General features: G+C 42.0%; 9 protein-coding genes across 12 annotated transcripts; 4 read left to right on the plus strand and 5 right to left on the minus strand.

The window, feature by feature from the left end:
- Positions 1-19,870: 19,870 nt before the first annotated feature.
- alx3 (ALX homeobox 3) lies at positions 19,871-29,321 on the plus strand. Its single transcript, XM_084553977.1, has 6 exons — positions 19,871-19,904; positions 21,715-21,921; positions 23,812-24,133; positions 27,916-28,190; positions 28,267-28,392; positions 28,603-29,321. The coding sequence occupies exons 2-6, from the start codon at positions 21,775-21,777 to the stop codon at positions 28,948-28,950; spliced, it is 1,218 nt and encodes a 405-aa protein (XP_084410103.1). The 5' UTR covers positions 19,871-19,904; positions 21,715-21,774; the 3' UTR covers positions 28,951-29,321.
- Positions 29,322-31,891: 2,570 nt separating this feature from the next.
- On the plus strand, positions 31,892-41,573 carry rbm15 (RNA binding motif protein 15). Its single transcript, XM_084553005.1, has one exon. The coding sequence runs from the start codon at positions 32,141-32,143 to the stop codon at positions 34,706-34,708; it is 2,568 nt and encodes an 855-aa protein (XP_084409131.1). The 5' UTR covers positions 31,892-32,140; the 3' UTR covers positions 34,709-41,573.
- A 558-nt stretch (positions 41,574-42,131) lies between these two features.
- On the minus strand, positions 42,132-56,720 carry slc16a4 (solute carrier family 16 member 4). The gene is made up of 8 exons (XM_084553104.1): positions 55,732-56,720; positions 55,439-55,571; positions 55,145-55,288; positions 54,814-54,975; positions 54,089-54,724; positions 48,001-48,212; positions 45,586-45,679; positions 42,132-43,183 (listed from the first exon to the last, which is right to left on the minus strand). The coding sequence occupies exons 1-8, from the start codon at positions 55,846-55,848 to the stop codon at positions 42,975-42,977; spliced, it is 1,707 nt and encodes a 568-aa protein (XP_084409230.1). The 5' UTR covers positions 55,849-56,720; the 3' UTR covers positions 42,132-42,974.
- Positions 56,721-71,394: 14,674 nt separating this feature from the next.
- Positions 71,395-76,263, minus strand: lamtor5 (late endosomal/lysosomal adaptor, MAPK and MTOR activator 5). The gene is made up of 4 exons (XM_084553978.1): positions 76,034-76,263; positions 75,877-75,938; positions 73,102-73,219; positions 71,395-71,849 (listed from the first exon to the last, which is right to left on the minus strand). Exons 1-4 carry the CDS (start codon positions 76,066-76,068, stop codon positions 71,789-71,791), a joined length of 276 nt encoding a protein of 91 aa, XP_084410104.1. The 5' UTR covers positions 76,069-76,263; the 3' UTR covers positions 71,395-71,788.
- A 2,092-nt stretch (positions 76,264-78,355) lies between these two features.
- On the plus strand, positions 78,356-79,924 carry prok1 (prokineticin 1; the record flags this gene model as incomplete). Its single annotated transcript, XM_084554262.1, has 3 exons — positions 78,356-78,433; positions 79,293-79,418; positions 79,805-79,924. The coding sequence occupies exons 1-3, from the start codon at positions 78,359-78,361 to the stop codon at positions 79,922-79,924; spliced, it is 321 nt and encodes a 106-aa protein (XP_084410388.1). The 5' UTR covers positions 78,356-78,358.
- A 3,378-nt stretch (positions 79,925-83,302) lies between these two features.
- Positions 83,303-86,051, plus strand: LOC311494035 (pepsin A-like; the record flags this gene model as incomplete). The annotated part of the gene is made up of 9 exons (XM_084552877.1): positions 83,303-83,358; positions 83,516-83,657; positions 83,843-83,960; positions 84,259-84,377; positions 84,481-84,677; positions 84,763-84,879; positions 84,989-85,133; positions 85,341-85,439; positions 85,541-86,051. 9 exons carry the CDS (start codon positions 83,303-83,305, stop codon positions 85,676-85,678), a joined length of 1,131 nt encoding a protein of 376 aa, XP_084409003.1. The 3' UTR covers positions 85,679-86,051.
- A 2,215-nt stretch (positions 86,052-88,266) lies between these two features.
- LOC311494899 (zinc finger protein 335-like) lies at positions 88,267-99,981 on the minus strand. 4 transcript variants are annotated; one of them, XM_084554164.1, is made up of 28 exons: positions 99,855-99,981; positions 98,427-98,620; positions 97,827-98,292; positions 96,562-97,683; positions 96,275-96,463; positions 95,952-96,131; positions 95,611-95,869; positions 95,351-95,528; positions 95,141-95,253; positions 95,015-95,033; positions 94,577-94,693; positions 94,353-94,429; positions 94,099-94,259; positions 93,796-94,013; positions 93,597-93,696; positions 93,412-93,500; positions 93,044-93,300; positions 92,826-92,934; positions 92,539-92,736; positions 92,268-92,410; positions 92,037-92,176; positions 91,828-91,925; positions 91,630-91,716; positions 91,232-91,315; positions 91,075-91,134; positions 90,879-90,984; positions 89,712-89,841; positions 88,267-89,602 (listed from the first exon to the last, which is right to left on the minus strand). In XM_084554164.1, the coding sequence occupies exons 2-27, from the start codon at positions 98,616-98,618 to the stop codon at positions 89,720-89,722; spliced, it is 4,884 nt and encodes a 1,627-aa protein (XP_084410290.1). In that variant the 5' UTR covers positions 98,619-98,620; positions 99,855-99,981; the 3' UTR covers positions 88,267-89,602; positions 89,712-89,719. The 4 variants fall into 4 exon arrangements, with proteins under 4 accessions (XP_084410290.1, XP_084410291.1, XP_084410292.1 ...); XM_084554165.1 differs by having other exon boundaries at positions 99,220-99,970; XM_084554166.1 differs by lacking the exon at positions 99,855-99,981 and having other exon boundaries at positions 97,827-97,904; positions 98,016-98,292; positions 98,427-98,660.
- A 395-nt stretch (positions 99,982-100,376) lies between these two features.
- Positions 100,377-104,719, minus strand: mmp9 (matrix metallopeptidase 9). The gene is made up of 13 exons (XM_084552760.1): positions 104,388-104,719; positions 103,894-104,132; positions 103,595-103,743; positions 103,359-103,487; positions 103,070-103,243; positions 102,777-102,950; positions 102,508-102,681; positions 102,250-102,405; positions 101,957-102,146; positions 101,704-101,843; positions 101,462-101,612; positions 101,246-101,349; positions 100,377-101,124 (listed from the first exon to the last, which is right to left on the minus strand). Exons 1-13 carry the CDS (start codon positions 104,517-104,519, stop codon positions 101,000-101,002), a joined length of 2,037 nt encoding a protein of 678 aa, XP_084408886.1. The 5' UTR covers positions 104,520-104,719; the 3' UTR covers positions 100,377-100,999.
- A 10,139-nt stretch (positions 104,720-114,858) lies between these two features.
- On the minus strand, positions 114,859-119,680 carry adora1b (adenosine A1 receptor b). Its single transcript, XM_084552878.1, has 2 exons — positions 119,185-119,680; positions 114,859-117,578 (listed from the first exon to the last, which is right to left on the minus strand). Exons 1-2 carry the CDS (start codon positions 119,523-119,525, stop codon positions 116,792-116,794), a joined length of 1,128 nt encoding a protein of 375 aa, XP_084409004.1. The 5' UTR covers positions 119,526-119,680; the 3' UTR covers positions 114,859-116,791.
- Between the last annotated feature and the right edge of the window lie 23,611 nt (positions 119,681-143,291).

Here is a 143,291-nt window from a genome sequence, read left to right on the forward strand (position 1 = left end):
GAACCCAGATACTCTGATTCTCCTCCGCAAATGAGGATTTTACTGTTATAAACCAGTTTAGCTGTGCATCCTGTGCTATGAGATTGTCAGATAAACAATAGGCAAATAGAAAATTGTTGCACCAGAACCAGAGATATCATCTTTCCTATTAGTCGCTTATTTGTCCATGTCAAAGCCTGGCTCCTACATAATGCAACTCAGCCACTGACAGCTTGGTTAGAGATTCAAGAGGGTGATGCTGATAGTGGGTAAGGTGGCCTTGAGCTTCTAGCCTCAAGCAAATAGTAAGATACATCACATATTCCCTATTATTGAGTTAATTTCCCTATTATTTGGTTAATTTTGCTTTTCTGGTGGTTAGATATGTTGTGCATATACATGTACTATATGCAATGACAGTAATCTAATGTAATTTAATAAATGAAATCACATTTTTCAAACTCATTGTCAAACTTGTAGTCGCAATGCCTCGTGTGACACCACTTGAGACAATAACAGCAGAACCAGACTTTGATATTTAAAATATACAGCATTTAAATATATGGAGTTTGTTGAGTGAAATAGCGCCTCTGCTCTTTTGTCGTGCCAGCAAATTGTTCTTTCTTTTAGTGGTGTGTAAAATACAGTAACATTGAAGAGTAAAATGGAAATTTGTAGCTGCAAGCATGAAGCATCAAGATGACAAGACTGGTCTTTGAAAATGACATGAAAACCCTGAAAGTATTAAGTTATTAACTAAAGAGTGATGCAGACAACCTTGGTTAAATGCCAAAAGAGCAGCAACGGGACTTTGAGGGCAGATTTATTGTCTTGCTGTGTGAGATGGGTGAGATCTGACTTTCCATTTAGGCAGCTCAAGAGCAGAGAATAGAAGCCAGAGGTGTTTGATCTGGAGACAAGGCCTCTAATCAGAGCCGGGCTTGTATTCACGGTGACTCCTTAAGAACGTTTGCCAGCCGGCCGGACTCTAAACCCCATCCAAAGGCCGGACCAGTAGCACGCAAATCGCATTCCTCAACAGCCCTGCAGTCACGACACGCAGCAGCTCCGGAGGCTGAGAGCTCGACACAGATCTCAGGGCTACAGTGACCTTTCTCACAGCAGCACACAACTACACAATACTGAGTCATCGCCAAACACTGAGGTGTGAAGCAACGACCGGCATGTTTGCAAACATAAGTTTTTTTTGGCTAAGCTGCAGTTTCGGGGATAGTAAACTGTAGGTTGGAGCTCTGAATGAATGGTAACTTGATGTTTTTTTGCTGTACCTAGAAGGAAACAGTCTCAGTTTACTGCATGTGGGTTGTGAAGGTGGTGGCCTGTCAGAAACAAATGGCAGACTGGATCCTCACTCCGGCATTCTGATCACGTGCAGTGAAAGTTTTCAATGTTGCTGTAGCGGTACACCAGCAACTTTCATGGGTTCACAGTCTGTGCTGACACAGATGGTGCATTACAGAGACAGCAGGACTTCACATACAGTGCAAGACATGGTCACAGATTATGACTCAGTAGTCAATCACCATCTGAGAGAAACAGTGAGAAGAAGGGATTTTTTCAGGATACACCACAAATGTATAGAAGAGAATCAAATGCATGTAATTAGGACTGTTGGGGAGAAATTAGTGGAAAGGAAAACGTGCTACAGACATGTGTTAACTTTCCAAAAGAAATAGGAGTGGTGGCGATAGACCCCTGTGGCTAAAGTTGAGGGTCACGGGGTGTGCACGGCCGCCTCCCCGGGGGCAGATGTGTGATCCTGCTTTGCCTTCCTGTAACTCTCCACAGACAGTCTGGTGTTGATGATGTAACAGCACAGGTTCTCTACAAAGATACGCTCCACTTTTATCTAGTGTGGTTGCTAAGCAATGGCTCTTCCTGCAAAATTGAAACCACATCCCTGCAGCATCAGTGCTTGCCTATATCTCTCCTCTCGCCATCTCAAATGGACAGACATGATACCCCCCGAAGGACATGCTGCAAATAACGAGGAGCTGCTGTGACACAACTTGGGGGGAAAACAGAGTGTGGTGGCAAAGCTAGAGGTGATGGTCTGTTGTTGGATCTATTCCACTGTCAATCAGGCAGCCATGACAGACTCTCGCATCTGTAGTTTTCAGATTTAAGCCAGTTCTTGATAGAAAATGGTGCCAGTGTAAAATAAATAAATAAAAATCTGCATATGCTCCATACAGTACGCCTCCTGATTTACATCCGGTTTTGATTTGACTTGAACAACAATGTGATTGTGACAGGAACAAAACAGCCACCTGCATGGCCATGTCCAGGCATCCTTCAGACACGTTTCACCCAGGCCCATACACGTACCAGTGCTTGAGGACGAACTCTCACCGTGGATATAACCTCCGATGCCTTGTCAAGGTCAAGCGAATCACCTAATAATAGCAATGCGGAGATGCAAACAGCAGGTTGCCGGTGTAAGGCTGCGGACCATCCGCAGTCTCGCAGAATTTCTAATATTTGAGCCTGATATTGACACACATGGCTCGACGGCGTCAAACGCGGAGGATTAATGAGCGCGTCGCTGCTGCGGAGAAATCACCATTTGTCAGGTGATCAGTCGAAGGCTGTCCCTCCTCTCCATCATGATTTTATATCCATATATCTATATATGGGCACGACAGTACGAAATAATGTATTCGAAAAAACGGAATAAATCTAAACCGATCTGACTGAAAATGCGGACACGAATGTATCGCTTACCTTGTGCGGTGCGCAGAACTGGTGATAACGACTCAGCGTGACAATTTAAATCCAATGCGAGCGTACGGTATCTTCATTCAGCCCCTGTCTCCGTATGCAACATCTCTGAGCGCAAAGAGATGCGAAATCACAGAGCTCCCAGTCACACGGAGCGCATGGTGCGTAAAGTCTGACGCAGGAGCTCCAACGCCTGCCACAAGTTTGGTTACTACAGTTGCATTAACTTGTGCAGGTGACTGTTTATTGGCAGTCGTCGGCTCTTCGCTGATGCTGTATTGCTCTGTGACAAGACCTGCTCACACCTCTGGTACCCACCACGTGGTTATGGATGTGTTGTGGGATAAATCTGCCCCCCCCCCCCCCCCCCCCCCCCTTATGGATTGGAGAAATTACTATGGTAAGTCACGACGAAGTCTGACGCAGGTTTGACTCATCCACTTGTGCGCACGTCAGCAGCTGATCCAAAAAACATCTGCAGTGTTCCCAGGGTATTAATGAGAGCATCACACAGGTAGCCTTCAGTCAGGCACATCAAACCAATTTACTGAATGTGGTGTTTGTGCAACTGTTGATTGGATCACTTCTTCTTCTTCTTCTTCTTCTTAGTCATGGATGTAAATTGTAAAGGATTACACTGAAGGAAAATCTTGACACAATTTTCCTCCATTCCAGAGACCTACTTGTTAACAGGCATGTCAGCTTTCCATTGTGCCCACAGGGATGTAAACTAAAAGTGAAGTGATGGTGTTTCTTAATGGCCCTTTTTTCAAGTGTAGATAATTTGTGGCACATTCATTTTTCTCTCTGACAGCAGCAATTTACTCTGCCCTTGGCGCTGTCCACGCTCCCGTGTTCTTCCCCCTGCCTCACTGGGTGGCATTTTACTTTCACAAAACCCGAGCAGACAGGCGGGGTCTGCCAGACACGTTTAGCTGTTTTTCATTGCAACCTGCTTGACCGGACGATGACAGGGGACGTGGATCACTGTGAAGGCGACGCAGAAGCAGGTGTCAGGTAGTTGCGAGGTGTTTCTGAGAGCAGTCCGTGGTGACATCCTCCCTCTGTTACTAGAACAAGCTCAGAGGGTGTAATGAGGCCGTGGGAAGTCGTGAGTTAGGACAGAGACTGTTTGAGGACTGAGAGAGTTTTAGAGAGGAGCGTGCTACTAATGTGTCAGACGCTGAAGGTCGTCTGCAGGAGTGACAGTTTTCCTTTCCACTTACGATATTCTTGACTATCACAGTGTGCCCATTATGTCAGAGGTGTGTCACAGTGAAGCTGTTGCTCCTATTCCTGCTGCACATCATGCTCCACCCTTAAGATGAGTAACTTTAAACACAGAGGACGCCTTAACCCTGCTGTATGTGCTAACCCCAGGCTAATCTCTGCTTCCATCACAAGACCCCCCCCCCCCCCCCATAAAACATTTTTTAAAAAACCCCACACACCTTCCCCCTCTCACAGGCACACATGCATTACTGCATCAACTAACAACATGTATGCACAGTATGCTTCCTGTCCCCTTCAATTCACTCATGTGACTCACTTTCCAAGGGCTGACTGCTGGGATCAGTTGCCATGGCAACCGCTGATCATATGATGGTTTGCTTTCTTTCTTTCTTTTTTTTTTTTCTTTCCCTCCTCCTCCTCCTCCTCCTCCTCCTCCCCAGCACCTACTGGCATTCTGCATACAGGCTGTGAATGAGCCACTGAAGTACAGTACAACAGCCCTCCACCATACCAACTAATCACAGGGTCCGTTATCCTGCCTGTGTTTCGTGACTGCTGATGTGTGACCCGGCTCGCAAAACACACAGTGTATCACACCTTTAAATTATGCAACAGAAGACACACTGCCCCAACTACCTCCCCCCACCTCCCCGTCTCCTGTCATAGCCAGAATTCTGGTGCAGCATTACTCACCTTAAAGCCACATGAATAACCACAGGTCATAACTCTCCGTGTGACGGCATTGAATCGCTGAGCCGTGCACTCTGGATGGAGAGAGAGAAAAAAAAAAAAAATAAATACAAAAAAATCATATTTCATATATGATAAATGGAGCCGCGGGAGAAATTTCACTCATAGTGCAACAGCAACATGGCTCTCCATCATTACAGCTCTGAAGTAAAACATCTTGACCTTGAGCCGGGTGGTTTTATTTTTATGCCTGTCTACACAGCAGAGAGGGTAGTTGAGGGAGAGGCTGCTGCAAAGCACTTAATATTTTACGCTGGTAAATTGTAGGAATGGAATAGAGAGGTAATGAGCCACCAGACTGGTTTGTGATTTACTGAGCCTTTTAAGACCATTTATAAGGATTTAGTTCTGTGGACTAGGACTGCTAAACACCCAGGAAATAGAGATATACTGAACCCAGGGACTGATTGCACTCTTACCCATTTGCAGTCATTTATTTAGGAGTCAAATACTGATTATTCTGAATGTGATTAAACAGGTGAGGGATAACACGCTTACTTTCCACACTGCTCAGTGGGACGTAATGATATGCTTCAGCTCGAAAGAAATTTATGAATGGATGGGGTGTTTATATAATAGATAATATTGTATGAACTTGAATTCACCATCAGTGCAGCACCAGCCCTTTTCTCCAACCTCAGGAGAGCCAGGTTGCCAGGTCACTAATTAAACATGCTGACGAACACCGACGGGCAAATTCGTCTCCATGTCTCGGGGGGTGTTTCTGTGCAGCTGAGCCTCGCCGGACTGGCAGTGTTGTTTCAACTCTGCCACTCGGCTCCCCCCTTCGCCTGATTTTAATGGTGCAGTCCTTACACCACCAGTGCACTGACACCTTGCCTACTCCCCCCTGGGTGTGAGTGCAGTCACTGGAAAGAGGTGGACAAACGAAGAAGGGAGGGTTACTTCAGCCGGTCCCCTGACTGACTACCTGCTGCTATTCTCTCCATGAATTAGGAGAAAGAGAAGGCCGCAGGGAAACAGCAGCCGCACCGGCACAGGTGTAACTCCACAGAAACCTGACCTTCAGTACCCCTGTTCAGTTTATGTTTGAGGAGAGACAGCTCATTTGTATTCCTCCCCTGGCTTTTTCCTATTTCCCTTTAATCTCCAATCCCTGGCATTCAAGTGACAAGAGGCTCATTAGCACTCTGGCAAGGCTCCACTCCTCTTCCCAAGATAAAGAAACATACACGAAAGTCATGACCACAAGAGGACAAGCAGGAGTATTGACACCTGTGATGAATGTGCAGCTGACAAAATCAATGCCAGAGATTTGGCATCAAGAGCAACTAATAGAAAATGAAGCTGGCTTTGGCATGACATGCCGTGATGATATGACAGCAGACAGCATTTAGGTTTGGTCAAATTTGATGCTTATATATAGTTTGGCACAGACAAGGAGCCAAAAAACATGTAAATATAGAGATTTAGTACTGGAGCAGCTTTTATAGGCTCAGAGAGTTTACTGTTGCTCTATTGTCAAGGAAGCAACACTACCGTAAAAATTCAAACCTCTCGTCAACACAAACTTCAGATGAGAAGAGATCATTTCAGTCTTGGTCCGTCACTTCACAACCCCAGCCTTTACAGCCCCCTCTTTAAATGCTCTTCAAAACGTGGCAACGCTTTAAATTAATTCTTCAGCAATGATTACTCCCATTACCGCACTGCAAACCACTCATACCAAGCTGCTGCATTAGTGCACTGTGGTTGCCTATAGCATGTGTGTGGGTGAGATGGAGCTGCTGTAATATGGATCTGACAACCGGATCATGGCAGCAGGATTTCCAGAACGCTGATTCTTCTATTCTCTGTAGAAAATGCGACGGAAGAAATGTGTTTGGAGCAGTCGCCATTGTGGCCAGATTGCATAATTGTTTTTCAAAGGGCAGAAACTACTCTGAACAAGTTTCAGTTTGGAATTATTACACCACCTTCCACGTTTAAGTAAGTGACAGAATAGTGTGACAAGATGTAAAGATCCCTGAATAAATTGTTGGCTAAGGCAGGGTTAAAGTCTCCCCTGTACATTTCCGGTGATGGTGCCCTCCAGTATGGCAGATGGCCGCTCAGAGCCCCACTGTTTGAGGCTGTACAGTAAAAAAAATAAGACTATTTGCTAGTTCACAGATCAATGTGCGTTCATCCATGCATAGTGAAAACTCAGTTTGATGGTAATAATAGGTATAGGCAAGTTAGCCATGGTAGAAAGACCAAAACAGTTACGTGGGTGTTGTTTTCCCCCTGAATCCTGTATGTTATAGAATTCAAAGTTATGACTGTGCATTTCTTTATTATGCAACGTGCCTAAATATAGAAACCTTTGATACCTCAGCAGCGCTGTGATATGAACGATCGTGAACAGAAGAGCATTTCTCTGTTACAGTGACAAAACCATACAGGCCCAGTCAGTGGCCTGTGAAAAGTCCACCTCAGACCGTGTAACCGACACTTCTCTGCCACCGCACACTGACTAATCCGTAGCGACTGGTGCCAGGAGGGCACTACGGCGCTTAAAGAAGCAGAGCACGCACTGCGTTTTATATAACTGCATAAAGGGCTGTGAACAAAATGTTTGCACCCTGTCTGCAGCGATTCTTGTCAAACATCTGCACTCCCCGATGTAGGTGTGTTGGTGTGCGCCGTGTTGTGGGTGTACAGTACACATGCAGCTCTGCATGGTTGATGGTACTTTGTTCAGCTGCATTAACTAAACTCCCTGCCTTCCCAGTGTCTCTAGGCCTCGGCTAATCAGCCTTGACCACAGCAGATGCTGGAGTACAATTAAGATGTGTTAAGGTCTTTCTCTGTCATTTTTCTGAGCTGTTCATACTACATTGATTTCACATAATGTCAAGGAGGCAACATTTCCTTAATAAATGCTCCTGTATTGACGCCACAATGTGTGTTTTCTGGATTCCAAATATTCTGTGTTATAGCTTCATAACATTTTTGCACAAAGGCAAAGAAAGAAGCAAATTTACAAGTTATAAACCTTGATGTTTTATATTCATAAATCATTGTTATTTTCATCTAAGGAAAATCAGTTTCCACAAATCAAGTGCACTCTTTTTTCAACTGTCTATCATCTAAGCTGAGAAAATTTAAGAAACGAGCTATATGATTATTAAATACATGTTTTAAATGTCGCTTAACAGAATAACAAATCACATGAATTTCACAACACTCTACTGTAGAAGAGGCAGTTGCTGCTGCTCTGCTAAGCTAAACTAGTTAGCATTTAGCACCAGCAGTGTCAGGTGTGATGTTTTTCTGTACAATAAATAGTTTGAGCTGCTCATTGTTTGTGCACGACAAACTCAAATGCTAAAATGTTGGACCTTCAGTATTATTTTCTGATTAACATTTGAATTTTAAGCTCTGTTATTTGCATTTTTTATACTCTTTGTCCGTCTTTATTCATTTAATACAGTTTCTATGATATTACGTCATTTGAGTGATAAAGTAAAACGTTAAGATTCAAGTCTTAACTCAGTTTTTACCAAATAGTTAATACATTTTGGCTTAGCAGGGCAAATCTACTCACCTAGCACTCACGCCTTTAGAAACCTATTGAGGCGTATTTAGTCCTGAATGAACATCTAATGGGCCTGTGCAATTTAAAGGTCACTGCTCACAAACAGACCACAAGGTGATTCATGTTTTCTCTTCCTCAGCCAGCAGTGGCCACTTCACAGGCTGAAGCTTCCATGTGTAACCACGGTCTTTTGGTTGAGGTGAATTTAAAGGTTTTCCGTGCTTCGGCCCTACTGTCTTTGTCGAGCAATAACACCGAAAGCTAATTAAGACGTGCTGCAAATTAGAAGCAACATGACATGATGTTGAATGTTATGATTGTGGAGGATTCACGGTGATATTGTTGTGCCCTCTACTGGTTAGAATTGTAAGGGACCATTCAATGTGAACGTCAAAATCAACCGGACTTTCAATAAATTTGGTGACATGTAGTGTGAAATAAACAGGGAATAATTAGTATACATCCCTGTATTGATTCTATATCATAAAAAAACGAGTTTAATTTAAAGTGGTTGTTTAAATTGTTGTTGTACAAGATCAGAAATCTCCGAATATTGATTAGTGTCTCATGTCTCACGACGATTAGCACTGTAATCCTCCCTCCTCCCTGTCGTCTCCTCTCCGGCTGTCGAGGCAGGCTGCTGAGGCCTCTGCTGTGGAGGGAGGGCTTCGCTGCCATCTGGGCTGCAGCAGGGAGTGGCAACAAAGACAACAGCACCACATACACATCAGAACCTTCATATACCCCCGCTACAACATGGAGGAATCAGACCGTCTTTTTTTCAAGTCTGCAGAGTCTTTTAATAGAGAATAACAAGAGAGGACAGACAGAGAAAGAAGAAAAAAAAAACTAGAGCCATCAAAATAACACAGATTGCATGTGGGTATGGTCGTAATATAAATCAAAGGCATCATCTCTAAAAGCATTCACAGTTACCAGTTGTAAGAGTCTGCCGGGCTTTGTAGAGGACTAGCTTCAAAGACGGTTGTGAGCTATTCTGGGATGACAGCAGACAGGAACTAGAGTCCTGAATGCTATCGTACGATCGTCAAGGGGGGGAAAAAGGCAATTCTTCAGAGTGAATCAGAAAAAGCTTGGGTCTGAGTGTTAGAGAAGTGAATTCAGAGAAGTTCAATGCTTAAGCCAAAGACTAATATACACTCTTTGCAAATAGAGGAGAATATTGTCGCTTGTTCCGTTTAAATCTTTAGATAAAACATCAAACAAGAGGTTAAAAGGATAGAGAATTACAATAAAGATTCAACACGTGTGTTTAAAAGTGTCTCTATGTCTGGTTTGGGGGTTTATGTAGCAAGGAACATGCCTGATATACCTGCCCTGCTCTCCTGGCCCAGATTAATGTCTTCATCGGTAACAAGGCCAGCAGTCACTGTGACAAATTCTGCAGTTGTTCAGACGCCCTCATACAGACCCTGGCCAGCTGCCAGGTCTGTCTGTGTACACCCTCTTATTTCTCTGTCTCCCTCTCTCTTCCTCCCTCCCCTGGAGACAAACGACCTCATCTCTGCCATCACAGTGTGGCCACCATCGATTATTACCGCACTCCGTCTCATTCTCCCCTCGCCATCCTCCTCTTCTACCTCCAGCTCATTTGACGTCTTGTTTTCTTCTCACCCTGTTGCATTATCGTTTCGAATGCGGTCTCACAGCAGCTCCGTGTCTCTTTTGCAGTCGGCGTCTTTATCGTAGCAGCAATAGTAAAAAAGCAAATGTAATAAATCCCGTTCCTTTTCACGAGCTGTGGCTTTGACAGGATGGTTCAAATGATTAAGCAAGAGTGTCACTCATGCTGTAAAGATGCTTGACGTTGGGGGTCAGCAGCATGTTGCCTGAGTTAATATCAGCCATAGAAGCTGGCAACAGTCTGCCATTAAAACCATAAACAACAGAGTAAAGGCTGAAACGGCCTGGTCATAAAATCCGGCTAGTCTCTGGGTTTGATGTACAGTTCTGGGCTCTATAAAGACTGCCTTTGCTCTAAGCTCCATGACCATTAGTGGGAATGATTATCGCCATATATTTCAACCTGTAGTCGCCTACTGAAGTTTTAGGTAATAGCAACTCCAAGGTCTCGCTCGTGACAGTAGGGAAAACAAATGATTATTATAAGAGGGTAAAGGTAATTGGCCATAATTCACAAGGCCTACAAAAGAGTTTCTGGCCGTAATCAAAGCTGGTTTCCATACGGTGAAGGTGCCTGTCTGACAGGCCGTATGTCTGGCTGCACGAAGTTGGTTGTTACACTCTCAGCTATTATTATCTATTACTGCAGCAGTTATTTGAGTATCTAAAAGCACATTCAGGGCACATTTTGCACGTTTACAGAGTAGAAGGGAAATGCAGGGGAGCCTTAAGATACTTTATCAAATAAACGGAAATGTGTTGCAAAAGCACCCAACCAAAATAATACGGTTTTATCAATGAAATTTATCAAAGTGTCAAAAGAGAACAAAAGAGGATTTTTAGTTAAGTTTTTAATTATTCTGTTCATCATATAGTTGGATAGTTGGATACTGTAAATGTCAGCTGTCTAAGTTTATCTGTTCATCATATAGTTGGATAGTTAAATCTATAATTGTGCATCTGCAGATAAAATTTTGTTTTAAATTGACGTACTAAGTGGCATGAATGGAACAATTTAGGAGTAGTACAACTACCTCAAATTATCACTTACAGGAAAAGCATTTGTGTGTAAAAAAGGATTTTTAAAAACTAAATATCCTAAACCAAGGGGACAGTGGTCATTTCCACCAGATGAGCATTCATCAAAATGAGCTTTCGCAAAGATGTAGTGTAGCTAGTGGTTTGATTTCCCCACAACTCCAACAAATCATCCCAAGTGCCAGTGAGGGAAAAAAACAGTATCCATTCATGATTCATCAGTTAAAGATGCTTTAAATCAGCAGCACGGTTGTGACGGTACAAGGACTCAAGTACAGTTGTTGTGAAACCACTTGCAATCAGAGACTGTAAATGTCAGCTGTCTAAATTTATCTGTTCATCATATAGCTGGATAGTTAAATCTATAATTGTGCATTGTCCTACATTATAATTTGCTTATGCCATTTGTTCTGCAGATAAAACTGTGTTTTAATTTGACGCACTAAGTGGCATGAATGGACTAATTTAGGGGAAGTAGAACTACCTCAAATTATCACTTATAGGAAAAGCATTTGTGTGTAAAATATTTAAAAACTAAATACTTGATTAATTAAATAAATAAAAATAAAATCACACCTACTAAAAGAGTTCTGAACTTAGTGTCCAAGATCTAAATACCGTAGCTACAAGGCGTCTTAAATGCTCCAAGACATTAAATGCTCCATTTCAGTTTCATTTTATTTTGTATTTATATCAGAATAAATCCAAATTGTCTCAAGATGCTTTTAAAGAACCCAGAGCCTTAAATCCCCAGAACAAGAGCTAAGGCAACGGTGGCAAGAATAAAACTTTTAACAAGAAGAAACTTCTCATATATGGGGGGACCCATCTGCTTGAGGCTGGACGGATAGAGAAAGAAGAGAATGGAGCAGCAGAAGGATTGAGATTAAATCATAAATGTATACATCTGGATAAAACACACATGCAGCATACAACATGATACACGGTAATGTAAATGAAAACTGGGTAAAGCCAGCATTCAGGTGTAAGTATCAACTGTAGAAAAGCTTAATGGCTTTACGGTGTAATCATGAAGTCACTGTTATAAGAATAAACAGGAACATGGAAGTAGAAAGCTGTGATGATATTTTATATCATATTATATGTGAGTAGACTTGCATGATGTACGAATATATGAAAGCTCATGCGTTGCTTTCGTAACAGGTTATGAACGGGTGAATGTGCAATTCTGGCTGATGTGACTATGGACGGCCACTAGATGGTATCATTAATGTCACTGTGCCTGAGGATGTGATGTAATGAAGATGACCGGCTGGCTTAAACCTTGATGGAACCCCTTTGCATGTTAAAGTGTCAGTCTGCTGACGCTAATTCAGGACAGCGGCATGTTGCACTGTAGGAACGGTCTCGTCTTGCTCTGGACATCTCCTGTCTACATAACGCATGTGTCTAGTGAATCTTCAATGAATGCTGCTGCTGACTTTAAAGACATATGTGTTGTGTTTCACTGCACAACAAAACAGACTGATGCCCACTGTCATATATGATGTTAGCAACATCAGCAACTGGTATTCAAACACAGATTTCTTGGTGTAACTTTATAAGGTATAATATTAATTAAAGCAATCCGAGTCTTATTACTTGAAGGAAGAGTAACAACACACAGCAGGTCTTAAAAGTAAAGCGATCAAAAATTATAGCGTCTGAATAAAAAGCAGCACCTACTTTGTTAAAACACATGAACACACACAGACTTCAATAAGCACAGTTGCCTGTTTGACACACAAAGGCCGCGGCTCTCTAGTCTTTTTCCTTAGGGTCAAAGGTGAAGCCCTGACCTGAGACCAACATGCTCTTGTTAATAAAACAATAAACAGCAGTCTTCTCTCAATAACCCCCCAGTCAGCACCCTCACCAGCGGGGCTAGTTTTCTCAAACTCTTACTTTAATCCCCTTACTCTTAACTCAAATTACGGCTAACGCAGCCATACAGGAGGACATGCATACACTCACGCACGCATCATTTTGCTCATCGTTGACCCAAGAACAACAATACAAGAATCATAGTCAAGATATAAGCTAGATCCTGTTTGCTTGAGTGCTAAAATGGAGTTTAATAAGACTTTATTTACTCTTTGCCCACCATATGTGATGTTCCTGAGTGTTTGAAATCTAAGATCCGTCACAGAGGGGGGCCCTGTGGCTCCCAGGACACCTAATACTCTGCGTGCTCCAGGGCCGGTGAGAAGAAAAAGAGCACAATTGGATTAGATAGCAAAATAGGGTCAGTGTTTGTTTTAATCAGTCTGGTGACACAGGGAGCTCTTGAAAGGACTGAGTAAAGAGAGACAGGGGAGAGAAAAGGAAAGTAGGAGAGAGAGAGAGAGAGAGAGTGAGGGAGACAGATAGTGAAAGAGAGGCAAAAGGGGGAAAAAGCGAGACAGAGAGGGCAGTCGGGGTGATTGGTCCCCAGGCAAAGGCTGGATAACAGAGACCAGAGGGGAAGCTGTCTGGGGGGTGGCTGGCCTTTCAGAGTTCATTGTCGGGTCCCCTAAACCAAGGGGACAGTGGTCATTTCCACCAGGCGAGCATTCATCAAAATGAGCTTTCACAAAGATATAGTGTAGTGGTTTGATTTCCCCACAACTTCAACAAATCATCCAGAGTGCCAGTGAGGGAAAAAATGAGTATCCATTCATGATTTATCAGTTAAAGATGCTTTAGATCAACACGGTTCTGGTGGTACAAGGATTCAAGTACAGTTGTTGTGAAACCACTTGCAATCAGGGACTGTAAATGTCAGCTGTCTAAATTTATCTGGGATATCTGATAAAGACAAACTGGATAGTGCATTTTACAAGAGTGCTGCAGATTATCATTGAGCACACATCAGGCAGAGAAAGATCTGGTGCATGCGCAAGATTACATTCACTTACCCTTCTTTATAGAGACAATAAATTGTGGCTCTTGGGGAGCGAATCGTGGTCTTGCAGCTGACTAGACTTTCCATTGCAGGGTTTAAAGCCCTTACTGGACTACACCACTGAATTTCAGATGTCATGAAGGATTTTCTTGCCTCCTGGGACAAACTCAGTCTGAATCGTTGGGGACTTTCACCATTGTTTCCCATGGACAGCAACAAAAATAAGTCTTCTTGCCTAAAATGTCTGAGCTCCTCGAAGGATGAATGAAAAAAATAAAATAAATCCAGAAATGTCTTGATCTGACAGATGCCTTTTCTGGTACAAAAGAGACCTCAAAGTTAGTCTCCAATTTACGGCCAGTGGAGCAGCTCCAGACTGTGGATCTAAGCGGTATTACAGATTAATGTTGTAGCTGCCTGGCTTTGGGAGTTCCTTGGTTATTTAGATCCAAAATACCCATTGAGCTATGACAGAAATAAATACTTGAAATGAGAGCTATTTCCTTGTCTGTGCCACCCATGCAGTGAGCACCAACCAAGAGTTTAGTTACAGTGGGGAAGGTAAGAACAAGGCCACTTATCAGAATACTGGAAAATGTAAATTATTATGTAAAACTGCACAAAGTGACTGGTAGCGTTATTTCTTTTAGTCTAGTATCCACTGAACTCGTTTTGTGTGCATGAGCATGTTTGTGTGAGTGCCTCTGTCAATATACAGTATGTCTGTGTCTCGGAAAGAGGCGAAAGAACAAAACCAAGGATCTTAACTCCTGCATATCTATCAGACTTCTCCGTGGTGTTTGGTAATAGTATCCCCTGGTCGGAAGTGCAAATCCAGCTGCTGCGAAGTGGCCATAAATTAGATTTTCTGAAACTTGGTGCAGACGTAGTCTCCAGTGTGTCGTTTACTGGAGCGCTCAAGCACCACTCGCCCACTGCAGCTTTCATTATCATTACCTAAATCCCTTTAACTTCGCTGATCCATTGTTACGTCCCTCAAATTATCTCACCTCTGCATCAGCTCCTTTTTTCTGCTGCAGAGCTGTGTCCCTAGAATTTATTACAAAAAGTTTGTTTTAGTTCAACTTGAAACCCCAGCAGCGCAATTTATCTGTTATAAAAATGTGGAGAACATGTTGAAAACATTACAACTCGTGCCTTTGCACTCTAAGCCTAGAGGTTAGTGTGATGTGCCTGCTGAAAGCTTTTCCAAATCACTGAGAAATCAACTGAGTGAGTTCGGATTTTTGCAGCTGCTTTCTATTCCTCAATGTGCAGAGTAATTCCAAACAGTTTATTTTCTATCCAGCCACTTCAGCCCCCAAGGTCATTTGCTTTTTCTCTTTCTAAACAGGCAGAATTCTCAGATGTCCTTTCTTGGTGGAACTCCACTCAGTCTAATTCGCCATGCTGGTCTGTTCTTCCCCAGCAGAGTTGTGACAGTCTCATTCAGAAGTGTGCATGAAGTGCAGGTTGCACAATTAAAAGTGAAGGAATTAGTGCATGTGTGGCCTTTACAAACTGTGCAAACAACGTAGAAGCGTCTTAATGCCGCTGCGTGTGTTGTACAATATGTTTTTTGTTATGACAAATACATGCATGTCCACACTGTATTTGCAGTGTCTCCGACCTGGCACAATATAAAGAAATTTGAAAGCGGAGGATGAGTCAGAGCCGAGACAAAACACCACCACACACTAGCTTCACTGAGCATCGACTGAAGGGGGGCATTATGACCAGTATCTGGGTGGCTGTTTTGGGGGTCGTGCTCTGTGCCCAGGCCCTCGGGGCACCAGTAGCAGGATGGGCCTGAGCATCCGCTGGGAGGTTGACCCCAGCCATCCCTGTGGAGTTTGGCTTGTACAGCTGTATCTGATTGGACAGGAACAAAGAGCTGCACTGCACCAGGGGGTTTGGCATTCGGTAGATATAAGAACTGATTCTCTCAGACAAGAATCACTTCTATATTTTCTCCAATATTCGAGATAGTGATCAGTATTTCATACAACGAGAGTTATTGGGAAAATATTTTCAGGAATGCTGGTTTGCAAATGCAAAAAGTATAATTTAGTGTCTAAACTTCACATTTCACCAGCACGACAGTTAATTGTACTTTTTTTTTTTTTTTTTTTTTTTTTTTTAAGTATTGTTGCCAGTAAATGCAGGAGGTTTCATAAAAGAAACAGGCTCAGAGTAATCGTATTATTGTTCAAATTAATGGATACATCAGCTGAACTGCATATGTGATGTTCTTGTCTCTGTTCCTTGTGATCTATCTATCTATCTGTCTATCTATCTATCTATCTATCTTCACTCAGTTGTAAACAATAAAGTACATCCCAACAAACCCTTCTCACCCCGCTGACAGCCGAAATATGTGAAATATGAGCATGTTGAATGGGTTATAATTTTTTGCAAGCGTCAACTTCCCTCAGATGAACTCGCAAAAACAGACAGATTTATTGTGAGGCGCCACGAACAGAAATATCATGTTGTCATTCCTCTGATTTCCATAAGTATTTATCCAGAATATGGCTGACAGGTTACTTTCTAAAATGTGAGCGAGCTGCTCGGCTACCGGAGACCTCCTGTGCGTCAGGAGTTTTCTCATTTGATGCGCTGGAGACGCAGGCCGCTGCCAAAGCCGCAGGTCCTGTCTGGAGCCTCTGGATTACAGACCCGTGAGTGTGTGTGTGTCTGTATTTGTCTGTCGTATAGCCAGATAAATCATACAGACTGTCACAATGTAAAGGCCGCGGCCTTGTCAAAGAACGAGACGAGTAATTCGCGATATCACAACATAACTTAATTGAGTTTTCAGAGAGGTCCTTGTCGAAGAGCCGTAGTTTAAGAGGTCTACATGTAAAATTAAATTAAGGTAAAGAGATTTTTCTTTAAAAGTTGGGCATAACTTAAATATTTGAAGAAAAAAGAACGAAAGAAATAAAAGTACTTCACTTTATTTTAAAGCAAATACCAAGTCAGTATAGTCGATTACGTGTCTCTACAGCTTTAAGCTTTTTGTGACTATATTTCTCTGAATGTATAAAAATAACACTTGTTTTTTATTTCGTTTAGGGCCACAGGTTCCTAGCTACTTTCACTTTCTCTCTGTCCACCTAAACATATCACGGTGATTAACGTCTTTGTCGTAAGTTTATTAGTAAATTACATTTTTTATTTTCTTTCTTGTGAAAATATCTTTCAATTATTGAATTTCCAAAAAAACAGATCCATACACAAAATCTATTTATTTTCTTTTGTCTTCAGTGCAACGGAAGCCTCAACTAGCCTATTTGTCAAAAATTGTGAGAGGCTCTGGGGATTTTCAATGTTGCAGTGAAAAAGTCAGAAACGCGTTTCTAGCAATCAGGTGGTGAAAGAACAAAAAAAACACACACACAAAAACGAGGCAGGTAGTAACGTCGGTATATCTGGAAATTAATGTCACAATTTACATAATTAATTTGGCGCTGTAGCCTGAAAAATGGCGAATGAAATACGTTTCATGTCAACGTTCTGCTTTTGCGGAGTGTAATACTTCACTTTATTTATATATCACTTTTTAAAACATAGAGTGACAGAAAAACAAACAAACAGAAAATGTATAATTATTGTCGCTTTCTTGCAATAAAAGAGAAACAAAGCGCAAACAAAACATAAAATGGTGATTCGAGGCGATAAAACAGAAATGATGAAAAAAAATAATTATCAGTAATTGTTGTCACATAGTCCCCACAACTGGTTACAAAAATTGTAATATAAAAAAAGAGTTGTAAGCACGGTTTAAACAAACTTTATAAGTTTGTGTTGCTTGTTTAGACAGAGTTTTCATTGAAACCTCACACTACAATTCGGATTTAAAAGAAAAATTTGCGGGATAAACGATTGTTGGACAACATGTCAGTTTTATCAAAATAAATACATTTTTATCAAATAACCGTAATGCAAATGTACTTTAAATACATGACTAATAACTGTTTCTAATATTTAACATATTTTTAAAAGTTGTTCTTGACTGACAGCTTGACATCAGACGATTCAGGACAAGTGCTAGCCTACTATCATCCACTCACCGGAAACCCTCAGCGGCGGCTGCAGGACGAGGGGGCCTGGGGAAGTTCCTGTCCTCTGGTTCTGCATAATGAAAATCCCATGGTCTTCAATCCGTGCTGTTCATCTCTGGTCACCACTCCTAATTCAAACTAATACTCTAGGTCAAGGCCGAAGTTGTTATAAAAGCAACAAAAGTAGCACCAATCACATTTGAGCTATTATTCACCATTAAACTCGTCATATAGCTTAATTTGTGCTGCATTTGACATGTTACAATAGACCTTTCTACCAGTGCTTTGATAAAATAAAAAAACAAAAACACTGCCTCAATTACCTCTAAAAGACTTGGCCAAAAATGGCAAATTAAACAAATATCAGAGGCTATAAATAAGTACTTCCACCTCAAGGAAATAGCCTTCACTGACCATTTCTAATAGTCTAGTTGAGATTGTCAGCTAGTTTACATTTTGACTTCAATAAAGACAACCTAAAATAAACCAGATTTAATAATGGGGCATAACAATTTGGCTTTTAATTTAACCATTAAAATTAAAATTGATGTGTAACTAAATATGTTGACGGGTTGACAACGACCTAAATTTGTTTTACCGGAAATTGAACTCCAGCGCACCCCGTTACGCATGCGTCAGCGCCTATCAAGGCCCGCTCCGTCAAAAAAAGGTTCCCCGGCCGCTTTAAAACACATTTAGGGATTATTTATTTTTAGCTCTGGCGTGTGTCTGCTGTATCGGGGCCTAGCGGATTCATCCAGATGGTTTTGCTAAGGTGCATGTTTACGGATTCCTGGAGATTGGGAGTAAGGAGCGAGGCTGTGCCGGTCTGTCCTTCATTAAGCCAGTAAGAGCAGGGAGGCATTTATCACGAAAGACAGAGCTTTCATAACCCGGTGTTCCCGCACACACACTGCATTTCTGTCTCTGGGCTACTGTACCGGGTAAGCCTTCCCGTTCACCCCTCTGAAACCAATATAAAAGAGGTTAAATACTCGTATTAGACTGCTAAAATGTCAGAGCTTAAACTAGCACCTGTACGGGCCCTTTAGCCTGTTGCTATGACAACAAGCTAACGGTTCGTTTTGGGTTTCAACATAACCAGAAAGTTAAACTTATTATTATTATTATTATTATTGGCATATTCAATTCAAGACCGTTTCGGTGTAATTAAGTTTGTTTTATTCGCCATGGCAAATTGTTAAAAATTGTCAAAAAAAAAAACCAAACTACTAAATGGAAAAAAGTCAAAATAAATTGAGAAAACTGGTTATTTCCAATTCTAATAAACCGCAGATTTATATTGTTATTGTTGTGGGTCTTTATCAGAGCTTGAATTTGAAGTACTCCTAATTTCTAAAACGGTAGAGCACCACACCACATCTTTTGTGATAAATTAACCACATCTTGATAAACAAATGCTGCAGGACTTGTCAGTGCAGTATGTTTTACACTGTCGGACCTTAAGATCTTTGGTCTGCAGATCACCAGGGGTGATTTTCATTATGTAGTTTAGCCTGACACCATCTTTACAGCAGTGAGAACAATGGTAAACTTTTGTGTGTGTGTGTGTTTTAAACTCCTGCAAAGCTCTGTGGAAAAATAATGTTTTCATTCAGGAGAGGTTTAAGCAAAGCAATACCAGAAAGTCTTTGGAGGTTTCGTCTGTGTTCGTCTTTGTCCCTTCATTAGCTCATCTCATGTTGTGTTGTGGCTGTGGATCCCGACTCGCTGCTAACACTCTGCGCTCCAGTGTGCTCCATGACGCCTCATATGAGGTCAGAGAGAGGACAGCAACCCCACTTCCCATTTCCCTTCGAAAACCTCAACCCCCCCATCACTACAGCAGACCAGCTAAAGATTCCCAGAATGCACCTCTGCAGTCGACTGACCCTGGGGTCGGCAGCTGTCAGTCACGGACTCAGCTGGCTCTTCAGCTTCTGGACATGGACTGGAGGATGTGAGGGAGGCCTCTGAGAGGAGCCCTGGCTCTGCATATGGGATCATCTCTGTGCATTCATGGCGGGTAATTAAATTAGCTATCCTTCTCCTATTCTAATGCAAACCTCAGGTTGAATCGCCACCCTGTACGTGAGAGGAAAGGCCCGAGGCAGTGATAGCAGACAAAGACAGCCGGCTTATATGAAGGACAGAGTTGCACTTTGCTTTAGCTGGCTGTCTGTGTTGATATTCATGGTCGATCTTAATAACTTCTCCATCCTTCTCCTTCTCGCAGTTGGATACTGGAAAAGGTTCGATCTTTGTTTACTCTCAACCCACGTGACAAACCTTTATACTAGCCTTTTATAGCATTTTTAAATTATTACACTTTTTAAAGTAGTTCTTGCCACAAAAAGCAGTAATGCCTGATTACTTGCTCACATTGCAAAAATGTACGTATGCCATTAATAGATATGTGTAAGAGAAAGGATGTAAGGTGTCACTGATTGCCCTGCAGACTGACAGCTTTCCAGGCGTAGAGGATGTAGTGCAGGGAGAGGTGGAAGCGACTCTTTAGCCCCGGGCCTGCATGGTGCACGGTGAGAGTGCAGGGTCACCTTTATCCATGCTGTCTGTGCCCAGAGCTGGGAAGCGGCGAGGGGGGACCTGGGACTCCCAACAGGCTGAACTGATTTCCTGTGCAGGGTCATGCCCAGGACAGACTTGGAGGACAAGGGTTTAGGACCGCGGGGAGCAGGGACTGGAGCTGGTCATGGTATAGGCAGCGAGTTGATGCTATTTTCTGCCATTTTCCTGCTTTTAACCACTACGTCTTTCTCTTCAAATGGGCCAAGATACCAAGCACATGTCTCTGGCTGAGGTAGGATTTAGTCATAATTTCACATGATGTGCTTATTTTATATGGCTGAAGTTTCAATCTTCTATTTTATAATGGAACTTGGACTTTCCAGTGCATGAATGAATGGACCCCCTCCTGCTTCTCTCCTTATGTGTAATTAAGCAAACCATAGCATACAGATGTCTACACAGACACATAGGAGACTTTGGTTCCTCAGCAAATAACATACCCCCAATCCTCTACATCTTATGCACTCTTGATGCCATATTCATATAAACACTGTTACCTGGGGCGACTCAGAGATCACAGCGCAGACGTTCTTCCTCTTGCCCACATTTCTGGAATGCATTTACTCAGCTGGGTTTGCGAATTCAAGAGTGCACTGCTGCCTCAGGCTACAGAGGACATGCTTGTCACGAGATTTGAGAACCATATACGTGTCTCTCTTTGAGCGTTTGTGCATCTTGAAACGTATACACCCCTCTAATTTTGAGATTTTTAATGGTGGCAAGCTTGACAGTTTGATAAATGCTAGCCACTACAGTGCGCCAAGGCTGGAGTCTACGGGGAGGTATACACTCAGTGTGTGGGAGGGTAAAAGGTGGCACTGTGGTTGTGATTAACATGACAGCGTGGCCTTTTTTTAGCCTTTACGCTCTACTGACCTACACATGCTAATCTAAGTCATGTTACACATAAATGTCATTATGCCTTATATCTAAGGTCACTAATCATTTTAAACTTAAAGGGGCTCTTCCTTTCTCTGAAAGCAGCTACGTCTTTGCAATTTGGAAAGTTTTGTTTTTAGACATTTGTGTGTCTTGGTAAAGAGAAGAATTAAGTTTTTATTATCTGAACGCTAAAGAACATTGTCATCAGTATTTATTTATTTTTTATTTTCAACAAGTGTTTTCTTGTTGGCTCATTAATTTTTACAAGAACAGTTGTTTCTCAGCTTCTCTTCATTTGTTTTTGAGATGCTAATGTAAGTTGCATGTCAACATGCTGCCTTAACACCATATTTCTTTTTGCACAGCCTTCTCTCCACTTGGATGTGTAGCGGGGTGGAGGACACTTTGATAGTTCAGAGCTCAACATGGAATCAAATGGGGCTTACGAGGCCTCCCAGCGCAAATGGATCTCGTGTTTACACACTTGTCCATCATATGAGCAGTTTGCGGCTTCAGGTATCCAGAGAGATGGTGAGATGTCCCCAAAAGCAATGGCACCATGTCTGAACCTGGTAAGTGCACTTTGTTTAGGTGAAGTTTGTCTAGATCAGAGATAACATGTGCAAAAGTTTTTTTTTTTTGTTAATGCTGCGTTCAACTCTGCCTCTAGGAATATTCCATCAGTTTTAAGATGAATGATAAAAATTAATAATACGAAGCTTTTATTTAAGACATTATTATTTATTTCATTTTTTTTTTTTTTTTTTTTTACTTTTGTCAAAGCAAATGTCAGGTGACATCCAGTTAAAAATACCAGAGTGATGAAAATATTGCAGCAATTAAAACTATACTTCAGCAGACAAATGTTATGACCTTTGTAACTATTGTTTTGCTGTTTCCGTTGCATTTACAATCCATTAAGTATTATTAAACCACAAACACAGTAAATCGTTTAGAGGACAACGACAAGGAGACGGCGAAGTGAACAACAGCTCGGTCGCATCAGACGCATCTGTTACAGGGACTCAATTATAAAGCTGTTTTTCATTTAAGCTGTATTAACTTGTATTTCGGCCTAATTTAAGTTCCTGAGATCATGTGCTCTTATCGAGATCGTATACTGACGATTTATTAACCACATTGTTTAAATTATTAAGGCTAAGGATTCTTATGATTTCAAATGAGCTTTATATGGCCTCCAAAATCTCCGATTTTTTCAAACGACGCTGAATTAAATAGGAAATGTATGCTGTAACTACCACAAATGCCGTCGCATGTTCAATGAAATCCCAATGTATTAGGCTGCATTAGTTCAGAACAGCAGGAAAACACACACACGCGTATTATAGTGAGAAAACGGTTATATTATCTTATATTATATTATATTATATTCTTGTTATATTAAGTAGAATATTTACTGATGCTTTTACGCGTTTGTAGGTGATGGTTTATCATTCAAATTATTCTTTTGACCTCGGCACTGTGTTGAACATGGTATCACACGCTTATATAATTTCGGTGTTTATTTATTTTTTATTATTACTACTAATGGGTCATTTTCATGGATTTCTGTCGCTTAGAAAAAAATATCACACAACAGCGAATTGTTGTCTTATTATCAGACATGTGTCTTTCCTGTTGCGGCTCAGATGCAGAAGGACGCTGTGTTTACCAGCAGCAGAATAATGCATCATTATTGGAATGGGGAAAATAAATAGGCTAGCATGTGAAATATTAAATACTTGAAAAACACTTTATTGTGTTTGCAGACCACTGACTGTATATAGGTGCAGACGTGTTCAGCGAACGAAAAGAAAGGAAGCTGCAACTGGAGAAAAAGAAAATGTAGACGCACACTCGTGTTATGCCCGACGCGTTATGTAAAACAAATTGTAATGAAATAGAATTAATTAAAGTGGAACAACATGAATGACATTAAATTAAATGAAGTTAAATGAAACTAATTAAATAGTAAGTAAGTAAGACGCATTGTTAGTCTTGTTAGTGCTGCTTTTATCCTTTAAGTGTCTGTGCGTAAAGTGCAGTGTGAGTGACCTTCTTGATCTGGTGCTTAGGCTCATAACAATATATGAAATAGGAATTAAATGGTTAATTGGTGGACAGAAACCAGGCGTGATTGAATTTTTGGCGGATTATATCAGACTGTTGGAGACACACACAGCCTCTCTCCCTCTCTCTCTCTTTCTCGCCCTCTCCCACTCACTCTCTCTCTCTCTCTTTCTCTCTCTGCCTCACACACACATACAAACCAATCCCGGTTTCACGGGTCTTTGTTTCTGATCTGTTAAATCCCACCCACTTGACATGAACACAGAAGAGAGAAGAAAAAAAAAATCCTCTCACTCAGGCGCCCACGCTAACAGCGCCCAGTCACTGTTGTCTATACTGCCTGCTGGACCCGTAAGATGGAGACGGAGAGTTGTTTGCCTTTCTCTTCGCAGGCCAGCAGGAGGACGCCTGCAAACTCTCCGGGACTGGAGCACGGCAACGGCTCCGGCTCCTTTCTCCCCTGCGATGAGCTGCAGAAGCCATCGCACCTTCTTCCTCCTCTTCCTCACCGTCTCAGCCTGCGCGGGGATCTGTACGCCGCCGCCATGGGCAGGTTTGGTGGTGATGCTGCGGCGGACTTTACGCACGGCCCTGCCTCGGCGAACCCGCCCGGCTCACCGTCCAAACACAGCAAGTTCTTGGACAGTATAAACCAGGATCAGAAGGGCGCGGCGATAAGCGGCAAGCCGGCGTTTTATGAGAACAACACGGAAGGTAAGTAGAACAGTCTTTATGTGGTATAAGAATAAAAAAAAATGAGAGGAAACGCAGAAACAGCTCAGTAAAAGTTGACTTCACGGTCTCTACAATTATTACTTAGAATGATTATCTGTTTTTATGTGTGTTTTAACTATAACTTTACTGGAAATATGGAAATGACTTACTTAATAAATACTGCGCCTAAATGTATTTAGTCAGAGAAGAGAGTTGTAACATTTATTGTTTTTTAAATTTAAATATGTAAAAATAAAACATAGTTAACACTTATGGGGTGCAAAAAATATTGGTTAGTGGAGAAATCAAAAAAATCATATCACAAATCACAAAATGAATACTTATCCTTTGCAAAGGCTTTTTAAATTAAGTAAGAAATTTAGTCACGCAAATAAATTTGTGAATTTTCCAAATGTTTAACAGTGAGCCGCCTTTTCAGGTTTTATTGGTTGAAAGTCATAACTATGCAAAAGTGTGACTTTATTTTGCTGAAAAGCGTGGCTGTGATAAAAACGTCAACAAGTTTTCTTTGACTTGACAGTCCTTGATGGAAAGCGAGAAAGGTTAAAGGTCAGCGTGGCAGCAAGTTGGGTGTGTTATTAGACTACTGGACATAACTCTCGGCCAAAACTCAGCCGTGTTTTTGTCGTTTAGCTTTTAGAGACTCTTTCGCTTATTTGACATCCTCTTCATGTGCTGTTTTTTTTTTTTTTTTTTATGTAAAACACAACAGAATTGACTGTGAGCTTTGCAAGCAGGCGTGTGCTCTGATGCTGTCTGACATAATAGGCCACAAATGTCCATCCTGGGAAGAAAAGTAATGGCTGTATGTGTTGAACCGGAGCCTGAAGAAATTATGCGGTTTTTCACTTTGTTTATTGGTGCTGATGATTCTGCAAAGCAGCAGAGGATATCAGCTCTGATAAGGTCTTTGTGATATCAGTGTCCAGAACAATATACAACACTTTCATTCAAGTTGGTGCCAAAGTCAGCCAGTAGATTCAACAGATTTGTTTTCCACAATTACTTATTATAATCACATCTGCTGTCCTCTTTCAGATTGGACTTTTATTATTATTTTCTTTTAAGATTTGTTGACATAAAAGAAGACATGTATGGTTTCCCCTTTCCTTTGTCTCTTTGTCACATACAGCCCCCCCCCCCCCACACACACACACACACACGCACAGAGTCACACACATGTACAAAAGTGATTTACTGTATATTATTGGAAGTGTGTAGAGCTTTATATGTGTGTGCAGAACTGGATGATGTGCATGTGTGACTCTTGCTACTCTTCATTTGTTTTTGAGTTTGGGCTCCTACACCTTCAAAGGCGAACACGTCTTCCTGTTTTGTCTACAGTGGAAGGAAAGTGTAGTGACAGGCCAACACAGAAACAAACCTTTTGACCAGGCTGACATCTTCAAGTTTTACTTTTGTCCGCAGATTTATTTATTTTTTTTTGTTTCTACAATCAATTCTTTAAATTGTAAAATGGAATTGACACTTTTAAAAAAAAAAATTGTATTTATTATTTTATTTTATAATATATGAATAGATAATATAAATTGATTTCTAACGCTAACTTATTTTAAACTCCTTAGGATTAATTTTTACAAAATAGGGGATGTGAATGTGAAAAGTCTTTACTTTAGTGAATGCGGATTTATTTGATTGAGTCAGTGTTTGTTGCTTTTATTACATTCAATTTTATTGTCTGTATTTTGATATGCGTTTTAGACTTTAATTGCTATACATATATATATATATATATATGTGATGTTTATAATGAGTGATTTAAAAAAAATAAATAAACTATTTATTTGTGACATAGCCGCCGCATTATATTCCAGACAAATTGACTCCACAGGCACAATATTTGTCTCACTATTCAAAAGAGAAAAATATGCTGCACAGTCAAATACATCACTGTTTGTTTTTAAAAGTAAATTACTTGCACTTATTTATTTTAGTTTGTGAGGAAGCTTAAACTCCAAACTTGATGTCTCCTTGACTGAAAGTGCTTCTCTGTCTAAAAATAAATCCCTGGATGAATTTAAATCCTGTAAATATTCTGCGCCTGTTAAAAAAAAAATAAGATGTGTTTTAATAGCTGAAGTTCTGTTTGGTATAAATGTACGGAGCAGGAGACCTAGCAAAGCAAATGACCACCACAGCAATAACAGAGTATTAGAACAGATCCCCATGTTCACAGCGTGATGTTCCCACCTATACATTTTGAATTCATCCCTATTTGCCTTTTCCTGCATTTCACATAGTTCTCCAGTTACACTGGAGTGAAGGCAGAGCGGATGTGGGTGCTTGACAAGGTAAAAGCTATTCGATGTCCTGTGGTCCCTGTTTGCAGCTGAGAATATTTTCAGCATGTGGTGTAAGGTTGGATCTAATGGACATGAGGAAATTAATGTTGCAATGAAAAGTGTTCTCTGTTGGGCCCCATATCGAATTAGGAGAATAGCAAAGTAGTTTCTCGGCTGACCCCAGAGAGTGACTGCCTGTAGATAGATGGAGAGTGGTTTTGTTTTGGAGTTCAGGGTTAGACGTAATGAACATGGACAACAACATGCAAACACTGCAGGAGGGAGCAGCCCTTTTCCACGGTCTGTTAACGGGAAGGAAAATACTGCTTTCCGATTTTCCCCCCACTGCTAAAAGTGAAGAGCAGAATGTATACAAGTTATTCAAACTATCACGTGCTTTAACAGATACAAAATCACCACACAGTTCAGTGTTACAGTTTTCCCGTTCATTATGCCTTTATTTTGACGTTTGAAAGTTTCCCCGTCGAGTTTTAGGTGACCCTAAAAATGTCTTCTCTGTGTTACGGCCATTAAATCACGTTTTCTACTTGTATTGCCCTGTGGCTTTAATTTAAGCCAACTCTCTGAGTGTTCACCGCCTAAATATGGGTTGTCTGGGCTAATCGAATTAAATCTGAATTAGTTGCTTCATTCAGTGTGTTGTTTTTCTCAGGCGTCTCCCAGCTCAGTCTCGTTTGGCATTTTGAATCTGAGAACTAAAATCAGAAACAAGCGGTTCACGGTTTTCAGTCATACCTCACAAACTGAATGTTTGACTGGATACCCCATTTACGTTTATTTTCATTTTGCAACAGTGTGTAGAATTACAGTGTATTGGTCTTAAAATCACTATGTACCAGAAACATGTCCAGAAATATTGCTAGTTTAAAAAGGACTTTATGTCATTTCTCTGGCAGTAAAAATTGGAGTGGTTTGCATTCAGTTTTTTTGCACCAGTGCCTTTCTGTACAGAAATATGTTTTCTCGTCCTTCTACTCTAAAAGATATGTTGTTGACTATAGGGATTTGTCAGTGTTACCCCGTTTTTGCCATTTCCCGTGTCCCGACCAAATATTTCCGAAAGAAATCATCCAGTATGAACCAGTTATTGTTGTTTTAATTCTGTGTAAACGTTATTTAAGCGCAATAGGATCCCTGCGATCAAAAATAATTTTCTCATTACATAATAATGAGGTGCCGACACATTATGTGTGATCTATTTCACTTTGTTTGTCTGGGACAAAGTCACACATTACAATTGACAGATGTTCAAGTTGTTCACATCTAAATCAGAATTAATTATTGAAACTTTGGCATCATAAAGACAACTTTACAGACATCTTAAACACATCAATATACACACTGATGCTGCTGAACTGCTGCTAAAATATGCTTGTATGTGATTTTATATTTATGTTACAATTTGCCTTTTCCTGTGTGTGTTGCTGCGCGCCTCAGTCAGAGAGAAGGGAGCTCCAAAAACAATGGGCTATCCTGGGATCGGCACCGACTGTTGCGGCAAGCTGAAGGAGCCCGGCAGCGGTTTGCAAGGGGACTCTATCGCTGACTCCATTGACTTATCAGGCAAGAACAAGAAGCGACGCAATCGCACCACGTTCAGCACGTTTCAACTGGAGGAGCTAGAGAAAGTGTTTCAGAAGACGCACTATCCTGACGTGTACGCCCGGGAGCAACTGGCGCTGAGGACGGAGCTCACTGAGGCTCGGGTTCAAGTGAGTGAAAGGCACTTTGTATACCTTTAGTTGGTTGTCTTCTCTTTTAATTTCCAAATATTTTTGTATTTAAAAGGTTTGGTTCCAGAATCGTAGAGCTAAGTGGAGGAAACGGGAACGCTATGGGAAGATCCAGGAGGTCCGTAACCACTTTGCTGCTACATATGACATTTCTCTTCTCCCTCGCCATGATGCATACCAGGTAGGCCACTGCAGATCATACATGACATACTGTACATTATTGAGCCTGCTGAGAGTTTGCGTTTTGTTTTACCCGTATAAAAACTGAAAGCTCTCAATTTTATCTTTCCTGTATCTTGATTTAGTGTTCCTCACAAAGTGTGACAAATTATTTTCAGTCCTATTTTTTTCCCCATTAAATGTGTCCTATCTTAAATCTGTCCCCAACCAGATGCAGGGCAACCTGTGGCCGGGTGCGGCTTCAGGAGCGGGCGGTGCTTCAGGTGCTGGCTGCGTCCTCGGACACGACTCCATCCCCTCATCCTGCATGAGTGCATATCCTCACCCGCACAGCAACCTCCAGGGCTTCATGGGCATGCCCACATCACCCGGCCACCCACACCACCACCACCCGCCTCACCATCCAGGCATCAACGGCCTCTATTCTCTTCACGGTTTTCCAGGGGGCCTTGGGTCCCCTTCCATCGAGGGGCCCGAGACCGAATACAAGCCGACGGGCCTGGTGGCGCTGCGGATGAAAGCCAAAGAGCCAGGCAGCATCCTGTCCTGGCCGACATGACCACAACAGTGCCAGCGCCACATCATGCACTGACTGAGCCAAAGCATATTACATTCCCGACCCATGCGCAGTCCCTGATGTACACATCCATCTCAATATATGACTCAAATATTTCCTCTTAACATTTATGTAAGCCAACTTGGAGTCAGAATATCGTGGAATAAGCGTTTCATAAACATTAAGGACAACTTGAACGTCTTGCACGAAACCCAACGTTTTAATAGAACTTCCTTGTTTCCAGTTTTAGTTTGATATCACAATGCTGAGACCAAAGAGGAACAATTATTTAAGCATGTAAAAAATGTAATTATCATATTAATCACTGTTTTTATGTCTGTTGTGCTTTATAGTGTGACCAGTAATAAAGGCTTCCGTCTAAATCAATTGTCTCATTCAGAAGGAGAGTATTTTTTAGGAAAAACGATCTCAGCAACATTTTAGCCCTGACGTGACTCTTTTCACAAACTATAACCAAGAGAACTAACCCAAAGTCTGCGTCGCATATTCAACTGTCAATGTGGTCGCGAGGCAAAAATGCTTTACATGCTGTGGTTGCCATAAACACAAAGATTTCTGCTGTGTGGGAAATGAACAGGGAGGCCATACACGTGCAGCCAACTTGGCTTGGCTTCAAGAGGCCTTCAGGTGGCACTTCATGTGTCAGTAGAGAGTGGCAGGTTCATTAGCGAAAAGCCAACCGAGTGACCACACTTCACTACTGATGATAATAAAGTAGAGAGCCTCCCACAGACGGCTGGTCGCGCGTTGGGGCAGGCGTATCACGTTCACATCTGGCATCAGTGGTTAACTCGACCATGTGAGTAATGAGTTACAGTTTACTAGAAAGAGGAAAAAAAAGCAATTTACTATGGCCCAGATTTTATTCGCTAATAAAATTCACTGAACCCAGGTCATTTGCTTTCTGCTTTTATTTATAAATACATATTCATGTGTAAACGAATAATGTGATAGAAATATATTTATGTGGCATTAATAGCTTTAACGGTATTCTGAATGCAGTCCTAACAATTGTTTCAGAAAATCTCCTTGTGCTTTACCCCAAACAATTTATTACATTGTCGAGGAAACATTGAATTGCACGGTCGCCCAGCATCTGGTCTAAATTACTAAAATACCAACATATTAATGTCAGATGGACGAACTTTTCAATCTGTGACTAGGTTTCACTTACGGACAAAGCCCTCCTAAGCTCAACTCGCTCCCCAGGAGTGTGCATGGCGTTTAGGGAATATACTGGCACTCTTTTCTCTTTGCCTGCTTCGGGTACGACTGTAACCCTGTGGCAGATCAGCAGCCGTTCCCTTTAGGTCTGTGCCGGAGTTTTGCGAGAGCCACCAACATGTGGTTCCAATAGAAGAATGCACAAACCCATCAGAAACACTTTCCACACCCACAGCTTCAAATTCCAGCCAGGCCTTGGGAGACGGCAGCCCTTACTGCAGTTGTAGAGTCGCCCTGATTAAATCCCAGATTAAGTGGAGGAGATAAGAAGACCTGTCAGTCGGGATGAGGGATTGAGGAGATGGGCATCTTTGGGAAAGCTGAAGGAATAGCAGATGGTGGATCAGTGCTTAATGCTAATATTTATTTTCACTTAGGGGGCAGGTTAATCAAATCTCTCTGCCCATAAACAAAAGAGGAAAGTCAGTGGTTTAGTGAGTTAGGTTTGTTAACTGCTGAACACTATCAGGACTGTAAAGATAGAGTAATTCACAATTTTAGAATAGCAGTACAGTTTATTCAACTTAAAGCGGCTAAAAATAATGATCTCATCGTACAATAGACCAAGGGTTTTGATCTGGCTGTCATTAGAATAACAGTGCTGTGCTTTGATCTGTATTGACTCAGTATGTCAGGCTACAGAGAGCTTATCCTCAGTATGATCTCTATGATTTGTCAGAAATAAATGAGATATGTTGAGTTACTGTAAGACTGGACATTGCTGGAGGCAGTTATTAACTAAGCATCACTTTATGTATGAGGGTCACTGGGTGAAGACTGTCACTAGAGTCTGGAAGTTACTAAACCCTCAGCCTCATTAATGGACCGAACATATGACTTAATGCTCACTAGAATCTATAAAGCTGCCTGCTGGCCACCGCTCCGAGCTTTGATCTCAGGGAGATTTATCTTGGCCTTGAAGTGCAGCTATTGTGACCTAACAGATACTTATTTAACGTGTCCCGCTAAGCTAAACACTGTGCTGCATTGTGACCTGCTCAGTAACACAATTAAACTGCAGAGCAGGGTTCAGCGTTGACTGCCATGATTTGTTTAGCAGTTCATCTTCTACAGGAAAAAATACCTTTTCAGAACATCAAGTGCAACACTGGGATCACTACGCAGTCTGTGCAGAAATGCAAAAAGCAGCAAAGCAACACAGCAATCTCAGCCTAGTTTTATTTACATGATTTAAGTCAAAGTTTTACTTGAAAATAGAAGGAAAATAATTCTGCAAAAGGCCAATACCGCTAGTATGTTCTTTCTTTTCAACTTGTACTTCCAAAAATTAATGTAGTAGCCTAAAATCAGTCCAGTTAAACTGCTTTAAATACATTAAAACATATTGCCAAACTGTCATCATGCCTTTTCCTAACAAATAGGACGCTGTACTTTTTGAGATAGTGTTCAATTGCTGCCACCTTGTGGTATCAGTTAAAGAAAATGAAAAAGTTTCTCTCTCTTTTTTCTGCTAACTGTCATATTATAACACATACAAAAGTCCACAATTAATTAAAATCTAATAAATAAATATTACCTTTTTTGTTTTCGTAAGGTTGAGTATTGTGAGGCCGTGTCAAACAACATATTGCGGTGGTTACTTAAATTAGTTTGTTTTTATATTATTATTCTAAATAATAAAAATTATGTCAGCTCAATTTAGTTAATTACAAAATGTGAATAAAAACACATGTTTGTAATATTTTTATTTATACGCCTCAGTGGGTGATTGACACGCGCTTTAAAGTTTTCCACCCACTTTTCGACCAATCAGGAGGAAGGGGGCGGGCCTTCACGGTAATCTTTACAAAATGGCGACTGTTGTTGTTTTGCCGCAGGGTCAGTGAATAAATCCGTTTTTCGTCTCAATAATTTCCTGCACTAATTTGCAGAAGCGGAGCTAGAAAACGGCCAAGTGTCCCCGAGGCTCGACTGCGAGTGGGCTGAAATGAAAGGTAAAGAGCGGTCGCCGATTAAAAAACGCTCCCGGGCCTTGGACGACATTCGAGACAGGGGAGGATGCCACCCGACCAGCAAGAAAATGGGGGCTCTCTCCGTCTCCAGTGGGAGTAATAATGGAAATAGTTCGACCAAAGGCGACGGCGGCGGCTCGACGAGACGGAGTCTGCTCGGTGAAAAGAGGGACAGGGATTTCGACAGTCACGGCCGGACGGGGAATAATCACAGCTGTCAGTCGGCTGCTGCTGCTGCTGCTGCTAGCTCCGTGGGTAAAAACCACAGCCTGAGCCTGACGCTGGATTTAGCCTCACCGAGGACCGCTTCACGGGGGGAGCAGCGAGTGCAGCCGCCCGCCGCCGAGAGTGAGTACAAAACGCTTAAAATCAGCGACCTCGGCACCCAGCTGAGCGACGAAGACGTAGAAGACGGACTCTTTCACGAATTTAAGAAGTTCGGGGACGTGAGCGTCAAAATAAGCCGCAGCAATGACGAGCGGATCGCCTTCGTCAATTTCAGAAAACCGGAGGACGCCAGAGCCGCCAAGCACGCGAGGGGACGGCTCGTGCTCTACGACCGGCCGCTGAAGATAGAGGCGGTGTACATAAACCGGAGGAGAAGCCGCTCCCCTGTGGAGAGAGACTTGTACGGTGCAGCCCAGAGCCACAGACATTTGCAGAGACCTCTCTCGCCCACCGGGCTCGGATACAGAGACTACCGGCTGCAGCAGCTGGCCCTGGGACGACTGCCTCCTCCCCCGCCGCCCCCTCTGCCCAGAGAGCTGGAGCGGGACAGGGAGTTTGCCCTCTTTGAAGCCAGGGCACGTCCGGCTTTCATTGCAGAGCGGGCAGCTTTTCGTGAAGAGGATTTGATATCTCCAGAGGACGACCAAAGAGCCAATAGGACGTTGTTTTTAGGCAACCTGGACATAACTGTCACAGAGGCAGACTTGAGGAGGGCTTTTGACAGATTTGGGGTCATTACAGAAGTGGACATTAAGAGACCTACACGGGGACAAACCAGCACATATGGATTTCTGAAATTTGAGAACCTTGACATGGCTCATCATGCTAAGCTTAGTATGTCTGGCAAAATAGTGGGCCGCAACCCCATAAAGATCGGCTATGGGAAAGCAACACCTACTACACGTTTGTGGGTGGGAGGACTTGGACCCTGGGTTCCTTTAGCTGCTCTGGCAAGAGAGTTTGATCGCTTTGGCACTATAAGGACCATTGACTACAGAAAGGGGGACACGTGGGCTTACATTCAGTATGAAAGTTTGGATGCTGCACAAGCAGCATGCACACACATGAGGGGCTTTCCACTTGGAGGTCCAGAGAGAAGACTGAGAGTGGACTTTGCAGACACTGAACATCGTTACCAGCAGCAGTTCCTACAGCCTCTCCCAATACCACCCTTTGACATGGTGGCCGAGTCTTTTGTCCACCGTGCCACTCCTGAGCCTCTGAGGGTCAGGGAACGGACTCCACCGCCCCTTCACTTCAGGGAGAGAGAGCTCTTCCCTGGAACTGAGTGGCCCAACCCAGCTATTCGTGAGCGGGTGCGCGCTTCACCCTTTGAGCCTCTGGAACATTTGGAACGAGACCGGCGGACTCGGGAGCCGTGGTCTTTGGAACGAGAGCTGCAGGGGCGAGAAACTGCGCGCAAGCGGCGTGTAGTGGAGGACGGACGCCACCTAGATCACTCCCCCGACAGCACTGAAAGGACATTAAGGCGCAGGCGTGCTTCTCCAGATGGCAGTCCTGGGGGCAGCAGCAGAGACGGTGGGCGCTTCAGTGACTCAGAGCGGCCTATGCGGGGTGAGAGGGTCTCCCCAGCCCGAGAACGTCACAGCAGCCTGGAAAGGGGTGCGGTTGAACGGAGGCTCAAAAACCAAAGTCTCTCTGACAAGGGACCCCCAAGTAGCACTATTTCAGCAGTTGGAGAGCGCAAACGCAAAGCAGGCGATGGCGGTAAAGGGCCAACCAAGAGAGAACGTTCTGAGAGTAATTCCAAGGGAGGCCAGCCGTCCAAGCTGGATGGCACAAAACTCAGTTTGGCTTGGCACGGCATGCTGCTGCTGAAGAACAGCAATTTCCCAGCAAACATGCACCTGCTGGAAGGCGACCACAACGTAGCCAGTGACCTGCTCGTCGACAACACAACAGGGAGGCAGGTGAGCGAGCTCAAGATCACGCAGCGTCTTCGCCTGGACCAGCCCAAGCTCGACGAGGTGTCCCGGCGCATCAAGGTGGCGGGTCCCGGCGGCTACGCCATCCTGCTGGCAGTTCCTGGAGCCACGGAGGATGCATCGTCGTCTGATCCTGCAGCCTCAACCCAGCGGCCACTTCGCAACCTGGTGTCCTACCTCAACCAAAAACAAGCAGCTGGAGTCATCAGCCTGCCTGTCGGAGGGAGCAGGGATAAAGACAACACGGGGGTTCTTCATGCTTTCCCTCCCTGTGATTTCTCCCAGCAGTTCCTGGATTCCTCTGCCAAAGCTCTGGCAAAAAGTGAAGAGGACTACTTGGTCATGATTGTCGTTCGTGGAGCATCTTAAGAAAAAAAATCACAATACACTAAGTTCAAGTGGTGTAAAAAAAAAACAAAAAAACTGCTGTATGTCAGTAACTATTGCATGCTGTGTGTTCTGCATCATGGGGTACACTAGTATGGTTCTTGAGTGTTTGTATGTTGCCATGTAATCCACTAAAAGGACAAACAGTGCCCTCCTGCAAAACTAAAAGGGTGTTTGTTTTTTAAAAATTACCTTTGAAAGGGTGTTTGAATTGCTCACCAAGTCATAAACCTGCAGCCGTTCAGCCAGAATCCTGTGAAATGGTTAAATACGAGGAGCATTTTGAGGGGTACAGTAGTTTAATCGGTTCAGTCTCAGTAAGCGAACAGACAGGTCATGTTTTGTTTCAGGGTTTAAATGTTCCACTACAAGAAACAACAAGTTAGAAACTGAAAAAAGAGCGGACGCAATAACACCTCCATAACAAACGAACCACAAATTACTACCACATCTTTCCGCGCAGTGTTAACAGAAACAGAAAGCATAAGCTTAAAAAGGTCATGTATGTTTCTGGGCTATATTACTTTATTGCCTTACTCTGTACAGGTGGTGTTATTGTGTCCCGACTCCTGCTAAGGTGTATTTCACAAGGGGAAGCAAAAGATATCAAAGGTGTTTTTCAGATCTTTGAATTACAGTGCAATAGACTATTATCACTTTTTGATAGATGGAGACGAAGATGTCATTTTTGAATCAAAGCTATTCAGTAAAGGTTTAGAGGAGGATATCTGTTGGTTGGAAAAAAAACCTTGATAACATTCTGTAGGTCAACTCTCTCTCTCCAGTGCACCACTCTCCGTACGCCGAACATCTCAAATACAGTTTCAATCCTCACTAGCTTCAAAACGGACGGTGTATATAGAGCGTGGTACACTGAGGCAGAGTTGTGCCATATGTTCTCTCATATTGTTGAAGCTCTAATCCCGGTCAGAACGCCACTAGATGCGGCTCCCGCATTATTACGGTCACGTGTTAGGAGTTCAGAAAAATTTCACGGCAAGTTACGTTCAGGAGCCGTGTTTTGGATTTGAATGTGTTATTTTTATTTTTATTTTGATGACTGATTGTGTTCCTCAGAAATGGAACGACAAATTGCAAGATAGACAATGAACTCAGTAGTGTGTGTGTGTGTGTGTGTGTGTCCACTGGTTTAAGAAGAAAAAAACAAAAAAAAAAAAAGAAGAGACTAAATTGTCATGTCAACTCTGTGTGGAATGCTGAATACTAATAGATGTGAATTTTATTTTTGCCCAGGGAACAGCCCATAACACGATACGCATAGCATAGTAAAACAAAAATACTAACACTTTTTTTTTTTCATATTTTTTACTTAATATTTTATTTTTGTGCATCCCTATCTTAGACATGGTTGTGCAATGTGGATTATAAAAACCTACAGTAGTAATGTACGAAAAGCTTAGAGGATTTTGTGTTAATTGCAAGTCTGCTTCGTTTATTTACCTGAAACCAGTAGGTCCTCCAGTAATAATATTAAATCAGTAAAGTGCTGGTACAAAGCAACAAACCTGCTATTTGTTCAGTAAGTAGGCCTGTGCAAGTTTCTAGTTAATTTAAATGATAGAGGTCTAAATTCGACAGTATTATGCTTATGCTTGCCAACACGTTCCCCAGGCCTACTTACCCTCTTTTGTTTTGCCATGGTATGTTTTGTCATATGTATTGAAAACATTCACATGTGGGAAAACTGTTGTACGTGTGAACGTCGCACCCACTGCAACTCCGGACTGCTGAGGAAGACGAGTGCGGAGCTGAATGCCTCTGCAGAGAAGGCAACCTAGTGTTTGTGAGTCCTCGCTGATGAGGCAGCTTTTAAGTTGTGTAGCCCATCTGCACCTGTGATGACTTCTGTTTTAAATGGAAAATTGAGCAATGTACACTTTGATGTCATGGGAAAGGAAAATCCGTAGAGCCCATGCGAAGCTGTTCACGTACCTGCAAGTGCGTTTGGGCGCTCAATGTGACCGATTATCAATAAATTGTTCATTTGAAGGGAAACCTGTTTCTTCGATGGAAGTGAATTGAAGAAACGAGCTGCCTTATTGTGTTTCGAAGGAGTTGTCACTTGAAATTTTGTTGCTGCACACGAGAGGGGAGACGATTTGCAGTTTGTTTAGCACGAGTGAAGAGAGACCCCCCGTTTCGTGTGAGGATCGCTGTTTGCTTGCAGGCCAGTTCTGTGCCTTTAAGTTGCCCGTCATAAATTACTTCCTCCTTCACGATTCCCTTGTTATGTCCTCAACTGTTCCTGTTGGCATGCAAACACCTGATCAGGATCGAAAGGAGCCCCCCCCACTGCTGCTCTTTGTCAGAGTCCAGTTTGCATTGAGAAACAGAGGCAGATGCATACAGCGAGGGCCGGAGCGAGCAGCACCACATGGCGGTGTCCTGCTGTCTGTCTTCAACGGTCTTTACTCTGAAGGTTTCGTGTGCGTTGTTCCTGATTCTGAATAGGAGTCGAAGGAGGCTCTTCGCCGGCCGTCACACACTCCACTCAGGAGATTGTGGCTGACACCGCTGTGAAATTTCCATACAGTTCAAGCTGTCTCACTGCAGAGGCCAAGCTGAACCACTGGGCCGATTTGATTTTACTATGCCTTGCCCAGTTATGATTTAATTTGACTTAATTTTTTTGTATCAGGGAAGAGGATCTGTCCAAACCTCAGCTAGGAGGAATATTATTGGCTCCCGTCTTTGTGCTCTCCTCCGATTGAACCCTCTCCGAGGAGACGAGTGAAGAAGTGTGTTTGCTGCAGTGTTTGCTCTGAGGTCTGCTGCAGCATGGAAATGAGATACGAACGGGCCAAATTGTTTAACCTTTTCTCCATCGCTGGAAGGAATCCACGCTGCGGACGCCACGCCCAAGTTCTTCTAGGAGACCTGTTTATTTTGCCAGTTCATAAGTTTAAGGCCACTTTACACAGGAAAGAGAGTTTTCCATTTCCTCCTGCCATCCATTTTAGCTGCATTAGTGTGAAAACAAATGCTGTGTCCTGCGCTGAGAAGGACCTCTCACTCCACTAGAGAAACATTGCCATCTGGAGGACCACGGAGCACCTGCTTTCCCCTCTCTCTCTGTCTCTCAGCCAACCACCTGACACTCAGGACGGAGCCGCTATCACTGTATGACTGCTGTATAGAAACGGCATGATGGTGAGTAAGGTGAACAAGTGCTGCCTGCCAGCTCTGTATCGGTGGCTCGGGCAGTAGCGGTGAGTATAAAGTGTCAACACAACATGCTCCAAATGTGAAATGGTAAATGGTTTTTAGCCAAAGTCATTATTGAGGTTATTTCCACTGATAATTTAATAATAATTGACACAAATCCCAAAGGCCAGTCTAAGTTAATAAGATCATTTTCTGACCACAATAACACACAGTGATGCTTTGACTATCAACAGTTAAACAATGATGAATTTAACATTTTCAAACCCTAATATACTTTTTTCTTCTGATAATATTACTGCGCAGAGGCTTTTATTTAAACTGATGCAAACTGAGTTTTTAAAATGAGGCTACTGCACACATGAACTAAATTACATGCAAAATATTAAGAGTTGTTTCCACAGCTTTAGTAGAGATGTTTGATCAAATTAGGATTTTTATGACCGATATAAAAACTGTTGTCACTGAAATTCTTTTTAGGCAAAGTTAGTATTATTTGTGAGGTAATTATTGTATTATAGATTCCACTAGTGAAAACTAGTGTCATAGCATTGGTGGATAATACAGTAAGTACATTTACATTTCAAATACAGTAGAGTTTTGAGGTACTTTGTATTACTACAACTATTCTACTACAACTATTGTGCTTTCATTGCTCCACTTTTCCACATTTAATTACTCGATTGTAGATTCTGATTAATAATACGAAATAAATAATTATTTCTAATGTAATATCAGACGTTGAGGCAACACTTGATATGTGATATAATTAATTAAACCTCGCCCCACCTTTCCAAACTGTACGATTAGTCCATGGCTAAATAGAATAAAATAAAATCTAAAATGAGGAATTCTGTAAAATTGGTACTTCCCTTCTAATACTTCTAAGTTTTATATTTAACACTGCCTTTCTGCAGTGCAGTATTAATAGTAAGTACTTCTTTCACCACTGGTTCAAACCACTGTAGTGCCTTTAAGACTCTTCCCATCCAGGTCAGAGATTATGTTATTGATCAGCCAAGAAGAAATTCATTAGATTATAAACGGCACAGGAATGAATGGACAGTATTCACTGATTGACTGAGAAATCCTTCTCCTCAGCCCAATAAGTCCAACACATTTAATTGTGGTAAATTAAATTAAATTTCATTTTAGCTGTGGCCCACACTTTGACTTTCACTCATCAATACGTAGATGAAACTTGACTCATCAATCACTAGTGGTGCGAGTGATCAAAAATTAAATGTTCCTAATTTAAGGGGGAAAAAAACAACATATATAAAAAAAATAAGTTTGAAAATTGGTTAATTTAGTCATTGATTTCTGGTTAGTTTTATCTTCTCGAGACAAAGAATTATAAAATATTACAAATTTGACTCGTTGAAACGGGTTTTCCTAAATCTAAACCAACTAAAACACCACATGAAATTAATTAATAATGAATAACTAGTGTCACGAGTTGCATATATTTGTGCCAATACTGTAAACGACTCGCTGCCTGAATAAAGATGTGGAGTAAACTGATGGCATCATACAATCAACTCAGTTCAAGAAAAGTGATCAGATTTACTGGACCTTACTACAAATCCACAAATGTCGCACTTACTGATTGCAGTGCAGTTCATTGCACTTTAAAGCCCTAAACTGTTTTAGTTTTTATGCTGTAGAGAATTTTAATTTCTGAAAACAAGATTTTATTTTTCTAGCATCAACTAAAACATTCAAACTGCTGTTCTTGTTTAACAGCATCAAGATTTAAATATATTTTTATTTTTCCTTCACAGATTTCCTTTGGACAGCAGTTTGTTTCCAGGACCCTGAACACACCATCATGTGTCATCTACTGTGAGTAACCTGTTTAATTAAGAATATAACAACAAATTAAATGTTATAAAATCTGAACCTCTTTAATGTGTATATTAGAGAACTACTGTAATAAGCCTTTTATGGGTCTGTTGTGCAACAAAAGATGAAAATGAATGTAAAAGCTGAATCACTGTGTTTACTAAATGTCAATAAAACATGATTACATTCGTTGTAACTTGTGTTTCCTTGGTCTGAATCACACAATAACAGACTGAGCCACGCATCAGTTTATTTCAGCTGACCTGCGCACTGTTACAAGGCTTAAAAAAAAAGGATATCTATGATTGGTTAAGCATATTTTCTAAAGACAATCAGTTAACAAATCCAGAAGCCAGAGAAGTGACTAAACAGTGCTTCACCCATTATTGCATTTGCTGCGGCAAAAACAAAAAAAACATAAAATGTCGTCAAGTAGCACACATTTCTTTATCAGTGGTGTTTGAGACGTTTCCAAAAAAATGACGCAAAGATTACTTCAACATACCTCTCAAGCATACAGTTCCTTAAAACATTATCCTACCAAGTAAAATGATCCCAACTCAGGTTTACATTCGTCAAATGCGTTTCACAAAAGATTTATTATGGTACGACATATTCCGTGGCCCTAAATCACAAAGCGTACTGGCGGTGAATGCAACTCGTGAGCCAAAGCAGCTTTTGTGCATGACTGTCGTTATAGAAACAATACAAAGAGCCTTGCTAAGTATTGTGAAAGCGAGTTGAAGGGGAATAATTTGGTGCTAATTGAGACAGCATTCTTTGAGTAGAAGCTTTCCTCCGCCACAAGAGGGCAGCATAACAAAGCGCGTGTCCATCAGTGGACTTTGGGGCTGTCTTCAATTTAAGACTCTGAAATGATTGAATAATGGGTGGTCGTAGTCGTTTACGTTACAAACACTATCCACTCTATTTCCTACTGACTTGCTTCACGTTGTTGGTAGGTTTCTAATGTGATCTTTGGCTGACATTACAGGAAAGTTAGTAAAAGATACATCACCTTGTAAGGCAAACAGTGGTGGAAAAACAAGGAATCCACTGACAACACAAAAACCTCCACAATATAAAAAAAAAAAAAAAGATTCAACAACCAATAGACTCCTATGTATAAACAAAATAAGTTGCATTGCCGTTAATAGGCCGCATGCAGGCACTGTAAAGTCTGGGTTTTAAAACAGTCCAGCTGAGAGGCCGTGCATTCACACGGTCAAAGTCACACCGTCGGCTCTCCCGATCAAAGATTCACAGACGTACAAGGTTGACACAGAAGCACTTAACCATGCACAGTGGCACAGAAAACCCTGCTGTTCATTCATCAGCTCCATTGACCCCGCCGACTGGGATCAAAATATGTAGAAAACACTTCCACTGAAGAGGCTTTTTCTTTCAGGAGCTGGTGTGGTTGCTAGTTATTAGGTGGACGTGTGTGTGTTAATCAAAAGAAAGTCTCTGTGTGTGAGTGTGTGTGTGCACTTGCATAGAACAGCTCACAAGCAATGAGCCAGGTAATGACCATTTGCTTTCATATGCAGGTGCCACCAAATAAAAACGTCACCAAGTCATTCACATGTGACTCATCACTAGTGACCCACAAAAGGAGAAAGGCAGTTCATAGTTTAAAAGGTCACGGCATTTAAAAAACATTGTTCTGAAGAAAATTAAGTTGTGCAGAAGACTGAAGGTGCAACCACTGTAAACAGGTTGAAGGAGGCGAAGTGAATGGTCTGAGAATGGTCTGAGTTGTTTTTTGGGTGTAAGTGACAGAGCTGATAGTTAAACGGTTATCTCATAGGTGAGGATAACAGGCCGAAAGCAACTGAATCGCCGTTTGCTTCGCTGCGCAAGCTGAAACACCGGATACGGCCTCGGCGCGGGTTTGAGTGGCGGCAGCCGAAAATGAGTCAAAACTGTTGAAAAGCTGTTTGAGGAGTAAAGTCGGTTAAAGTGTCAGTTTACCTAGGTGCTGAAAGCGGTTTAAAATGTCAGTTTAAAAATAAGAGGCGGACGTTCAAATGTCAGCAGAAACCCGTCGAACAGTCAGTTGCCACGTAAAAAAAGGTTAGAGGGGTTATTTCGTGTGAGAGAAACCCGAAGAGTCCGACTCCGTGTGACTCCAGAAGAGCTGTTGGAGGTATAAACAAACTGAGCTTGAGCCACCAAGTAGAAATGGTAGCATCTAGAAGAACAGGTACAGAAAGTTATCTAAAGGAGATAACAGCAGATTAAAGTTCTGTGACGAGAAAAAAGCTGAAAGAAAGTCGGGCACTGATAGGACTGAACGGCGTGTATATATATGAAAGTATGCTGAGATAGTAGAGGTACAAAAAATCAGAGTATTAATATATAAATACGAGAATATCAGTGTGCATCAGGTAAATGCTAGCACATGCCTACAATTATCTGGTCGGGATGAGATACATTTCCTCCCCCACGTTAAGATGCACAAGCGATTACATTTATTTGGCTTCATATAACAGACTACACACTGTGTCATAGGAGGAGCAGGCTACTACTGTAATGTGGTCGTTCAGTATCTTGGCTATCTGGCAGTTAAACGTCTGTAGAAATGTCATGCAGCATAATCACAACTTGGCCCAAAGTGCATATCAGTGAGTAGAGTTTTACAGCTAACAGGTAAAGGCTTCCCGTTAGACATTAGATGAGAAGCACATCTTCGTGGGTACAGCATGTGCTTCCATTAAAGTCATCAACGGGACGAACTAGCTGAGGAAAGGGTTTCGAGATCACCTGCGTAGTTCAGATACCAGCAGAATAATGTGCATTTATTGTTACAGAGAAGTCAGTGCAGTCTTGTTATCGTATTGGGAAACAGAATTAGTCTCTTTCAACAGTGTGGTTGCAAATGTGCATATATTAAAATGTGCTTCACACGTAGGGTTTTCTTGAGTTTTGATGCATGTCGCTCTGATAAGAAAAGGAAGACGGGATTTGAGTGTGTTGCAAAACGTTAAAAAATTTTGGCTTTTTTTTAAAAAGTTCAGCATAATAAGTCTATTCACCAGCGTCCTGACTAGTATGTTCTTAGACATCATGTTACCGTGGTCACAGTCTTCGTTTCCCGAGTCTGCTCCAGCTGAAATGAATGGTCAAAGGTCCCGACTTTAAGCTGGAGTCCGAGGCGTACAGGCCTGTGGTCGTGAGCATGTTGGTTCTAGTTGAAGGCCTTCCCTGGGTTTCATTCCTACACAGCGCCGTTCTGCAGGCGGTCAGGGGTGAAGCAGCCATTGGTCTTACAGCTGCTTTCTGCACTCTTGACCTGCGACATTATCCTCCTGGCCTTCCAGCGCTGAGCCAGCGGCTCCATGAAAAGGGACAGGGAGGAGAGGAGATAGCAGAGCCCGGCCAGGTAGAAAGAACAGTCGTACGTCTGGGTGTAGTCGTACAGGAAGCCTGCGAAAGAAAAGAAGGGACGCTGTAAGATCCACGACACTCTGAGCTTGTTCTCTTTGTCGTAACATAATTTTATTCACACTACGTTCTAGGAAGTTAAGGAGCTGATGCTAGCTTTTCAAACAACATCTGTTGATATAAACTTTTAGGACAAACAGGCTACCAAAGTTTAATTTCTCACATTTTTCTGCTGTAGGTTTTTACAGTGAAATGAGTGTAGTAGCAAAGATGGAGCCTGTGCTGTTTATCTTCTATTTTGCTTTTCCGTTTACAAAGATAAAAATTAAGATAAACACGTAGAAAATCATAAGAATTCATCAAATTCACCCTGGGCTCTAGAGGTTCTTATTTGTTTCTCTAATATATCTAAGACCGTTACCGGTCTCAACAGACAGCACAACAATCCTGCCTCCTCTCCGAGGGCTCCCTCTCAGACAGAGACTGATTTTAAGATTTTTTTTATTTTTTATTTTTTTTACTGATCCCTTTTAAAGACCATCTGGGTTTGTGCTTCGAGCTACACGCTGACCTCATTTGAGCCGGCCCCGCAGCTTTAGATCCTCAGCTGGGGCCCTTCTTGCTGTTTCAAAGTCAAAGCTGAAATCTAAAAGGTGACTTTGGCCATCGTGGCCCCCCTCACCTTTGGAACTACTTGCCTGAGGTGGTGACCTCTATTAAATCCCCTCTTAACGCTGGTCTTTACTATTCCTATTGAGTTATATCCCGATCCTATTCTATTTTTTAATTTTTATATTTTTTCCCGATCTCTTTCAGTACATACACTTAAACATCGTTTTCTTTCACCAGTCTTCTGTCTTCTCTTCACTGTTTCTCTGTTATCTAAGTTGTTCTTTTAATGTTTGGTTTGCTGATGTCTGACAAAGCCTTTTTTGTGAAGTCTGATATTTAAGTTTCACATTAGCCGCTGTTCTTTATTACTTATTAAGGCAAAACTCATAAAGCCTTGATAAAATATGTTATTTAATAGCCTAATAATGGTCATTGTATAATTTTCAAAAGGTGATTCCTTTATATTTTCCATCTGACACAAGCTTGAATACACTCCCTCAGCCACCTTGCAGCATGGTGAGGATGTCACATTTTTAGTGACTTCTCTAGAAACTACATTCATGCAGATCACTCGTGACTTTCTGTGTATTTATTTTGTTCTATTTAAATGAGCAACATCGAGACATCTGCCAAACAAGCAACTGAATCAAACCAAAGGCAGGTCCGGCTACGCTACAGCCTCTGCCTCGTAGCACAGTTTACTGCCGTGACTAGAAGAACTGGACGAGAGGAATGTCTTCCCGCCCTGTGGCCTGAAGGAAGACTCACAGTCAGTTTCTTACTTAAACGGCGGGGAGGGTAAACAGAGCCACATGCTATTTCCGTACCACCCTAAGGGGGGGCCATTACTCACATTTCAACCCCCAAAATCTATAAGCTTCTCTGAGGGTATTTCTCAGTATAGTGGGCTGGGACAATGTCAGTAGGTTCAAAGGCCCCTCCACTGTAACTGGGGCCAAATGTTACCAATTAGGCCGAGAGGAGTTAAGTTTCCTAGATGTACCTCGTCTGTTCAAACACACAAAAAAAGAGTTTATCTTGATGAGAAATGTTCTGTGTTTAGTTGACACGCCGGTTAAGGTTTTACAGATAGAGTGCTAGTGTTTTATTGACCTGGAAAAGACACAAAAAATCTCCAACAACTTGATGCAGCCGCAACAAAAAACTAATTCCAGATTAGTAACAGCGCCCTAAGACTAACAAAGACAATCTGCCATCAGTTAAACAAAGTGACTCCAACTTGCCATCAATGCAGCGCTGTTATTCTAAGGAGGATCTCGACCAGCTTGAAGGCAGGGTGAAATCTGATCCCGTTACCTCCGTGTACGTTTTTCTCAAAGCGAACCCAAAATTCCAGTTTGCATTGAGGCCCGCACTAACTATAGGTTGTTTTCCTCCTGCGCGTTTCAGTTTTCACGCTGCACAGTGACTGAATCCACACAGAGGGGCTGACACACGCTTCAAGGAATTCAGAGCCCCGTGAAAATATGTGCCCAAACACCCCCCAAAAATATATATCCATTTGAAAGGCCTGTCAAGCTTTTCACTGACCCCCCCCCCCTGCTCCCCATCACCACCACCACCAATTCACTGGATGTCTGAAAGACTTACGGACCAACACACACTCTGACACACACACAGAGGAATACACGGAAACAAACGTCACCTTGCCCTCTGTGCAACAAATCACTTTAGAAAAGTAGCGTCACATCCCAGGCACATGCCGCACATATGGAGGACCGTACAGGTTTGTTATTGTGTACATTTGGAAAAGTAGGTTATAGCACATGTGTGACCACTGAGGGCTTTCCATGACATCATCATCCACTCACCTGCCAAAGGAGGTCCCGTGAGGCAACCCAAGCCCACAAAGAACATGGAGAAGCCCATAGAGTTATTGAGTTTCTCTGACCCCACGAGATCTACCTGCAGGGCAGAAGAAAGAACACATTCATTTTTGATGCTGTTTTAGGCTGGACTTGTGTTTGACATCTTTTTAACATATTCTAAAGCAAACAACAATCTCGAAAGTGTAGTTGGCATTTGCCATTTTTTAACAGCACATGGTTGAGTGAGCTAAAGAATGAATGAAGAGAGGGAGTGGCATGAGCAAGAAAAAAAAGCAGCAAATCTGGGAAAGAAAATGTTTTTGTGTTCGCACATGTAAATGTCGTAGTACGATTTCAAAAATCTGAAAAACTACGTATCCCAGTTTTGAGATATCCGACTCTGCCAGATGGAGCAACCCTAAAAACAGAGTTTCTGTCCACTCCCAGCTACCTGCAACAGATAAACACTCCCACACTTCCACACAACCATAGGAAGGTGGCCATAGCTGTAATTTGTGTGAGTGCACGTGTAGTTTAACCCCCATCCTTGGTCAAACAGACACACAATAATGAAACCTGATCGGTACGGTCCTGCTCTAACACACTGTGTGCTCATATTAGCCAAGTGCCCAAAGATTATGGCCCAAATACAACAAAATAAGAACATTTAAAAAGTCTATTAGTCTCTAGTCTCTTATTATACTTGCCTGTATATCCTGTTGGCTACTAAAAAAAAATGGACAAAATGGGCACATTTAGTCAATAAACAAAATAAAGTTAACACAAGTTCAGCAACAACCTTCATATAATGAAAAGAAAGAAAATAAGAGAGGAAAAGAGCTAATTGTTTCCATCTAATTTGCATAAAATGGATAAAACAGGGCAAAACAACTCACAAATAAACACTGGTTAAACCCATCCATCTAAATCTGAACTAAATTCACAAAGACAAGCCAGCACTCAGTCATCATACCCACTTTCACAGTAATTATACATATTTTCCAGGGCCTCTCAACCATTGTTGACATAAGACACCTGTACCATACCTTCATACCTGTCAGTCAGTATATAGTGACAGCCGATGATCCAGATCAGCATTTTAAGTTGAGGGATAATCTTTTTGCTTATATTTTAATTACATAACACTCCTTCAAAATGATATTTGTTAAGAGGCAGAAATGAAAAAACTGTTTTCCGTTAAGAAATGAAAAGACCACACTGCATCATGTAGGTCGCCACGCATCATCATTTAGACCCAGAGGCACGTCCTGGCCTTTGAAACCACACCACTAGCAAGTGAAATCATACCACATACGTCCTCGTGTTTTTTGTTTTCAGGAGTGATATGACCTGTAGATACTGGATACCCGCTGACTTAATGTGTTGTTCCACCCACAACAGCAGTTGGGAAACATCTCCCATGGTCTGCTACAAGGATATGTTTCCTATTCCGTGAGTGACACAATCATGTAATGAAGCCATTTCACCTTTACGTGGTACAAAAGTCCCACCCACCACACACGCAAGCACACTAAATGTGAATTCAACCAGATGGGAGAGTCTGATACTGTGGGGTCCTGCAGGGTAAATGAACGACAGATTGATGATACAGTGAGGCTGACTCTGGTTATTGGATGAAGAGTCAAGTGAGCACACAGCGGTAGTATCTAAGGGTACAGTAGATTCTGCAACATTTGACTGCCCTCACGAGTCCTTATTGATTTGCTCAGCAACAGTTATCACCTGACATGTACTCTGTGCCCCGTCCTGTGGTAGCTGTACAGTTTTAGGCCCACACACCTTCAAATTTATCTGTAAGGGTTGTGTAACAGTTCATGGATTCATATTCCTCGGAAAGACAGATTTGCTCCAACTTTACCCAAGTACATATTAATTTATTTTTAGCCGAGCACTTTAGGTTTAAATATCACTCAACTTTTGCAGGATTTAACCAGAAAATTCTCTCAAATCTAAACCATACTGACTCTGCCAAGCCCTTTGCTTTTCCTCAAATGAAATTGGCACTCACTTTATACATAAAAGTCAGTGGGTGAAGCAAAAGCATTTGACTGGTTGAGCAACAAAATTAACTGCATACGTGCTGGGTCACTGGCATGGCGTTAAGTTGTCATGTTTATTCATTCTCACATCTGAGGTTATAAAATAATGACTTATTATATCTCAATCCACCTCCTCTGCTCAGAGAAGGATTTTCCAGTTTGACAGAGATGGCTTTCTTAACTCCTCTTTCACCAACTGAACAGTGTCTCAATTTCCACGTATCAAATTACACAGTGTATTCCACGAGCTCCCATTTGAAGTTATCAGTTTTCTACTGCAAAATGACAGCACCTGTAAATGACAGATGTCACGGTTTCAAGCGGGAACAATGCACGTGCTCAGACGGGGTCTCCTTACCAGAACAGGCAGCAGCAGGGCCATGTAGCCGCCACAGAAGATGGCAAAGAAGATGGCGTAGACCATCAGCAGGATGTAGGAGGTTGCCAGAGGGGACAGCAGGTTGACCAAACCGCAGAGGATCAGGTAGGCTTTGTGGTAATGGTATTTATGGAAGAGGTTCCTGTCTGTCACCCAGCCCGAGGCCAGCTGCGCAATGGTCTCTGTGATACCTGTAATATGTACACAGGTGGTGTCACAAGTGCATTAGAAACTGAGACAAACTGAGTAAAGCTAAATAATGCAAACACAAAGCAATAAAGGAAAACGTGGCATTATAAATAGCTTAATTCAAATTAGAAATATCAAGGGAACTGTGGATAAAGGTCAGACTGAAAGTGAGAATGGAAAAGGGTAAGTTTCATGCCTGTTTAATAATGGATGACTAAAACATATGCAGCAGACCAATCAATAACTATACTATTTATAGAAACAAGATTAAAACAATAGGGTGTTTATTGACCCCTCTTCTTTTCTTTCCATTGTCTTATTGTTGTCTGTTGTTTTAAAAGTATGTACTGTAGAACCCAAAGGAAACTGGTGGAAACAGTATTAATACAGTTATAGGGGATTGTCCTGGTTCAACAAAAAAAAAAAAAAAACTTTCCTAAGAGGTTGTATTTGGATGGATCAAGAGAAGACGGTGAAGAACTGGCTTCTTCCATAATTAAAGAGCCTCTGCAGACTACTACTACAAGAATTTCTAGTGCATTTACTACAGATGATGAAGCAGCAGCTTTTATAATGTTACGTGTGCATGGCAGCACAGTGAAATATGCATTTGTTAGGACACCGGTGTCAGGGTGCTTGACACAATACCCGTGATTGGATTGAATTAATTTCCCAGCGGTGGCAAAAACCCTCAACCTTCCTATCAGTTACCTAGAAGTTTAACTTTTGCCTCGTTTCCAATAGATTAAAGTCAACAACCAAAATGCACGTCAAGCAGCTCTTAGTGTATTAACGGAAACAGCGGGGCTTTTTTGTTTAAAACCGGAGGATTCCCGTTGATGGGCCACAGAAGCATCCCGGCCACCACCAGGTTCAGCTTTTAGATGCTCTGGTTTTCAAACGTGCACCTGTGTGACATTTATTTCCTCCGACACAAAGAGAAACAAGAAGTTTATGTCGACCACAAGAATGAAAAACTAAAGCTATTCAATGGCAGTCTGTCATTATCTCAAAATAGTCTCAGTGGAAAAGCAGTGCTGCAAGCACCAATAACCGAACCCGTTCCCCTCAATTAAATTAGGTCAGAGTGACATCTCAAAATCACAACTATTTGCATGACTAGCTACTACTCAGGGTGAGAGAGTTCGACCTTAATAAGAGCATGGTTTGCAAAAATACAATGTCTCTGTATTTTCAGTTTTAGCTATTCAAACAGTGTTAGATTCCAATTCCCGAAAAGTCGGCATTCCGGTCTGAACACCACCTGCCTGCTACCTGGCCACAACCAGCAGTCTGTAAAACCTTTTCCTTCAAAGAACAAACAACCTGTAACTTGTTTTAACTCTTTCATCTGTTTATTTAATTTAATAGTAGCCCTGTCTGACCCTTTTATCCTAATATAGATTTCTGTATGATTCGAAAAGTATAGGTTAGGTCCCGTTTAAAATGCTGAGTTTTGAGTTGCCTCAGATTATATTTAATTCGACCACCTGTTCCAGACACATACCACTAACCATCCTTCTGCTGCTCACGAATAAACAGATGGCTCTTCGGATCTCGTGTTTAAAGAGATATATATATAACACAGCAACATCTTAAATACAGGTTTTCTCAACCAGAGACTCAGACGGCACGATGAGCTTTAGGCTGCAAACTGCATCTCACGATTTGACCAGCACACAAATATTGTATAAGACAGTTTGAGCATGTGACACTGACGCCTGAAAGGGTGTGTTCATCACCAGCGGCGGTAACACGCTAGTGACATGTAAAGCAGCATAAAGCAGGGAGAGTTCAGCAAACATGTTTTTTTTTAGGGTCAGTTTGACACAGAATACTGGGCAGACGAAGGTTGCTCTCACCTGGCAACACTCAGCATCACCTGGCTTTTCCTTTAACACCACAATAAATGGATTCTTACTCTTGAATCTTTTTCTTTTGCATCACTAGTCTGGCAGAGCAAGACTAAATTCTAGTATGAATACGATTCTTTATGGGTAAATAACCTCTGCATGCAACTGGATCGCACTAAAACAAAGAAACTCAACTCTACAGTAACTGGCCTGGCAGATATTTGCTGCGGTGTAATCAGTTCTAACATAGAAACCAGTTTCCAGGTTACTGTTCAGTAGCATAAGTTGAAGATTTAAATGTCCAGATCTTAGATTTAGTACTTGGTGCAGAGAGAGTCCTGCTGGGACATCAGTAAGAAGTTGCAAATGCTGCTACCAATAGTCCCGACTGTACAGGCTGTCACAGAGAAAAGTGAGAATTCATCAGTTTGTTTCTTCGAAATTATACCTTTTAATTGAATAAAAAAAAAAGGTTAAGAGATGAGAGTGTATATTTGCAGTATGTGTTGTGTGTGTGTGTATGCGAGTGTTGAAAGAAAGAAAGAAAGGACGCTAGCAGAAAGACACGCCTCAGCAAAACTACGCAGGTCTGTATTATTGTCAAATCAGAAGCTCTTGCTGTCCTTGATCTGCACATCAGAGTTGGCATCAACAATGCCAACAGATTCATCTGTTAACATGCAAATTACACAAACAACAACACCCAGCGAACTACTTATGAGGCGTTCCATCTCGCGTGACAGATTGTTGACTCCACTCGGCTATGATGACTGGGCAGATATGGACCGCTCTCTGCTGAGGTCAACTGGAACGCGATAGGCGATGCGGAAACTGCAGTGTTGTATTGACCGTCGCAGGAATAGCTACAAGCAGGCACCGCCGAGCCACTGATCAATGAAGCAAACTGGTTCTATGCAGATCAGAGTTACCCATCCTTTGCACAGCCTCTGCAGCAAGACTCCACAGGCTGCAGCTATCAACCCCGAGCTTGGAACCACGAGGGATGAAAATAATGCTGCATATAAGTTTGAGTACGTATTACTGAATAAACTGAATGCATGCATCTACATAAAATCAACTACATCTTCATTCTTGAATGAAGCCTCAATAAAACAATCAATGGAGCGCCTCGTCAGCGAACACCCCTGCTTTCCTTCTGTCCTTACATAACGGAACCTAAAGCATCTCTCTCCCCTGAGGTTAGAAAGATGACATGAGGCAGCTGTGCAGTGTTTATTTGTCCTCTTCGAGTGACCCAAGACATGTCCTGGGGTGTCTCCTGCTTGCATACAGACAAGTTGTGAGTTTGTTTGTGTGTTTTAGCCTCAGCAGGTTGGTTCAGCATCGCAGCTGTTCCTGTTCAAACTCAGCACAACTCTGTTTAAATTTGGCCTCTCCTAGTAGCACCTTATGCCAATAGCAACTGGGACATCAGTTCTGTCTCTTTCTCTCCATAGCGCTGACAGGTATAACACTTTGTGAAGGCCTTCTGGACATTAATAGGCCATGGAGGTTGCAAGGTATAGAGAGAAGCTATTCATTTAGCTAGAAAGAGGGACATTTTGTCACTAGATTAAAGCAAAGGGGTTTAAAAAGCGTGTTGGTTTTCCCAGCTTCTCTGGAGCTGCTGTTGGCTTGTCTTGCCTCATCCTTTGTACGCACTGCCGCCTCAGTGCTCCTCTGCAAAGTATCAGCCACTTTAAAACTGGGCTCAGACAAAACCGGGAGCCCCTCTTGTCGCCACGCCAACAACTTTACTCAGTTAGCTGTTGCTTAGCGACTCCAGCTAGCTCCAGTTTTGGTGACTGAGGGTCGTCGAACAAACTGACCCGGACGATAGTGGCCTCTCTCTCTCCCTCAGCCAAGTCAGTGGGCCTCTATGACGAGCCCCGGGTTGGGGGAAAAAGAGAGACGGCGGGGCACTGAGATGGTGGCTTTGTGGTATGGGTGGCACCCGCCCCTTCAGCTCTGTCTCTCTTTCTCCCTCATTAGACATTGCACATGACCAGAAAATGTGACAGAGCACATGTGTCCGAGTCAAAAGAATCTATCTGTCCCGCTTGCTTTCACGAGGCTCATCTGCCAAAGACCTTCAAGGAGATTTCAAACATCTACACCCTCTGGTTTCTGTTACAGAAACATTGCAGAGATTTATTCGACTGCTTTTTGTAAATAAATTTTTGTGTATCATGTGTAATTTAATCCTGCGGAATGATCCGACCTCAATCTTTGGATCAGTCCATAAATACTTTCATCCCAGCTGTGTTTCTGGTGCAGACAAAGTGTTCTGAGACCCCTGTCTTCAAATATTTCCCAATTTTGTGCAGCAGTGTGTGTCTAGCTGCTGTTGCACACCAATGTTGACAAAGCAAATGCAGTATTTTTCCAGTCTGTCTACATGCAGTACTTTACACTGCACAGTACTTACTTTTACAAGAACAGTGATCTACAACCACGCATCAAAAACCACGCAAAGGAATGTTTGAATTCAATCAAATGTAACTTCCTACTGACTAAAAAACTAAAATGTATGAAATCATTATTTCACCCCGAGATCAATAATAACAGACAGATGTATGTGGCATTATTATTCATTAAGGTAATACTGCCTCCTGTCTTTCTGTCAGCTGACCACTGATTACCAAGGGGAAAATTATAAAACAGAAGTGTGTAACTCATAAATGCATGACCCCATCTGGAGCATTTCAATTATTCACAAAGCCTGGCCAAACGCTCTTACAGACTTACATGCACATGTGGTTGGTCGTCAAAATGTTAATGCTGTTTTCTGTTCATATGGTGTGGCCTCATCAATGGCGTACGGCTGAACCCGGGCGCCCTGGCCAGTGGACCAAAGTTCAGCTTTTATGTAAGCACATTCATTACATAAGACTGCAGAGTCTGAGCAGCTCACAAATAATTAATGCCTAGAAGTTGACTGAGCACTTTTTGCATCACTTCTTAGTCCCAGTCTTAAAGAAACCAGGGACCTCCCTCTTCATAGTCACTGCAGAATCACTGCAAGAAGCCACGTTCAAAGATATAACTGTCTACTGTATTTAATAAGGAATCGGTCCGAGCAATTAGGTCACCGAACAATTAAGTGCATTTAAATACGAAAAAATACTGAATAACAAAGTTAGCCAGTGCCAGCTGACATTTTGTTATGAATGCGGTATTGCAATTTCTTCACATTAACATAACCATAAAGCAGTTCAGCTGCAAGCTAATGGCAACTTCTCTTCTTAAAAATGGAGATGCACTTGCAACTCTTATATTTTCATACTTCTGTATAAATACTGACTTTAATGGAGGCCTGAAACCATATTAATTTATGTCTGATTTATTGTCTGATAGGCCTGTATATGGCTTATGTGTCTATTTATTTTCACCATCTTTTTATTTAAATCTTCTGCGTAATGTTGCGTAAAAACTGAGACATGAATTTCTTCTCCGCTGCTTTTTTCCTCATTCACCTGTAAAGAAAACTGCACCGACAAGTCGGTGAAATCATTTAGTAGATTTCTACAGATCTGGCCTGGCGGTAGCTAGACTCGGTACTTATTAAATATGAGTGTGGCAACACGCCATTTGGATTTTATAACGGGGAGTGTTTCAACCGATACAGAGAAAGAAAGAAAAACATCCTCATACATTTAGATAATAATAATAATAATAAGATAATAATCAGAGCTGTTGTGTTGTCAACTAATTAAATTCCACGGAGCTCAGGTGATGTGCGTGACAACTATGCTGCTGCTCCTCCAACCATCACCACAAAAACGGCTAACCAATTTGATTAGACCTTTGCCGAGGCATAATCAACTTCCAACAGATTAAGCTTGAAATTAAGCACTGAAGAGCAAGCTGACATAGTCATAAATAAGAGAATAAGAAAAATAAGAAAGATATTCTGTTGCAGCTAACTATCTCTCCAAGTGGTCAATTGACACAAAAATGTTGATGAATCCACATCCATAATTGTATTCTAATAACACAGTAATGTTGACCACTGTAAGCCTCACCTGCCACAGAGATGATAAAAGAAGCATCCATGGCGTCGATGCCCAGGGTTCTGGCCCGGGCCGACAGGTGGAAATAGGGGATGAAGTAGGCCAACTGGCTGAAGACCAAGGACCAAGTGTAGATGCAGAAGAACGGGTCCTTCAGCAAGGAGAAATCCAGTACTTTGGCTTTTTTGACAGACACCTCACTCTGCATGTTGGCATTTGACGCAATGATGGTGGACCCATTCATGCTGCCGTTGAGCTCCTGGGAGCTTTCAGGAGTCGTGGGTTTACATGCACCCACATCATGGTGAGATTCATGGCCATTCACACCATTGAGGACCAATCTAGTCATTTCAGGGTTCACTGACTGGTCCTGCAACCCCTGAGTACATTGGTTCTCAGCATCCCTGTGAGGGGCAGGAGAGGACGGGAAAGAGTCTGATTTGGAGACGCCGTTGGATAGGTGAGAGGAGCCACTCAAGCAGCTTTTAGCGTATTCCTTCTCTGAGGAGCTCTTGAGGGACACGGTGGGGCTTTTTTGGATGGGAGAAGAGGTAGGGTTTGAAACGAGAGGCTTCACGTTGATGGGTCGCAGAAGCATCCCAGAGGCCACCAGATTCAGCATGAGACCACCAAGAATCAACATCGCGCCTACGGGTAAACGACAAGACATCAGGACCCAAAATGTCGCCTTACATGCTCTGTGCACATCTACTCACTAAAAGCTTTGTCCTGCTTACCTTGCCAAGCATATTGGTCGAGGAGCAACTGAGTGAATGGGGCTAGGGCAAAAGTCAAACCCATCCCAGAACGTCCAATTGCATAAGCTGTTGCTAACCTTTTTCGGAAGTACAGTGCTGTGACCACAGAGAAGGATTGGTATAGTAGTGCAAAACCTATTCCTGAAAAGAGTAAACAAGGTTGTCATAATGAAACACTGGAGGAACATCTGGTGTCATAAGTGAAATTAATTAAGTACCTGAAGACAATATCCTTTCTGGTTTGAAACTCATCAGGGGAAACACTATGATCGAGCTATTTTTTCATTTTACCATGCACACACCAACTCACCAACTATCAGTCCCATGCTGATGTAGAGGAATACCACGCTGCTGGCAAAAATACTTAGGAGGAAGCCTCCGCTGACCAGGATAGCTCCAGTGATCGAGGTCACCCTGGTTCCTACCTTGGCACAGGCCACAGAGGCAAGGGGTGCTACAGTAGTGACAGGAGAAGATGCACAAACACACAAGAGCTCAAAGAACTTTCCTTGTCATGAATTTAAGATTTTAGGGTAAGTATATCCAATCTAAGGACAGACAATTAAATATTTGATGCGTGAGACAGAACTGGCAGCTTTCAAACCTCCAGACAGACGCAGACTCGACATGATGGAGCCGATCCAGCTGATGCTCTCGGCTGAGCCCCCAAACTCATCTTGGAACGCCACAAAGAAGATCCCAAAGCTCTTCAGTGTGCCCATCACGAGGACATTTACCTGCGCATGCAAACACAAATAAAAATGGACTTGCACACTTACAATGTTACATACATGCAGAAAATTTTGATTTTCAATTCTAATCCTGTGTTTGGTAAGCAAGGAAATCTACATATAGTACATATCTAAGTTACAGTTTTCTTTTAAGCCATGCACATACCAGGAAGCAATGCAGCACAATCATCCAGCCCCAACCTCCATCTGGAGGGTCCTCATACTGGATATCTTTCTCTTTCTCCTTCTTTGTGGCCATGGCGTCCTTCCTGAAGAGGTTCATGACAGCCTTACTTTCACTTGGAGTCAAAAGTAAACAAAGGCTACCGAATCAGAAGAATTCATCTGTAAACATTCCATAAATATGCTGTAAAATGAATAACATGTCTTCACGTAATGAAATAGAAATGAAACACCTGCTCCACACAGTCGCTGATGTGTTTTTACGTGTTTATACTTTAGATTGGAAACTTCACATGAAAATAAAAATCACTGCATTTAGTTTTGTGGATTCATGTGCATCCTTTCGTTTCAATTCAACAACAGCAAAGGGCAATGCAGCAGTTTGTGAGAACAGACATGAAGCTGGCTCTCTGAATTATTTTCTAACTAAAACTGCGATATGAATTTCTTCTCCGCTGCTTTTTTCCTCATTCACCTGTAAAGAAAACTGCACCGACAAGTCGGTGAAATCATTTAGTAGATTTCTACAGATCTGGCCTGGCGGTAGCTAGACTCAGTACTTATTAAATATGAGTGTGGCAATACGGCATTTGGATTTTATAACGGGGCGTGTTTCAGCCGATACAGAGAAAGAAAGAAAAACCTCCTCATGCAATTAGATCATCCTAGAAACAATCAGAGCTGTTGTGTTGTCAACTAATTGAATTCCACGGAGCTCAGGTGATGTGTGTGAGAACTGTGCTGCTGCTCCTCCAACCACCACCACAAAAACGCCTAAACCACATGTGTCAAACTGATCCGTGAAAGGGCCACTGTGGCACACCTGACTTGGCTTAATCAATCAACTGAACTGCCTTCACGCAGTCATTTCAGGTGTCCTCTTGCTTGATTGGAACAAAAACTTGCCAGCCACACCCACTGCATGGGTGCTGCATGGTTGGAATGAAAACCTGCAGCCACAGTGGCCCTTTCATGGATCAGTTTGACACCCCTGACCTAAACGATTTGATTAGATCTTTGCCGAGGCATAACCAACTTCCGACCGAGCAACTGTAAACCAACATTACACCACAAAAATGTTGTCGGCAGAGGAAATTCAGGCTGGCTTCCAGGCTACCTATCTTTACTAAATTATTGTAGGGTTAGTTGCACACATGTCCCCAGAATGTGTCTATTAAGATTAAGCTCGAAAATTAAGCACTAAAGAGCAAGCTGACATAGTCATGAATAAGAGAATAAGAGCAAAAAATAAGAAAGATATTCTGTTACAGCTAACTTTCTCTCCAAGTGGTCAATTGACACGAAAATGTTGCTGAATCCACATCCATAATTGTTTTACGGTGAAATTACAGCAACTGCTAAATCTTTGACAGTCAAAATAAGAAGGTGTTGTTGCATCAACATGGTGCTGTGAGAGGTTACATAACACTGCTTATGTCAGACAACGCAACCACCTTACTTTAAATGGACCGGGCGCGTTTTCTGTACTCGCACATGTGCAGTAGTAACTTATTGCTGATGTCATGGGGAAGCTGTGGCGTTTAAAAAGTTAATTCAGCTTAACTCTACTTACTTTGCACAGTCTGATTAGATTAACTTTAACCATCTTGTCGCGATTAATTTGCGTATTATTTTTCACATTTAAATGTTTTGTGGGACCTGTTGCCATAACTAGATTAAGTAAATCCAAAATTTAATTTCCTAGAGTACAGGGTAAGTCAGAATAGACAGTAATGCTGAATAACTTGTTAAGTCACTGAGCTGTGAAACTGGTCAGTCAAAGTACAACTAACTGTGGTTAATTTTCCACCTCTTTTGTTCTTATTACAGCTGTTGCACTGGACTGAATGTCTCAGCAGTGTTTACATTAAGTAAACTATGTTGCAGCAAGTGCAAATATTTAATTGTCAGTATCTGAGCTAACTGTCAGTGCTAGAGGAAGCTTGCCCTTTGCATGCTGGTCTGATGATGTTTTAACTCTGTGATCATTTAATTTGTGAGCCAGCGAATGGTTATGTGCCAAAAGGCAGCGATATTGAGTGATCTAGATAACTTTGCAGGGGAACACTTAGATGCCCTCCTAGATTTTGTTTTTTGGATCAGCAGAGAGACCCTGCTGCTGGAAATCAACTTTTCAACATTTTGAAACCACGCAACCCGTTTGCCGCTTTTACTTTTTCCTCTCATCTCACACTGTGCCCTCAACAGCAAATGTATTTTGCAGTCAATAATTAGTTTCCAATAATTTAAAAGGTACCAGAGCTTCTCATCTGAATTTCAGATTTTAATTTTACGTATAATAATACACGTTTCACACTATTCAGCAGCCTGTGACTCTAATGCAGTAAATGTGGATGTAAACAAAACCGGGGAAAATTTGCTCAGTAAGCATAAAGGAATTAAAACATAAATCTCTCCTGCACATGGTACATTAAATACAAAAAAATACAGGTTATTGTAGAAACTGCAAGTAACAGATGGTCTATATAATAATGCAGTTTGATGTCAGTGTAATTGGGAGACGTCAGAAGAGGATAAAGAAGATGATTATGAATTACAGAGAGCATTACTAAATATACGTGTCAAACGTACCTTTCTGGCAAAAGAAATTAAGACTTAACCCCTTAATGCCTAGTGTCGTGAATTCGCGGCGCACCGTTTCCTCTCAGACTGCAGCCGAAATAACGCATGTAATACTCCAATGTCGGTTTGTGCACATTCAAAAACTTCCTAGGAACCTTGTGCAAGCACTAGTTTCTCGTAGGACCGGTTGGAGTGACAAGCAAAAATACAAATAATTAATTTCTTTATATAATTGAAAAATCAATTCAGGCGTTAAGGGGTTAAACTGTGACTGAGGCTTTGTGAAGTGAAGCTGTGCTCCTGTTGTGAGGTGATTCAGAAGCAGACTGTTCGTAGGTGCGTTGTAAACCAGCTGTACTGCAGTTTGACTTGGCATCCCAGCGGGCAGCGTGTGACCTTGAATAACTTTGAGCCCTTCTTGGAACGCGTTTCCAAAGGATCCTCCTCTCTTACCACCTCTTGACCTCTGTCAGCAGATTTATAATGGGCTTTGATAAAATTAAACATTCAAGGCTGAGTTAATTAATTTGGTTTTAAGTCAGGTAAACCCTACCGCTGACAGATTTGCCACACCGTTATAGTTTGTTTGCATTTCCTAAAACTTTGCTCTCGTCAATCAGCCTGTCCAAACAAGAACCAACATCTGTGTGCTGATTCAACAATGTTTTACACATCGTTCGTTCTAAATAAGCTCTCAGTTTAAGTTTACTCATAATAGAGTCTATTTACCACAAAGAAAATGAGATATTAGTAGAATAGAGGGTCAAATAAACTGAATCAACCAAAGCTGCATTTCCTCCATGTAGAAACATACTGACCACTATCATTCAGTCGAATAAAGCAATGCAACATCAGATGAAATATATTAAACATAAGCTCTCTGGAAACAAACAGACCGCATATGTGTGTATGAAAACAATGCATCTCTGCAAATACATGAGCAGCCTCATCAAAGTTTGCGAAACTCCCACATCCATGAATGCAGGATGTACACTGAGCCAGGACTGTGGGGGTCCTGGGAAGCCAAGGCTAATGATAAGACATTTTTACAGATGCGCTGCAGACTTGAAGGTTTTTAGAAGCACCTGGAGGAGTTGCAACTGTCAGAGCAGGCAGTAAACAGGCTGCACCCTGCCAACTCTCTCGTACACAGTGTGTTATATCCAAAGGAGCCCTTGTGAACAGTGCAAATAATTGTCCAGAGAATACACAGTGTTGGAACGTGGTGACATGCCGTCATCTGCCTCCAGCAGATGCGTCACCCCTCGCCTAAACCAAACATTTGCAGAAGTGAGCACCACTATGCAGTTACATTTCCTGTCCATTCGTTTAACCCTGGAGAAGGAGTGATATCATATGTCTAGTGCTCTTTGTGCAGAGGAATTATAATCTCTAAACAACCCAAGACAGAAATACTTTTCGGAGGTGATGACACATCCGCTGGAATTACAAGTCCTCCGCCGCCAAACAATAATGAACGGAAGCGGGGATGTTACGCTTACTTTTGTGAGCTGAAGCAAACAGGAGGGGAAGGGGCACGCAGATAAACAAAGAGAACATGCGAACACACATAAAACAAGCCCAAACCTAAGTTAACTCTTAAAAAATACTAAACACCGAAACTAATTAATTAACACCCTAATTCTAAATTAACACCCCAGCTCATTCACACATGGGTGAAAGGTCAAACACACTTAAACCTTGGTTGAAGACGTATACATCAGAACACGACCTTCTTAAACACACTGCCAACACGTGGAGACCATAAAATATAACCTTGTCTCAGTTGCTGGGAAGCAAAGGCCCCTTGAAGAAAGCAGGGGGAGAGGGGGGTAGTAAACAGTGTGTTTATCAGCAGTCTTTTGTAGCCTGCATCACTAACTCAGTTTGACTTAGACGTGTATAAGAAGCCAGGACCAAATTAGACAGAAAGCACAGAGCGGATTAGAAGCGGAATGAATTGGGCCAGTGTAGTGCGAGGAAAGTATTTCCCCCCCATGTGCTGTTAACAAGTTGTCCTCAGAGTGTGCTTGAGTGCATGTTTGTGAATGTGCTGAGAGTTCGAGGGTTTGAGAAAAGGGGGATTGGAGTTCAGCACCTAGTAGTGTGGTAACACGATGTTACAGCATACTTACACCGGGACACTCTCTCCCCAACTTTCACATTTGACATCTAGTCTAATATTACAGATTTTAGTGAGGTTACTTGGTAAATAATGTTTTCGAAATTCCACCCCTCTGTGACCTAGATTCATTTATAGAGTTTATTGATGTCTGACAGAAAACAATGAGACACTTTCAACGTGCCTTTTCACTTCCACCCCTTTGAAAGTCTGATTTATGAGTACAAGACTGAGCATGTCGTCTACACTGAAACGAAGCCTCAAAGTTGCCCTGCAGAAATTTGCACCTCTTTGCCGATCTCGTGCATGACTGGTGCTCTATTTCCCTCTCTCTTTTCTTTCTTCTTACCCAAAGGACCAAGATGAAAAGGAGAAATAACCTTTGCAGGATTCATAAATTGTGCACAAATTGCCGGCAAATTCTGTTCTAGCCACCTGCACAGGTTGATAAATAGCAGCTGATCTTAAATTGGCTCCAAGCAGCAAAAGGAAACGACCCAATAGACACATTTAATTCAACGGGCAGCAGACTTGAGTGCTGTGTGCAAACCACAAGATACTGCAACTGGACAGGTAACATTACACTTAGACAGAGGAAGGAGACCTAAGGAAAGCAAGAAATTTGCATTCAAGAGTGGCAAAAAAAGGAAATAAGCATTTCTTCTGCAGAGGTAGAAACCTCACTTAATAAAGCATCCTAATTTAAAAAAAAAAAAAATTTTTAAAGCATGCGCTAGGTGGCACAGTGGCGAGGTGGTTAGCACTGATGCCTCACAGCGAGAATGTCACCGGTTTGAATCCACACTGTGTGGAGTTTGCATGTTCTCCCTGTGTCTGCGTGGGTTCTCTCTGGGTACTCCGGCATCCTCCCACTGTCCAAAGACATGCTCATTAGGTTAATTGGTGATTCTAAATTGGCCGTAGGTGTGCATGTGAGTGTGATGGACTGGCGACCTGTCCAGGGTGTACCCATGCCTCGCAGCTGGGACAGGCTCCAGCAGACCCCCGCGACCCTTAACAGGAATAAGCGGGTGTAGAAGATGAATGAATGAATGAATGAATGAATGAATGAATGCGTTACATGTCAACCATCCAGACAAGTGCAAAGCGTGGCAAACCATCAGTGCCACTAGTGCAGAAAAAAAATAGATTCATCTGAAAATGGACGCCAAAGATGTGACTGCCATGTAAACTATTAAAACCACCGGAGGAGACCAGAGAAATGTTTCAACTACAGGCTTGAATGAGTGCATAATTTTGTCCGTGGTGAAGTCTGATATTCCGACCACAAGCACCAGGATCCACTAGCAAGGTCTGAAGACAATGGTAAGCATCAATATACATTTTTAATGTTAATTGAAAAGAACTGAACTAATCTGACAGCGATATTTGTTTCCACATTAGGCAACGCTCCTAGATATGAACATTTCAGTTAGCTACGTGTCCAATTTAAATCATAAGTCTGCATATATGAATTAATGAAATAAAACGCATTAGATGAAACGCAAAAGATGTGCAACTTTTAAATAAATGCCACTAAAGCTCTAAAATTCTGTGCACAGATAATGTATGCACGGTTCATGCGTGCATGCTTTACATCTTGGTGTGTTACCACCACCTATAGACCTGGAACAGGTTAAATCACTGGCAACAACACTGCGCAACAAGTCCTTGAGCGCATGGGTGAACCCACTCAGATAGAAACAGATCAATAGCACCACTACAGCTCAAAGCCTCTGCAGGGGAACACAGGAAAAATTTAATTTAAAAAATGCTGTGTTGTTGTTTTAGGTTTTCTTTTCTTGAAAAGCCACACACACACTGAACAGACTCTGTTGTCTATATACCAGCTACAGTCATTCTGCTGTACCTGCAGAATGAAGCAATGCAGCAACATCAGATCAAATATTTACCATAAGCTCTCTGGAAACAGACAGACCATGTGTGTGTGTGAAGACATCAAGCAGAGAAATGAGCAGCATTGTCCTGGACAATCTAACACAAGGCTACAGATACAGTCACATCTGGCTTCCATTCAGTTAAACTGTCCTGGTCTTGAAAATGGATGTGATAGAATGTTTCTAGTGTGCGCTGTAAATAAATACTGACCCGAGTGATGAATATCTCTGAACGATGCATGCCAGCAACGCCCTGTAATATTTATCTACGACATAAGAGGTGCAGAAGTTCAAGGACGTTAGTGGTGTTTCGGTAGAAAGGGCGACGGCTGTTTAAGGTCGTAGCGCGGCATGTTTCACCCTTGCTCACCCAATCAATAGTTTCGTTAACCCCAATCATTATGCATTCCCACATTAAAAGGAGTTAGACTGCACAGGAAAATAAATGTTTTGAGCAGCAAACCTGTTAAAGAGTCGGGTAAGTTTGTAGTTGCTCAATCTGTTTGGAGACCAACCCTCTGTCATGCTACCATTAAAGTTTCTGAAGAGTGCTTTTGAAGCTCAGTGTGGTGGCCATCTTGGCAGGGATTAATTCATAAATAGCAAAAGAGCTTAATGGAAGTGAGGCGAGCGGATAATGCATAGGTAGACAGAAATCACACTGTTATGATCCACTTGTAACTCAAAGTGCCACACCTTTAACTGTACATACCTTTAAGCACTGGTAGAATTCCAATATCCAATATCTGCTGTGTAACCAATATGAAACTAATGCATGTGGAAAATAATAATCTATGTAATCTAAGTATATGATTAACTGACGCAGTTTGTGGTGGATATGAACACGCTGGTTGCACAAACTACCTTTTTTTCTAATCCCGTTCATGTTCAGTTAATTTATGCACAAGAAAGTTTTATACCAAATAGTGCCATAAAAGCAGAAACTATTGTTTTAGTCTGTGAATAGGACAGCAAAACACTATCAGCCATCATTTAGCACGGCGTTTGCTTTTCATTTTATGACTTGTGTGCATTCGGTTTTAGTTTTAGGTAGTTGGGCAGGTTCAGGCAGTTTCATTGAGATGATTAATGGGACACGACTAAAATGTATTTATTTATTCATTCATTCGTTCAACTGATGTAACCACTTGTCCTGTGAAGGGTTGCGGGGGGGCTGGAGCCTATCCCAGCTGTCTAAAATGTATTTAGATTTTTTTTTAAATCTAAAAGTAGAATTCTAATTAAACTTAACCAGTAACAAATATGGACTTGACTTGTCTGACTCTTTCCGAACCTGGTGATTCCCCCAGCTCCTCTCTGCCCCATTCCAGTGATGGATGAAACATATAAAAAAGTAACTGTTGATTTTGTAGGACCGTTGCCAAAATCCAAGGGTGGAAATCAGTTTCTGCTAACCGTTATGTGTGTCTACACCAGGTTCCCTGAAGCCATCCCACTGTGGAAAATCACTGCTCCAGTCATTACCAAGGCCCTGGTAAAATTCTAGTAGTGCAAACTGATCAAGGCACCAATTTTAAGTCCAAGGTATTTGCTCAAGCACTGAAAACCTTAGTCATCACTCATGTCACCTATAGGTCTTACCTTCCTGAAAGCCAGGGTGCTCTAGAAAGATTCCATCAAACTATGAAGTCTATGTTGCGTAAGCACTGCCATGTGTCACAGAGGGATTGGGATGAAAGTGTTCCACTTGTTTTATTTGCCACCCGTGAAGCTGCACAGGAGTCACTGGGTTTCAGTCTGGCTGACCTAGCGTTCGGACATGTGGTCAGTGTCCCTTTAAAGGTCCTCAAGGAGCAACTGGCCATGCCAAAATCAAAGGTCAAGAGTATCACAGAGTATATCATCAAGCTCAAAGATCGTCTCCAAATAGCCTTTGGCAAGAGATGCCCTGGCCTCTACACAGAAAACGTAGACAGGAAATGCAGTAGCTCCTACGTTTAAGCCAGGAGACAAAGTTCTGCTGCCCACACCTGGTTCTGCCCTCTGCACTACATTTTCTGGTCCTTGTGTCGTACAGCAGAAACTCAGGGACACCAACTATGCCATCAAAACCCTTGACCACAGACGGGAGACGAGTGTGTACCATGTCAACATGATGCAGTTGTACCACTCCCGTGATGAAAAATGTGAAACCTCCTCAGTCCAAGAGGGGAAAGCTGCAGTCTCACCTGTGGCATCCATTTGGAAGGTGAGCTCTCCTGATTAGTGATGTGTAATGCCACGCCACAGGGGGCAAGGTTAAGCAACACCTCCCTCCCTGTGAGTCTCACCTCCCTTACGGCCAGCATGACGATGTGACCCAACTCATCTCTGATTCCCCGTGTCTGTTTAATGATATTCCTTCTCAAACTTCGGTCATTACTCATGACATTGTCTTAACTAACCCAACACCAATAAAGTAGCATGCCGATTGCGTTAGTCCAGCTAAGAGGGAAGTCCTGAAGAAAGAGGTTGACCATCTTGTGGAAAATGGCCTCCTCAATACCAAGTCTGATGGAAGCCCCAGGTTCTGCACTGACTTCCGCAAGTTGAACACAGCCCATCCATTACTCCTTATTGATGATTGTGTAGATGAGATTCGCCCCGCAACATACATCAGCAAACTTGGCATGTTGAAGAGATACTGGCAAGTTCCTTTAACTTCACGTGCATCTGACATTCCAGCTTTCGTGACCCCAGATAGTTTCCTACAGTATACCTTCATGCCCTTCGGTATGTGTAACACTCCTGCTACCTTTCAAAGGTTAGTAAACAAAGCACTGGGAGATGTTAAGGCCTATCTGGATGATAATGTTGTAAATTCTGCTGACTGGGCAACCCACATAGCTACACTGAGGGAAGTTGCATCTCTAACATTCAATCTTGCCAAATGTGAGTTTGGAAAAGGTACTGTCCTCTACCATGGCCAGCAGGTCGAGGGCAAGTGTGTCCTGCAGATGCAAGCATGAAGGCCATTGCTGCATTTCCTGTGCCGACCACCAGGAGAGGGCTAAGACGTTTCCTTGGGATGTCTGAATACTATCGGCGGTTCTGTAAAAACTTCTCCACCGTAGCGGCCCCACTGACAACTTCAACCAGTCCTTTGAAGCCGTTTAATTGGACTGGTGAGTGTACACAATCATTTGAGAGCCTGAAAGGTATGCTGTGTCATGCTCCTGTCCTGTCCTGTCTGCCCCAGATTTCTCCCTGCCATTCAAGCTTGAAGTAGATGCCAGCGCACTCGGAGCTGGAGCTGTCCTTCTACAGGAGGATGACCAGGGCATCGATCAGCCTGTGAGCTACTTTTCACGCAAATTTAATAAACATCAACTCAAGTACTCCACCATAGAAAAGGAAACTCTTGCACTGCAACATTTTGAGGTTTATGTTGGATCTAGTGCTAAGCCCATTAAGGTGTTCACTGACCATAACCTTCTAGTGTTTCTCTCCCGGATGTTCAACAACAACCAACGTCTTATGCGTTGGGCCTTGATTATTCAAAATTTCAATCTTGAAATCTCTCACAAAAAGGGGTTCGAAAATATTCTTGCGGATGCTTTGTCCCGTGCTATGTAATCTAGTCGTTAGAGATTACTTGTAGGATATAGTTCCAAACTTTGTTTAGACTTATATGAGTAGGGGCATTATGTGACAGGCAGGGTCAGGGGGCAGAATTGTTTGTGTACATGTATTTTCCCTCCTGTTCTTCTCTTACCCTCCTCCTCCTGACTGCTCTCAGGTAAAATCAACCTAACTAACCTATACAAGTGGAGAGCAGCTGGCCAATTTTGCCTGCAGTGATCATTTTCTACTCTCTGCCTGTGCTGCTGGTCGCGTGCTCCTGTGCTATGCTTCATTGAGTGAACTTTGTTGTTTAAAACTAGGCTTGTGGAGTGAGTATGTGTGGCTAGGTAAGTTTGGGGGTACCCCATACATTTTTCAATCACGTAGCACTCCTTTGTCCATAAACATGGGCTATTCAATGGGCGGCCCCCGGGCCGTGTCCGGCCCCTGAGGAATTTTGTACCGGCCCTTACAGTGTCGTGTAGTTATTACATATGGATAGTCTAATACAGCGCATGATTATGGCTAATTGTACATTCTCTCGTGCAGTAGGAGACGGTATGCACACGTTTAAGTCGGACCTATATTTTGAGAGACCGCACATGACCAATCAGTCGCCGTTCGCCGTTCGCGCTCGAGTGCAACGCTCTCTGAGCGCTGACTGTATATGTGGCTGGCTCTGACCGCTCTGACTTCTTTCTTTCAAGCACGAAGGTTGGCTAACAAGACAAAATATCTCTCTCTACTTAAAAAAAAAAATGAGTTCAGTAGTTGTCCATATCAAGAGGGCTGCCAACCGTCCCTTGAAAAACAGAATCGTTCCGTATTTAGAAACAAAAGTACGAAATCAAAAAATGTGTGTAAAATGTCAATGGAATGAATGAACAACAGGGCGCTTTATGTGAAAATTTACGGTAAATCCCAGGCCGTCTCCTGCTCTATGACCAATGAGCTGACAGCGGGAATCCCGCTCATCTCATTGGTCGAGGTACTGTTGTTTGCGAAGAAGATACCGGAAGACAACAAAGCAAACAATTTTTACTCGCACTTTCTGTTTGAACTTTTCTTATTGCACTTTTACAAGAGTAATGCTCTGCTTTCTTTTGTTTTATATTAATTTATACAGTTTTAAGTTAAGCAGGACAGGTTTCTGTTAATTTTGTTATTTTGTATTAAAACTAAATTGTTGAATAATAATTTGTTTTGCACGTGTTCATATCACTCAAAAATATGCATCTAATTCAATTCAGGTTTGAGTCAAATAGTTCAAAAATCGTTTCACACACAAAAAAAGGCTAAAAAAAATTCACCACACCGGGAAGGGTGAAGGCAATCGGGTCGACTGGCCCTGCCAGTGAGGTGTCCCTTATTTATTTTTCAGGGAGTTGGCAACCCTTTGTGCATATGTTGTTCTGCATTTACAAAATAGAATACATTGACTCCTTCAGTATGTTGTTGTAATTTCTTTATTTGTTACCGTGATTACTTTCTCTGGCCCCTTAGTTTGCCTCAGTTTCATGAGCTGGCTCCAATCCCAATTAACTGAATAGCCCTGCCATAAACACTAGGTTTTAGGGTTGGTGCCGCTTTTGTTTTTGGTTAAGCTCCATTCGTAGATAAGAGAGTCAGGGTTTTGTTTACATTTTGTTTCAAGTCTAGTCTCAGTTTAGGACCAGTTTTGTTGTATGTTTTTCACCACCGTTCCAATTGTATACCTGTATTAGTAGTTTTACTCAGTCAAAACATTTTTCTTTTTTTCCCCACACGACCTGTGGCTCCATTTATTTGATTGTTGTGTTTGTCTCTTTTCCCTTCAACCATCTAAGGAGTCGTAACAATGCCCATTTATGAATATTAACTGGTTTTGATGCTTTAGAAAGAGACCGTCTAGAGACTTACTTGCTACTATAGGAAAAAATCTAATAATTATCTTTAAAGATATGGTGCATTTGGTAGGAAATTTCCTCTACGTATATCACCTATCATCTAATATTAGCTTCGGCTGACGTTTAAATAACATTTCCCACAAAAACGGTGCATTTCATAGTCCACCTCGTAAAGGCATCCTGTTCTGTCCAGTTTGGACAGGAGGAGTAATTACAGCGTGTGCCCCCTCCTGCACGGCGAGCTCAAAGCCTGCTTTTCTTCAGAATCCGTGTCAGACTATAATCAAGGCCCAACGTGTCTCCTTTGCTCTCTGTGGATGCCATTTCCTGTGACCCCAATATTGCACCGCACACACACACACTTCAGTTGTGGAAACAAATGGCACAAAGCTTTGGAGATCTGGGTCAGCGTGTTACTAGTTTAGAGAGCAAAACTGTGCAGATATCAGTCTTCTGCTGGTCTGAATAATTATTTTATGCAAAATTACATTTGGTTTATTTTATTAAGCCTGAAATCTACCACTTGCTGAGTTTATGTTCTCCTTGAAGGAGACAAACTGGGTGTGAGCATCTCGAAAAATAATATATCACAATGTAGGAAACCAGTCTAGAGAGTTGACCCGAATAGAAAGGGCAACATCTGCATACTGAAAGAGGAATTTTGCTGATGGTGTTACCTGTTATGATGTCTTAGTAGTATGCCTGAAGGCACTGCAGGTGAACAGAACTCGGAGGCGTCCTATTTTCTGAGGCTCATTCTCATCGAAGGGCACTTGGAACTATGGCTGCATCAAGGTGAGCTTTATACCTACAAGAAGAAGAAGAAGGAGGCAACGACAAGTAAAGTAACAGACTATGAAACAAGAAATTGCAGTAACACTTTCTGAAATTTAATAAGCGATGACAGTGACACTCCCATCAGCTTCATTGGCGCAATCAGAGTGTCAGCTATGTTTTAGGAAAACATAATAGCTGGCACTCTGATGGGAGTGTCACTGGCATTATTACTGTTACAAATACTTAAACCAACGCAATGGAATAATTAAAAATTTTTACAACGTAGGAGGAAAAGGTGTACGTTAAATTCCAGTTATGCAAGTCTCTCAGGGAAGAAGAGAAGAATCAACTAAAAAGTCAGGTTATGCAAGTGTCACTCTCTTGCTGACTTCTGAACTTTTGCAACCTGAGAAGTATCCACACTGGTAGCTTTCTTTGTAAGAAACAAAACGACTTAAATGTACAGCATGATCTTAGCAAACAAACATGTAGACAATTCAAATGATCTCAGGGGGAGTTTGCAGACTGATTGATTGACGTGCCTGTCAGTATTACGACGAGAACTGTCACTGAATAACCTGTAGATAACTCTACCAGTTAGGCTGAGGTTTGGCACATTGTTCTTTAAATGGGCCTCAAAGGACTTTAAGTTAAGACAAGAAAATATGCAACGGTGTAGGGAAATTCTGCAAAAAAAAAGTGAATGAAACCAAGATCACACTTCCAAAATAGGAACACGTTTTACTCCAACAACGAGGCTAGTTTGGGAACACACACATATCACATCTGTTGATTTCAATGTAACCGTAGATGGAGTATACAGAGATCATCACAGGTTGGTAAAATGACCTCCCGGTGTTTGTTTTACTGTGTCTGCAGAACGTAAAAACTTAACTCGCACAGTAATGACTGGAGGTGAAAAGACATGTTAAAGATGAGGTGAACAAGAGTATGTTTCAATCCTTTCAATACAGTATATAAGTAAAAAAAATTCAGGAACAGGACTTGTTCCAACTCTGCAGTGACCCACTTTTGAGCAGATTATGCGTTGACAGCCGAACTATTTTCTTCCCTGAGGTGACAGCTTGGGTTTTTCGGCATGAACTGATTCAGTCAATCAGCTCACCTGTTTCCACTTGGTTTTTATCTCCACATCTAAACCATTCAGTTATCAGATCATCAGTGATAAATACTGATTTACATTTAAAGCATTCTTTGCAGAAGATCATGTTTTGGTTAGCACATTTGGCTTGTCTGTGGATTTTGCTTTACTATGTATGAAAAACTACCATTTTGAAAGAACTCAAATTGTTTTTTGTTATTCCTGACAATTTTCTTCATCTTTTTTTGATTTGCACAGTTTTTTCTTCCATCACAATAACCCAAAGTCACCATTTGGAGCCCCCTAACTATGATCGCAGCTTTGCTTCTGCACGAAGTTCTGAGAAAAGCCAGACATCAGTCCTGAGGAATTGTGAGATTATGTAGTAAATGCAGGCTGTTTAGCTGGAAGCCTTTGTCTTAGACCACGGGGGCAAACACACACACAAAACCGGATTATTGTGTGGAGAAAGCAGGGTGGGGTTCTTACCGTGTGTAGCTGTGAGCCAGTTGTTATCTTCACTTTCCAGGCCTGTTGCATTGCGCCCCTAAACTCAACTCAACGCTGCTGGGGAGACAAGGGGGGAAAAAGTCGAAACGCAGATGCGCAATTTAAATCAAACTGACATTTTAAGGTTGAATTTCAAGAGGTCCACATTTGGGTGCCATCTGACAAGAAAAGAGATACAAATCTGCACTGAGGCAAACTGGGTGAAAAGTTGTAAAGCCAAAAATAACTTCCAAGGATCACAGAAGATAACAGATTGGGAGAGTTTTTTTTGTTTTTGTTGTTTTTGAGATGGGGCAACACAGATATTGACAAACGGAGAAAATAAATTAAAAGTGTACACATTTTGTTATTTCATATTTAAAATGTGTTACTCTCTTGTGTATTTTCATAGGAGAAGATGGTGAAGCAGCACATACCTGTAATTCCCTTCTGTCGTCGACTTGCTTCTGCCCGGATTTCAATTAGTTTGATTTGACGCGTAATTTCGGGGTCTCTCGCTCCGGAGTTGTGCTTCCCTGAAAGACATGCGCGTCACCGGTGAGGGACTTTTTGACAGAGAAAATTTGCTGCGGGACCTTTTTCTCCAAGGATGACCGTGCCATAACTTTGCCTCTATGCACGGGACACTCTCAACTGCATCTTATGTCTCAGCCTCAGCATCGCTGGATGTGCCGAGGAGCCGCAGAGTGCAAAGCCTTCACTGAGGAGACCCACGTGACCGAGACGTAGCCATAAACCCCATCCGAAGGCTCGGAGGGTGGGAGGAGAACAAGAAAAACACCTCTGCGGTCAAAACATCAGAGCCACCGCAGACTTTAGCCAGGTCTTGCCCGAAGGCGATGCGCCACCAAGACGCACTGCACGCTCAATCTAATATGCGGATTAGCAGCCGTGAAAGCGAGATACTCGAGTTTGCCATTCAAAGATATTTGCAAGTAACATCTTACACATTGATACAGCGTCTAAAACCTTCTCAGCACACATTTGGCATCCATCTATTACCTTTTTCCTCACGCTCCTTCTCTCGTGTGAAACATCCCACCTCCAAGAATGCGTTTATAGCATCTGAATTAATGATTGCAAACACTGAAACCTGCTCCTCCATCTCCACTATCTCACGGCTGCCAGAGAAAGTGAATTGGTAAACCATGTAGCAACGAGCAAAGGAGAAAATAATGAATACTTAACACAGGAGAGGGCAGCACAAAGTCAAGTTAAACTTTATTATTGACTGTTATTCTGTGCATGACTGCCTTGGGGGAAAAAAAGGATTTTAACAAGAAGGCACACACACGTGCAGCATTAACACGGCTGGATATGACAGGACACCTCTTCTGTGCATAACATCAATGTAACAGCATTACTTACAGATTGTAGGTGTATGTATAGCATTTATTTAGTAAAACAAAAGAATAACACCCCAAAAATAAAAAGCATCCTCTGGTTTAAATAAGAAAAGCTGACATAAAGAAGAAAAAAAAAAGCTCATCAGTGTTGAAACTTGAGATTTCTCAGATTCTTTTGGATTGTGTGACTTCACTCGTGTGTCTACATGTACATTTCTTTACAATAAAACTCCTCGGCGGGCCCTGCCGTCTTCAAGACGCGATCTTGTGGACTGCTACTGTGATGGTCCCGTGACTCCTCACCAGAATGTTTCTGCAAAACAAATAAAAATCAAAAAAACATCCACGGTTAACAACAACTTCTCAAATATGGGGATTAGTCAAAGGAGACAGAGTTTAGGAAACACATTTTTTGTGATATCTTTCAGTCTTTCACCAGCAACATACTTGTACCTATGACTTATCAATATTGCATTATTTCCACAAAGGGTAATCTCAATTTCATAGACTCACCCAACCTGTTTTTTTTTTTCAACCGTTTCTCTTTATACTTATTGTTTACTGTTTTATTTGGATCCCCATTAGCTGCAGCAGAACTGCAGCTATTCTTCCTGGGGTCCGACATAATTCGTCTTATAGAGACAGATGTGGTTTGCAATTACAGGTCACAATTTACTGGAGGCAGCAAAGCAAAGGTGTTTTGTTAAAGGAGTCAGGAAAGTTAAATGCTCTTCAGGTGAAGTTGTGTTTGCGCCAGAAGCAATATCTGAACCTGCTGGCTATTGTCTGGTCGTGATATCTGTTTAATGAGATTCACGTTTTCCCTGTAGTGTCGCCGCAGACACTCATAATAATGAAACATATAAATACTGCAATAGGTCAATCATTGTGTTGCCTCATTTAGTGGTAGATAGTGATATAAAAGACATATATTTAAAAGAACAACTTCCAGATTGCAGCTTCAATGTTTGAACTCTATTAATAATCAGAGCAGAATAAAATGTTGCATGAGCAGAAGACTAATCACATCAACTAGTCAAAGTCAAGTCAAAGTCAAAGTCAGCTTTATTGTCAATTCTGACATGTGCAACACATAACAGGATTGAAATTTCTTTCCTCAAAGTACCTACGGTGCAGCAACTTAAAAGGAGCAGGGATCAGATTATTACCTAAAGTGTCAGTTGTCTTTAGTTTACACCCCAGTGACACAAAATGTCATCCTACTATACTTTAAAGAAAAGTCACAACAAGTCTAACACTTCCTAATTATAATAAGGAGTACTGTTAAGAATTTAAGTTGCAGATGCCGGTGCACCAGGTGGTGTTTTACAGGCTCCAGAAGGTGGCAGCACAGCCACAAAAATGAACTCCTTCAAGCAAAGTCAGATTTTCACATAATCTCTGATTTTGGATCTGTTCCAGCGGTGTCTTCAAGAGTTATTGATCTCCACGTATATTGATCAGAACCAAGATGGACATACCTTAACTTTACTGGGACGGACATGAAGGAGGAGAGAAGCAAGTCAGTCATGCAAAAAAGACAAAAGGTTTGTGTCAGTGCTCACCCTAACTCAGACTCCAGGCACACAGTCGGAGTGTCTGTCGGATCCCCGGTGAGAGCAGCGGCCTGTTTGGCCAGAACGGACACAACGCCGCCATGTTCATCAGATAAGGAGCCACGGCCTGGAAATCAAATAGAGTACGTAATGAAAACTACATTTAACTTTTGACTTCATCACATGCTGAATGACGGGGCGTCTTTTTGATAAGGAGAGATAATATGTAGAATTACTAACTTCCTGGAGTCTCAAGCGGTTCCCGTATAAACTCACAATGACGAAAACATTACGATAGCACAGTTACTGCACCTGTCCGGTCTGTCACATTAAGATAAAAATCTCAGTTTATTGTTTCTATGCTCTAGTTTTTATATGGTTGAAACACTTCTTGAGTATCGTGTTAATTAATGAGGTCAGTGGCTAGTTGTCTTTATGCTAAACAAAGCTACCTGCATGCTGACTCAATATTCGCATTTCCCTCTTCTCTCTTAAATCATCCAGGGCAGATAATTGAATTTGTTTTAATAAATCTAAAATGATTTGGTGGTTTGGTTCAGTCAGTAAAAGCCTAAAAAACTTTTTCCCTGTCAGTTGTCAGTGAGATACCTTATGCCTGTTACTTATTGTTGGTGATGCTCACAAATAACCTCACTTCCATGTTATTTTTTTATCAGCAAGGTTACTGAACATTTCACTTAACCCTGTTATTTAGCACGTATTTCTCCAGCAGTAATTCCAGGTATGAAGCAATTATTAACCCTGTGAATATGATGAAACTTTGCACGGCTCGTGACCCAGTTTGACACAACAAAGTGGGCAGCAAGTTGTTCGCGTTATTCAGAATTAAACACGTCTTTTCCAAGCATTTGCACTTGAGTTTTGGCGACTATAATGGAGCTGATAACTGCTTACTTTTTTTTTTTTTTAATCATTTGCTTAAATTGGCACAAACCCAATAAAAGCTGTGATAGTAGACCGTGAGAAAATGTCAAAAATGACCACAGGCTTGTAAAATGACCCCCCTCTGCAGCATTACTGTACTCAAATGTGTATTTGTGATACTGTGTCTGCAAAAAGTAAAAACTTGCTCGAGCAGTAATGACGTCACACAGTACACGTGCAAGTATCTTTAATTAAGCTTTGTGAATAAATTGGATTACAATCACTGTGTAAATCCTCACATGCATACTGTGAATATGTTTCATTATTCTGATATGGGATTATTAGAATTAATATTACAGAACTGATAACAGATGCACTATACCTTCCCCAGTCATAGCAGCACACTGACTTTAGAGCAGTTTCTCGTATGTGGTCGAATTTACAGGTATTTTCATTATAGTCATAACTTTATTTATGGGGGGGCCATTGAGTTTTACAAGCAATAGTCTCTGAATGTGGAGCAGATATTCATCACAGACAGAAAAGCTTCAGATGTTGTAAAGCAGAGGACACGAGGGACACTGTCACATTAAGATAAGCGTCTCAGTTTATTGTTTCTATGCTCTAGTTTTTTTATGGTTGAAACACTCCTTGAGTATCGTGTTAATTAATGAGGTCAGTAGCTAGTTGTCGTAAAGGCAAATATCAGATATCATTCAGGTATGTTTGAAAGGTCAATGAGGTGCTGGTAGAATTTAATATACATTTCGTACAATAAGTTATTTTTTATTTTGAATGTGCGTGAGTCCATTGTATGTAGACATTATAGTTTAAATTATAGTGCAGGGACAAGGAGAGACTCTGGCTGACTGAAACCTTTATGCAGACACCGTACGGACATTACATCAAGAATGACTACCTTTATGTCTTCTGTCATACTGACACAGCACATTAGACAGCTGTTGAGTTAAATGTTTATGAGCAACTAACTTATTTTCAGTACCCATGTAGCGATTATTTTAATAATTAACACTGCCCACTTGCTATCATAGAGAACCGGGGACATCAGAAATAAACTACATCCAAGAAGCTCCAAGAAGCAGGGACCAGTAACTTCCTGAAATGTGCAGTATGTTTGAATAACTATTAACCGTCTGAAGCATTTGTACAGTGATTTTAGAAGAGGTAACGTCAGTTTAGTATGCACGTACCATTTAGACAGGGGTATATAATGTGTAATTAACTCCTTTTAAGTTCTTTAATTTACTCTAAAGGTCTGTTTTACCATTTATCTTCTGTTAAAAAAAAGACCACAGGACACATGGACCATTTACTAGCTGCTTACTTTTTTACAACTCCTGTGTGATGTTATAGTTTAGCTAACTATTCATATATACACAGAGTTGTGTGGGCAAAGCGCAACACAGCAACTGTAATTGCTATTTTAGTACAATTTTATCTTAGGAAGTTTCCATTTTGTTTGAATTAATCATTTTGTGCGTAAGAATTCCCTGTTTAAACAAAATAAATATCATGGCTGTGTGTTGGTATTCGTTATTAATGCCGTTATAATACTTTTGTTATCAAGATTACTGTTTTAAATTGTACTGAGCAACGACAATTAATTGCGGAACCGTTATTGTTCTGTCTTATTAATTACTTATGATTGGCAACAAACATTGGCAAATTATAAGTAAACCTCTGACAAAACCAATAATTGCAACTTATAAGCTCTGTATATACGTCCAGTCGAGTCATATTTATTTCGGTCAATCTTTTCCGGGCACATACACCCTGACCCTGACCCTGCCCTCGGTAACGTGTCGGTTTAGGAGGCATGAGTTTTTAAAAGGATTGTCCTGTAATGTTAAGCAAGACAAAATAACTCTGTTGTCTTACAGCCCAGGTTGTGTCCTTGTTGATCCGTGCACAGCACTCCGACAACTGCTGGATTCTTCATGCTGCCAAAGACACAGAGCCGATAAGAGCGATAAGCAGTCTTTAGTGTCGCACAGTTTAAAATGCAAGCCGTACTAACATGTAGTTTTTAACTTACGTATCATCAAGATGATGTTCGAGGGTCGCCTCCATTTTAAACAACTAAATAATGGAGAAATTCGAGTTTGCAGTATGAAGATTTGTTGTTGTTTGCCTGCTTCTGCTGTGCTTCCGGGTACGGTCAGCTGACTGTCATGTGAACTACGAATCCCTATGAGGACCAAACTACACGAAGCGCGGTAAAATAATCGAACAGTAAGAACAAAATTAAAACGTGTATGTGAACTGTAAAATATTACTACTACTTCTACTTCTACTACTACTACTACTACTACTAATAATAATAATAATAATAATAATAGTAATAATAAAACCCCACTGCTTCATATTGTTCTACATCACTATCTCTCTTCATCCCAGGCCCTGTGAGAAATAGATTCTGATTTCTTGAGTTGTATGGATATAAAATGACATGAATTATCACATTAGTTATTTTTTCCTTTCTCCTGAATATATCAACTATATTGATAATTCAGTTCACATCATGTTCTCAAGTGTTGCTGAAGCAGATAAAAAATAAGCCAAGGATGCTGAAAACAGCTCTAGTCTAGACAGTGCTCCTCAGTCTTAAAGTAGTTATCTTGAGAAAGGTGTAATTTCTTTCCAGTGATCTTATTCATGAGAACTGAAATCATGTTTAGAAGCACAATAATCTCTGGATATTAATAGAATAACCACAACATAATGGCGCACATGTGACCCAGCATGATAAATACTGCACGTACAAACATAATATAAACTTCACCAACTCCCTTTTATTGAACATAAAATATTGCATTAATACTATGATTTTAAAGTGGGAACCTTGTTCCTTGCAGCTTCTTGTTGATGGATTTTGTTAATGTGTTTTCTTCAAAAGTTAGTTTGAGGCCTCTGGGCTCCCCTTCCTGCATGATTTCTGCAGCCTGTCCAAAAGACGGTGAGGCTTCAGTGCTGTTGCTGACAGGGCAGAAATGGGTGAATGTAATTATGTGGCCGCTGTGTTGGAGGAATCCATCACCTGCGTAGCAGCAGGGTAATGTCCTGCTGACTGACCCATGGGGTACGCTCCCCCTCCTTTCCTCTAATTCTCCCACCTTTGCCTCTCCTCTTCTCTTGCTCATATTTCTCTCTCGCAGCTTAAATCACAGCCCGATCGCTTCCGCTGACAACCAGCTGCTCATCACTGTCCGAGCACGCACGTAGGCAAACACACATACTGTACAAGTGCAGGTTCATGCGTGCAGAATAATTTACAAGAATGCATTCACATAACATCTTCCTTACTTGTCACACATGCTGTATGCATGGTAATGCATCACGATTAATATCAGATTATTAATATCATAACATATGGGCTCTTTACACATTAAATCTGCCAATGAGCTGGACCCCAAAATAGAGATGTGACTCAGAGTCGGTGTATCACCATCCTGCCATACTGTACAATGGCTACTGTAATTCAGCAACATCATGGCTCATTATTCCTATTCTGGTGTCCATTTAGTGACACTATAGCTTAGTAAGCAGACTAAGGAGTGAAAACAAGTCTCACCAGATTCTTCTCAGATTTTTGCTCATATTCTGAACAGAAACAAGTTTTTACAAAATATTTTCATGGTACAACAACTCATGTGACAAATAAGACTAGTTTTAATGTTCTAGGCATTATTCTCTTGTTGTGAAGCTTATCTGAAGACAGATGTCACTTTACCTGGCACTAAGGAATACATCATATAATAACATTTTGAGAAGTCTAACTTTTCTGTCTTTAAATGCTTCACGTGAAGCCTTGTCCATGACCCCACCTGTGGTAATTTAAGTGAACTGGTTAAAAAGCTTTGATTTCGATTAGTTTTGTGTTGTTTTCACAGAAAGCTCATCTGTCAGTGCCTTTTTTCTCGCAAAGATGTTTCAGATTTATTTTTAGTTCATATGAATTGCATCAATAGAGAGGTTTTCCATATGTTTTTCTTAGCTTGAACTACTTGTGCCATGGAAACAGTGAGAGCCTCAGTGTAGAAAGGATGTACAGTAAACCCTGCGCAACAGGAAAAGATCCACAATGATCCTCAATCAGGCGTCATCTGGGTGAGTAAGATGACGAAGCATCTGAGCAGACAGGCAGAGAGGGCGTGGGGAGATTTCAGGCATGAGGAGGGAAACGAGGGGGGAGGGGGTCGCAGGTGGATAAAGAGAGGGAGAGAGTGAGGCTCCCCTCTTTAAAGAGTTCTGAGAGCTTCATGACTGGCTGAAGAGTCGGGGATCCAGTGTGACGCCCCCAAGAGTCCGTTCCCAGTTGCTGTTGAGGGCGCTGAACTCGTCCAGTTCTCCTGTTGCTGTCATGGGCTTCAGGGCGGTGCTGCTGTCCTTCCTCCTGGTGTCCCTGAGCTGCTCCAGAGGAGCCGTCATCACGGGGGTGAGTGAGAACTTTCTGGCTAAGCTGCTCTCTGCTCAGTTTTTAGAGGCTTGTCAAATTAAAAATATAATTTAATCAGTAATATATGCAATCAAACTCATTTTTAAGATCCAAATATCATTAAGTTTTTGATTCAACAATTTATTGTGTTACATCTAAAAATAGAAAAAAAGATGGTCATGAGTGCATGGCAGTAACCACAAATGGTCTTCTTTTATCTGAGCTGCATTTCAAAACCCAAAGAACTTAAATTTACAGCAACATAAAACAGATAAAGGAAGCAAATCTTCACATCTGAAAAAGCAGTAGCCAACAGCAGCTTGGCATATTTGCATGAATAAGTGGATTATCAAAATTATTTACTTTTGATCAACTGATCAATTCATCAACCAACTGTTTTAGCGCTAATTCAGTCTATGCAACGAGAAGAAGTGTGCAGTACTTAACAGTCAGACTCCCATAGTCTTCCAGCATTTGATTTTTTGATATGGATTCCTTTTAGAAACATTTAACATATAAAGTGGTATACATATATATATTGTATGTGCATATATACAAAGAGAACCGTTTACTTCTCCGGATAATATTGTAAAATTTGATTACACATGACTCATGAGAGACCACATCCTCCTCCGCCTCAAGTCCGCAGGAAAAGCCGGCGGAAATTATTTGTGTCCTCTGATTGATATTCATTTGTAAATGGATTACAGAGATGACAGGCAGTGGATAAATAGCTTTCACTGTATGGACACGAATGGATCTCTCTATTAGCATAAATAAAAATTAAACAAATTCGCTTCAAAAGGGCTCTCCCTGCCTCTTTTATTCTTTTCTGTCTGTACCCCTGTCTGTACCGCAGGCCTGTGAGAGAGATATTCAGTGTGGGTTTGATCTTTGCTGTGCCGTCAGTCTGTGGCTGAGGGGTCTGAGGATGTGCGTCCCGAGAGGTGTGGAAGGGGATGAATGTCACCCTTTCAGCCACAAGGTAAGAAGAAATGTGATGTCAATAATCTTCGAGAGTCACAGCCTCTCCTTCGCACACGCAAACACACAGACTCTCGACCCCACACTTGTTTGGAGAAATTCAGATTGTATCATGTGCTGGCAGCTTGGCTGAAGCTTTAGAAAATCTGCTGATAACTGCAGAAGCTATCGATCTTCTCCACAGTGAACCGGGCGATCAGAGCCATACATCTCACTGATCATCTGGACAAGGCAACAATTAGTTCTGCCAGCACCACATCCGTCTCTGAAATTCAGACCTTTAAAGTGAAGCTTTTTAAGACCTGCAGCCCAGCTTGTCAGTTGATGAAGACGGATTTAAAACCTGCCACCATCACTTTCTCCCTTTTTTTATTTTTACACTTTCAGGTGCCCTATCTGGGGAAAAGGCAACATCACACCTGCCCCTGCCTCCCCCACTTGGTGTGCACCAGGTATACTGACAGCAAGTACAGATGCACTGACGACTTCAAAAACATGGACTTTTAACGGACACCCAAACACAGATGAATACGAGCACATCAGAGTGAAGAGAGAGCTGTGGATCGAAATCATCTTCACTGACTGTATTATTCATTTGTGTTCTCTATGCACTAAAATAAAATGTCTGGATTCTACTGATGCACACGACAAGCACATGAAAAGAGATGCGAAGACAGCGTAACTTACAAGCAAGAACCACAGTAGATATGAGTTACTTTATAATTAATAAACACAAAGTCACTTTGGAAATCTTTGTGTGAATCATCTACATTTATTTTCAGTCATTACATGTTAATTTAATCTGACAAATGTACAAATAGTATTGTTAATAAAGGTACAATAATGCTGTTGTGTGATATGTGCTCAGTGGAGGTGTTTTGTTTGACTAAATATAATGTGTAGAAAAAAAGTCAAGTGGTTTTAATCACAGTGTGATTGTAATGAAAGTCATGATCAGCATGCAAACAATGACCTTGTGCAAAATACCTGATCAGCAAAACATTTCCACCAGAAGATTTTTTTATAGGCAAATTTACTGTTTTTTTTATGCAGTTTTAAGTATAAATTTTAATCTTTCACTTTACGTCTTATAGAAGGAAAGTATAATAGATAACGGATATAAATACAAAATAATAGAGACATAAGCTGTGGCATTAGAGTGCTCACAGTAGTCAGCTACGATTGAGTACATTTACTCAAGTATTGCACCACATTAGGAAAACTGATGCAAATATTAAAAAGGCAAAATAGTAGCTATAGCAGAAAAGCATAAAAAAATTGATTTTAAGATGAAGACAAATAAAAAGGGCAGCTGGACATATAATAAAATGAGACAGAATTACTGTATTGCCCAGAGGACACTTATGAGTTTTGGATTTTGATGCAGATTATTCTAGGTTGCAGGTGCATGGAAAGTAAAAGTGAATTTCCAAAGTCGGCGCACATCTCAACACAATAAGGTCATCTGAGTGTGTTTGACAAAGGCTCATGTCAAAATGCAGCAGTGAAGTAATTTAAGGTACCGTCTGTCTGAGAGGGAGAGCGGCTTTAGCATTCAGCTCATAATGATAGGTATTATAGTGATCACCTGCAGCTGAGGCATGCACGGATAATATGTCAACACAACTAAATATTGATAGTCAATGAGCATCCTTCGTCTTCTATATCAGGGGTATTCAACTAAAATTTAAAGAGGAACATTTCTTGAAGCAAAGGTCCAGAAAACCATAATGTCTGACTATTTAGTGTGATATATATTTAAGTAGCCTAGTTGTATCAAGATCTGCATGTAATCAATTCAATATGACTAGAAAACTATTTGACAATATTATTGTCTCGCCACATCATATATGTATGTCTGCAGATATGTATAATGCTGTCTCATTAACTAAATAAAAGTGAGTTGGATTTCAAAATAAGAGAAAATAACTAAAATCTGAAAACTGTGCATGTTCAAATAAAATGCTTAACTTCAGAAAATTTAAAAAATAAATAAAAGCTTTATTTTTCCCTTTTCTGTTCCACATCTTGACTCAACAGTTTCCAGTCCAGTTTTACAGAAAATAAATCTCACACTCGTCTGTTTCTCTCTCTTTGTTTTCTCCACATCTATCGCTATTGTTATTTTTCTTTCTACCGTCTTATCGTGTTCCACTTGCCTCCAACTCTCTCATCTTACCGTCTGCGTCGTAGAGTCCCATTGTTTACCGCCTGGAACGCACAGACGTGATTGGCTGAGTGTTATCACGTGGGACGGCTTAACTCGCTTGCCATTGGTCTGTGAGTTTCCTCGTCCACTACAAAAACCACTACCGAAAGACGCGTCGGTTAAAATAAAAAATAAAATGAACAGTGTCCTGTGGCGACGTTAACATAAAATCGTTGCATTGCTATTTATTAATCATATCTGACAGCATATAAATTAAGAAAACTCAAAAGTAGTATTTAGGGTGATTTAAATAGATTAACTATAAAATAGTTATATTATTGTTACTTTTACTAGGGTGAATACCTGAATATTATTTCCACCATTTAGCATCAGTTTACTACACTCTTCAGTCATGAAGGACAAAACTGTCCACGCCCTAAAAACTGCTATAAAAACTGAACTTATTAATATTTTCTTCTGCTTTTTTCTGCATAAATCTCTAAAACCACTTCAGCACTTTACAAAACTTCAATCAGTTTGAGGATTTTAACCCTTTAAATGCCAGTTTGATTACTTAAAGTTACTGTTGTTTTTTATGAAGAAAAAATACATAAAACAAATGTTGGGAGGCTGGGGTATTTTTATTTTTTCAAATCAGTCTTGGATGTGATCAAGATTATCTAAAATACTGACTTGATTGCATTATTAGTTTTTGTGACAAAGATGTCCCATTGACTCCCATTATAACCCACATTTTGAAACCTTTCAGCCATGACACAATATAAACATTCATTCTGCAATATTATGGTTTAATTTTTGAGAAAATATATTATATATATTTGTCATTTTTAGTGTTCAACACTAAAATCAGCCATTTCCCCATTATAGGGCCTATGCATAAAATGTTTATGTTTTTGCGCTTGTGTTATTGAGCTTAGCAGGCTATTTTAAGGTGTGTCTGCATCATTTAACTTCCTAACTGTGCAAATGTAGGATTACATATTAAAATTAAAAGTGAAATTAAACCTGATGCTTAGTTTTGACAGAGCTTCTGAGAGTTCACTGACATTTTTATTTTATTATTCTTGCTCCCCGTGCCATTCTAGCTTTATCACCCTGCTTTATTTCGCGTATTACCCTTATCAGATAACACTGCGCACGCAACCTCGGGGCACACCTTTGGAAACCTGTGGAAAGTTTCAATATCAGCATCAAACAGTAGCTCTGGACTTTGAATCTCATGATATATATGTCAACACACTAAGGCCTAGCTGTATCTACTAAACGTCTACATATCTTACACTTACAGTATAATCAAATGATGTGTTTGGTTAATAAAAGACAATCTTATAGCATGTTTAGATTCCCAACCTAGAAATGTAGAGAAGAATAATGCCTCTGAGAGAAAACTGTTTTCTTCCCAATGCATTCCAACAATGGTGACATAATCGTCAGCAAAACAGTGAAACACAATAACTTCCAGTGAATTCAGCGTAATTACTCAAACATTATACAAAGACAGTCTCGTTTGGTCTGGTGCGACACATCAATAATGGTATATTTACTCTAGATAGATAAGAAACTATTTATCACTGTGTCACATATTTCTTATCTCCTGCTGATACTTGATATCACGGTATACGTGAGGGCATTTCTGGAAAAACAACCTTGATATGTTGTATATAAGGGCTGCGCTCCACCACTGAAACAATTCTCCTCTGAGTACTGCTGTAAAGATGAAGTGGCTCGTGGTTCTGTCAGCCCTCGTGGCTTTCTCCGAATGCGGCGTTAAGTAAGTTTTACGCTTGTATTAGGAAAGAGAATCTGTTCTTCTAGCGTTGCTTAGAAGACCAATAAGGAAGACATTTTTATTAACTGTTCTGTGTTAGCTATATAATGTAAAACCTGTGTGGATTTTTCTGACTCTGAACTCACTTTGCCGTGTGTAGGATTCCCCTGAGAAAGGGAAAGACGGCCAGAGAGACCCTGAAGGAGAAAGGATTGTGGGAAGAGTACAGGAAGAAGCATCCATACAGCCCAATGGTCAAGTTCTACCAGGATGGTATTGAGCCCATGACCAATGACGCTGATGTAAGTCCAGACAAGAGAGAGGAGCTTCAGCTTTTGCTCCTTTAACTGTTGTCAAGTGAAGGTTGTGGTCGAGTTGGTGGAAATTTACTTATTCTGTACAGTAGTCGCTGGATTGCTGCTTTTTGTTGTTGGTTTGCCAAATTTAAATCAGGTTGATATTAATCTGTCCTCTGGTGTCCCTCCAGTTGTCCTACTTTGGTGTGATCACAATTGGAACCCCTCCTCAGTCCTTCAGCGTCATCTTTGACTCCGGCTCCTCCAACCTGTGGGTCCCCTCAGTCTCCTGCTCCAGCGCGGCCTGCAGTGAGTGCTGCTCAGATACCATTATTCGGTCATGTGCGGGATTAAAAGCCAGCTAGTCTGACAATTTGACAGAGTGTTACATAGTTCAAGTACAAGTATAACTGTATTACGCTGACATGTGCCATTCTACAGTACTTGTAGCTTTGAGCTTTCAGAACAGAATATCGAAATACTTGTTTAATAATTGTTTTATAATGCATGGTATGACACTTTGCAATTACTCCATGGTTAGAGATACTCCAAGCTGTTTGACATTGACCTAAAATGCACATTTGAAAAAGACCCCTTTCCTCTACAGAGAACCACAATAAATTTAACCCAGAGCGGTCCTCCTCCTTCAGAAGGAACGGCCAGTCCCTGTCCATCCAGTATGGCACTGGCAGCATGACTGGATATCTAGGCAGCGACACTGTTATGGTAACCAAAACCTCTGGAACGAAATGCATAATCTATTTAGACTTCAAACCGGCATGCCCGTGTGGTTTGTTGAACTGTGACTGACAACTGTCTGTGTATCCAGGTGGGCGGCATCACTGTGGCCAACCAGGTGTTTGGACTTAGCGAGACAGAGGCTACCTTCATGACTTACATGCAGGCTGATGGCATCCTGGGACTGGCCTTCCAGAGCATTGCCGCTGACTATGTTGTGCCCGTCTTTTACAACATGATAAGTCAGGGACTGGTTTCTCAACCCATGTTCTCTGTCTACCTGAGCGGGTACTGAAACAAGATGTTGTCTGGGAGTCACTGTCCATCACAATATATTTAGTATATGACATTTGTTTCTTTTTTTTTTTATTAGTAACAGTGAAGAGAGCAGTGAGGTGTTTTTTGGTGGCGTTGACAGTTCCCACTACACTGGAGAAATCAAATGGATCCCTCTGTCCTCTGATACCTACTGGCAGATCAGCATGGACAGGTACAAAGACAAAACCAGTGACAACCTCATCATATACAAAAACAAACACAAGTTGCAAACTGTTTGACGCTAATCAACCTTGTGCTCCTCCTCCTCCTCCTCCTCGCAGTGTTACCATCAATGGACAGACCGTGGCCTGCTCTGGAGGCTGCCAGGCCATCATTGACACTGGCACCTCTATGATCGTTGGTCCAACCACTGACATCAACAACATCAACTCCTGGGTTGGAGCCTCAACGGACCAGTACGGAGATGTGAGTCATACCATCACGCCACACCATCTGATGTGAATTTTCCCTTTTTCTGAACCCAGTGTAAACACACGTTCAATGCTCTGACATCAAAACTCTCAAATAAAAATAATTAAGTGGGACCTGCTTGGTTGCTTCAGCTGGAAAACTGTAAAATAGCAATAAACACAAATTCTGCTTTTACGTGTTCTTTCTCCGTTCCCCTCACAGGCTATAGTGAACTGCCAGAACATTCAGAGCATGCCTGAAGTCAGTTTCACTCTCAACGGACATGCCTTCACCGTCCCTGCACCTGCCTACGTCTCTCAGGTCAGTTAGAAAAATGCTGCCACTTACTGCACCAGGGAAAAACTCTTAATACCATAAGAAAGTAACTCAGAAAATAAGCCTTTATGTTATTCTCCCCACAGAACTCCGGCAGCTGCATCACTGGTTTTGGCCAGGGTGGCACCTCCCAGCTCTGGATCCTGGGAGATGTCTTCATCAGGGAGTACTACGCCATCTTTAATCTCAAGGATCAATATATTGGTCTAGCCAAATCTGTGTAATCAAGAAATACTTATAAATACACTGTAAATGTTACAAATAGAGACACTGTTATGTTGTGGCTGCCTTTGCATTAAACTGATGAAAGCAACTGGAAGCGCTCTGTGTATTTATTCGTCTTGTGTTTGGTGACTATCAACTAATATCATACAGAAGTGTGAAAAAAGTTTTGTGTCGTCCTGAAATGTCACAGGAATAAGAACCAGTCCCGTCATTCATTCATTCACTCTCGAGATAAACTTGACCTTTTATAAAGGATATAAAAAAAAAGGCCGTCTGTTTTCTGAGAACACGGATATCGAGCGTCTCTCAGAACAGTAGAGAGCCAGGTCCAGGTTACCATAGACGCTGTAATCTAGCAGAAGCTGATAAGGACAAACATTGATATAACGAAAGATAACCCACTGACACGATCTGACAACTCTACCGCCATATCTCGGTAGATGAACACAAAGTACAGAAAACTCACATTCATTGCCTTAATTTCACCATTAACCTAAATTCATTTCTTTGATGTTGTTATAATTTCAGCATTCGTATCATTCAGGAAGTATTTCAGTGATCAAATATTGCACGTCGATGCACAGAAGGACAAATAAATCACAACAAGGCAGTGGAAGCCAAGACGTCCATGACGTTGCACGGGTCCAGTAATGATGGCTCCCACATTTCCAATCATGCAACTATGTGCATGTTGCAGCAAAATATCTTCAGACTATACACAGTAAACTGACCTTTAAAAACACAGTGGACTGAGACAGAACGTGTGGTTAATGTTTACTAGTTGATGGCCAGTATGGAGTACTCCACCATCCCAGCATGCTCCTCATCAGTGACTCCTGCCCGTTTTGTATACATCTGCAGGTTTGCATAAAGTTCTTCAGGTTTCTGGTGAGCTCTGAAGTCCACTGTTGTGTAAACTATGCCACTGGTTTCCTAGAGGAGACAAACTTTATTAAGCAACAGCATGTGGGAATTTTAAAGCATGAGAGTGTCTGCAAGCTGACAATGAATCACAGAGACGACATGTTCCCTGTTTTGAACCTACCGGGGCGTCTTGTTTCAGTGACTCACACAGAGTTTCTCCATTTTTGTCTGCTAAAAAAAAATACAAAACGAAACATCACATTGGTGATCTGTTCTAAAAACAAAAAGAACAGGATATATTTGGCCAAGAAACTGCTTACCCAGCCGATTTGCTTTAACTCTGAAGCAAACAATACCGATCACTGAAGCGATGGCTATCATTACTGTAACAGACACAATGACAGCTAGTGGCAGACTGAAGGTCCAGGGAGCCCTGGGAAGGAGATTAGACACAGTATTCAGATTAATTTTCATCTGTTAGAGAGACACAGTTTGACCAGTGAGCAACAAAACAAAAAAAAGAGGAATTTACAGCATGAGCACCTGTTATTGCCGTCGTAGTCCTGTGCCACAGCAGGACCCGTAGAGTCTGGGACTGCTGTGGAGGTGCTGGGGGCTTTGATGGTTTCTGTCAGTGGAGGTTGAGAGTGGCTGTGGTGATATGAAGCTTCTGCAAAATGCAAAAGAGCAGATAGAAACAAAATGGCATTCAGTGTCTTCAAATTAGTGAAAAAATACAATGAAATACTGCAAATATTACCATTATTAATAAGAGTATAACGTTCTAACGATGCATTATTATCCACTCATTTACAGCATATCACATTCACGTAAATCATGAGCGCACTTACCAAACACCTCAACATAGTAGTCACTGTATATGCGGGCTCCCGACACTCCACACCTGTAATACCCCGCGTCCGCAAACTGCACATTTGATATTTTGAATTCAATGCTGCCGTCTCTCTCTGTTATTGCAACCCTTCCTCTCAGCAAGTCACAGGTATTTCCTCTGCTGTCCAACAGGGTGTAGCAGCCTGCTGGATACAGTTTACAGCAAGTCTTGGTGTAGCTGTTGTAAAATGAAGGAAAGGGGAGCCTCAGGAAAAAGTGGTTGAACTCCTCAATCCTCTGCTGCCCTCGTAGATGAGGGACACCTGGAAAACAAACATTGCTTACCAATATGTCCTATCTAGCACCTGACAACGGGAAACTGCAAGTTATAGAATTAGTTTTTTCAACATACCTAATAGAAGAATTAAGACAAAAGAAAACTTCATCTTCAGTGGAACATCCATAGTCTTAGTCTGAACTTTTGGACCAATATGGACAGTCGATTTAGAGACTCCTCCTAAGGAGACAGAAGAGGAAGTTGCTGTTTTCCTCTGGAGGGTGTTGACCTTTCAAGAACTGCTGCAACATGCTTCTGATATATTTCCTTTTTAATTTCTTTTGATGTTCGTTTCAATAATGCAGATACAGACGGGAAGAGTAGAGCATGATTAGTCTGATACAGCTTAATATATAACCACGCTGAATCTAATGATGATAACACTGTCTAGATGCTGCTTATGTCCTTCTTTTTAAATTATATTATCCATGTGTTCATTGCATCAACTTCCTGTGACGTTCAGACAGCAAAATAGTAAGACATTTTCCATTACAGTAGATTTAGACACGGCAAAGTCCCTCTGAGTAAACGTTGAAAATCTATGGACACGAGTATACACAAAGTCATTTATTTGGTGTCAGCTTTCAGCTTATTAAACTTCATACGCACCAAATAAAAACGTACCGTCCATAACAGAACAGAAGACAGGTGCAAAACGTATTTACATATTTAGAAAACATAATGTTGTGGCATTCTAACAATTACATGCCCGTTTCCATAAAAAAAAAAAAAGCAAAAAAAAAAAAGCTGTAAACAAATACAGAATGTAATGATTTTCAAATCATGGAAACTAATATTTATTTACATACAAAATGTTGAAACTGAGAATTTATTATTATTATTTTTTTTAAGATATATGCTCACTTTGAAACTGATGCCGGCCACCTAACTAAAGAAAAAAAAGTTGAAAAGTTTCGGTAATAACTTATCAGGTTAGTTGGCAACAGGTCAGTAAGATGACAGGGTATAAATAGAGCACTTCAGAGAGTGTCCCAAAAGCAAAGATTTGGATGCTTCAGCTTTGTGTAGGACTGTGTGGGCAAATTAGTAAGTGTGAAATTGCAAATACTTGGGGGATTTCTTCCTCTGCAGCACGCAGTATCATTGAAAGGCAATTCAGAAAATCAAATAAATATCAAACAAACACTGACACCTTCTCAGGACCCGAGCCACTTTATACAAGACTGAGGAAAACTGTTTTGTGAATGAAAATGTGAAATTCTTTTAGGAAATAATGGACTCTGAGCTAAAGAGGACAAGGACCATCCAACTAGTTATCAGTTGCAGGACATATTTCTCAGGGAGGACTTTACTCATTTCAGTGAGACAATGCCAAACCATAGTCCACAAGTATTTAAACTGAATGGTTCAGTAGTTAGTGTCCAGGTGCTGGAGGCATCAAATTTAAAGTGAACATATAATTCTCAAAAAATAACATTTGTCCAGTTTAAACAACAGATAAGTTGTCTTAGTTCCATTTTCAATTTAACATCGGATTTAAATTATCTGTAAGCCACTGACCTCCGTCCTTATTCACATGATCCAAACTTTTTTTGGAAACGGGCTGTACCGTACACATCAAAAACAAACACTCCCTTTTCTTTTTCATTCCATTCAAAAACTTAAATGTTCTTCTGGACGTGGTCCAAAACATAAAACATAAGCCATTTTATTTTCTTTGATTACATTGTCTTGCTAATTGAAGCAGTTTAGGCACGTAAACACCAACGACTTTCAGTAATTACAGAGCAGACCATTCCTTGCTTAAATTAAGTCTTAAATGCACAGCCCCTATGATTAAGTTAGAAGCGATGGGTGCAATAATCAGGAATCACAAAAAAGCTGTTGATCTTGCAGACTGCAGCCACCCCACCCCGAGTAGACGATGCTGTGGAGGAGAGAAGGCTTTAGTTCACAGCCAGCTGAATGCATAAATAAGTTGAGGTCACTGTTCTACCAGCTCATAGTGGTTTCTACTCGTCCTGCTCTGTACGCACTTGGACACTCATTCGTTGGTGAAAGCGATGACATCGTAGTGGATGCCCTGTTGCTGCAGCTGCTCCAGCTGTTCAGGCGTCGCTTCGGTGTAGACGGTCTGGGTCTGCGCCATGGCTGCATCTGCTACGGCTACGAGAACAAACATTTTCTCATTTCAAACTTTGTGTGTCAGCGACAACGACCATGAACTGGTCGCTCAAAGGACCAAAGAAAAAAACCATCATGGAGCATTTTCAAAATGGGACCTGATCTCAACTGCATTAGTAGGCTGCACATTTTTAAATAAAAGAAGAACTAAATGGGCAGTTTAATGGATTGCCTGATGGTAAATTAGGTGTAACATCTCTACATTGACTGATCTTTATAGTGAAGAGGATGCTAATGAATGAAAGATAGTTTATAGAGTTTATAGATAGTTTATAGGCTGGGTAAACTGATCAAGAGGGCCAGCTCCATCCTGGGGTGTCCTCTGGACTCAGTGGAGCAGGTGGGGGAGAAGAGGATGTTGGTTAAACGGTTAAACATCAGGAACAACCCCTCACACCCCCTGTATGAGACAGTTGGGACTTTAGCTCCATCAGCCAAAGACTGCTGGTCTCTTGGCCCCTCAGAAGTCAGACTCTTTAACATCAGCATTTATTAGCTCTGCTGCTGAGCTGCTTTTCTTATATACTAACTCATCCCTGTCATTACTTCATGTCTTTTTCGTGTAATACTCCTATTGGAGTTTGTTTTATATGATATTAATAAATATCACTATGTATATTCAGCCTCCTTACCACCTCAGCCCTCTATTTACACTAGTAGGTTTTTTTCAACTTTTGGTTCGCTACTTAAAACCTGATGCAATATGTAAATATTTTTTGTACCATAACATATTTACTTTTATACAGTTTCTCTTGTCCACCTTATTCTAATTTTTTTTTTTTGTATCTTACAATGTCGTGCCCTGCCGCTATAACACCCTCTTTTCCCCACAGGGATACATAAAGTCCTATCTTATCTTATCTTATCTCTTATCTTATAAACTGTGTTTTAAAAAAATCCACAAGACAAACCACATGCAGTGTCTATAATAAATAGATGATACACATACAATACATAAACATAATAAAAAACTAAATATAAAGCAAGTTAAGTGCAATTAGATCAATAAAGCGGCCAACCTGTGACAGCAGAGTGTGCAGCAGCCTCCAGATCTTCAGAATTCACAATCTGCTGCTCTGTGCTGACAGGTAGGTACTGGATCTGACCGTCGTGACTTACAGCAATCTGACGAACATAAAGAAACGAGAGTTTGACAACTCCAAACCTTCGCATGGCAGAGAACTGCCTCACAAGTTTAATTAAAATCTGCCTCACCTGTTGCTCCTGTAGAAAGGCCCTGTCATGCTCGTACTGGATGATCTGTCCATCTGGCATCTGATGGAATAAAGCAGTTAGAACCAGACGTCGTCACCTTCAAACTCTGCTCACGTCTGACAGTTAATGTGACTTCTTATGAGGTAAAAACGGTTACCTGTATGTGGTTGCCATCAGCAACTACCACGTACTCCTGAGGAAGTAAGTGCTGCACTCCATCCTGGGAGATGATATACTGGACCTGGACCAGGACACCAGACATATGAGGTGGGATAAAAGCAGCTGATAATGCCTGAGTTATACACACAAGTAACTGTACTGTGTTATGATTTCATCCACTTCAGTTGTTTAGATTCTTATCTGCCACACAATACAATCGGATCAGTCCCTGATTCATACTGCAGCATGTCAACGATCCAAATACAGAGGCAAAGTTGTAAAAGCAACTCTGGCTATGTATGTTTCTGCACTGAGCTGGGTAAGCAATACTCACAGTATTATTTTAATGTGTAAAACCCAAAGTGATACAACCTAGAAATCTAAAAATACTCTTACCTCAGTCACTTGGTTGTCTCCTGTCATCAGGTGCTGAACAGTCTGCCCATCTATGGTGGTTATCTGTTGGATGTACGTGCCTTCCTCCTGATATGTGCACACATTAATGCATTTATTTATAAAACACCCAGCATATTTAAACTACAAAACACATCTCAGAGAATGAATCACATGTGTGTATAGTGTGAAGCCTGTTACCTGGTCTGATAGCGCCTGTTCCTGAGCTACAATGATGTGGTCCTGTCCCAGAGCCTGCAACCTCTCTGGGGTGATCACTGTCTGATGCGCCTGTATGGCTGTTGCACACACACCAAACAAATGCACATTAATTTGATCTTTATGTTAGCTCTGTCATTCATTATCTATTTTTTTACTAACGCAAAAGCAGAGCTGATTCTGTTTCTTACACTGAAGTGTGGCTAACGCCTCCTCATCACTGTTGACTATGATGGTCTGCTGAGATGTGGCGGTACGGCTTTTGCGAGTGGGATGATCCTGATTGTGGAGACGCTCCATGTGAAACTTCAGATGACCATTACGGTTAAACCTGAGAGGATAGACAAAGAAGTACTGATGGTGATGGCTGCTCAGTGACTTAAATGTCTAAAGCATACAAACATGTCGTATTGTGGTCCCACCTTTGTCCACAAAGTTTGCATGAAAACGGTTTCTCATTGGTGTGGGTCATCATGTGTCTGCGCAGGTCTTTCTTGTTCTTGGTGGCAAAGCTGCAGTTTGAACACTTGTGAGGACGCAGGTAGGAATGTGTCTCCATGTGGGACTAAAACAAAACAGGACATCAGTCAAACTCAGAAGGAGCGAAGGTCAGACGGATAAAAATGTCTAAAAAAAATAAAAAGCTGACAACTAGAGGAGGATTAAAGGGCTGCTTAGTTTTGAGAGATTCACCTTAACTTCAGGCCAGGAGTTGGAGGTGAATTCACAGTCAGGACACTTGAAGGTGTTGGCATCCAAGTGCGCCCTCTTGTGGTTCTCCATATCAGAGCGTCCGTTGAAAGACTCCATGCAGATTCGGCAGTAAAATCTCTTTGTGTTGAGATTGGGGGAATTCCCTGTAGTGGTGGAGGCTGGAGCTTCGCTGCTCAGCTGAGAGAGAAATGACACAGTCAGAGAGACGGGATACTGGAGACTACACCTCTATACGCCACAAATTTAAACTTATAGTTGATAGTTACCTCCACTTGCTGCAACACCCCATCAGCCAGCGCCGAAGTAATATAGTACTTGTCACCTTTCTCTGACTCTGAGACTTCTAACGTCTGGGAAGGACTGTTCTCACCATTACTGAAAAGACAGTGGTTTAATAGTTAAAGTCTATTTTTTGTGTTTTTCACCGTTATAACATACTATATGTTCCAAACCAAAAAATAATAATAATAATAATCATGTGTACCTGTATCCAGGGCTGTGTATTTCTTCAGCAGCCTGCTCCACCACACTGAAGTCTCCTCCCCCTTCGTAAGCTTCGATGGCGATCTGGGTGAGCTCTCCTGTTTCAGAGGTGGCTGCCTCGTAGGCTTCTTGGAGCACTGTCTCACCGTTTTCAGACACATGGAAGGTCACAATCTTTTGGGCTTGCCCTGGTTCTGCTGTCACCGTACTCCATGTGCCCTTCTCCAGAGCTTTCCCCTCTGACTTCAGCACCGCTACCTGAGGAGCCCAATCAAGAATGTTTTACGCTATTTGCCACAATTCAAGGACCCCTTGCCTACAAAATACCTCCGATTTATGTAGAGTGGAATTTTTGTTGTTTAAACCAACCTGTAAGGAGTTTCCAACCAGTTCCCGGGCATTGCTCATGTTCAGCAGCAGGTCCAGTGCGTTCTGAGCAGACAAATCGCTGGATTCAGCTGAGGAGAAACATGGACACAACTTGAGCAAGTGTCCATAAGGTAATACAATCCAGCACAAATATTAAAAATATTTTGGGAGGAGTTCTCACTGACCTTGCTCATAAATGATGGTGGTGTTTCCCAGTGCATCCTGGGACACTGACGCATTTTCCATACCCTGCATGGCTTGTAGTGTTGCAGAATCCACTGCGACCTAATTAAGAGATAATTATTATTTCTCCCATTGTTGCATCGTATTAAAATGGTCAAATTAAATCCCATTAAATAACAGAAAAAGCTCGGACAGACTCACAATAGTGTTCTGCAAGCCCTGTGTATCATCCTCTTGTTTGAGATCCTCCATCTGCTGCAGGGTGAAGAAGGGCCGGCGTCGTCTCTTCACCAGCTCTTCGGGGTGAGCCACAGACCAGTCTTCAAACGCCTCGGGGTGTCGACACTGAACGTGAAGACGCAGGTTCTTCCTATGCTTCGTCATGAAGTGACACATTTCGCAGGAGAAAGGCTTCTCGCCTGTAGAGATTTATAACGCAGCATTGTTAGCTCTTATACATTCAGGAAGTGAACAGAAAAACACAAGATGTTCAAAGGCACTGACCTGTGTGTTTGATGGCCAGGTGGGAGACCAGAAACTCTTCTTTAGAGGTGGAGTATTTACAGTAGTCACACTTGAAGGGCCTGTCGTTGGTGTGGGACAGCTGATGGTTGAGGAGTAGCTTCTTGTTGTCACAGGTGTAGTCGCAAAACTCACACTTGAACCTGGTGCATGCAAATGAAAAGGATCAGTCATCGTGAAAATACAGTCTGCCAGATGACAAATTAAAAGGTGAAATTCCACTTTTCCGAACTCACTTGTTGTCTTCAAGACTCTGGATGTGGGTCAGTAGGTGCATTTTGAATGTGTACCGCTTCTTAAAGGATTTACCACACTGCAAAGACACAAAGGCATCGCCAAACGTCAGCGTACAAAGGAGGAGGAACAAACACAGTGCTTACAAACTGTGAGATGTAATCATTGGTTACAACAGAATTCATATGAACTTATACTTGTAAAGAATTGTGATCTTGTTGCTGACCTTATCACACATGTGTGGTTTCTCTGAGCTGTGGGTTTTCATGTGTTGGGTGAGTCTCTTTTGCATGGGGTAAACCCTGTGACAGACAGGGCAGGGGAACTCTGACACTTTTGGTGCCTGAAAGAGTCAAAATAAATATCACAATGCTGACATTAAAACAGTTTTACTGTTCCTTTTCAGTTAAAACCAACTGTTTTTTGTATATTTTGTGTATGTTATTTCTTATTTCTTGCAATGTTTATTTCACCAAACACCTTGTATGTGTGGGCATACGTGGAAATAAATCCTTTTCTGAATGTACAGTAATTAGCCCAAAATACAGCAATAACTAGTCACAAAATAAACTGACTGATAGGATATGTTCAGGTATTGTTGCACATGAGAATGCTAATATGAATAATAGAGGACAAACAAATATGGCCAAAAAGAAAATCTTACCAACTCAGTCTTCTTTTTCCTGCAATATGAAAAAATAAATATTCAGTCACTATATCTGAAACCCTACAAAATAAGTTCAGTTGTGGGAAGAATTGACTGTGCATGTGTGTTGTATGAGTTACTTACTTCTCTTTGTTGTGGACCGCTGTGTGGCGAATTACATCTTTCTTGTAAACACTCGTGTAATCACACTCCTCACACTTGAAAGGCTTGGTGCCCTCATGGTTGAACATATGTTCCTGTAAAACAGCACATGTGAATTTTAAGCCACCGTGGAAACACGCATGTAAACTGATGTAAACCAGGTGATGGGAGACTTGTTTTGTTCTGACTGACCTTGAGCGAGGACCAGCGCTTGCAGCGATAGTTGCACTGCAGGCACTTGAAGAGCTCTGGGTCATTGCCTTCGTGAGAGTCCACATGGAAGCGCAAATCCTCCTGGGTGAGGAAACGTGAGCCACAGATCCAGCAGTTGTGAGGTCTCAGGAGTGGTTTGAGGGATTTGTAGTACCGACTTGAGGAAAAGAAAGAAGAAGCGTGCTGTGAAATTCTTTTTAACAATATTTCTAAGAAAACTTCAATAGTTTGAGACTTACTTTGAATTAATATATTTCTTATATTTCTTGCGAAGGAAGCGCTTGGATGGTCGGCCACGTTTTCTCGGGAAGAACTCCTCCTCTGGCTGCGTGTTGGAAGAAGGGTCTTTGTTCTCAGAGTCTGACTGGCTAATTGCAGCCTCAGCTGTGTCTCCATCGGTCACCACACCCGGACCATTTCCTAACCCAGAGGAGCTTGCTTCTTCTGATGCACCAGCATCCCCACTCATCCTGGACCTCTTAGCAACACTTTCTGCTTCTGTAACACATGTATAAGAAGAATAAAGTCACCACATGTTTACAATACAGACTTTCTCTGGTTCGTCAAACTGAAAACCCACCTTTGCTACTGTGGCCATCATCTAAAACACAGTACTTCCTCGGACGGCCAACCTTACGCCGAGGACGCCCTTGAGAGGAGGAGGAGGAAGAGGAGGAGGAGATGGGAGTAGCAGGCTTCTTCAGGAGGGTAGGTGGTCTTCCTTTGGAATCCTCATCTGCTGGGTTGTAATCACTATCCTCTGAGATAAACAGAAAACAAATAAAGTAGCGATAAGTAAAAATTCTTCTTAAATTACAAGCTAATTTAGGAATGTGTGAATGTCATATATATTTTATTGGCAGAGCCTTATGTGGGTATTCAACAGAGTTTGTTGTCACTGACCATGAGGATCATCAATAGCACCGGCATCCACAATATCATCCTCCTCTTCTTCTGCTGCTGCTTGTTGCGGCTCGGCACTCTTTGCGTTAGCTGCCTTTCTCTCCTCTGCCTCCTCCCTCTCTGCCTTTTGACGGGCTAATGTCTCACTTTTAGGAGGCCGTCCACGTTTACGCTTCTTTGGCATGTCCCCTAAAAACCAGACAATACAGAACAAAAAACTATCAGGCTACCAACTCATCTCGGGTATAATAGTTTGAGCTACTTGTGAGAGTAATCATCTACTTCACCTGCAGGTTTGAAGTGTTTGTCTCTCATGTGGTTGATGAGTGTGTCTTTGGAAGCACTCTTGTATGGACACATCTTACACTTGAACTGCTGTACAATCACTACTTCCATCATCTCCTCTAACTCAGCCAGGTTTGGAGCTCGATCTCCGGAGCCTTCTGCCACAGTCGATGTCTCCATGTCCCTGATGAGCCCAGCTTCATCCTGAGAGCCTTGGGGTTCCTGCTGGCTCTGTGAGCACTGTTGTGCCGGCTCTGGTTCTGGATTAGAGGTATACGTCCCACTGCTGCTGATGTAGGGCCCAGACTGGCTCTCACTGCACTCCAGTGCCTCAGGAAGCCCGCCTGAACCAGCCGTGTCTGCCAGAGGGTGGTCCGATGAGGAGCTGTCATCAGCATAGAGAGAGGCCTCGGGGCCATTGCTGCTCTCCATGTAACAGGAATGCTGGGGCTGCTGTTGAGAGTGCTGCGGCTGATCTGGATCCTGGTTCTGCTCGTCATCTTCATCATCGTCCCTTCCTTGATACTGAGAACAACCTGGCTGCTCAGAGTCCGCAGCCGCAATACATTCTCCACCGTACTCTGCTGCATACTGCCGACTAGGCTGGGTCCGGTGGTCCGCACTACTGTCAATGTAACTGCGTGAATGATGCGGCTGCTCTCCTTCATCCACTGTACATTCAAGATACCCAGCGCTGCACTCCACCACGTAGTGACTTCGGCTAGTGGGATTTGAGTCGGCTCCACTGCACTCCACATATCCAGGCAGGTCCTGGTCACTGTTATTCCCGCTGTAGTCAGGGAAGCCTGATCTGGAGCGTGTCTGGTCAGGTTCCTCACCCGAACACTCCACATAGGAAGACGAAGACTCCTCTGTCTGGTCTGGACCATCTGCGCTGCAGTCCATGTACTGGGAAGGGTGGGAGTGTTGGGGCTGGTCAGGCTGACCGCTGCTGTCCCCTGGGTAACCGGAGTGCCCCGGCTGATCATCAGGCTGGTCAGGTTCAAGATTTCCCTGCAGGTCTCCCTGATCCAGACAGGTGGAGGTAGGACCTTCAGCAAGAGCTTCTATGGCTATACGATTGGACAGGGCAGAAGACGACATATGGGCTACCATTGGAGCTCCTGCAACAGACAAAAACATATTGATGGACTGTACCCAAAGAAATGAGTTCTCTTACTTAGTTGTGAGTCAGACTGCACAGAACTCTAAGCATATTCTGAAATGGGTTCAAGGATTAATAAGTTGGAAGTAACACCACACCTACCGTCATCTGGTCCTTGTAATATCAGATACTGGGTTGTTTCTGCACCTCCATCTTCTGCACTGGTCACAGCTATGCATCCTAACAGAAAAGCAGCAGACAGGATCAGATATCTGACACTTAATGTTAAACTTTTTGATTTGACGGCCCCAGACCCACCCATCACAGGCAATAGAGTATCATTAAAAGTACCATTCATGATGTCAGGGCCAATGGTTGATTCTATGATCTTGTCGATGGCAGAACCCAGATCTGATGAGGTAGAGGCAGTTGAGTCAGAAACCATCATGACTCCCTCAGAAACAGCACTGGAGTGGACCAACACTTGGGCTGACTCAGACACCAGCACTGACTGAGTCACGGTGGAAACGCTGGACACGCTGGTGGATTGGGCCACTGAGGAGGAGTCTGGGAGATGGACAGATGAAACTCTGACATCTGTACTGGAGCTGGTCTCTGGGATGAACACCTTGGCAGGGAGGGAGAGAAAGAACATGATTTCAACATCTAGAAACTTTTGAGGAATAAGCTGCATGCTTTCATGACGCATTAAGTATGTTGCTATTTTCTCCCACACAGTAAAGTATGTACAAAAAGACTTACCACAAGTCCCTCAGAGCTCTGTCCCACATGGCAGTCAGACTCTGGGGCCTGTACATGAGAGGCAGCTGCATCGCTGCTGTCTGCAGACATGGCCTCTGATGACTCCATACCCATGCCGCTTTCAGACGGCTCCTCCATCCCTGAGGGCCCGGCATCACTGCTGCTTTCCACCTCATTCTCCTCCACATCCATGTCTATCGAGGAATGCAACATGAACTCATTATCACATTTAAATTATCATCCTTAAAACATGTCTTGAACAAGTGTACTGCACTTGTTTTAATGATAAATACAACTGTTTTGGAAATGGTATTAAGATATGTTCCGTGTTAAGATAACAGAAAAAAAGATACTTGCCATTGACTGGCTTTTGTATCCTGCCTGTCTGTAATTTAGAAGAACCAGCTTCTAGATTATCTATCTGTCTATCTATCTATCTATCTATCTTGTGGTCAGATTTCTCAGTTTTCAAGGTCACTTTGAATAAAATTTACATTTTATTGTGTGTCCTTAGGAGAAACAACACACAAGACAGTTTGTAATATCTTAATGACCAATATGACTTTTCACATGCGAAACTTAATAAAGTACATTAAGTACAGAATACACACTTTGGACGTACATGTTTACATGTTTTGTTTGTGTGTGTGAGTTCATCATGTTTAATGTATTAATACTGCAGTAACTGGATGCTGGTATTTTCCTCGATCGTATAGTTTAACTTCAGTAAATGATATTTGTTAACGATCGCTCAACTATAATAATATACTGATAAGTACTGAACTGTGTTTACTTGTGGGTATGTACTCAGCGACTTCCTCTGTCAACAATAGCCATTTTCAATGTTTTCCTGTCAAGGACGTACATTCTTTTGTAAATTTAAGAAACATACATATCCCGGGAAGGATGAGCTCATGTTTTAGCCTTGATTATACTTCACAAAAGTCCTAGATACGAAGTTATTTGGAAACTTGTCAACGGTAACTGACGTTAGCTTTGCGCTAACCAGGGCAGCTAGCTTGGTTAGCATCTAGCTGGCTAACCAGCATAGTTGCCAGCACAATATCAGCTAAAACTAAATAATTATCTCCCATTTATAATGTGATAGCTTGTGTGGTTGGGCAGCACGTTGCTTTTGTAGGGGTAGCTGTCAATACCACAGTCTGATCGACATAACTGGCGCAACAGCGTCCGAAACAACGTGAGCTAACCGTTATAAACGGGCCTAGCTGCCCTTTATCCTGCCTGCTCCGCGTCGCCATTTTACACCAGGCAGGCAGCCCCTTTTTACACTCAGGCATTCTGAAAGCTCTACTGGCCTGGGGACCTCGAGGGCCTGAGCTGCGGCAGACCGCCCAAATACTCTCCCTGAAGAAAATAAAAACATTTTCCGTCTCCGACACTAGAATCTCAGCTCTTTTTTCTTACCGTGTATTTTCGAGTAGAAGGACGTCCTTTAGTGTAGAGGCGCTAAATCGAACAGAAATTAGTAACCGATAATTGTTGCTTCTTTCTAGTCGGGCGCCATGAGTATCTCCTTGCTTCCTGTCCGCACAACCGGATCTTATTTATTATTTTCTTCATTTATTATTTTTCCCTAGAGTGGGCTTTTTTTTTCTCAACCATACCTCGGTTCATTTAAAACGTTTTAACAATTTGTTTATACAAATTGTTAACATATTATAGGTTGTTCCAGGTATTCGTAGAGTAATGTGACGTTTTTAATCATTTAGTGGACTATTGTTTTAAGAGGAAGGCGTATTACGCAACTGGCTGCGGAGTAATATGCATCCCCTTCAGAGCTGCTGAGCTCATGGGTTTGACTTAAAATTAATAAAATGCTTATTCATGTATATTTTTGCTATCGCGGAGATTTGGATTCAAATATTCAGATGTAGTAGATGTTTAACTTAAGTGTTCTTGGTGAATTATTGAGACTGCACACATGGGTAGATTGTTCTCATGGACGTTTTATTGCATTGAAAGTTAAAACTTTTATAGAAAAATTATAAGACTCATAAATAATTTCAGTGAAGGAGACATGCATTGTCTTCCAGTGCAAGTAATTGGCTTTGAAGCCCTTTTGAGAAGAAGAAAAAAAAAACACATATAATTAAACAAAACAAATAAGCTCGAGACACAAAAATAATATTAAAGTGAGATATTGCTATAAATACCAAAATATTCCAATACTGTTAATCTGAACCTGTCAGACATTATAGAAATTATTTAATGAAACTGGAATCTGATCCAGAAGGCACTTGGTTATTGGTCTTGAATTTTAGGCCACCGTAACCATCATTTCACAGATTATTAGAGGGAGGGCAGGGACAAAGTATGCAATTTACTTTCCTGTTCTGGGCTTTTGACTTATAATTAGGCCACTGCTCTATGCATTAAAATTAGCCAATAACAGTGAAGGCCAATTATTCACATCCCAGAAAGCACACACATCATACAACTGCTGCTATACACGAACACTGCATCACATTCTCCCTGACACCTACACAGGAGAGAGAAATGGGTGCTACAACATTACAGACAAATTCCAGCTCATCTGTGCATTTATCACCTCAGAAGCCTGAGCTTGAGGGATTTGAGCAACTGAGGAGGTCATATTTCACGTAGCCAACGCGGTCCACCTGCTTGCGGGAATTCATGCGCCAGTAGAAACGATCCCGGCAGAAGTAGATGTGTCCTGAAAGAGAAATGTTAAAATGAATGCGATGGAATGCAAATGCAGATCTCTACTTCTACTTTTCTGATCTAGCTAAGATGTTGCTTAGTAGATACATAGTTAAAATTTCAGGTTTATTTACCTTTGTACTGAAATACATCATGAGCATCGGTAGGGACGCCACCAAAGACGATGTCGGTGTATTTGGGGAAGCCTTGGTCGATTTTCTGGGACTTCACATCAAGCCTGTATAGATCAGACACAAAATCATATCAGAGAACGTCAGTCGCTTAACTCTTACATAAAGACCTGCTGCAGATGTACATTTAAATAAGCTGAAGGCACTTTAGTAACTGACCTCCAGAAGTTCTCCCCACTGAAGAGCAGCACTTTGCTTTTCCCTCTCTGCAGAGCTCCCTCCACCTTCTGAATGGTGTTGGGCAGGCCGAGCTTCTCAATGCTGCGGGGACCCAGAACGTTCTGACCTGTGTACACCCAGAATCTAGTCCCTGTGGAAATAAAACGATAACTATTAGCATCAGTGGCACTTTTCTCTAATGTGTTAGTGGTCTTTGAAACATTGTTATGAGGCTTAATTACCTGAGAAGAAGTACAGTTTCTTGGTGAGAACATCCTCGAAAGCAGAGTTAATGACAGCAGGCAGAGCTGGCCAGTTCCCAGAAATGGACATGGGTCCCTTGAGCTTTCCATCACTCTTGCTGGACTTCCTCCAGTAATATCTGTTGATCAATACATAAAATTGACACATGAACATCTCTGGTGTTTGAAGATTTAGTTTTTAATTTTATTGTCAAAGAAGAACTGGTTAGAGTGGAAAGAACAATGTGCTCACCCATCCTTGAAGAAATGTAGATCTCCCTGAATCACAGTGATGGTGTCAAATTTGTTTATCGTGCAGGCGTCTTTGCTGGGATCCACTGGCAGCGTGGTGGTAATGGTGGGGGAATCGGTGGGTCCGGGTTTGTCGGGAGTGGTAGGTGGGTTGGGTTGAGGTGGGGTGGGATTGGGGCCTTCTTTGGGTCCTGAAAAAAAAGCAGTGTTTGTTGAGTGAAACTGTTGAGAAGCTGGAGATGTTAACATTTAATGTGATTCAAAACAAGGCAAAGCGTTTTGTGATGATCTTACCGTAGAGGTACTGGATGCCTTCAATGTCGTCCTTATGCAGGGAGAAGTCTTCCACATAGCTGTACATGGGGTACATGAGAGCTTCTCTGATACTGGAGTGATCCAGACCCAGGGCATGTCCAAACTCATGGGCTGCCACCAGGAACAGACTATAACCTGAAACACAAGTAAATATCGTTAACGAATGACGAGGATAAATGCAGATCTGTTGGATTTTGATCTGGTCTGCTTTCTCTGGCTTGTTTGCATGTCACTAACCCTGGTCAGGACAGAAACCCCACTTCTGGTCCTCATCGTAGCTGTCAGTGGTAGCGCACCACAACTTGCCATCTCCACGTCCCTCACTTGTGCATGAGCTATACTCCTTACCCAAGAACACAAAGGGGAATTGGCAGGGCTCTCCTTCTGAGTTTCCACCAATTACAGCGGTGTCTGGACAAACAGAGACATAACAGCTGTTAAGCAAAATAACAAGCCATTGTGGCAGCTATCCACTATGTTTATGCATTGTGGCTCCTGTCACTCACCACGACTGGGACAGAACCCATATTTCGTGTCTGTGTCAAAGTTGCTTGTGGTGGCACACCAGCGGTAGCCATCGCTGCGGCCCTCTGTGGTACAGCTGTCATACTCCTCATCGAGAAAGGTGAAGGGGAAGACACATGGAGCTCCGTCGGCATTTCCTCCAAATGTGTACAGAACTGTCAGGATGAAAATGGATGGCAAGGAATAAGTGAGTCAGCACGTCACAAAAGCAGACGCCCAATCTGGGTGACTTCTGACCCATGGCATGCCGTGCGGTATAAACTGTCAAGCTTACGTTCACTGGGGCAGAAGCCGTATTTCTTGTCCCTGTCGTAGTCATGAGTGGTACCGCACCATGGCAGGTTGTCTGTGCGGCCCTCAGTGGTGCAGGTGGTGTAAGATTTGCCCTCGAAGATGAAGGGGAAGTGACACATGGCACCATCCGAATTCCCGTAGAGAGTCTTGACAGCTTAGGTGAGACAGAAGATGGTACATTTTTATGCAGTCTAAAAAGTCAACACTAGGTGGAGACAAATGTACACAATCTGTTGTCGGCAGCAACACATTTTGGAAAGTCTTATTACCTGGTCCCTTTCCCAAGGTCCAGAACTCATCGTCGTCAAAGTGGGCGTCTCCCTGCACACCCTCACCAGGGGGATAGGCGTGGGCTAGAAGGCCATCCTTACCATCAAATGGGTATGGGTCCCCGTGGTCTAAAATCAAATTAAAACACATCAGTGTTTGATTTATAATTAAAATGCAATGTCGTGGCACCGATATGTACAAAATAAATTAAATTCACCACTCTACAAGCACATACCGGCTTTTCCAAATGATATCATGATGTCGGCTGTGCCTTGGAAGAGGCGAGTGAAGGTCAGAGGGGTCACATCACTCCACACCTTAAAGGCTCTGGCAAAGGCGTCATCAATCAGAGAGCTCTCCATGTCCGGTGAATAGTTGAGGATCCTGCGGAGGAGAGCAGAATAAGCAGAGTGATAACATCCGTGACGATAGCTGCTAATATTGCCCCATTAGAAACATCTGAATACTCTTTGAATGGAGCCCTGTTCATTACAAATCAAATACATTACAATGGGATTCACTCTATCTGCTCACCTATAAGTAACGTCGCGATGGTCCCATTTAAGATCTCCTTCAAAGGTTTGGTAGTTGGCCACATCCGGAACACCGCAGCGAGGCTTCTTCATGGCATCCAGGGTTGACTTATCCAGCTCTCCGGTCTCCTCCAGCCCCATCTGCCTCTGCATCCTCTTCAAAGCCTTGGCGGTGGACACCATAGACTGGAAGCCACTGCGGAGCTCGGTCTCAATGTAACCAAACCTCTTCAGATAACTCTGGAGAACAAGACAAAGCACATCAGCAAAACTGGCGAGATGACTTTTTTTTGTGGGTCTAATTAAAGCAAACTTTTATTTGGAAAACAATCTCAAGTCTGTCCTTGAGTTTTGCATGAATTAAAAAAAAAGTTATCTTCATTAAGATTGTAATTGGGATCTCTGTTTTAGGTAATTACATCTCTGCACAGCTTGATTGCTCCCTGTTTTGAGGATTTCAATCTATCAAGATAAAATGAACCATCTGCTACTCACTTCTGCCAGCTCCGTATCAGTCATGTTTTTGAGGATGTCTCCCGGGAAGGTAACAGAGACAGACTTGAGGGGCAGGCTCCATCCATCCTGCAAGCTTATCCCCAAAAATAAGCACACAACTAAAGCTCTCATGATGAGATCTACTGCAGACTGCTGCAAAATGTATCAAGTATATCGAGCTTTTGCAGTTTGCAGTCAAAAACAAACAAAACAAAAAATCTAAAAGAATCTTAACGCTTCTCCTCCGAAGATCAACAACGTTTCTCCTTCAGCTCTGGCTTCCCGTTTTGTTTTGACTGGTGACTCTTGTTGTTGTCTTTCTGCTTTGTGCCCTGGTGGACCTAGTATTTATACAACCTAGCGCCTTAGTCACTTAACCTCCTCCCCGCCCACTACTAACCTCAAGACTCATACTCACATCTCGACAGCTTGTATTGGTTGAATGGACCGGAGGAGGAGGGTAGGGGGGAATTTCCAAAATATCCACATTTAGCTTTACCTAATACCTAATGAGTGGTAAACTAATTGTACATTTTTGGACATATGTCAAACTGTAAGGGTGTGGTGCTGTGTGAATAATGGCAGACGGGGATAAGACCAATTATGGTAAATTATGACGCTTGCTCCATGTCATGTTAATAAAAAAATAATAAAACGACACACGCTGAAAGAAAAAACCCACACAAATGATCAACCAAAATCCATCAAAATTACTTTGAAAGCCCTCAAAGCTGCTGTTACTGCTGGGTTTTAATAAATGTGGCATAAAAACTAAAACTGTTACGGTTTTAATTAATTTAGAATAGAATAGAATAGAATAGAATAGAATAGAATAGAATGTCTTTATTTGTCATTGTGGCACAACGAAATTAAGGCGGCCAGAGGTCCCCTTTTAGGTGCAGTAAAAATAAAAATATAAATAAGGTAAGGAATGAAAAAAGAATATGTGCAAAACTATAAGACTACAGACACTGGCATGACCTAACAGCTGTTATTACAACATGGTTATTGCACTTGTTGATATAACTTGTTGCACATTACACATATGAAGTTACTATAAGTTGCACATATAAGGTTATTGCACACATGTATTGCACATTATTATGGGAATCTTTCACTTTATTTCTTTATTGTTTGAGTTGTTTAGTGCAATTATGGAATTTGTGGAAATATGATCGGCTGTTGATGTATTTTAGCAGTAACAACAGACTTATCATGGGACCCCGCCAGACACTTGTGTAATTTTCCAAACTCAATGTGTTGATATAAAAAAAAAACACTTGGTTCCACTTTTTTTCACAAATAGAAATTAGTTTCCTCTTTATCCAAAGTTGTAAGCATAGGGAAATGACAAACTAGGTCAAGTCAAAATGAGAATCTGAGTGAAAAACAACCAATGCTTTCTATACATGGTAAAAATGACTGTGTCCATAATTTAATATTTACTGTGATAAATGACTAAAGTTAGTGGGAAATCAGGATACACTAATATATATTTCTTGGCAGGATTACAGCACCTTTGCTTGCCAGATTTTTGGGAACTACCTGCTTCATCATCAGTGTTGCTGATGCAATGATTTAACTGGCCTAATCGCCATAATGACACATTTTATTACAACTGACAGTTATTGCAAGAAACGTCTTTGTGTTTTTCCTTCGAACACGTCCTTATTTTTCTGTCCCTCACACATGCTATCCGTTACATTTTGAGCCGCGACTTGTGTGCGTATGCTGGATAAATGCTGATATTTGGGATGAAAGTGTCAAGGTGGGCAAGGATGTGTGTCACCCCGCATGTCATGAGTCACTCTGCACCCACATGAATGATCAGAGCTGCAGATGAGGGGCTTTTTTTTGGTGAACACACTGCTGACATCCTTGCTTCCCGCACAAACATGTTTACTTTGTTGCTACACTGGCTTTTCAAATGCAGGAAAATAAACAACTCCTTCTAACTGATGGGCATCGCTCAGATACCCCACGTAAAGTGCAGAGGCCCTGAACAAGCACCCGTGGAATCGTGGTTTTGCCTGGAACTGAAACGGACTTTCTGAATTCAGAGACATTTTAAATACTGCATATCCCCCGTCTTATAGATCTTCTGCTGACCAGCCTTTTATGGTCAAGGAAATCTTGTACCTACACTATGAGTGAAGAGGAGGTGTGAAGTTTTGCAGCTTGATTGGGAAGACATACTTCCTCAAATATGTTTTATTGGTTTCCTCATGTGGTCAGTGCTTCACACGCCTTGACGCGCACATCCTTCATCACAAGTTTGCTAACTTACTGTTGACGTGTTACAGAAATGTTGTCATATCTTTGTTTCACACATCAAACCGTCTTTGCTTTGTTTTAGTCATTTTCCCACGGACAGCAGCATCTGCAGCAGCAGCAGGTCCTGAGAACACACATACCTCTTCAGATTTGGACCATGATACTAACATGTCAAAACACATTTGGCTTAAAGTGTTAATTTCCTTCATTTTATATGCCTTTGCCTTCCATTTTATGATAAATCAAATAATATTCTTAGTAACAAACCTGCCCAATAAGTGATTATAATTTGGTTCCAGCGTACCTATATGAGTACTTTCATTTATCATACATTTGTACTTTAAAGTATTTTTCATGGATTATTTTCACGCAGAATACAGCAGCGTCATCCACCCTCAAACCCGCTTCCATTTAATGGCCTTTTCGCTCATTCAGACACAATCACAAGGTTATTTCTGTTTATGTGTGTGGCTCCTTCGAGGATCCCCAGACCTCCTTTGAAAACATCTGCCATTGATTTTAGTTGGCGTCAAAGGTTTAATGAACATGGCTCCGTGCATCTTAACAAATGCCACATTTCATTTGGTTTTGCCACATCGCTCCCAAAAGGACGTCTGGCAGAGAAACCTGATTTTGAATTTTTTTTCTTGTGTGGCATTCTTCCCACAATTGCCCTCAATCGCAGCACAGCCTTTTGGCAAATAGCATATACCCATATGAGGTGGCCAAATGCGTCATCACAGAACTGGATAATATCACGGTAGAGCACTGAGACCCTCTCCGTTTACGTGGGAGGGATTTTTATGATCAAGTTAAACATGCAAACATGTAGGACCAAAAAGTTGGCATCTGGTTCCTCTCTATAATAGTTCTGGGGCAGTCAAAACACACAAAGTCGCAAAAAAAAACCTCAGCTATTTTCAAAATGTTGGCATTTTAAGGTCAGCTGTAACTCATGGAGAAAACTCTCCAAAACCCTGAGTATTTCTTGCCCTATTCTCTGTAGCCGGCCTATATTTGTCAGTGTTTACACTTTAGCTCTGTGTAGCCTATTTTGCAACTTTTCCCTTAATTGGACATGTTTCAAACTGCCTTGTTAAAGTAAACTGTTTATGTCTTATGGTATGTTTCTAGCAGGCAGTTATAAAGGCAAAAAATCACTTCCTGTCTGGCAGCGTTGATGTGGTTCCTTGGCCGGCTTCCTTTTTCAGCAGCGTGGTGTTTTATGACGACTGGTTTGTTGATTTTGCGGTGGGACTCGAGGGCTGTGCAACACACAGGGCCGTCGCTTTGTTTGGATCGGAGGAAATGCTGGCCCATCACCACGTCCAGGTACTTTACCAAGCCCCGCTGAGTCTGCTGAGCCTCGCAGATATTCTGGGAACAGTTTTGTTATTATCTCTTGACGAAGCTTCTCAGAAGTTTATTTTGGTTTTTCCAAGAGATCCTTTTTTTCATGTTATTTGCAGCCAATCTATGTTATTGACTTCCCTATTACAATAACAATGACACCAAAATAGCAATGAACCACAAGTCTAATGTATTGTCTCTGAATGTTTGTATCCCTTTTTAGTTTGACAAGACACTATGCATGCTTGCGGTTGAAATTGGCACACAACAAACCTCAGTGGACAACAAATAAAACCGATGGCACAATCAAAACAGGGATTGATCAAAACAAGGATTCGCCAGGGCGGAAACAATGTTGGGGCCTCCGAGCCCTCAAGTGTCATATACCAGCCCGCCTGTATTGAGTCATAAGTTACCATGAAGAGTTTGACAGAAATAATTCCATGCACGAATTTCTGGCGGCTGCCAACCGTTGTTATGTACAGTCATCTTAATGGGAATGTGGGAGAACAAGAGGGCATGAGTTTGACTCATGTCTCCCAGGAACAGCAGACACAAGAATTACTTCTGCTTCATTAATCACTTTATGAAAATTTAGACTATTAGTCACCTTTGGGAATATTTTTTTTTTATTTGCTTACTGGGCCTATACTTCATTCATTCATTCATTTTCTGCAACTGCTTGTGGACTGAAGCCTACCCCAGCTCCCTGTGACGTGTCATCCTTTGACATTTCTGAATGAACAACATAAAAATGCATTAAAGTCCAATGCAACATAGAGATATAGGCAAATGTATAAAACACAGGTAGTAGCTGTGTTAATCTGACACACTTGAAACCTGGAATCAGTCTCAAGACTTCCTCTGGCTCACATTAGGAGGCTATTCCCAGTCCGATACGGGGAAACAAGGAAGCCTATCAGGGATCAAAGGACAGGGCCATGGCGAGTTCAAAGCTGTTAAATCTTGCATATAAACCATTAGTGCTTATCTCTGTTTTCTTTCCTGCTGCACTGGCACAGAGTCTCTTGTGGCAACCCGAAAAACCAAAAATGGACACTTCCTCTCCTTCCACTCAGGTACTCTACGGGATTGGGACACAGTCGCACTGGTGAGTGAAACAGGATGTGACAAACCAAAGGGACGCATGTGTACATAAGTTTAGTAATCATTTTGTGTTGATATATTCCTGATTATATCATTCTTGGCGTTTCCTTTTGGTAATCGTCTCAGTTTTGTGCATGGGTTAGCGGTAGGAAAATATCATAAAGGATATCACTGAGGAGGATATATATATGGCTTCATTAGTTAGTGACAGGAAACACAGGGAGTAAGACAATGAACAGAGTTCCCAGGAGGGAGTGAACTGGGGATGCTGTGGTCCATGGTCGGCGCCTTAACCCACAGGCCACCAGGCGGCCCCAGGGAGATATAATTTAAAGTGATACTGAGGGCAATTTGTATGAGCTCATGTAATTATATAATATCACTAAAAAGCAACAGACAGGTCTGGCTGAGAGTCATGCATGAGGGTAGACTGTGTCTGCTGCCAGCGCAGAACAAGTCGAGGCAGGCGGAGTTGTGTTGACTTTATGGACAGCCATCTTTCACCACCACCATTAAAAGCCAATTACTGCCAGTCATAAGCAGTGGTCATTCCGTCTGGGCGGGTGCCGTCCAAAGTGCAGCCACAAGGACTGACACCGTGGGCCAGGATGGGATGGGAGCTCTGATTGCACAGAATATTACTGCTGCTTGTTTAACTGCGTACGGAGTAACGCCTTCATAAGACTTTTAAAGAGTTGTTTTCAAAATCTACGACAGGGAACAGAGAGGCTGCAAGACAAGAAAAAAATATAAATAAAAAAAGAGTAATCCATGAGCCATCACACCCCAAAAATGAATAGCATACAGTTATGTAAGGTAATGTTCACTCAGCAGATTTTTAAAACCACTGTTTAAACAAAAATGGGAGTAAGAGGGAATTTCCCTCCCGATAAAGGACAAGCAGCTGATAGGAGACAGGAAGTGAGTCAGGTTCAGCTCTACAGCTGCCTCTGCACACTTTGGTTCAGACTTGTTGAGGCAGGCAATTATCGCTCCCTCTGATGTGTGTTTGCTGGGGTTTGAGCTTTTTGCTGGCACATGTGGGGTTACCGAGGTTTGAACTTCCATGGCCTAAGATAAATGCAACATTTCCCTCTGGGGAAAAAAACAAAACAAAACCCAGATTGTTGCGCACGCACTGTGTCATTTTCCCGTAAGGTAGCAAAACAACTCAAACCCTGACATTAACGTTTGTGGTCATACATCTGCTGTTGACACTGCCTGTGTTACTGACAGCAGTACATCCAGAATAACATGATGCCAGGCATAACACTTTTTACCATCAGTAGTCTAATTAAAATTGAGTGAAGCTGTAAAATAAAGCTGTAAAATAAATAAATAATAATAACGTGGAGGTAATGTTGAACAGTGGTTAGCACTGATGCCTCACAGCAAGAAGGTTTTGGGTTCAAATCCAGGCCAACTGGGGCCTTTCTGTGTGGAGTTTGCATGTTCTCCCTGCGTCTAAATGGGTTCTCTCCGGGTACTCCAGCTTCCTCCCACCATCCAAAGACATGTTAGGTTAACTAGTGAGTCTAAATTGGCCGTAGGTGTGCATGTGAGTGTGAATGGTCTGTCTCTCTGTGTTAGCCCTGCCATAGACTGGAGACCTGTCCAGGGCCCCACCTCTCGCCCAATGACAGCTGGGATAGGCTCCAGCCCCCTTCACAGGACAAGTGGTTACAGAAGATAAACGAATGAATGAATGGACCCATTACAAAACCAAACACAACCCACAACCTGTTCATCCCATTTTGCCACATTATGTTAAAGGTCACCCGTGGGTCTCTGGACAATAGGAACAACATTTTGGGAACAGTGACAGCGCGTGGGTGATCTCATGTGCATGAGGGAACGTTTTCTGGATACCTGCAGGATCTCTGTGAGATAGTCCGAAACTTCAAACAACTGTTACATGCTCGCAAATCTAAAAAGATCAACACAGCGTTGTTTGTGATGAAAGCAGACGATACTCTTACCCTGTAAATTCTGCGGCGCATTCTTTTGAAGTGAAAATTCTACATTTCACTCCGGGGAATTTCTATAAAAACGCACAATTTAATCTGCACCGCGCAACAGAGGAAAACAGTTACTGAGATAAGCGTTAGGTGCAACATTTTTGATTCACTTTGAATCACCTGTGATCTAATTCCAGATATGCTTTGATGATATTAAGTGGTTTCTTTCATGGCGCCCAGCAGATCTTTGGAAATGGCATCAAAAGAAGTAAAATGCCGACAGACGCCACTAGAACCTGCTGAGGAGGTTTTATGCAGGGACAAGATGTGAGCCAGATCAGCAGAGGCCTTGGCCAGTTTAAATAAAACATGTGACTAAAATACTCTTCACCAGTAGGTGGCACTATGTCATAGGGACAATCAAAGAGGCCAGAGGAGAGTTAGAAGTGGGGCTCTGGTACAGGGAATTAGTGTCAAGCTGGAAATTGCAGCATCAAGCTGTAACAGCCAAACACTGTCTGTCTCTGGGAAATCTCTCATTTACACAACAGCAGTAAATTACACTGTAAACAAATCAAGGAAGCATCACTGCTCAGTCTTCTCCATTTAAACTTTATTTTAAATGACATCTACTTTTTAGTCTGAGTTCACACAGGAGGCAATCGTATCTGGCTCGGTTTTCAAGATACCTCCCAAGGCAAGGAGACTGGATTTTTTTTCTTTTTTAAAAAAAGGGAGATAAAATATTGATACTGTTCTAATTTTGTAAGCCTGTTTGGTAAATAATTGATTGGCAGTGGAAGTGAGTTTGTTTTATTTGCGGCACCCTAACACTGTTTTATTGAAGGGCTTTCACACATGCTGTGTGTGAGGCTGAGTGAGTGGGATGCAGCCGTTTCTGAAGGACTCAATTGATTTCATGGTTTTTCTGTTTAAGCACCTTTAGGTTCCATTCACAGCTAACGACGATGCCGGCTCTGTGTAGCCGCTTTGCTACATTGCTGCTGTTAAGCAGAAATATGCTGCATATCATTACATCGTAACGGGCTGTGTTCGTTTGTTAGTGGATGCAAATCGTCCATCTGCTGCAAATTTACATCCCTTTTCCTTTTTTCGACCGCTCATTTTTATGCTCATCAGTTTTGATGCTGCCTCTCATTAGCTGCGCCGCCAGCCAGGGGTTGATATTCATCCACTGCTGTATCACAACACATGACACAGATGCTCTTTCAGCCGAGGCAGGATTGGTGGCTTGTTCTTTTATGACTTCCTGTAAAGTCACACGTGCAGAACAATACAAACAATTAACTTCATATGTTTAGATAATGCTCTGAACATCGTCCCGCTTGCGAATGCTGAAAGCTTTTTTTATGTAGGTGTTGACCTTATTTCAGCTTTCACAGCTCTGTGTTAGGGCTGTTTCCTGAGACAGATGCTGTGGCGCTATATAAAGTGTTCTGACAAGGAGCCCTGTTTCCTGTTGTGCAGCCGCTCCGGGGGCACAACTCTCTTGCTTATTCATGACACCTGATCAGAGCGCGGGCAGATCAAACCCCTCCTCTGTATTTAATTTAAAAAAAAAAAAAAAAAAAGAAGCTTTTTCACAGCGACACAAATATCAGGCCTTGCTTTTCTTCTCGGCACGCCCCGTTGGAGCTACATGGAGTCTTCAGAGGATTGGAAAGTGTGTGTTTGTCAGAGTTCAGCTAATGTACAGATAGCTATTATTGACCTGAAACATGGCAGAAGCAAACCATCTGGAAGAAATATTGATAAAAATTCTGCACGTGCATTTTACCAGAAGAGGGAAGGTCAGGCTCAGAAGCGTGGAGGTCGCGTGTACTCTGATACTCAGATATCAATTCAGCGTCATTTTTAGTAACACGGTGCGCTTAGATCCTCCATGCAAATATGCACCAATCCATTTAGTGGATGGGAAAATGTATTACAACATCTGTGGTCTCATAAATCTGAGGCAGCTATAATCGGACTCGTGCTCACAGTTTTACTGCAGGATGGTAACATGAAGTGCGTGAAGAGAGGTTCCCCCTCCTTCCCTCAGAATTTGCGGTCAACACCCACATTAGCCCCAAGGACAATGGGTCGCTGAAGGGAAAGGTCACCTCTGCCGGAGCATTAGAGTCACACACCTGCAGAATTTCCTCTCCTCCTATTTGTCAATCTTATCTGATGTTCCTTTCCACTTGACATTTAATCTTTCCCTGAAATACAACATAGCAAGAATGGCCTCAAAGAATAAACCATCACTCTCATACTGCATGAAAAATATCCCCCACTATTGAGCCACATTATTGATTTATATGAGCTATTTCATCACATTAAAGTGTGGACGTCCAGTGTATGCTCTGCTGCAAATATTCTGCACACGTGTCATATCTGAAATATAGAGTGAATGTTGACAGCATGTGAGGAGGAGACCTCTCAGAGAGCAAGAGTGAGCAGTCCTCACTCAGATTATGCAGTCTTTTCAGGGACTTCATACGTCTCTAAGTATCAAAGGAACACTTCTACTGCAGGGAGGACTGTGCCGACAGAGCTGTGACAGCTCTCCGGTGCTATCTAACAGCCACTCGCTGCATTATTGCGGTGCGTTAATGAGAATTCTGACGGCGCTGCTGCGCTGCAGCAAGGTAATAGGAAAAAAGTTGAGATATCCGGAGCTTAAAATGTTGACTGCTGCAGAATAATTACAACTCGGGGAGTGATGACTCATCTTGAGACGTGAACAGGTAGAAAATAACCTCTATATTGTTCTTCAAAAAGAAAAACAGATGCAGTGAGAAGGTGGCTGCGTTTGAGTGTAACCTCATTTGACATGTACAAAGTGCTGCCATTAATGTGAGGAACCTATAAGAGCTATAAGTGTCTATTTCTAGTGATGCAACAGAAATAAACACAAAACTGACATACACTGATCAGGCATAACATTATGACCACCTTCCTAATATTATGTAGGTCTCCCTTGTGCCTCCAGAACAGTTGTGACTCATCAGAGAATGGACATGGGCCTTCTGAGGGTGTCCTGTGGTGTCTTGCAACAGGATGTTGTTAATGGGGGCCTTTGGGTCCTGTGGGATGAGGGGAGGGGCCTCTGTGAATCAGGCTTGTTCCAGTGCATCCCACAGATACTTGATCAGTTTGGGATATCATGAATTTGGAGGCCAGGTCAACACCTCGTGCTGTTTTTCATGTTTTCTGAGTTGTTTCTAAACCGCTTGTGTGCGTCTGTGTGTCAGGCTGCATCCTGCTGGGGATGGCTGCTGCCATCAAGGAGTGTCATTGCTATGGGGTGGGGGTGACTGGTCTGGTCTAGGTGGGTGGTACATGACTAAGTAACATCCACACAAAGGCCAGGTCCAAAAGTTTCCCAGCCAAACACTGTATTGTCACAATATGCTCAATGTTATTTACTTCTCCTGTCACTGGTCATAATGTTATGCCTGATCGGTGTATTATCACACATCCAGAGTGAACATGCCAAATGCTCTTCTGTGTTTCTTTTTTTAACCCGTCACAGACTTTGTTTCTCATAAATATCGGCCTGTTGACGAAACAGCAAAACTGAAACCAACCTGGTTGTGGACCAGAAACCCAAATAAGCCAGGTTATCTCTGGGTGTGTGACGTCCAGTTCTAACAGCCGCCTGATAAGCAGTTACAAGGTCTATTGATAACATACACATACTGACCAGAACACCTTTACAGAGACTGAATGAGTGCAGTGTGAATTTATGCTTCCAGAAATTACTTTATAGATAACTAAACTGGATACACAGACGATGTTCAGAGGCAGCGCTTTGTTTGAGTAGAAGGAGCATTACATGTAGAGAGCTATATAGAAAACATAGACTTTGACACCAAAGACTAGGGGTTGCACAAGTTATGCAACAAAAGCACTTTGCTTTAGGTGCGTAAATTTGGTTAAATTTGACGCTGATTTGGTTAAAGGCTCATAACCGAGTTACGTCTGCTGCTGAAGATCACCGCTGACGTGTTTTGAACGAGGCCTCGCTCTTGGCCCGATGTGATGATAGTGCACAGCATCAATATTTTGTGATTTGCCAAGACATCATTACCTCTTTATATTGTAAGAAAAAAAAAAAACAGGTCTGGTCCGCAATAAATGTTATTTGCGATTACAAATTCCTTTCGCTTTATAGGTATATTTTCTTGGAGACAGGTTTGCATTGTGTGCTCAGTAGTAATATTTGCACCATTCAGGAAGGACATAAAACAATGACAACAAATATGTAATTTTCACTATTCCATTAGAATCAAAACTGTAAACATAGGCTGTAAATAGCATCACCTATATAAAGCATATTGTTCTACATTTACTCATCCACTGTTCCTTTAAAACAGTATTTCTACAGTCCACCCTAAACTCTGCAGCCCAGTCAAGACACAGGAGTGGGTTGCGTTAAGGTTTCTGTCGACACCAGCCATTCACAATGTTCAAAACGTTCCTGCCCAAGAGACGTTTTATAGACAGTAGTACAAAATGTCTTACATATATAAGAGATTGTCACTAATTCAGGAGATCATCAGTGAAGTGTCATGACCAGAGATTTGAGTCTTTACAAGAGGCAGAACAAAATTACTTTACATTCTCACATTGTGTTGTTTTTTTAAGTTACTGGCATTGAACACAGTCTATAATTACTAATCTACAGATGCCCCAGTTTGGCATTATGCAAAAAAAAATTGAGCTTACAGAGCAGTAAATAGTCACAATCTTCAGGTTGTCGTTTCTGTCAGTTAAAGAGTTCAGTTGATACCAGTTAAAATAGTGAATAAGGCAATGAAAGCCACTGTCCCTAGTGGTAAGCTGTAATAGCGTTACCATCAACCCATATAAGAGAGGCCCCGCTTTTACCACCAGCTGGCATGGAGGCTGGATAAAGATGAGCTTTAAGTGCATCTTGTGTTTCTCTCCTCTCCTAAGTAGCTGTCGCCCCCCCAAGCTACGAGTCTCTTGCACGCAGCTTCTAAAAGGTTCAAACCTCCCATTCCCTCCATTTGCCTGTGTCTTATCCCCGTCCATCTCCTCCGCACCGCTGATGTTAGATCACAGTGGGACTCAGCTCCAGTGATATCAAAACCCTCCTTCCGGCACGTACACGCCGACTTCCTGCAAAAATCTCTCCCATTGTGCCACTTCCACGGCACATTGTTGTGCGATTAAGACCCTGAAGAAGAGATGCTCATCCATAGCTGTGCTGCTACAGTCTCATATTTACATGATTACATTCATATTCTTACAGTAGTGAGAGCAACCTGCTCCGTTGAATGTATAAACGTTCCAAGAAAGTAATAACATTTGATAATCTGATACTGACCAACCACAATAACTTATATTGCACATTTTGTAATGTTCACACCAACTGTTTCACCAGAATGAATAAAAACAGTTGAAGCTGTTTTTAGTTTGTTACTAAGATTAAACACAGAGTCGCTGTCAAAAAGACTTCCATTATTGCAAGTTCACAGCTACCGTTTCTTCCTTTTTTCTGCTTTGACCACACCGTCAGTAAACACACTCCTCCTGAGTTAAGATAAATGACCTTCCCGGGATTCCAGTCGCCACAATCACTAAAGCATTGTAGGGCTGTGTAGCAATTCATGCTCCGCAAATGAGGAACAATCCAGCGCTTGCTCACTGATCATTACTTCTCCATCCATCAGCTCTGTTTGCTTAGACAGCGTTCTGCTCCAGTAGGGGCGGATGTTCTTTAGGTTGCAGCGGTGGTTCGGCCTTCTGGTCCTGCTGCTGCTGCTGTTCTTGTGGATCCGATTTAAGGTTTTCCTTCTGATTGCACTGCAGCGGTGCCTGTTGATTGAGATCTGGATTTAGCGTCTCTTTCCTGTCGCTGGGCTGAGTCTCCAGAGCTGGTGTGTCCTTGCAGCAGAAGTACTGCTGCCAGATTTTCTGGAAGGCCGTACGGAACTTCTTAATGCGGAAAGCGTAGACAATTGGGTTGACAGCAGAGTTGCCGTGGGTGAGCAGGATGGCGATGTAGACGAGGACTATGGGCTTATCGCACTTGGGACAGAAGAGTGTGATGCAGTTGATGATGTGGAGAGGGAGCCAGCTGACGGCAAAGAGAAAAAGGACCAGAGCCAAAGATTTAGCGAGATTTAACTCCTTGTCGTAGTACTTGTTGGGATCCGTGTGGCTGGTGGTAAATTTCTTATTGTTTAGCTGCTTGTGGATCATGTAGAAGATCTCTGCATAGATGACCAGCATGAGAAGCAGCGGAGGCAGCACCCAGCCGAAAAAGTTAAAATAGACCATGTAGTCCATGCTGATGACATTTTCAAATTGGCAGGTGATGTTGAGGTCTGGGCTGATGGAGCCGTTCTGCTGGAGGCGCTTCAGGTTGTTCCAGCCTAACATGGGTGTGAGCCCCACGATGAACGCCACTGTCCAGCATATCACCACTGCCAGCGCCGCTCGCCGCTGGGTCACCACTCGCCTATACCTAGGAGGAGCAAACAGCACAGAACAATGTCAGCACTTTCCCTCAACGCACTGCTAGAGCATGAATGCCTTTTTTTTTTTCATTTTGTCAGTGGCCTTGGGCGGACGAAAGGTACGATTCACGAGAATAATTTAAACCACAACCACCCCCTACACACTTTCCAAACAGCTCTGTGCTGCACATAACTCCACTTGTATGCGAAACACTCAACAGTCAACCTTGCCCTTGGCACCACTGCTGCTTTTTGTAGCTCTTTTGTTGCTTAAATTGGCTCAATATCACCTGCTGATTTAGTGAAGCAGTACAGCAAAACAAAAAGCTGCAGTATATGACATACAGCCTTCACAGAGCAGCTTTTTTATATTTTAGAGCATTTAATGAATACAAACAAGGGGTACAGGAAATGCTGAAAAGGAAAGGGTGCAGAGGCCCTAAAATTAAAATATCAGTGCGGTGTTATCTTGTCACCACAAATGACACAGAGGGACTCTGCCCAGAGGTTATCTGATAAAGCTTGTGTGAAAATACGTAGACCAGCAAGTGGCTATTTTCCGATTACTAATGGTTGATATTTACAACGCCCAATGTTGCAAGGGAAATGTTGGTATTATACAAGGCATGACCTTTGCTGAAGTAAAGCCTGAAGCAAAACAAGATGCAGCAATTTAGCCGCGGCTGTCACAGGTGCCATGTGTTGGATTAGTATTGATTTGGAACAGATGTGTTAAATTAGGTCTAAAAAAGCAGCAAGAAAATCATCATTGACACACCGGGTCTGGGAAATGATCTACCCAGAAGAGATCAGATCCTAATCCAACAACAGAAAGTGAGAGGAAAGCATAAGAAACATCGTCACAGCGGCAGATTTAAATAATCTTAAGCGAGGATTCACACGCGGTGCAAGTTGTCATGGCAGATGCAACTTAAGCCGAGATGGTTTCACATGAAATAAGGCTAAGATGTCAAAAGCTAAAAGTGACGATAAACCGTTATCATAAGCCCGGAAGATTTAGAGGAGTCTTAGAGATGAGATTAAAGTCTGAGGTTATCGCAGACAATGTTCTCAGACAATAAACCCCCCCCTCCACTATTGAGCTTACATTTTCAGCCTATCACCAGCCCTGCTCAGCCTTTTGTCTCAGCCTAAACCACTGGTGGCAAGTGCACGACATATTAAACACAAAAAGGGAGAGTGAACATCACTGACAGCGAACCTGACCACTGTTGTGTCACTGTGCATTTCTTCCACACATGTTACGAGATCCTGAGGACGGAGGGCCTGATTAAAGGTGCTGGCTGACCAACCACGCTCTGTTTAGCCGTCATGCTGCTACTAGTGAGTCGGATCTATATGCAAGTAAAGAAACAGGCAGGGGGTGGAAGCATCCTGTGAAGTGAAACAGGACCCATGTGGAAATCAATGATCAGGAAGGAAACGCTGGAGCTGGGCTGACTTCTGCTGTGTGGAGGTTTTCTGGGAAATTAAAAAAAAAAAAAAAAACAACAACTGCCATATCATCATCACCACAATCACATTTCCACGTGGCACAGATAATACCACACGCCTCTCTTTATTGTGATGCATGGGCAGTGAGGAGCTCATTACCTGGTGGGGATCTTGACCCTCAGGTAGCGGTCAATGGCTATAGCCAGGAGAGCCAGGATTGAACTTTGAGTCAGCACCAGCACCGTGCACGCCACGAGCAGGCAGCTGTAAAAGTGAGTTTGAAGCCCGATGCTGATTGTAATGGCCAAAGGGATGACGAGCGCTCCCACTGCAATATCCGCCAGAGCCAGGGAGACGATGAAGCAAAACGTGGTGTCTCGGAGCGACTTATTAATTTTCACCGCCCAAACCACCATCACATTCCCGATTACGGACGCGAGAGCAATCACCACCTCCATAGCTATGTAGAGTGACTCCGCTGATAAAAGTGCCCCGGGCATTCTTGCTGATGATTATGTCCTCGATAAGAAGATTGATGTCTGTGAAGCAGAGATAAGACAACAGAGCAGTCCTTTGTTTTTGGTGTAGGATTTTCCAAATGTGCCGTGCGCTGTCACTGCGCCCTCATTCTCTGGTTATAATATTTGAGTTGTTAAAAATCTTGCAGTTTTAATGAGAAAAAGCTCGTTAACCAGCAGCATGTCTAAGAGAGGGTTGTTTCCCTTTGGAGCAGGTGATGTGGTCCAGTGGCTGTTGTGCGTCGCTCCTGCTCTCTGCCCTGCGCCTCCACTTGGCTCAATACACCTGCTTCTCGTGAGAGCAGCATCATTTCCATGCGCTCCAATCTATCCAAGAGGGCGCATCGCGTTCGCCAGCCTACGCTTGCTCCGTTAAACAAAGCGGGGTTTTTAACACCTCAAACAAGAAACTGCCTTTCTGAAGAAAGGCGCGCACAGTTGTGGGCTCCTGCGCAGGCGGACTCTCACTCCCTCTCTCTCGGTGTGCTTTCAACAGGAGCAATAATGCAGGGGCTGAAAATAGCTGCGCGATTTTTCTCGCCTTCTTTGTTCCATTGAGATATGCTGTCGTTGCTTCAGTGGAAGATATAATCCCGCTGGCTTCTCTTCACGTCCATGTAGTTATTAACCTCGGTGTGTGCAGCCGCTTCGTTTTCCATGCAGAAAAAAAAAAAAAAAAAAATCTACTACGGCTTTCTGCGGGACGGTCCCATGGAAGCAAAGCAGGCGAAGCGTGAACTCACACTTACTTTGTATGTGTATAACACCATGTATGAATTTCTCCCACGCCTTTCACATGTTAATGGACCTTGCTCAGTTGCCCTTTGTGCTGATAAAGGGCGAGGCGGTGCCACAGGTGACACGGAAAAACATAGATAAAGCTTTTGAAAATGGCATTAATCCCCTGAGAGATAAAAGGTCTGAATAAACAGTGATACAAATATGGAAGCACACAATACTAAGCTCACTAAGCCTGTGTCTTTTGCTTCAAATTTCCTCCAAGCTGAGCTCAAGGTCTGTGTTATCTGAACTATTCATAACAACAAGATGGGAAGCCTTAAAAACTGAGTTGATCATTGATCATTCATAAAAGTCAGACGCAGCTTTCCAAGTGATTTCTGTGAGGGATATTTCTTGCTTCCGAGCCAAGATCCCAGTATCACAATAACCGACCTGGTTGCATCACCTTGCCTGAGGTCAGAAGTCACCGGCAGGCAAAAGCGTGAGCTATAATTAGGATCCGGACTGGAAAGAATGGCTGTTTAGATTGAATAAGCATGCGTCACTCACAGATGTCCCGTGCTCCGTCAGTGCAATTTATGATATATGGAAATTGGTTAGGTGAAAGCAAAAAAAAAAAAATAAAAATAATAATGAATAGGCAAAGCAGGGAAATACAATGGTTAGCATTCACAGTCTGCAGGAGCTTCACTGAGGGCAATTCCAATGTATAACCTGCGTCATGGTGAACGTTGCCAGGATGAGATACAGAGGTCAGCCACTGAGCAAGGAGGCAGCCATATGGTCTTGTTGGAGGAATTGGCAGCTGACCCACTTGGAACATGAGCGTAAGCGTGGCGCTAACGCATGAGAAATCAATCATTGTAGTAGGAGCTAACGCGTTTGGAGTCAGGATGCAAAATGTTTTCACTTTGAAATAAGTTATTTTTTTTCCTCCACTGTGCATTTTCCTTCAATTACACATCAATCTGTATGAATCCTCTTATTCTGGCATGACAAGCCTCGGTCCTGGGCACCAAAGGGATCCACACACACACACACACACACACACAGTCATTTCAGGCTGTTTTTTCCCTTTGAACAGCCTAGCGACTCAGTCATGCTAAACAAGGCCAGCACGGACCTCACATCGCTGTTTGTTCTTGTTCACTGCCGGAGCCTTCACAGAGGACGTAACAGCAACCCGACAATGTGTAAATAGCAACACTTTCCCTGTATCTCATGCAGACACAAAATAGTGTGAGTTTTCGTACGATTACTACTACAGTTCAGTTAGACTAGCTGTCTTGTCCGCAGAGTCTGGAAAAGAGGAAACGCTTCAGTAAATGTTTGTCAGATTTTACCATTTGGGGATGTGTGACCATTGAAGTGAAGCGTGCTTTGGTTTTATGGGACTGAGTCTAGAGGTAGATAAATGCACTCCTTCTGATTTTTTTTAATTGAGTAACGGAAGCTTTTCTCTTATAAGGTTCACTGCTTGTAACTAAAGTTCTCCATTAAGCACAGATCGCCCTGATAGATGACAGAAAGACCACTAATGGTCGCTTTCTAAGGGTCTTCCTCCCCAGTGTATTTTCCGCTGAACCAGCCTCAGAAACAACATTACTTGGTCATTTAAAAATAAAAAAAATCCCCAGTGATGAACTGCAGTGGACCACTGAACCACACAGCGAGAACATTACAAAATGACTTCGTATATTACATTTACCAGAAAAACTGTTTAGCCATTTCAAACAAGACTGGCGCCTTTGAGGAATAAAACTGCAGCGTTTCTATCGGGACCACTTCAGGAGAAACTCCACAAGATGGATTGCCCCGACTCTGGCGGATCAGAAAACTTTAAATGGAAATCTCAGATGGGAGGCTGTACGAGACCGAACACTCACATGTATCCCTGGACAATCGGACAAGAACCTGAACCGCCTCCCGACCGCTGGGAATAGATGGGATATTGAACTTACATGGAAATTCTCCAGAAAGCGGTGCATCTTCAGAAAAATACAAGACGCACTCAAGTGAATTCATCTCTTCCATATAAGCTCCATCATCTTAGCCTGTGGAATAAATGACTACATTTACTGTGCAATGTCTTACATCTGCAATGTGTATTGTGCAATTACCACTTATTATTTGGGCAAGCATCTATAGTAGACTATTTTTTTATTCAGCCTATATAACACTGCAAATTTCCCCATAGTAAACAGTCCCACAGAGGGCATGTTTGACAGCTTTTAACCAGATGACTTTATGGAAACGCTGCGCATTTGATTGCAGGATGAATGCATTATCACAGTTTACATGGTCCATGTGACCCAGTCAAGCTGGTTGGAGTATCGACTGTTGGCTCAGCTGGAGAGAATAATCATATACTGTCGATGTACTGTAAGTAGTTTAATATATTTTGGTTGCCTGTTTACACTCAGGAATAAACAACTCTGTGGACATTATGATTTTGGGATAAGAGTCCCTCTCAGAGTTGCCAGCTGGCTTCTCCACATCATCTGGCCTCGTCCTTACTCACAACGTTCCCAGGAACTTTACCACCACTCCCACATGAGGCCTGAGCTGCCAGTGTGAAAATGAAAAATATCAGCTTGCTATGTCATATAGAAACCATCTCTCCACCTAAACTGGGATATTCCACTGTATGAATTTTTGATTATGGTGGATTTTCCAAATAATGTACTTTAATGAGGGTAATACAGACACGACTGAGGTCACAAGCCTTCTATTTTTACTACACCCAACCAAAGCAGTAAAAGCCTCTGACTGATATGAACTGTAATCGCAATTCGATTATATTTTATACAAATGCTATTACCTCCCACAATAATTTAAATTCTGTTTCTAAACCGTCTCCACCCTGCCAGAATTACTCTGGTTGAAAAATAGTAATTCCCTAAAAATCCAATAAACCTTATATTGTGCATAGCAGTAATTTATCGAAACAACCCAATTACCAGACACAGTCATGAGGACATGACCTCAGTGCTGCTCAACGGTAGTCCCTGTCCTGTTAGAGGACACTAAAATCAGTAATTCAATAACACTCCATTAAACAGCCTGCAATTCTCTGTGTAATTTTGTTGTTTGTGTGAATCAGACATAAATAAAGTACTATTTGTGTCCTGTGTGCAGATCTGTGGGCGCAGGATGTGCAGGATAAAATTTGACCTCTGACCTTTTATACAGTATCTTCCATACTGCATTAAGATAATGCACTAACCAGCCACAACATTAAAACCACCTACAGGAGAAGTAAATAACATTGACCATCTTGTGACAGTTCAGTGTTCTGCTGAGAAACTTTTGGACCTGGCATTCATGTGGATGTTACTTAGACATGTAGCACCCACCTAGACCAGACCAGACACCCCCACCCCATAACAATGACACTCCTCGATGGCAGCAGCCATCCCCAGCAGGATGCAGCCTGACACAGACACACACACAAAAGCGGTTTAGGAACAACTCAAAAAAAACATGAGAAACAGCACAAGGCGTTGACCTGGCCTCCAAATTCACTAGATCTCAAACTGATCAAGTATCTGTAGGATGATCCACAGAGGCCCCTCTCCTCAACCCATAGGACCCAAAGGCCCCCACTAACAACATTATGTTGCCAGACACCACAGGACACCCTCAGAAGGCCCATTTCCATTCTGTGATGAGTCAAAACTGTTTCGAAGGCACAAAGGAGACCTACACAATATTAGAAAGGTGGTCATAATGTTGTGCCAGGTTGGCGTTTTTGTTAACTTCTGCGATGTGTGACATTTTTTTCATTTAAATGACATGGTAAGAACATGGCAAAAATGCTGTTCCCTTAACTAATTTTTCATTTATATAACACACACACTAACAGAAATACCTGAACTGTAAGTAACAGTAAGCTGTGACAATTTATCAGCAAAATAATAAAAACTTTCGCGGCAGACTGTGATTTAATTTGTTATTTATACTATTTAAAGTGGTAAAATTTTAGTGGTACATTCTTGTGGTTTTGTTTAATAGGGACAGTTTTTTCTTTGTTAATTGATGATCTTCATCCAAGTCTAATCTTGGGCTGCTCCTGACCTTTCCCATATAATAGTCACCAGAGTTGGAAAAACAAGCAAATTAATCATTTTAATTACTGCTCTAAAGTTTGCTCAGTCTCAGGATCTCTTGAGATCATGTCACAAGAATTGGTTTAATATCTGAACTCCAAGTGGACCACTACAAAGTCTGTTGTGTTTACGTTCATAGCGGCGAGCTGTCCAGGCCCAAAGGAGCCCCACATTATGCTCCCATCAACACATTTCACTTTTGCTAGTTTTCCTACTGGCATGAAGTGCGCATTTTATATCAGTGCTGTGTGTCCTCCTCAAGTAATTCAACCGTGGTACGCAAAACATCCTAGTAGTGTTGTGGGGCATCAAAGCGCTCTAGAGAGCAGCAGCTTCCCCTGTTCTGCCCTGTAATAAACACCCTGCTCAGTGCATGCCGCATGATTTGCACTGGTTAACCAGCGCGTGCCGCAGGATTTGAGAGGTCCTACTCAAATTTCTTTCAAGCTTTTACTCTGGGGATTGTGTTTTACCACAATAAATATCAACATTGTGCAGGTTCTGTGTCCCCTTTCCAGCTTTTACAGAAATTAAGTCTTCTGAGGTCACTTTGCGGGGCATGTTTCACATTAACAGAGGCCTCTTGTGAAGATTCAGGTAGCCCTAATCCACACCTCTAATCTTGTTTCATTGAGTCTAGGTTTGCTAACTCCTGTCACTTAGCTTCTATGAGCCGCAAGCACAGACTTTTGTGGCATTCATATATAATATGGTATATTTCCTGTTCTGTTCTTTGGTAGGCACTTGTATTTTGTGCAGGAAAATATTGATAATGCTCAAAGAGCACCTTAAACGTTAAATAAACTTTCTGGTATTGATGTTACTGTTATACAATCATTTATCCATTTATTAATTTTGACAGATTACAATTATTAAAGACACATGTACAGTATATTGCTTCTTAGAGGATTTTTATTCACTTTCCTGGTCACAACCGGACTACTGTTTGGAGGGCATTCTGCGTTTGGACAACAACGGGGCGCAGCCATTGTTTACAGCCGGGATCAGCTGCTTGCCCTGAAACCCGCCGGCACGGATCATGTCTACCCTACAGATCTCATCCCCGAGGAGATAAAGAGGAAGCTGCGGGCGAGAAGAGGTTGGGGATGGAGGATGAGGCAGAAGAAGGCAGAGGCGAGGAGGGAAGAGTCATCATGGGAAATGCTCGCTAACAAAATGGATGAGCTGGCAGTGTTAGTCAAGACCCAAAGGGAGTTTCGTGAGTGTAGCATCATGTGTTTTACGGAGACGTGGCTGCACGTGATACCCTGGATCATAACACCACCATCAGTCGCTTCCAGACCGTCAGGGCAGCCAGGGACATCACTACAAGTGGTAAGCAGAAAGGAAGTGGGCTTGCCATCTTTGTTAACAACAGGTGGTGTAACCCTAACCACATCACGACCAAGGAACATGTCTGCTGCCCTGATACTGAACTGCTGGGTGTGGGGCTCAGTCCGTATTTCCTGCCGAGGGAAATTCCCCATATTATCGCCGTCACTGTTTACATCCCAACATCTGCGAACCTGATGGTGGGAGGTGACATCACTCACGGCGTCGTTGTAAAACTACAGACCAAACATCCAAATGCTCTGATAGTAATCTACGGTGACTTCAATCGTGTCTCTATGACAAATACACTGACTAATTTCGCACAGTATGTTGACTGCCCAACCAGAGATGAGTGGACACTGGATTTGCTGTATACTAACATGAGGGATGCACAATCTTACCCCCTTCCCCTCCGAGCATAACCTGGTTCACCTCAAATCCTGCTACGTGCCTCTGGTTAAGAGACAAACAGTCACCACCAAAACAGTGAAAAGGTGGTCAGAGGAGACCTACCACTCACTGCAGGGCTGTTGTGAAATAACGGACTGGAGTGCAATCAGTGAGCCGACAAAGACTGTCTGTTGTTATTTATAACAACAAGCCATGGATAACAAGTGACCTTAAAGACATATTGAATGCCAAGAAGAGGGCTTTTTAGAACTGGCAACAGTGAGGAGCTGAAAGTGATTCAGAGGGACCTGAAGGGAAAGACCAAAGAGGATAAGGAGACATACAGGAGGAAGCTGGAAGGGAAACTCCAGCAGAACAATGTAAGGGAGGTCTGGAGAGGTATGTGAAACATCACTGGTTTCAAAACGGCTGGTAGTGGAGCAGAGGGAGGTGTGGTAAGTGCCAATGAACTAAACCTGTTTTTCAACAGGTTTGATGCAGCGGGCCCGGACCAAGCCCTGACACTAACCCCTTTGTGTGCTGTCCATCAACATCAAACACCAACGACAGCATCACCACACCCTCCAGCTCTCCTGCTCCTATTGATGGCCCTGCTCCCTCCACTGTTTCCTCCCCTACCTACCCTCTCCAAAAGCATAGCAGCAACCCCCCCCACCAAGGACAACGATGACGACCTGTTTCACAGCTGACCGAGTGAGGAGAGTCCATGCTGGAAAGACTGCAGGCCCGGATGGCATCTGTCCCAGAGTGCTTAGGGCCTGTGCCACCCAGCTGTGTGGGGCCTTTCAACTGGTCTTCAACATGAGCCTGAATCCAAAGAGAGTATCTACATCATGCCTCGTGCCAGTGCCGAAAAACACCACGCCCATGCAGCCCCAGTGACTACAGATCGTTGAGTGACTTGTTCTGGTACAGCTGCGAGACATGGTCGACACTCAACTGGACCCTTTCCAGTTCGCCTACCAGCCACGACTTGCCTTAGTTAGGATGTCTAGTGCTGCAGAGTTCATATCAAGTCTACATGTACTCGTCCATGTCTGTTGTTTTGACATTTTGCTGGTTTCCACCGTGCGATGGCGGTATTAATTTGCATGGCAGCAGTCTTCATGAGAATTTCAGGAAAACTACCTTCTGTGACTATTTTTATCTGCACCACTGCTCACACTTAAAAATGTTCTGTTTTTTTTTTTTTTTCTTAAAATGTCATTACCTGTGCAGTAGATAGGTTTATTTTTCATTTTTGCTGCCCTTCATTGGCATTTTTTTTTGCTTCTTCACATCTTCTGCCTGTGTTTAAAGTTATCTGTCAAACTGCAGTGTTTAGCTAGTTTGAGATCTGCTCACACACAATTTATTGGTGCATTGTGTCAGTGGCAGCATAGAGTCTGCAGATCCAATTTAACATCAAACACAATTCAAACGTAAGATTAAAAAAAAACAAAAAAAACATTAAAGCATGCGGCCCAGTGATGATGAGATGAAAAAGATCAGGCTATATTTAAATCGGCAACAGCAAACATTTCCAAAACGGTTGATTTGGTGACGTGGATTTAGTAGTGGAAACAACAAAAGGGATTTAATATGACAGCTCACAGACGTCAAACTGTCTGGCTTCTTTTAGCATTATGCAAATATATATAGTATCTGTTTATACAGATTACATTAGCAGTAACTTCATACGATGTTTTCGTGGGAAGTCACTACTGATAGTAATCAAAAATAGGAAAATGTTGCGCTTTCCCAAATGTGACATATGCTCAGTCACTGTAGTGTTACCTCACTCTGTGATAGATAGTGACTTAACATATTCATTTAAACAAAACAATGCCCTGAGAGAAAGAGAAGTTTTCTCTGCGTAAATACAGACATTTCCAAAAAGTTTATTTACAGTTGTCTTGCCGTTTAAGATGCTTCATGCTGTCAGTTATCTTAGCTTAACACTGGTAACATATATCTGCCTTCAAGCACTTCTAAAGCTCATTTACACATTATATTTCTTTCTCATTCAGACAAAAACTGTGGTATTTTTTTCCAGTGATTGCAAATTTATATTTAACACTTAGTTTTTTGTATGAATTAATTGAACAAGCGTGTAAAGAATTGAGCATTAGTGCCGAGTAGGTTTCACTATTTCATTTTCAGTTTTAAGCTAAACTTCTCTGGTTATGGCTTCATACTTACTAAACATCAAATTTATCTTCTTATATGATTGAATGGGTCTTTTTCATTTTTGGCAATACCCTGTTGGGTAGAGCACAACATGGGGGGTTCCTACTGTGTACGAAAATGTGTGTCAATGCGCGCGCTAAAATGTGAAGGGCTTAACCCAAACCCCGGGTTTTTTAATGCATCTCTGTAGGGAGACTGTCTCCCTGTCATCCAACACCAGCCCCCAAATAAGATTACTGTGCAGAAAATACCGAGCCTCTCAAATGCTCCGCTGTATGTCCCACGGCTCTTCACTCCATCTGTCTACCGCATGAAAAAACACCCTGACGGCAGCGTATCGCACCCAGCTCCTCTCAAAATATCAAGGTTAAGATGCAATTCATGGTGCATGTTGACGTTTTAATTATTCAGACAGGATCGGCCACCCTGCTCGCTGATGAGCAGCTGATTTGGGTGAACACATTTCAGCAGATGGTAAAAAGTGCTCCAGCAGCCTACGCATCAGTCGCACGGAGCCATTTGCATACAATGTGTTAAAACAAAACAAAACAAAAATAAATTTAAAAAATCGTGTGAATAACCCACATCCTGCTTTTGTGAAGGCGTGTGAATTTGCTTTTCCATGTGCTATTTTTGATTCCATTTAAGTTAGCCACCATGAGAATGGCAGCCCATTTCCATTGTTATAAATCAATAAAATCAATTTCTCCTTGCAGCTGTGCGCATTTTGAGTGGGTTCTCAGTCGTTATAAGGAATAGTGAACATCTTTTCCACAGTACTTACTCCTACTTTTGTTGCATGACAGTAATGAAAAGCACTCTGACAGCTGCATGTTACACAGTGACATTACTCGCGTGATTACAGCTTACACAAGAACTATTGAGGCTTTTTTTTTTACTACAACAGCTTTTGACTACAAATTTGTAATTACGCAACAAAAGTAATAATTAGGGGCATACAATGTGTAGTGTCTGTGTGTGCTTGTTACTGCGCAAACAAACCTCGCACCGTGCAATTAAATCACCTCCTATTCAGGGGAAGCGAGAAGAATAAAGTAAGACGTGAACAGTCACAGCTTGCAAAACACAAGTCAGCACTTCGCTTTGAAATCAGGCTCCTGTTCTTGTTGGCGACGCAGAAGAAACCGGTGGAAGATCAGTTAAAAGGAACAGAGAATATAATTAGATGGAGATGCAGGAGAGAGGTATCAGTGTGGGCTCTGTGCAGCGACGAGACAGATGAGAGAGGAGATGAAAGGAAATGGCAGGAGAGGTGTAGGTTAATGACAAATCTCTGAATCCCTTCTGTTTAAAGACGAGTGGTCAATCCCAAATCAAAGGCATTGACGCCGCCACTGGTGCATATGTCGCCTCAGATTGCGTCTTTTAAGTCACAGCCCATTTTGTCGCGATGTTCCTTTGAAAAGATGCTTTAGAAAAACAGGTCCTGATGAGTAAAAAGAAAAGTGGGTCAAACTCGTAGTTTTGGCTCCCTGTAGGAGAGGATGTGCTGCTCCAGCTTCGGCTTCTTTGATGTTGGCTCAGTGATTTTGGAGGCTGTCAGGATTCAGCGCTGTGAAAGGAGGAATTAATAATAAAAGTCTAATTTTATAGCAGCATACATTAGGATGCTCCTGGATGCTGTGTGTGTAGTTTCCGTACCGAAGACAGTCTGAATTCTGTTTACTCATTCTCAGCACACAATAAAATTAGGATGCCAATAATCAGACTGGTGCTCTTTTGTGAAAGATGCACTTACTTGAACCTATTCCTGATGCTGCTAATTAGACAGCAGAGGCTTTTTATCTCCTGATTTATTCAGATACCTGCTTCTCTGTTTGTCTTAGTGAAAATAGTCTATGACCTGCATAATTTATGATGTCTCGATTTTTGTAAACAATGCACACTTCATTGCCGTGTAATTTTCAGGCATCGGTTTGCCAAAGGCAGGCGCAGCACAGTTTGTTTAATGGACTCTGGCGGTGAGATCATGTGCTAGAGCGAGCCATTTGTTTTATTGTGGCGAAAACATTCTGCCTTTCCAAAATATCAAATTGCATAAAACGGTCAATGAACCATTTTTTAAACAATTTTCAAACCAGTTAGCAACGTATTTGTGACATTTAAAGTGCAGAAACCAAGAGAAACATTGATCTGGTGACCCTGCAAAACCTCTGTAATAAGTTTAGCCCTCTATTAATTAACATATATCAGATATCAGCCATTGACAGCAAACCCAAAAGAAATGGTCTTTCAAAGCTCCCCTACGTCATCGTTATACTGCAGACTGATTTGAATCAGCACTTAACAATACAAACATTAGTAAATATACACTTATTAGATGAAAGTGCACCCCCCTCCAAAAACAATACAGCATCAGTTGCTTCAATTAATGCCCCAAAAATTACATGGTCTTCTGAAGGCTGCATATATTGAATAAGACTGAGAAGTGTTTCCAATATTTAGTCCGCCTTCATTCATATAAACGTCACTTCAGATAATTTATTTGTGTGTAGGTTGCTGTGTAATTTGTCTTTACTGTATCTGCCATGCAGCTGTGCATTAAGAAAATTTCTTGCCCAGTCTCCATAAAACAAAGGACAGCAACTACAGCGACCCTTGAAATTTATCGGTGTATAGAAAACCAGCCTTAAGTGTGGTTTATACCTCTGTGGGACGTAGACGCCGTAACCTACGCACGTAGCCTACGCCGGAGTGAGCCTCTTGTGCGCTCATCAGTCTGGCTCGCTCTATAAAAACACCACCCAAACGCTTGTTGCAGCTGTGTCTTTTTTTGGGGGGGTTAATTTCTGTTTCTACTTCCTGCTTCACGTTTAACAATGGCGAATTGAACGAGTCGCACAAATGCTTGTACCTTCGAACCTCTTCAGTCAATTTTTCTTCAGTGTGTTCTATCTTTATTGATCCAAAACAATCAATTCGAAAATTGTGGAGATAGAGAAGCAGCTGGAAATACTAAAGTGGAAATACCAAGCGGACCACTCACAGCTTTTGCGGTCTGCGTCGCTGCGATGCATAGTTATATTTCTGGGAACATGCACGTCAGGCTACGATCGTTAGGGTCTGGGTTTTGTCTGGGCTGTTGACGTAGCTACAAAGAAGCATCTGCTCTTTCCAGAGAAATAAATAAGGCAGAATACTTTTTGCCTCACTGTATTGTGCATTCATATCTAGTCAGCCTGGATGATATTTTTTTCTGTTCTCCACCCCTCAGTTACAAGAATCCCTAACATGTGGAGAGGGAGATATGTAAAAGGGAGTTATGTGGTTCCTCTGAAGCTGCTGAAATATCAGACACAGGGTTACCTTTACTGCCTGCAGCAACAGCAAATCTCTCTGCGAATATGAACCGTTGCTCAGCTTGCCAGACTTCTTAAAGAACCAATTCTCTCTTTGGCTTCACTAATTAAATTTGACAACCTCAGCTACACTATTATTACTGTCTGCAAACAAGCAAACAACCATGAGGAGAGAGGTGAATTCTGTGCAAATTGTTTTACCTAAAGACATTTCTTCTTGTCAGTTTTTCTTAGCATTGTCACCCCATTTGGACTCCATGAAAGAGACACTAAAATATTCATTTTTAAGGGCCCTCTTCCTCTTGCCACCCAGAGTTCCTTTTCATGCCAACTGAGGCCTAAAAGGAGGCATGATACTTTATTAATGAGATAAATCCATGCACTCTGTGGCCACTTGCCATTTCAGTATAAGATCAATACCGTGCAAGGAAGTTGTTAGTAGATGTGAGCTTTAAAAAGCCCCATTTAAAGAACGGTGTTTGTGTTTACAAAAATGAGGCGGATAAATGTCGGTTCAGGGACAAGAAGTAATTACAGCAGTGTGAAATGCATTATCCTTGCTTGTGTGGATGGATGCTGAAAAGCACTGAGCCAAAAAAAAAAAAAAAAAAAAAAATGCAATCTGAGAGCAAAGTGAGTCTTTCAGTCACTGGGGGAGGGGATAAAACCCCAGAGCAGGGACCATTTTACCTTGTCATTTGGATTGACGACTAAATTATCGAGGCAGTCGTCAGTGTAGTGCATTGTCCCCTGCATCTTTAAACTGGAGTCGACTTCACCAGATTTAGGTTTAATTGATTTTCTGTTAATAGGTTTTCACAGAACAGTTTAACTGGGGAGACTGAGACATCATTTAGTTTGGCGTTTTTACTCTGATATTCCTCGTGTTGTAGTAGATGGATTCTTCTTATATTCAGTGTGTTCAACAATTCTTCCATCTATCCATGCCTTGCCCATCCGTCTTCTGTTTATCCACCCTCTATCCACCAGTCCTTCCTTTTATCCATCCAACCTACACACATCCTCCATCCTCCTTCATTCATCCCTACTTTCCATCATTCCTTCCTTCCTTTTAACCCATGCACGCGTGTCTCTTACCGACTACTGATTGACGTAGATTGCAGTTGCTACATTCGTTTTTGCAGCTCAGTCACAAATTTCTCGTAATCATGAATATTTATCAACCCGTGTGACACCAGAATGAACGACACGACTGTGCTCTTCACTCAAGAGACAACAGCACACAGTCCTCGTTGCATATGTAGATTGCTTCATGGCTTTGCATGTTCATATGAAATTCTGCGATTCATTCTTGACCCAGTGACTGCCGCAGTGCATGCGACAGCAGGGGAAAAGCTTTTTATTAAGTGCTTCATTTGGTGAAAAATGTATTCCTCTTCCACTGATGCATGCTCCCTCCATCATCCACCACTCTCCATATGGGATTTCATGTGTGTTCCTATGGTAACAGATATCGGTGCAGGACGTAATGGTATTTAACATTTTCAGTGGAGAGGACATTTGGAGCGTTTAGTGACGGAATAAACTCATGAATACTCAGACACACAGGAAGGTCTTATTAATTGTGGGGCCTCATTGAAAGTCAAGCTGAATGATTTAGCTTTAAGTGGCCTGGGAGGTAAAGACCTAGAAAAACAGATGAGGCTGCTTTAACAAAACCACCCAGTGTGCATTTTCCACACATTTGCCTCAAATCCTTTCAACACACACACACACACACACTTATGGGCCTTGGGCGCAAACAAAATAAAGCAGATATATTGTGCTTTCTCTTCATTTCTGTCATATGTACAGGTCAGCTCCTTTATGCTTCTGCGTCAATTTGACGCCGTACCTATGGCGACAGCCCAGACCCTGCGTAGACCCTAACGCCATAGCCTGATGTGCAACTGCCCAGAAATGTAACTATGCGTCTCGGCAACACAGACCACAAGAGCTGTGATTGGTCCGGTTGGTAGTAGCGTGTTTCGGCTTTAGTATTTCCGGCTGCTTCTCCATCTCTGCAATTTTTGAATTGATAGTTTTGGTTCAGTAAAGACGGAACACATCGAGGAAAGATCGACTGAGGAGGTTTGAAGGTACAAGCATTTGTACGACTCGTACAAAAGTATCAGTTGCCATTGTTAAATGTGAAGCAGGAAGTAGAAACAAAAATTAACCAAAAAAAGACCCAATGCTAACTAGTGTTTGGGTGGCGTTGTTACAGAGCAAGCCAGACTGACGAGCGCACAAGTATAAATGGCTCACACCGGCGTAGGCTACATACGTAGGTTACGGCGTCTATATATGTCCCGCAGAGGTATAAACCACTCTGAACAAAAGGTTTCCTGCTTGTTTCTTCTTTTACGCTGAACTGACATTAGCTTGTCACAGAGTTCTTTGAACAGTCTCAAGGCACAGCATGCCCACAAAATCAAACTACAGTCAACATTTAGAAGTATGCATTTAATATACTCCAGCATCAAAATGACTGACAGTACAAGGAGATACTATTTAGTCATTTGACAACCGCAAAATAACACTTTGCAATTTATGTTATGTTATCTTTGACATTTCCTGACAGCAGGCATTTCCACTTAAATTTGCTTTTAGTGCATTTCCCCCAATATACATCTAATAACAGGTGCCTACACATATATATTCTATGTACTGCATGACTGCTGATTGAAAGACTAAATCTAGTAATCCGTCACTCTATAAGCAGGTAGTAATTACAAAACTAGACCTCCTGCTGCATCTTTGTTGCTGTGGATGTTCGTGCAGTCAGCTGACACATTGCAGATTGGATTCATGCTGTTATGCATGGATTTAAGAAGCTGCCATTTCAATCAAGAATGAGAAATGCCCCTCAGCATGCCTCCCTAAATTGGCCAATCAGAAGAAAGCTGTGAGAGATGACGGTCTTAAAGAGCATGTTGTTTTCAGGCAGAGGATTGGGGGTCTGCAAAACAGGCGGTATGACACAAATAATGACTCTTTTTCAATCATGCAAAGATACTTCTGCAAATAAAGAATAATAAAAAAAAAATAGCTTTATATAGACCCATTATAAAACAGAGCAAGTGGCTATGTTTTTACCAGGTCAGTGGGGTCATACGCCAGCTTTGGTGTAAAAAAAAAATAGAAATTTTTTCAGCGAATGTGAAGCAATGTGGAGAGGAAGGCATGCTTTTAACATCTCAGGATTTAGCCATGAATGAGTGTCCTTGAGAAGAATTACAGTGGTATTTTCTTCTCTTGACAGCTGCTTTTTCTGGTGGCTATTGGAGCGCTCATGCTCCATTACACATAGAGGGACCGAGAGGTTATCAGTCACCACAAAGATCTGCTGGAATGCAGTGAGGACACTCCTGGCCTCAAACTAATTACTGTCATTGCTGGCAGCACGCAAACTGCTGACAGACTCTGCGCTACTAAAGCTGAGGTGTTACAAGTCTGTGAAACAGCCAGTGGCGTCTTCGTCCTCTATTAGCATATTCATGGGCAACAATTGATTCTGTACGACACCACTGAACGCGCACACGAGCTGCAGCTGCAACCTGAGGCTCTGTGCTACATTTTATGGTATATGAAATTCTGAAACCATGAAAATGATTTTTTTTTTATGGCCACAGGAACGCCTCAGGAAAGACACACCTTTAGAAAAGAACGATTTGGACAATGTCTGCATGTTTCATGATAGAAGTTGAGATCGCACCCGTGTAAACAGCTGGATGTTTCTGATGAATAAATAAAAAAATATCTTCTGTGCATTAGTTCACCTGTGCAATACCACTATTCACCAAGTAATACTCTGTTGTCTTAAACTGACCCTCAATCCCTGACAAGCTACGTTACTACACATTAATGGGTCAGGGTGATTTTCCCTTTTTTCGTTCAGTTAAAATACAAAATAATAATAATAATAATAATAATAATAATAATATTCCCAAACCAAAAAGCCTTTTATATGTTAGTGTTTTTTATGTGTATTTATAAAAGCGCTACTAGCACATTTGGCTTCAGTTGGGAACCTTCTGTGGACTATATGTTTGTTCATAGTACATATATCATCACGGTTAAAGACTTTAAAGCCACAGCTAACATGTATGTGAAAACCCACATAACTGCAGGTACTGTAAAAATCTGAATACACGCAAGTTAAATTACTCATGAACACGGCGTGAATACATTTTGTTCCACGGAGAGCAACTCCCTGAGATTTATGACAGGTTGTAGAATGAGAAGGTCACTGGTCTCCTTTTGGACTCTACAGCATACAGATAACGATTCGCAGGTGAACTGATGTTTTATCACAGCAGCTCAAAGATCCTTTTAAGAGCAGGTAATATGCAGGGCTACTCATCATTTGTATCACCTCAATATGGAGTTTACTTCCTGTAATGCCATGAGATAAATGCACTGAAGATGTGCGGGTGACTTCATTATTCATGTTGTAAATAAATGCCACATATGGTGGTGTGCAGGCATCATTCAGAAAGACAAAAAAGTAGACAGGACTCCTAGAAACTGGATTACAGCTGCACTGCAAATCATACGGCATGACATTATTATTCATGATGCAAGCTGTATTTGGTTTTCCCATTTCTATACTCTCTCTTGATGCTGCTCCGTGGGACGGACTTTCATTATGCCAACGGAAATCAGTTTTGGGCGACTGTGCGAACTGAGACTGAGACTAATTCACATGTTTAAAATATGGTAACATCAGCCACAACATTAAAACCACCGACAGGAGCAGTAAATAACATTGACCATCTTGTGACAACACAATGTTCTGCTGGGAAACTTTTGGACCAGGCATTTGTGTGGATGTTACTTAGACATGTACCAGCCACCTAGACCAGACCAGTCACCCCCACCCCATAGCAATGACACTCCTTGATGGCAGGAGCCATCCCCAGCAGGATGCAGCCTGACACAGGCACACACACAAAAACGGTTTTGGAACAACTCAGAAAACATGAAAAACAGCACAAGGTGTTGACCTGGCCTCCAAATTCACTAGATCCCAAACTGATCAAGTATTTTTGGGGGGCACTGGAACAAGCCTGATCTACAGAGGCCCCTCCCTTCAAACCATAGAACCCAAAGGCCCCCACTCACCACATTTTGTTACCAGACACCACAGGACACCCTCAGAAGGCCCATGTCCATTCTCTGATGAGTCACAACTGTTCTGGAGGCACAAGGGAGACCTACACAATATTATGAATGTGGTCATAATGCTATGCCTGATCGGAAACTGAACAGTATGAAAATCATAAATGCAACTAGCAGATCTTGGTCGACAATAATCTGTAGAAAGAGGAAAATTCTGCATTTACGTTAAGCTCACATGGCTTCATGTACTTTATGACCAGTTAATATCAGACAAAAGCTTTTATTGACATTATGTCGGAGATATGGTAATTGTGCGGCTGCAGTTTGTGGTGGCGTTCCATTTGATTGCATTTCTAGTATAGGTCTCGCACTTCTGGTCTTTTTCAAATAATGTCGTTAGTTGATTTCTGCCTCAGGGTCATAACACAGTCAGTCATCGCTACTACTTTATGTGCTTTCATTTTCATCCCATTTTTGTGCAGTTTACAAGTATTTTGGGACATATTTCTGCCAAAATAAAAAAATAAAAATGATCTCTGTTTTATAGGCGTCCATTCATCTCGTGGGAAGCATATGAACCGGCACACTCTGGGTTATATATCACCTTCATACATTTTGTTGTTATCATTCATAAAATTCTCTGTGGCACGGCACACTGAGCAGTGGCCTGTGAGGAGGAATGAGATTGTCCCGGCTGGATTGATGCTGTATGGTTTACTGACAAATGAGGGCACAGATTAAAACACACACACACGCACACACACACTCCCACACACACACTCCCACTCCCACACTCCCACATACAGATGCCAGGATGCTGCCATCCAGATAATCCTAGTGTTGTTTAGGTATCTGCTGAGATTCTCTGATCTGGTCAAGTCTACACAAGCTGTCTCAGCATTAACATCCTCCACCGATAACCACCTAATGTGTTTTCTACTCCTTCTGCTTTATTCACATCCGTGTTCTTCAGATGTTGCGTGTGCATTTAGTTATACAGGTGCCCTTTATTACCTTAGTGTACATGAATAATACATGACAAGGTCAAGGTCGTTTATCAATTTCCTTTAAAGGATCTACTGAAGTGTCCGGGTCCTAATCCAAGGGCAGGACGCCAGGGTCTTGCTTTCTGTGCATGCTGATTAGTTGCAACACACAACCTCTCACAAACAAACTCGGTGACATGAGAAAGTCTGCACAGGTTTAACCCTATGTTTGGATGGTCGTACCTAGTTGTATATTTCACTACTCTTGTGTTTTACTTCAGGTGCTCTACAACGAGGATAACCCACACTGACAGTAATGTCTTTTCTTATCTAGTGCATCAGAAACTTTAGATTCTTCCTTGGTTCCATTTAATTCTTCCCGACCACCAGAGGCGGCAAATTCAGAGACATTTGTTCGTATGCCACCTCAGCCACATGCTTCACCATACTCAATTGCTGCTTCGTCACTAGGCTTGCTCGTAAATCATTTTCGTTTGATGTAAAATGCATCGCTACCTGTCTGATAGACCGGGAATGTAGCCACGGACAGCAGAGATTTACCTGGTGCCGTTTAGCTTTATCAGCAGTGTGCTAACATGTCTGCCAACTGCTTGAATGTAATTCCTGATCATTTATATGTAAAGGCTGGAAAGCGATAGGAGCAGAGTGGTATAAATGGCTTTCACTCATTCTGCATAGACTGTGTTAACCCTTTGATACTCTACCACAGCTGAGTAGTATTTATCCATTTTTTACTGACTTGATCGAGCACAGTTATGAATCCATGTCATTTGCACTGATCCCTTAACACCAAGGACAGGGATCTGCTTATTGCAAAATCAAAGCTCTGGTTTAAGTGATTTGTTCTCCAATGAAGCACAATAATGCAGATTTAGGTCTGTGTGACAATCTGTTTAACATCTTTATCTAGCTCCATCAATGCTCCTTAGCCGAACACTTGACTTCAATACTCAAAGGTCAAATCAAGTTAATTAGACACTCCACCACGGAGCACTTGAGAAACACTTGATCTAAAGACAAAATCAACAGTACCCGGTAGGTCTACTCCAGGTTGTACCATGGACAAAAAGACTGGAGAGGACACACAAACGTTCTTGAGAATCTCCACGGGGACAAACCTGCTAAATTATAGATCACCTGAAGAACTGAAATAACTTCTTCTTCTAATGGAAAACTTTTTAAGCAACACTGATATAAATGGGCAGAGAGAGGATGCTCTTTTTGAAAAGGAGGCCTCGTGTCTTAGAGAACAGAGGTGAAGTTGGAATTAATATTTTATCCTTCTCTCCCTATCCCTTTTTCCCTGTTTCTGACATGTCGAGTGCTGCTCCCGTCGGTCTTTGCCGAGGCGTTGCATGGCCTTGCCCACAGCCTCAATCTCAGCCCCTCGCTCCCACCGAGACCAATCACAGGTCACGCCCGCCTTCAAGTCATGACAGCCCTACGCTGACAGCCAGAGTGCTGAATTTTAGATTTAGCAAGGTGGTGATTTCTCTTTCTCCCCATACCTTCTTAATCACACTTGTGCATTCCCCATCCTCTTTAGCAACCTTCACGACCGTTCATTTTGCCTCTGCGGGTCTCTCATCTGCACTGTGAGTCTTCTTTCCTCACATCACCACCTAAGCTGTGTGATTTGCTCAACTTGACCATTCTTCTTCTCTTTCTGCTCTTCACGCTTGGATATCTGCACCAATACTACATATAACACGTTGCCACCCACACCCGCCACCCACAGACAGACATTTTTGCAATGTTGCAACATCATGTTTTATATTTCACCAGCTGCTGCCACGCAGCGTGAGCATCGCACTCATGCTGACATGAGGGCGTTGTCAATTAGAAGAAGACTGTAATGTAAAACTCTAGGGAGCCCTCGACAGGAGGCTAAGCGCAATTTCAATCAGGATGCAATCAGAATGACACTTAGTTCAACTGTGAATCTAACAGCTAATCCCCTACATGTCATCAGAGAAATGCCAATTTAATGGCTGTGGTAGAATTTATTCCCCGCATCTTGGAGGACGCGTTTCCATTTGACATTGCCGCATTAGTTTGGGTGCTGCATTGCCGTGTGAGCCTTCTCATTTGTTCTCTGCCACCATTTGCCCATCGTGTCGTGTCACTTGCTAATAGGTATTAGATAGCACACACTAACATTTTCAACCTTGACATGGTGGCAGGTGTAACGAGCAGTGCGGTATTCCTCCAAGTGTTTTCCGTCTCACGTCCCTCACTAACAGCTCCGAGAGTCACCTGGCCCTCTCTAAAGGAGCGCTCGTCTCACTAACCTTGTGTTACGCACTAAACGTCTCTTCCCCAAGGCAGGAAGGCATCTCAGAGTTGACGGCGTGTCATCACCTCGTTCTGCGGCTCTTTTCCCCTGCACTGGAGACATTCTGGGTGAGGTGACTGGGAGCAGCCGCTGAGGTGGTTTTAAAAAAAACTTTCTGGACCTAAAACTGAACGCACTGAATTGAATATTTGCTGCAGGAGGAATGTGCACAGTCAGCAAAAGAGCAAGAGAGCGTTAGAAGTCGTTCAACTCAGTTACAAAATCCAACACACCTACGAACATGAAACATCCATAAACATAAGATGCATATACACAGAGAGAGAGAAAGAGAGTGCTCTTGATCACATCAATAATGTATTCTCACATTCACGCTGCTCTCAAAATAGTCTACTGTCAACATGGCAACCGTGGTTGGACAGGATGGGTGGGCACTGAATACTGATTTGAGTCTCTCATTCCTGCAATCGATACCTGGCAGGTCAACATCTCTTCAATGTAAGATTCTGACACATCAAGATGAAAAGGATGTTCAAGGTTAAACAGAGACTGGAGTGTATGTTCAAACTGTGGCCCACCTCTGAGTGAAACGGTCAAGGGGTAAATTGACCCTAAATTGAATTGGGAAAAAAAAGTTGAAAGACAGAAAATGAATTAAAGATGAAAAGGGAAAATAAAAAGAAATGAAAAGCTTGCTATCTCACTGCTGTAGCTCTTCTTACAGTGAGGAAATGTGGCCTTAAGAACAACATTAAAGCAAAGGCCAAGTCCTGATCAAGTACGACTGCAGTACTCCCTTGTGGGTTTGCTTTTCTGTGACATTAATTGCACAAGCACTCCCTAATGAGTCGAATGGTGCGAGGGTAGATATGGGAGTTTGGGAGATTAGTACAGTGTCCTCTCGGAGCTGTTCATTCTTTTCCGATGCTGCTATCTTAAGAGAGGGGGGAAAAAAGAGGAACCGTTTATGTGAAACAAGATTCTTGCTCTGCATCCTGACACTCAACAAAAGGCGATCAGCTCACGCCTGAAAGTATATCCATTGCACATTAATATTAATGATCCCTTCCTGAAAAAGCTTATCTTTCTATTTCTATTACTCATGTTTGCACACCACTCTCATCCTCACAATAACTGTATAAATGTCAAACAATGGACCAACATTCGTGGACATAGAGATAAGGTTAACAGCCTTTTAGAAGTGTTGAGTTTTTCAAGCTGTAGTTTTTCTCCTGCTTTGTCCCTGTCCGTTCAGTGAGCTTATCTTTCTAAATGAACGAGCACACCTCTCAGTATAGGAATCTGAAAGCAGATGTGGAAGGAGTATCATTAGCATGAGGTGGCAATTCAAGCAAGTAAACAACACAATAATAAAGACTCTCAGCTACAGCTCTATACCAAACAAGATAATAATGAGATGCAGCATCGCAGCAGGCTCAGGCTCGTTAGTCATTTTATTAAAAAAAAGACTAATGCTGGGCTGCTGCATTTAAAATTGGCTTCAGTGTCCCATTTGTATTGATTTTAGGGAGCCACGTGTAGTGAAAGCTGGCTCAGACGTTTCAGATCATCGAAAATTGATATACCTGAGACGAGAAGTGCATTAAAGATCCTGATCTTCTTGATCCTGAGCTGTTATCTGGTCCCAGCACAGACTTCACCTTTTACTGTCTGGGCTCTGGACATTTGGTCCCTGCAGCCTCAGCCTGAAAAGATACTAAAAATATCTAGGGCCAAAGACTGAATCCTGTTTTAAATTAATTCACTGCAACCGAGTTCTTGCAGCACTCTGCCAACTGGGCCTTATAAAATGGTAATGAGAGCGCTGCTGTCTGCTGACAATGAAATAGTTGCACTGGCAGCAGATCGAGATTGGCTGCTTATTTCACAGCTTTGAAAGTATTTTTATTTATGATTGCTTGACTTTGTCTCACTTGCTCAGAGTCTACAATAGAAAAGTAATTCACTCGGAAGAGAGCAGTTTCTGTCGACGACAGGTCTTGCAAATGATTCAGCAGTATGCCCTACTTCTCCCACCAACGCGCCTGAGAACAGTTCATATCTGACAGCTGAAAAATCAAAGCAAAATTAATTTGTCATAACCCATCTATTTGGGAACAGCACTTTAAAAGCTCAGGAGCTCTCTCTCTCTCTCTCTCCAATACGAGCTCCAACGCACGCTGGCTGCTATTTCTGTAATCTAGCTGCTCTTTGCTGCAGTCCCCAGTGAATAGCAAACATCTTTTGTTAACACTTTGAGCCCTCTGTAAGACCTCAACTGTCTGGGGGATTGTGAGGATATTAATATTTCACTCCCTGTACACAAGACGAATCTTGAAAGACCATCAAACTGACAGTGTGTGTTTATTTAAAAGGTCAGCTGACACAACAGATGGAGGGAGATGAATGTGGATCCAAACCCTTTCGATCTCAGTGGAGGACGATATGGAAATCTCACTTCCTCGATGCAGAAAGATGCAATGGAATAAAAGCCTCCCACTCTCAAAGGCCATTTCGTAACTGCCTCCCTTGCCTGTGAAACACGGTAATTACTTTCTCAGTAATCATTTTAGACCAGAATTAACAAGAAATCATGTGACTTCTTGGTTACTTCTGGTACAAAAGAAAAAAAAAAAAAACACATAACATCAGCCCCAACTATGAAGTTTCCTTCAGAGCTATAACTTTTCAGATTTGGTTCACTCGCTCTGCTCTCATAGTGTCATTTTTGGCACATGCAGCAGTTTCAAATTAAGAAGCTCTGAAAAGAGAGGTTTCCCTCAGGAGTTGGTGGAGAGCGAAGATAAAAAGAAGAAGAAGAAAAAAAACACTTTCCCCTCCATTTCATTAGCGCAAACTGCAGCCAGTTCACCTCATCAACTTAACAGGTGATAATATGAGTGAAGTGTATTGCATGTTTAATTAGATGATTTGGTGAATTAATGTTTTGCATGTGAGATTTCTTCTTTTCTATAGGATGTTGCATTGCTGCCTTTATTTTATTTTTTTCAAAATGTCTGAGTTTGTGATTTCTGTATAGTATAGTACAGTATATTAATTTACAATCGTTTGACTGTTTTCAAAGGTGTGTGCGCGTGTGTGTATATATTACGTACTTCTAGAGGCAATGTTTCTATATTTTAAATCTGACGATTTAAGTGGTTCTAAACCCCTTTCATACCACAGTATATATGACTTTTGATTTGAGTCAAGTCAAAACACTGGCGTCTTATCTTCATAAA

This window comes from Chelon labrosus (assembly GCF_963514085.1).
Source record: "Chelon labrosus genome assembly, chromosome: 10".
NCBI classification, from domain to species: Eukaryota; Metazoa; Chordata; class Actinopteri; order Mugiliformes; family Mugilidae; genus Chelon; species Chelon labrosus.

Excerpts from the sequence above, each read along its gene's own strand:
- alx3 (XM_084553977.1), top strand. The coding sequence starts at position 21,775 with ATGGAATCAAATGGGGCTTACGAGGCCTCCCAGCGCAAATGGATCTCG. Across the intron at positions 21,922-23,811 it reads TGGCACCATGTCTGAACCTG|GCCAGCAGGAGGACGCCTGC; the intron begins GTAAGTGCACTT and ends TTCTCTTCGCAG. Across the intron at positions 28,191-28,266 it reads TCACTGAGGCTCGGGTTCAA|GTTTGGTTCCAGAATCGTAG; the intron begins GTGAGTGAAAGG and ends TGTATTTAAAAG.
- rbm15 (XM_084553005.1), top strand. The coding sequence starts at position 32,141 with ATGAAAGGTAAAGAGCGGTCGCCGATTAAAAAACGCTCCCGGGCCTTG.
- slc16a4 (XM_084553104.1), bottom strand. The coding sequence starts at position 55,848 with ATGAACCTCTTCAGGAAGGACGCCATGGCCACAAAGAAGGAGAAAGAG. Across the intron at positions 55,572-55,731 it reads TTGTGCTGCATTGCTTCCTG|GTAAATGTCCTCGTGATGGG; the intron begins GTATGTGCATGG and ends TTGCATGCGCAG. Across the intron at positions 45,680-48,000 it reads CCCTGCTGCTGCCTGTTCTG|GTAGATCTCGTGGGGTCAGA; the intron begins GTAAGGAGACCC and ends TCTGCCCTGCAG.
- lamtor5 (XM_084553978.1), bottom strand. The coding sequence starts at position 76,068 with ATGGAGGCGACCCTCGAACATCATCTTGATGATAC. Across the intron at positions 73,220-75,876 it reads ACAAGGACACAACCTGGGCT|GCCGTGGCTCCTTATCTGAT; the intron begins GTAAGACAACAG and ends TTTGATTTCCAG. Across the intron at positions 71,850-73,101 it reads TGCCTGGAGTCTGAGTTAGG|AAACATTCTGGTGAGGAGTC; the intron begins GTGAGCACTGAC and ends TTTGTTTTGCAG.
- LOC311494899 (XM_084554163.1), bottom strand. The coding sequence starts at position 98,639 with ATGTTGCATTCCTCGATAGACATGGATGTGGAGGAGAATGAGGTGGAA. Across the intron at positions 95,870-95,951 it reads TGATGGCCACAGTAGCAAAG|AAGCAGAAAGTGTTGCTAAG; the intron begins GTGGGTTTTCAG and ends CATGTGTTACAG. Across the intron at positions 91,926-92,036 it reads GGCGTTAGCCACACTTCAGT|CCATACAGGCGCATCAGACA; the intron begins GTAAGAAACAGA and ends TGTGTGCAACAG.
- mmp9 (XM_084552760.1), bottom strand. The coding sequence starts at position 104,519 with ATGAGAGCTTTAGTTGTGTGCTTATTTTTGGGGATAAGCTTGCAGGAT. Across the intron at positions 103,244-103,358 it reads GACCTTGGGAAAGGGACCAG|CTGTCAAGACTCTCTACGGG; the intron begins GTAATAAGACTT and ends GTCTCACCTAAG. Across the intron at positions 102,951-103,069 it reads CGGCTTCTGCCCCAGTGAAC|TTCTGTACACATTTGGAGGA; the intron begins GTAAGCTTGACA and ends TCATCCTGACAG.
- adora1b (XM_084552878.1), bottom strand. The coding sequence starts at position 119,525 with ATGCCCGGGGCACTTTTATCAGCGGAGTCACTCTACATAGCTATGGAG. Across the intron at positions 117,579-119,184 it reads AGGGTCAAGATCCCCACCAG|GTATAGGCGAGTGGTGACCC; the intron begins GTAATGAGCTCC and ends TGCTCCTCCTAG.